This window comes from Corapipo altera, unplaced genomic scaffold (assembly GCF_003945725.1).
Source record: "Corapipo altera isolate COAL_440 unplaced genomic scaffold, ASM394572v1 2b, whole genome shotgun sequence".
In the NCBI taxonomy this organism is placed as follows: domain Eukaryota; kingdom Metazoa; phylum Chordata; class Aves; order Passeriformes; family Pipridae; genus Corapipo; species Corapipo altera.
Window position 1 is genome coordinate 7,397,270 of NW_020884874.1, and position 144,179 is coordinate 7,541,448.

The 144,179-nt window shown below is 38.1% G+C and overlaps 1 protein-coding gene across 5 annotated transcripts; it reads right to left on the bottom strand.

Annotated features, from left to right (window-relative positions):
* Positions 1-11,710: 11,710 nt before the first annotated feature.
* Positions 11,711-85,192, bottom strand: ATG5 (autophagy related 5). 5 transcript variants are annotated; one of them, XM_027633711.1, is made up of 9 exons: positions 85,114-85,192; positions 84,233-84,393; positions 79,474-79,601; positions 73,049-73,127; positions 67,099-67,261; positions 52,038-52,132; positions 37,173-37,290; positions 20,918-20,951; positions 11,711-12,776 (listed from the first exon to the last, which is right to left on the bottom strand). In XM_027633711.1, the coding sequence occupies exons 2-9, from the start codon at positions 84,338-84,340 to the stop codon at positions 12,737-12,739; spliced, it is 765 nt and encodes a 254-aa protein (XP_027489512.1). In that variant the 5' UTR covers positions 84,341-84,393; positions 85,114-85,192; the 3' UTR covers positions 11,711-12,736. The 5 variants fall into 5 exon arrangements, 3 of the variants coding, with proteins under 3 accessions (XP_027489512.1, XP_027489496.1, XP_027489503.1); XR_003525975.1 differs by lacking the exon at positions 20,918-20,951 and adding an exon at positions 25,388-25,532 and having other exon boundaries at positions 12,666-12,776; XR_003525973.1 differs by lacking the exon at positions 20,918-20,951 and adding an exon at positions 25,388-25,535 and having other exon boundaries at positions 12,666-12,776.
* Between the last annotated feature and the right edge of the window lie 58,987 nt (positions 85,193-144,179).

Sequence of the window (144,179 nt, forward strand, 5' to 3'; positions counted from 1 at the left end):
GCCACTGTTTGTAATAAAAAGCAATTTCAGGATAAATGTATAAGACTTCAGTAGTTACAAATATAAATTGAAGTAGAGCAGTTACCATAGCTCAGCCCATAAAATGCCCAGATATTTATATGATCATTGTTATTGAAATTATTGACCCCTATCAATGAGAGTAGAGGTGTCACTCCATCAATGCACCAGCACTGTCCTTCATTCCTATACATCTGACTTTTAAGCTGCTGCATCCATGTGTCTGCACATTCCAACTCTCCCTTTCCAACAGGAGCACTGTGGTGGGTAGGGAGGAGGAGGAAAAGGGAAACTAGCTGAAGGCATAATTTCAGTAGCCATTTAAGTCTGAGCGATTTGATAAAACAAGGACAAGTTCAATTTCTTCATGAGACTTGTGCAAAACATTCCAGGAGAAGCAAAGCATTATTATCTGCAGGCACAACCTTTGAACAGCATAACTATTTTCTTCTTAATCATAAATATAGGACTACATAGACCAGACCCATCTGCCTTCTACAGATTGGTGAATAGCTAGGTATGTTGTGCCTTGATCAAAAGGACAGGACAACTAAGCATATTCCCAGTCATTATAAACTATTGAGAAGTAATCATGCTAAAGAGGGAAATAGATGACATTTCTTCAAATGACATGGATGAATTCTGGTACCTGGCTCTCTATACCCAGGTTTAGACCCTGGACACACACAATTGTCAGTCATCCAAGCTACACAGTATGACCAGACAGCCCTTAACAGTCAAGACTCAGTCCCATGCATACAAGATGAGCTCAGATTGAGTTACCTGGCAAAGAGCAAGTTGCTGGTTTAGCGGAACTAGCAGAATTTTAAAAGATAAGAACACACACCTTTTTTAAGAGAAGAGTCTTAGGAAAAAAGGCATAAAGCAAAGCTCTCATGTTTGCTGGAAAAGAGATTTTAACTGAGTCTGCAGTTACTAAAGTTGTCACAGGATTCCCCATGAATTTCTCAATAACTGAGAAGTGGACTGGCTGGAAGCAGACAGGCTAAGGAGCCACTCTCCCATTGTTAAAATAATTGGGATGTCTCAAGATTCTCAGTTAAGATAACAAACTCTTGTGGTCTGATCTTGTTGAAATATTTTAGATATTCTCTGTTTCTGACCAAATCCAAGGAATTTTTTCTTTTTTTGGACAAAAGAGGAAAAAGCAATAGATCTGTATGAATCATGGCTAGGCTTCGTGAACGAAGATTAAGGAAGGCTCTATCCACATTTATTACATTTATTACAGGCATGCTGATCTGCATGATGAAACCCCCAATAATCATCCCCCTAGTCAGATCAAACAGGAGCTCTGTCTCAGACTGCAATATTCATCACCTCCTTCTTATTTACTGGGAGCTGTATTTGTCAGATGCAGTATTTTTTCAGAAGGGAAAGTAAGATCTAGAATCTAAAATACTAAGAATGCCACCTCCCCCTAACTATATGTACTAAACCTCAGCCTTATCAAAGCAGACAAGAAAAACTGAGGGTGCTGCACTGTGTTGGTTCAAATTAAACAAGCCAAGTAAAAGATTTTTTAAATTTTATTTATGAGATGTGAAAAAGTTGCCTTCGACTCTCCAAACCATAGTGCTAAATACCACAGACACTGTGAAAGGGGCGCCTCTGTTATTCAAAAAATATTTGTATGCTTTTGGTGGATTAATTGCATTTAACATTTTGGTTAAACACACAAACAAGCACAGCTTTTTGTTGTTGCTTCAAATGAAGCCACAAAGAGAACAAAAGGCATCCAACTGAACCAATTTAGATTTATAAACATATTAATTTTAAGAGCACTATGTGTACACTTAAAATGAATTTAAAGCAGTCAACCTTTGCAGAACGATGCCCATTTTCACTATATCCAAATTATCCATAAATCCAGATGCAAGTTGTCACAGTCACTTCTTTGGAGAGCTTACAAAGTTAAAAGTCAATGTTTCCTATTAATTAATAATTGTTTTCAGCTGTTTTGGCAAGTGATTAAAACAAACTGTCTGCCTTTAATGTTACAATATAAAAGTTTTCTTCCTCAGAGGCTTGAGTGCCAAGCAGGATTTGCCTCATTTGCAGGAAGGTGTCATACATGATTGCTTGGAACATTTGTAAGCAAACAAGATGACTGGCTATTGTACCTGCTAGTGCAGTGATTTCCATTCCCCATTGCCCTGGTTCTGGCCAAGACGGAGTTAATTTTTGCAGTAGCCAGGAGGAAGCATGGTCAGGACCCAAACGTTATTCTACACCATCTCATGTCATTTTCCGGGGACGGAGGAAGGGCTCCTTTCCGGGTCAGTGTAGTGTGGCAAAGGGAGTGGTCAGGTATTGTCAGGAGGTGGGGTGGGAGTGGGGTGGGTTTTTGCGCGTGAATGTGAATCATCCACCTCTTTCTTGCACCCTCTGTTATTAGTATTGTTGCTGTTACTTTTCATTTTCTTATCTCATTGTTGTTTCCAGCAAATTGTTCTTTCCTCAAGCCGTGATCTTTACCCTTTGTGCCTCCAATTCTCCTCTCCAGCCCACTGCAAGGAGAGGGGGAGTGGGAGGGGGAAGTGAGTGAGTGGAGTGTGGTTTGGAGTGGTTTCAGTGGGAAGATTAAATTGGAGAATACCACTCCTAAACCATGACATGCATCCGTTAAAATTACCCACAAAGCAGTTTCAGAGGAACAACAGCTGAGATAATTAAAACAATGCTTCTCATATTAATAGAGTGCCATGCCATGAAAAAGTCATTCCATAATGAAACCATACAGGCTGTGCATCATTTACCAAACTGTACCATCTCATGAATTCAGTATCACACACTCTTTAAACTTTGCACTGCAAAGCATTATAACATCTGTCCCTTCTGAGTTCCAAACCATCACCCAGATATTATTGACAGGCTTGCTTGACATATTGGCAGATGCTTCAACATAACCCCAGCTGTGACCAGTGCCTGCTCCATAGCAGGATTAAACATGGCTTTGAGAAGGATCTTCTGCCATAAGCAACCTTTTCGACATCATATTTCCAAACTTCTACCAATTCATTCCCCCAGTAAAATTGAAATGACAGTTCTCCTGGAAGATGAATTTCCCCATCCATGGAGAGGAAGGACAACAAATTCATGGCACAAGCTGATAAACTCTGCTTGGAAAGTAGAAGGCACTGACATCAACATAAGCAGCAGTAGCATCCCATTTATCTTCCCTATCTGAACATCAGACAACTTCTTTAGAAATCTTTCTCTTATGTTGCATCAAGCTTGTGAAGTGATGAAAACTGCCACATTTGAGGTTTTCTCTATTTCTGGTACATCATGGGAGTTGCTGCTAGCTCCTCCTAGCTCTTGGTTTCTCCCTCTAGTTTCAAAAACTTTTAAGATGTTCTTCATTTGTTGAGGTAGGATTTTTTAAGACTAAATAGCACACTTGATCTTTGCAAGGCAGTAACTCCAGAAAAAGCTGCAGACTGTGCTGAGCAGGCAACAATGTGGCTTGTGCATAGTGAGTGTATTAGTGTCAGAATTCAGAAGAACCAGAATCAGGTTCAGGTCAGCCCTTATCTTGAGGAGGGAGGTTTTTCCACCAGGACAACACCCTTACTACATGATCTGAATGGTAGAGGGATACTTCAGTGCTCCAGGCAAACACTGATCCACCAAAACATTCAGCAGAAAGACAGTAATATCAGGAGTCTTCTCTTGTTCCTGTGATCATATTTGCCACTGCAAAATAAACTCAAATATTGCTCAAGAAATTTCCAGTCACACCATTCACACTTAATCTTATCGCACCTCACTCCACAGTGAAATTTAATAAAAATCTCAGTGACTGATTGGCTTCAAATAATTAGCACCAAGACCCATCAATGAAATTATCCCTGTCCTAAGGTTACTTCAAATCTCTGAAACCTTCTTTGATATAAATAACAAAATCACTCAGAAGAAATCCTGAAGGTAAAGATGAACACTCATATTCATTACTATCAGGTCAAGATGCACACGTGTGGTTACAGCGCATCTGGCAAATCCACCATAATTATTCATCCACATGTTCTCCCTCCCTGGCCAATGCCAGAGAAAGCACTCCACTGCTCTCAGAGACACTTACCCTGGAACAACAGGAGGTAAAAGTTCCCTATCTTGGGGCAGCTCTGAAAAGCTTACGCCCTTGTTTATTATGTGGCGATGGTGGCACATGCCCATATATTAACATGTTAAGGATCTTCTCCACTACTGATGGTATCCACCTTCATTTCAGCATAGTGCCTCACAACACATTAGGATCAAAGTAGAACACATAAATATATTGCAGTTCATTTCAAGCATATATTATACTAAAGATGAAGCATTTTTATCCCATCCAGATCATAACTTGCAGCAAAGATCTACTTGTTGATGCTGGACACTCAAAGCCTTTAATTACTTCAGCATTTTCTAATGCTGAACAATAAACTCCCTTTAAAAAATAAACGTTTTTTTTTCTTGAACACTCAAGCCTCCCGATAGCATCAAATGGCATTTTGGAATAGGAGCCGCATGTGGTTTTGAGCACTGTTAATTGCCTGCAGTGACATAAACAAGGGCTGACCTGGGTGCAGGCAGGGGGAGGGGAGCTGCGCAATAGGCATCTTCCATTTGTCTTTGCATGATCTCTGTTAGGTTTGTTTTTTGAAACTACACAGAAAGCTGATTACATAAAGACAGCAAAATGAGCGTGAACGAAGGTTGTGGATACTTCCATTTACTTGAGTGCCAATATTTAAAGGGAATTTAATTTCCACCTTCTGTTGTCTTGTTGGAAGTTTGTGTGGTTACCCAAGAACAAGTCTCTGTTAGAGGTGCGGCTCAGAAACTTGAAAGACCTAAATTTCAGAGTCCTCTAAAATGATTGCTGGAGAATTAATTGTTATGCTCAGTAGCTATAGTTCACCTGCTTTGTTGTTCAAAGCATGGAACAAAAAAAAAACCTGAAGGGCTGCATTATGGAAAATTGTGGCATCTAGTTAGAGGAAGGAGGGAGGGAAGAGTGCAAGCAGGTAGGCTGCAGAGAACTGAAATACCTTCCCTCGTACCCACAAGAGGCACTGAACCCAGTGGGATTTATGGAGGCCAGAGGGAACACAATTCCTGCTGCATCTCCCCAAGGAAGCCAATTGCAGCAGAACCCTTGAATGCATTCAAATTTTAGTAAGAGTAAAATAAAGACCAAGAAGTTCCTGTTATTGACATATTAACTAATAACATACAATATATTTCAAGGCAATTGGAAGCTGACCCATGAGGACTGTGCCCTCTTACCACTGAAATAACTGAGTGCACACCCAGAAGCAGGACATCATTAATTTCACTGAAAACTCACATTATGATTTCTTAGTGAAGGACACTTGAGCAATAAATTAAGCTTTTTTTTATTTTTGTAATTGCCATTATGGCTATTCTTCCAGTTATTGCCTCAACAGTCATCAAGCATAAATTTATATACAATAAACTGGATGGGGAGCAGACCCCCTAAATTGGCAGAGAAATTGCCTGTGTGGCTCAGCAAAACCATGCCTCAGCAGAAAGGCAGAAGTCCTTGTGTGTCTTCATATTGAAAGGTGTTGAGATGTACAGGAGAAATGCTAATGATTAAAAATTACACGTCCTCTTTATTCTGCCTATATAGCCTTGTTATGGATATTGACATCTTGTTGTACAACTGAACCCCATATAATGCAATTTTGTTCTGACTGGAAAATGAAACAGAAAAGGCTTGTGACCAAAACTGGTTTTTGGTATTTATTACACATGTTGAAAATGTATTCTGCTGTTCTGTATGAAACATTCGGAACTGCATAAAGCAAAACTTCAGAGCCATGAAACTGATTTTTGTACACAAAGGCCCTTGAGCAACTCCAACATCCATCCATCCATCCAGCCAGCCAGCCAGCCATCCAGCCAGCCAGCCAGCCAGCCAGCCAGCCCCTGAATAAAAAACTAATGGCAATGATTCAGTTTCCCAGAACACAGTGTATTAGAACAGTAACCCACAGTGCTGCGCAAGCTGGGCTGCCATTTTGTGCACTGGGACCTCCCAGTTCCGACTCCTCACAGCTGAAGGAGGCCCAGGACCTGCTGCAGAGGAGAAAGCTCTGAAACAATTCTTGTAAATAAAGGCCTCCTTCAGCAATGTGCTGAAACATCAAAGTTAAATACACCCTCGCAGTGCACTGCTTGCTCCAAGGAGGAGCAGCTATAGCAGGTGGTGACACCAGAGGTGCCAGACACTTTGCTCTGCAGGTTAAGGCCATTGCACTGTATTCATGGAGAGGATGGAGGGGAAAGCACGTGGTGGGAGCTGTAAGATGATGAGTGAATGAGAAACCTGGTTGAGATCAAGAATATGACTCTGTCATTTCACTCCCCACAAAGTATTTTCTCTCAAGCCCCACCTTCACTGTTTTTTAATTCCTGTCATTTCCCTCTCTCCTCTTCTGCACCCTTCTCTCACCCTTTTCCTACAGGGCCACCCAGTTCGTGGTAACTACCAGCAGAAATGAACTCATAGCTCCAGTGGTGAAGGAGGAGCTGTGCAAGCAGTGCCAGGGAGGGCTCCAGACACGGGGGTTTTAGTCCCACACAGGGCACAGTGACCGACAGCAATCCTGCAAGGGAGCTGTGGAGCAAGGGGCAGGCACAGCCTCAGCTCTAGTCAGTTGAGGTCAAGAATCAGCTTAAGAGAAGCTGCAAATTAAAGAAGAACCTGCTAGTAGGGGCCAGGATTCCTATGATAAAATGGTTGCCAGGGAAATAGTGAAGAAGACATATGACTTCTGGGGTCATGCCAGCACTTCAGGGTCACCCCCACAGCTTGATCTCCTGCTCCTGTTTTCCTTGTACAGACTTGGATAAACTTTAAAATGAAGGAAGACCAGTCTATTTTGCTAATTTTGAAGTGTGGAAAAAATACAGTGAGGGCGTGCATACATATGACTGATGGAAATCAAACCTCTGAAGTGCAGATTATTTTAATTATAGCCATAAAAGCATGTAAGGTACAAGTTTCAGCTAGATAGTTTCCATTCCGATCTTTAATTTTGTAGTAGTAAAAATACTTGAGTGCCTCTGTCTAGCTGAAAGAATTACAAAGTGCCTGGTTTTTATGTCAGTTGGGACACTAAGCAACAATATAGACAAGTGGGAATTATATACGTATCTGTGCAAAATAAGACATAACCAGCCTTCTCTCGTGACTCTCTCCACATGCCTTTCACTGTAAGGCAGTCACTGAAGGGACAGGTTTAATGACAACTCTATTGATTTCCAGCCCCCGCCCTGCCCCACTAAAGCCCAATTTTCTTTGAAAGACAACCTAACTTCTAAGAGGTTTGTGCATGTGAACGTGCAAAACACACTTGACAAAAGTCTAGTAAATGATCCTCCAAATTCTGGCAGATGCAAACAAACTCCATCACATACTGGCTTCACCCTTTTCACCATGTTATACTCACAATTACTGCAAGTGCTGAGAATGTAATGTGTATCAGTAACTAGACCACAGATTTGTTTCCACAACATATTCATTTTATCTGTTGACCTAGATTAGTGAAATGATGCAAGTATTAAGACTTTAAACATCTTCAGTGGAAAGTGCTATTTTAAAATGAGACACATTTTGGCAGTTTCAAGCGCAGTCAAGATCCTCCATTCCTAACACGGTGTTTGACTGCCTCTCTTTCTACCTTAAATAGTTTTTATACATATAAACACTATGAAATCCACACCTTTAAACTCCATATAATGCTAGTTATTTTATACGTATAAAAACCTAACATATACCAAACTCTTCTTCATGTAGCTGTTTGCATAGCTGTTTTGTATTCCTTTGTGTTCTTCAATCTATTGTTTAGAAAAACTGGTGTTTCATTTCACAGTTAGAAGAACTTAATTACTTGAATTGTAGAGCATGAAAGGCAAGGGAAGAAAAGAAAATATCTCTCTCACTCTAAATCATCTTCCACCAGCTAATTTGATAGTGTAACTTGGAAGTACAGAAATCTGAAATCTAGTTTCTGAGCATTTGAAACTTAACATCTCTCTCAAGAGATATTACTCAGGTTAAGTGTGACATTTTGAAATGTCACCAAGCCCTGTTTCAAAATCAGAAGTTTTAACACAGAACAGATACCTAGCTGCTTTAATTCAGAACCCATTCTAGATGTGGTGACATTCTAAGAACCTCTGTGCATAGAGGTTCGGGAATCTCCTTCCTGTCCAAATAAACAGCGACTGCTAAAATCAACGGCTGAAATCACTTTCCAAAAGCCTTATTATTCTGATACAGCCACAAATGTTGAGTGGAAAATATTTCTTCTGCTGAAATACACTTTCACTATGTCAGGAAAATTTTCTCAGTAAAGACATTTGGTTTTGCTGGAAGGCTGAAGTTGGAAAAAGTGGTAGTACTTGCCACAGATGTACTCAATCTTCACATTTCATCAGCTGCAGCACCAGAACCATGCCACCTACAGGAGCCCTCCTGATTACTACCATGGTTCTCTTCCTGACACACTTTGATAATCATCAATGTTAATATTAGACTAATAAAGTATGTAATCAGTTTTAATATCTACATATGGTAGCATATGAATAAATTCTGTAAGTTACCGCTTAATTTGCAAGCAAACTAACATCTAGGTTCTTCAGAGAGTTTAAAATCATTACACATAAAAACGTTAATTTTGGAAAGTATCCATAAAAGGGATTAACCTATCCTTTTCTTGTCCGGTCCCTCAATTTGATAAATTATCACTGGCAAGCTATGAAACTTGCCTAAAGCATTCTCTCAAGTCAGTCGTCATTTTTTCAGCCCTAGTAATCTTCTAAGAGTGTGCTAATACACTCATACAGCCAGGATGCAGACTTTTCTAAATATCAAAACTTTAAAAACTCCAGCTACTGTCAGTACCACAAACACAGGGCTGTCACTCAGACTTCATTAATCATATAAGGTAATTTAAAAAAAAAGTTGTAATTATTATGCAGGATATAAATAATACTGGAAGTGATGATCAAGTCTTCATCAGCTGATAAGTATCTGGCTGTCAGAGCAAAACATAAAGGAATACAGAACTGAAACGACTTTCCCAGTCACTGATTCCAACGACTGCAATTTTAGGCAAACAACTCTTACACTTTTTATAACTTAACCTTTGTCTTGACCTGCTCCACATCTCCCAAAACTCTTAGTGGAGAACTAACCAGGTTTGAAATAGCTCAACAGTTTAATGGTAGTTCATACTGTATGTTCCTGTGCTTGATTTGTCCTGAGATTTAAAATTTCTTCACATTCCTGCAAGAGTTCCTGTTCACAGCAATACACATATCCAGCATTTCTACCACTAAAGCAGCACAGTACCTACACCAGCCTGAGACTCTCCTTTCCCTGGAGGTTCAGACCCCTCCCCCTCAAAATTCCACGTGAGAACTACTGTCCCTGCAGACAAACAAACCCTCTCCCCCACTCTTCTGAATTTTCTGTACCTAATGGGAACCCAGGATTACAAGTGTTTTAGCAGAATAACGCACCATTCCACAAGCTCTATTCATTTCCCAGCAGAAATCTTTCTAAGTTCCTCTTTAAATTCATTTCAACATTTTTCCTATTCTCCATTTTTCAGGGTTACTAGGCCATCAGATGTCATGTTCACATTCTTCCTAGTAGTGCTAATGTTATCTGACTTTTTACCAGTACAAATTTGTTTTATTGAGGATGCTCCTTCACTACATTCCACTCTTCTCCCCCAGCCCCACCCAAGAATTAATGGAAATTAATCTAAAACTAAAGTAACCACTTGAAGAAAAGGCATCACCATGTATGCTGACTGACAACCAGTGGTATCAAAAAAATAATTAGAAAATTCACTCTTTCTTCACTGAACATTCAAAAATCAAAAGTAGCCACTGCCAAACATGAACTACAATGAAGACAGCAACAAGCTCTGTATTTTGGTGCATTTTACACTATGATTTAACTTGCTCACCAGTTACACTTAAATTCTAAATATTGAGGAGTGTGCATGGATGTATTTGGCACTTTTCCTTATTAGTGAAATTAATTTAGTGAGCACTATTTTAGATTCTGACCAGTTCAGACCAGATCTTTTTCCAGAAGTTACAGAATTTCAAAGTGAAGTACTTAATTACACCACAACACACCTTCTATTGTTATTGGCACACTAAGTAAAAGAAACTACAAAAAAGTGATTTAACTCAGGTAAAGCAAAGATGCCACTTCATTTTTGTGATGACGTGCTTTTGTTTAGATACCTCACCCAACCAGCTCTTTAAGAAGTTTCTACTTATTAAGTATTATTAAATATTCTTGTCACTCCATGAGAAAGATCTTTATTTAGTTGAAAATAAAGACAGACTCAAACTTTGTTTTATTTTTTAATAAAGTTTAAATAGTTAAAGTAAGAGGAAAGAATATGTTTTAAAGCCAATATGTTTTTTGTTCCATGCTAGGCCTTAAAGTCGGATTTACTGGCAAATACGGGCCACGAGAAGAGCTGTATACTTAAAATGCTGGTGTAGAACATATTAAAATAGCCAGTGACTCCCTCCAGTTTACCTTAAAACAAAGGAAACACAATCTCTACAGTTTTTTAAATGTATTGCCTCTTATCCTGATTAATGGAAAAATTATGCCTACAAAAGACACTTTTGTTAAATATGAAGACTCTACAAAATAGTTGCTTTATCGATTGGTAGGACTTTGAAACTGCCCAAAATATTTAGATATGTCTGCCTAAGGAAGTTTATAAATGTCAATCCAACAACGTAACAAAAATTCCAAACAGAACTGGAAATTAGAATAACTCAACCAAATCATCCCTCTGTAAGAATATTATATTTCAATTCTGCATAAACAGAGATCAGCATGGTTTGTTTTATTTTAAAAATTCTTCATGTCCTGCAGAATAGAGCATAGGTTTGTTTCATTAGTACCTCTTCCCTTGCATTCCCTTCATGCTATTTCCTCGTTAACATTTAAAACACTATCTAACCTGTCTACTGACTTTTTCTGCCCTTAGGGCTCTTCTTAGCTTCAACTCTATCCTCACCCATGGAGATCCTTCCCCTCTTGCTTCATAAAGAGGTTGTTATTAATTTGATTGATTTTTCATTTTCTTCCTTTTTCAGATACAGGTAAGTATCCTACCATAAAGGGAGCATGGAAAGGAATGGGAACAGCACTGGGAGTTACCAGGACATTTACAAGCCAGGACTGTGAGTAGGAACTTCAACAGCCACTATTTTTGAAAGAAGAATGTCATGCTTTCTTTATATTTGATAATATTTGACATATTTGATAATATGTCTACTATAAACATTGTTTTTTGTGCCACAAACAGCCACAAACTGCAGACAAAGCAATAGAGCACAGTTTGATGAATTCACTGTAACAAAAAAATTGGTAGACTTCTAGTAGCATCTGCAATGGTAACAAACATTTAGAAACCAAAATGATCCAATAACCTAGAAATACATCTGCTAAACTAAGGAAAAATCTGTGCAATGAGATTAGAAGCTTCCACATTTCGGACTGATTGCTCAGGGACCACAGATGTGAGGAAGTATTAGCTTGGAAAAGCCTCAGCTTTCCAAAATTCAAAATCATTAAAAAGCAATCTGTTCATCATTCTATGATTTAACTGTTTCCTAGTCTATGGAAATAAACAGCAGGATACAATCCTGGTTGCAACATCCATTTAGTTTTCTTTTTTTTAAAAAAAAAAAAACCATTTTAAAGTAAATTAAGAAAATATTCTTGGAGAAAAAAAAATAGATGAACTCAAAGAAATGCCATGACGGATCCTGAGACAAATTATCCTACATCATTGCTAGTTTATGAAAACCGGTTTGAATAATAAACACACTAGAGTATTCAGTGACAGCATACAAATCAAAAGTATTTGTAAATTATTAAGTTGCGCATGTTTTTAACTGACAAAACATGCTCATGGGCTTACTTTAAAATCTCTCACTGCTTGTTATCAAAGTTAAAAGATCATTTGCATACCAATATATATACTGTAAACATGAACTTCTCATTAAGGAAAGATGGATTTACAGTAATTTGATCTTTTACAAAAAGCTACTGGTAACCGAATCTCTCAGTGTCTAACTTTCTAGAAAATCGAACCAGTGTTTCCACCCTCAAAGCTGAAACACTACCACTTTACGAAACAGCCCTGTTTATTTGTTAATCAGAAATACAATCAAGTGACATATTTCCATTTGCTTTTCGGCTGACAGTTTTCAGCTTCATTATATTTTACAAGAAAACAGCAGACTTGCAGAAGTCCTGTAAATTCTTTCATATCGCAACTGATTTAATTATAGCAGTGAACAAACGCAGCAGTGATGCAAAATAAGATCAGCCCAATTGCCCTTATCTGATGACAGGATCTCTCTTCCTGTTTGGCTTACAGCAGTGAGGACTTCTTGTTTTGTTTCGGCTTTTTGTTGGTTTCTTTTTTTCTGGTCAGGTTGCCTCTGTCAAGACTGACAGAAGCAAGAAGTTGACATGCCCTTATAATTCCAGCTTGAGAACGATCCTTATATGAATATAGTCGAGTTTCAATCAGTAGGTCGGGGAATGATACTAATGTGGAGAAAATTATCTGGATAGCTCATATGTTCGCTTAGCCATTGAATGGGTGTTTCCAGCATTGGCTCAATTCCATGAATCATCACTTGAGTCTTCTGCTCTCCATCTAATTCAAAAAAAAAAGAGAAACTACTAGTATACCACTCAAAGTTCAGAGAAAGATTAAAACATTTACTCAAATTTCATTTATGGTAAATTTAATTGTTGTTAACAGAATTTAACATTTAACAGAACAAAAAGTAGGAACTATCAATGTGGAGAAAGCTGAGATTTCTATCATCTAAACCAGAAACTTTGAGTTAAAATTAATTCCAAGAAAAAACTGGGTTAAAATGAAACAATGTAAATGCCATTCTTCCTTACTAGTTGTAAGGTTGATCTTTTTCTTTCCCTACAGCGATCACAGCTTGGTGCCAATCCAGTTAAGGCATATCCACCTCACCTGGCTGTAAGGCATAAGAATATAATACCTGTAATATTCCTGAAGTAATGCTGTTTTGCTAAGAATAATTTATGTAGATCAGTAGCAAAATTTCAAAGTTACTCCAAGGGCTGAACTGGCACCAGCTCTTTCTCACTTAGTTTCATCTCTTGGAAAGGCTAAATTAGCAAATGATTCCCAGTATGACAAGAATATTTTCTAAGAATATTTCAATTCTTTTTATTTATACTTGTCCCAGAGGATGCAAGTACTTTGATCCTTTGATTTAAATTATGGGAACCAGCTAAAGCAACTGACATAACTGTCATGACATGAACTAAAACAACAAAAAATGAAAATTTATTTCAGAATCTTGAGATGAGAAGAGCATACGAAATATGCTCCAAATAATGTTTGAGGGGGAGAAGGGTAGGCAGTGACCTTTTACTGATTTTATACTATACTATGGCATTCTCACATGGACCTACCACAGTGATATCTACATTCAGTGGTCAAAAATATCACTGCCTTTTGTGACTGGCATTTTATGCCCCCCTTCACTGTCTGTATTACAGAACAAATCACCATCCCCCCCAGAGCTGCATGGAAGAGAGCAGAACCTAGAAGTGAAGGTACCATTACTGCTCTTTCATTCAACCACCCTAGTTGCAGCATAATTTCTATTTTATAGCTAGACAAAATCCTATTTGTTTGGTAATCCAAATGATTTGACAGCGTCTGAAGAAGTTTTTAGTATAATCGGGTACCTATGCCAGTGCAATAAATTACACTGGGAAGAATCATCCTTAAATATGCAGTTGACTTCATGCTAGTAATAATTCTTCCTGTGAGAGCAGACAGTTATGTTTGCTTAAATTGAAGCATTATACTTCTGTTACTTGTTACTTACATACAGTATGTTCTGTACAAATTCTTGATTCCCCGAATGGCATAATATATGCATTATCGCACTAAATTAAGCATAAACAATTGCTGGTTTCTGGTTTTATTGCAGACAAATCTGAAGAATGAAGCACGTAATTTAAAAACAAACTTCTGGTATTTCCAGCCAAAACAGGTATTTATTGGGCTGAAACACTACCAGTCAGATTGTCAAGAGTATAACTCCAAAAGAAAAGATCTTGGAAACTCAGTTTTCCCATTCAGAAGTTAGGGAACACCTAAATATTCCTAATATCTAAGTAACCTCCAAATATATGTACTTAACACTTCCAAATGAAAACCTAACTCTGGTATTCCTGAAATTGGTCAGAGTTAGTGACCTTCTTTTACATTTTATAGTATTATTTAATTTTCAGAAAAAACTAATTTACATAAAAATAGATGACAAAACGTTGATTTGGCATTAGCACTGTGCTAGCACCCTATGAATACCTGACTCTTCTTAGCAAGAACTTGTAAAAAATAGATTAAATGCTTTAGAACCTCAGTATCACCTTCTTGTCATTGGAGGAAAGGCTTATATGTGATAAATATTTTCTTTGGCTCTTCTTTTACCGCATGACACAGTGTTTTTTTATGTGTGTGCATGTACTCGATGCCTCTTGCTTAGAAATGAAATACAGTTAATCTGGGTGTCCCATTCCCTGTTCCTTACCCAGTTTTATCCCTTTCTCATACAAGTCTTTTATTCTGTTCCTCAGCAAACTGAGAAAGTCTCAGAGGTCAATGAAGAATTTACAGTTTAATTAAAGTCTAAATCTCTGCATTAGCATTGTTTGTGCTGTAGTATTATCTCTGACAAAGCATCACTTCTCCTTAATTCCTTTTCCCCTTGAGGCTTGACTAAAAAGATCTTATCTACCAATTCTGTATTTACTATAGCGTTCTTTCAAAAAATCCATTGTTTTTACTTTAACATTCTTCCCTCCTTTTGTTACTAGGGGCCATAAACTCTCACTTAAGTCACATTTACCCAAACTTTCCTCAACTTTCATGCTTTCAGTCACACACCCGATTTTAAATCACATACAGAGTCTCTCTCCTACAGATATCTTCTAGACTTTTTGTAGCAAAAAGTTGTCAACAGCAAATACACTAATAACGTTACTGAGAAGTATGCTTGTTTTCTCAACAGCTGTTTAATTCTTATCCATTTCCACTGTCACCTGGGTTCTGGATGATTTGCTAGCTATCATGAAAGCTTCATCCACCTGTTTTACAGATATAATAGAATTACAAAATACACACCAACTGCTGTCCTCTTCTTCCCCACCCCATATTCTATTCTTTTTGATAACAAAAAGTCTTTTTAAACTGACAAAATGCATCTACAAAGCGTACAAGTTGCTAAACACAACATGTATTTAAATGAGTGGTGCAAGATTTAAATGACCTGATTACAAAGATTAATGCCACTCTGTGTCATTGGACCAGGCCCATGAAAATTAGGGCAAATAGCTCTGCTCATCATAGTACACAGGGTCCAGACCTGATGATATCATTGCTGTCAATACCCATTTTACAATATTCAGTAATGTAGTTTAAAACCCCCATGACTTCCTCAAAACTAATACGTTCAAGTTTTCCAGTAACATCATTGACTTTTTATTTCCTCCTAGAATCATGTCAGAATTGAGTTACGTGTTACGTATCACATGACCTAAGATGGTTTCTTTTACTTTGTTGCAAATTAATATCAGAAATAAGATGAAGTGGAAATACAAGAAAAATAAAAGCATAGCAATATATGTTTTGTAGGAAGTTTTTATTTCATATGTACATAATGACTATTTATTTAAAATCAGAATCACTCCATTACTGAAGTGATGAACAAATAACAAACACTGTTTTGGCATTTGCAAAAAAATAAAACAAGGCTGAAAATCAATTAAGTCATAAGATCAGAGTTGTTGTCCCAGAATTAAATTATTTTTTTCTTTCCTTGTGGAACTCCATCAATAAAAGGAGCTAGTATAGCCCCCAAAAGTCACTAGTGGCAAGTGAGAAGCACAGATGGCAAAGCTTTTTGGTAAAATCTAAAAATATTCCATCTCCAGAATGCAGGTAATTATGCTTACACATTATGTACTAAGACGTTTTTGAGACATTTCAGACCACTTAATTTAGACACTAAGTCAAGGCTGCAACACTTTAAGTAGGTACCTGACCCAGGCTAATGAATCATACCATGCAAAGTCAGAAGAGTTTTCCATCTCTGTACAGAAAATGGAGAGAAACAGGCACCTCTAAAGCAAAGGGCTTAAGAAGAGATCTGCTTCTCAGTCATCTAAAAGGTGTCTCAGGGTTCCTGATCAGGAAACCACCTTGATCCAGCCGAAGAAAGTATTGGCAAAGGCGAAGAAAGGTGTCTCTTTTGCAGATAGGCATCTGCTGGAAGGAAGCATGAGAGAGTGGCCTGTTGCATCTCAACAGAGTCCTTGAGGCAGTGGCTCAAAGCCCTTCTCAACTTGAGGCAGCTTGAGTCCACTCTCCCTTCTTTAAGGGGAATGCTTTAACTACTACAATATTTGCTGTTGTGAATCCTCAGCTTCCTTAAAAAACCCTCAATGTTCAGGGATCAGTGAGATATAGCAAAAGAACAAAAAAGAAAATCTGTAGTCTTCAGAGAAGGTGGGAAGATGTGCAATGTCATGGTATCACACAGTAAGTTTTTCCATTTCCTTTAGCTATATAAGTTATGGTTTGCAAAGTACACCACTCAATATTAGGAAAACGAACTTATTCAGCATCAATTCAGATTATTGCATTTTAAATATATTTTTTACACCTTATTATTAATTACCTTATTATTTAAAAAGAAAGAATTGAAGATAGAGGGAAAAGAAAAGGTTAGTTTAGTTCTGAGACACAGTCAAGTGCCTAAGAGCAGCATAGTGAGAAGGCACTACTTCTGCCAAAGGTACTTATTTCAGCAGATTAGCACCTCAATGCTCACCAGTGCTGCAGCGACATTCTCCCTTTCACCTACACAAGATCAGCTCCTCCAGACAGACTACATCTGTGATGTACCACTTAAAATTCTTTAGTGGGATGAAATACCTCCCTTCCGATTTGTGGCCTCAAGCAATCACCTGACAGGACAACCTAGCAGGCTTAAATCCCTTGACTGATAGACAATACAAGATATTCAGGACTTAGCAAAAGTGTCCCTGGAGTACTCAGTTGGAATCCTCTGTATGCAAGTGCTCTGCATAGCAAGTCCCAGAATCCACTGGTAGTCAAGGGCAGCACCACTTTACAGCCCTAAATAGGGAAATAGAACTCTGTGCCTCAAACTACAAGGAAACTTCTTGCATGATACAAGGCCATGGAACTATATTGGACAAGGATACTTAAATGTGTAAGGAGTAAATACAACCAAGTGTCATGCAGTAGTAGCATTTTAATAATGTAACATAACTAGAGTCCAGACTTCTCAGTTGTGAAGTGAGCCATAGATACTTGCTTGCTTATCTTCAGAATACATCCTATTTTCTGGATTAGATGATCCTAAAGGTATTACTGGCAATAGCTATATGATACTGTAGGAAAACTCCTCTTGGGTCAGCATTATAAGAAGCAGAGTTCTTTTGTGCCTGTGGTGTGGCTGCTTTCCTTCCCACTTCTCCTGCTCCTCAGATTACCAGGCAGAACAGGCCCTTAGGCATAAGTATCTTGAAACGCCAGAGCACTCCTTGACAGCATATGCTCAGCACCTGGTGCCTGGGACATCTCTGAATCTGAAGATACACACCAACATCTTCACTGGGAAGATTTTAATCTAGCTCTTTAGGATCTCCTAGGAAATTACTTACAGACACATACCTTTCAGTAATGTCCTTCATGTGAGTAACATAATGCGCAACCACTAAGTTTGTTACTGACAGATATGGCTGACCCAATTTTAAAAGCCTAAAGCCAAAGCTGGGCAGAGATAAGTCTCCAGCAAGCAAAAGTGAAAATCTTCTTCTTGGAAGCAAGGCTTCTTGTCTAGCACAGAGGATCACATATGTGACACATACATACATATGTGCAATTCTTTACAAAAGACTATGCTATATTAGCAAGTAAATTCAAAGACTGTGTTCTAACCTGTAACCACAGGTGGTAAGAAAGCACTGAACAGCAGCTTGAGTTATCTTTCCCCTCTGTGGGCACCTCAGGTTGGATATTCTAGGACATACAGAGAGAAGACAGTCCCAAACAAGCCTCATAGTCTAAAGAAGTACTCCTCCAGTGACTTCTGCACTGGTAGTAGAAGAGAAACAAACAAGCACGTGATAAACATACTTCATTTTTTTGCAATTTTAAGTACATAGCATCTCTAAAAACCCTCAAACCTCAGTATTGTCATCAATGGTTCCATTTGATACAGGGATCTTTCACCTGCTAGCCCTAAAACTGATGAATACCATCCGCCTCTTTAATAATAACCTGTCCAAAACTGAAAGCAGCTTTAATGTCCAATATTAAAATTGACAATGTGTGGGTACCATTTACAACAAAACAAGCTTCATGATTATTTTGACTGTGAATGTGTTACAAAAAAAATCTCATGTGCTTATAAAATACAAAAAAATCCCTAGGCTAAGGGGTATTTGTGAACATTTCCACATCACTTTTGTAATATTTACTATAGCCAGATACCACATATTTTTTAATTTACAGTAAAATATTTCTTTCCTTAGTAAGCAAGCTTGGCTAGAGAATTAATTAAACCATCTATAAATCAAGTACTAAAGCTTTGCTTTTCTTCAGTATCTTTAAAAAATATTACAAGTTAAAACCTATTATTTCAGTCTTTTTAGTCTTTCATAAACTCTAATCTAACTGGAATATCTCCAATCTGTTTCTGGCATATGTAGGTGTAAAAGTGACCAAAGTACAGAAATATGGCGAGATGTTCTGACTCCACAGTAATGACAACCTCAATATAAAGGTCTCAAATAGCAAAACAAACTTGTAATCTGAACAAATCTTACCCACTTAGCTGAGTACTAAGAGGAGTTCAATATCTACGTATGGGAACTGCATAAAAAACCTGATTTTGGTTAAATTTCATAGCAAAATGATCACCTGCTCTTTGAATGAACTCAGCACAAGTACTTCAGACAGAGAACACTTACACTCTCTTTACTGATACATTTCACATTTAAGAAGTGATAGCTTCAAGGTCTAAGTTTACTACACATTCTACTGAGCAGCGTTTTTTTTAGTTAAAATTCTTTAAATTGGAATAAAATCTTAGTAGGAGTTTTCAGAAGCTTCACAGTAGCCCCCAGGCTTTCCTTACTTTTTTGTGAATTCCATCCTATGAAAAAACGACCCCGCTTGTCACGGTAGTAGGCTTTATTGCTAGAAGTGACTCATTTTCCTTAGCAATTTTAACATACTTTTAACCTCACTTTGACCACACATAAACTACCAAAATCCTTATTTCCTTCCTCTCCTCTAATTTTGAGTAACTATCAGTTTAAAGAGACACAGAGATGATACCTTGGATCAAATGAGCAGATACACTGTTCAGTATCCTCTGACCAAGAGCAAGAACACACAAAAAATTCTGCAAAGCCAACTCTAAAATAGCCTAGCCACAACAAAAGGTTCCTCTGACCTCAAAAATTTTAGAATATGTGACATGAAAGCACAGGACTGACTTTTCCTTCCTGCCTATATATCTCAACAGCCCTGGTAAAAGCCACTGAGGCTGATTTCAGGTGAAGAACTCAAACACAGAAATATATGGTCAACACATTGTTCAGAACAAGTCAGAACAAGTCTCTTTCTTAAAATTATTCTGTATTTGGAATAAACATTGCTCCAAACACAAGACAAAGTTTGGAGAGTAAGAATTTCAGTTTCTGGATATAATCTAACTGCCCAACATGAATACAAATAAATAATCACATAGATCTGATTAACTATCAGCAACAAGACAATATCACTTATTTTAATCATTGGTAGTAATGTGAGTTCAATTGCTCAAGCTGAAGGTCACCGTTTTCCTAAATGGATGTTTTCAGCTCAGGATATTCTTGATATTAGCTCAGATATCCCAGAGAGCTGTCAACTATGGCAAGTTCCTGCCCTCAAAGACAACTAATGACAAATAAAATCTACAACTTTATATTTTGTTTAAAAATTTCTTTTAAAAGCAATATTAATTTTTAATACATTTACTGAACAACTCACAGAAAACAGAGCAAAAGTGCTTAACCTATCTTTTCTAAATAATTTCTTTTTTTTTTTTTAAATTCTTCTCCCAAATAAACAGTTAGACATATCAGCCCCTCCATCCTGGAGTGTTTTGTCACTCATATTACATATCGCAATATAACCCTTACGGCGTCTTCATGTCATTTTACCAGAGCCCCTCATAAGAACTACTGCTTCTTGTCCAAAACACTGCGATAGAACTAGACCTGTATCAACCTCAGTGAACTCTGTCCTTGCATAGTACTGGACTACAAAAGCCCAACTCCAGGCAAGATATGAATATGGACTGCCATTAAGTCCATATTCACTGATTTAGCTTTAATTACCGCTCTGTTTCTTTGCATGGTTTTGACACAGGCCAGTTGGCTGATCTCTACATGATCTTCCTGTGGCATAAACATCTCAACCTGTAACTTATAGGAGAGGAAAAAAGCTTCTTTGTCACAGTTCTTAGTATGATTATATCCTGTGGATTATATTCCAGCAAATGCCTAGCCTTCTCTATCCCCAAAATGGAAGTAGATGAATATGCAATATTATCATTGACATCAAATATAATTAAATACTGAGATGGAATCAAATATTTAATTCATAATATTCTTCTCCATCCAATTTTTCCTCTCTTGTCATTTCCTGTAATCTTCTACCTCAAGTCTATCCTCAGGTTAGATAGCCACATTTCTGAAACATAACAAAAAAAAGTGGATTAAAATAGTCACCACAAGCAAGTTTATTACCAAGTTTATTACGCTTTGGAGCAGCTCACGAGAACTTGGTTTACACTTCTAATCTCATAGGAGCCAGAAAGCATGTAAATGAACTAGAAAACTTTTTTCTATTGAAAAAGTCAATTGAAAAAGTTTCTAGAGAAAGAGAATTTGGCCTCAAACACTGCTAAGCAGACTAAGCTCAAGCAGACTATTTTTAACAGTTCCCCAAAACAGTTACTGACAGTAATGCTGTCTAAGACAACCAACGGAATTTTTCCTTCTGTAAAAGAGTTCATGCAGCTCAATAGAAAAGCAGATAGAGGATGGAAATGAAAGCTTTACTTAACTAAACATTGCTGTTGTTGCTTTTTTATTATTATTTTGATTCTTGTATATTTCATAGAAGTTTTATAATGGGTTTGATGATAGAACACTAAAATACTTTTCTTAAACATCTGACATTTTAGTATTTAAAAGGTTTTAGAAGACCTTACAAGATTGAGCCCAAGATGCTTCCCATCAAACATCTAGCTTCAGGCAGAATAAAAAAACCCCAAAGATTAAACTCCCAGGAAATATTCATATAACCCTTCTTCCTTAGCATCAGTGCCTTAGCCTCAGCCTTGAACTGGTAATAAACCTATGCTAATTTAGAAAAGACTGGGGTTAGCAACTGAGGTTTATAAAACAATTTTCTGCAATGTGTTAAGTTTGGCCATGCACATGTGGACGAAGTGACAAAGTTCAATGCAAATCGTCCTGCTGCCCCATGTAACAAGCAAGCTCACAATACATTTATACCTAGGAGGAACAGGCAGGGTGTGCATTAAAAGATAAACGGTTGAATGTGTGACAAACTGAGGCCAACTCATCCATGATATGTTTTCCATTGCTGAGGGAGAGATAAATCACTTTTAGGAGTTTTGTAGCTTTTCTGAACAGCAGGCATCTTGACTTAAAATAAGTTAACCCTTTCATGCACTATGCCCTTAATTAGATTTCAGGTTGCCCTTCCCTCTAAACTGTGTAGAGCTGACCTTCAGAAATTAGGGCTATCTCTGTATACAGCTAGGGAGCTAAATGTGATCAATGTTGTTCTAGAAAAAAAACCACAAACCCAACAAAAACAAACCCCTTTTGATAAATATTTTTGTCTATGAAGTTTGGCCTAAAGCAAATCAATTTACTGTAAAAGACCTTGCTGCTAATAGCTTATGAGAACTTTTATAATGTCATTGTTTTCAAAATACTATTATGCCAATCAATTAAATAAATTCTCTATGCAATCATACTATACATTCCCTAAGTATATGTACATTCATACACTTTTGAGGGTTTTAATGGCATTCTTGAACTTTCAACCTCTAGTTTATTTCATTTTCAAGTTACTATAATTCACATCATGCCTGCAAATATTCTGTGATTCTAATAGATGTCCATCTCTTATAAAGAACTTTTCAGCTAACCAAATGATGACCTACTCCTAGCAAGGCAAAGAAGGATTACTGTTTCTGAAAAATCAGTGTCAATACAGAAGAGAGTAGCATATTCACTTTTTTCAAGCCATAATGCTAATTGTTAGTTTATCTGCTCAGTTTAATAAATCAAATTCAAAAGTTGACATTTGGACATAATTACAGTTTAAAAACATTTGGCTGAAGAGTGATAAGCAACATATACAGATCGAAAGCTTAATTGCTCTTATTTCATGTTTTGTGCCTTCTCCCATTTAACTAGAGAAAAATAAACTGGGTTTTTCCTTTTAAAAAATGCTACTTCCAGGAATATTATTATGTTATTTAACAAAGTAAACAACTTCACAAGCAAACAATTGCTGTGAAAATGGAGATGAGCTATTTAATTATGTCCAAACTATGGACAGTTTTGTTCCATGTCTGACAAATTCTTCGACCTCTGCTAAGCTGATCAGTAAAAACTCCAACTAATTGAATCCATCGATGTGAAAAACCACAGGCTCAAGTCTGTACTGCATACATCAAGCTGAAGGATTTCTGCTTCAGCCATGGCGGTAATAGTGAGTGGGGTCAGGTCAAAGAGGGTTAAAGCAAGTCAGGATATAGCCAAAGGAATACATCAAACACTGATTTTAAAAGGGCAATTAATCTTAGACAGAAATGCTTCCTGGGGAATGAGATCTCAATCTTAAGAGCACACTACATGATGTAGCAGTAAAAATGTACATATACAAGCTTAGAGAGCTTTCATCCTGTGATCACAAACAGAAGGGGAGTGCTGTTTATCAGAGAAATACAAACCCTTGCTAAAATACTTACATTAGCTTCTTCCGGGCCCTTACTCATTGAAAAATAAATTCTGTAATGAGCAGGCAGTAGAGTTTGCACACATGAAATATCTTTTTTTCTATACATGTACTTTAAGTTCTTTTGAACAGCTACCAGACTAAAGTATTTAGAGATCTCTATCACAGTAAAATTAAAAAATTTAGTATTGAAAAATTCAGGAAAGAGTGGCTAAAGGAATAAAGGAATACCTGCAGGGCTCTTTACACTGAACGCAAAGTTTAAAACAAACCAACAAACTAACCAACCCTCCCCAAAACAGCTACCTGGCCAGAGTTAAAACTGGAAGTGAATTTTCATCAGAAGTTCATCTTAGTTTTTCCATTCCAAAATATCAAGAGAGTTAGTTGCAAAACTCATAATCATATAATCTCTATTTTTAATGAGAATTTGACTCATTACTTAAGTATTTTTATCTTGGAGTTCAGAACATATTTTTCCATCTTATAGTAAAAAACCAGATCTATAAAAGAACACAGACATATAGCATTTGCAAACAAAGTTTGCTAAGTTAGTATCATTAATTAGTTAGCAATATTACTAGAAATTATTAGCTATGTGGACAAAACACTGTGTGTACATAGCTCTGAAATGAGTTACACCTAATTTGGCTGCATTAGTTCATTAAAGAGAACTTGCTTTGCAACCCCCCTTTCATCTCAGGATACTGATGCCCAACATCACAAGTGGAAGAACGGCATCTGTTTGTGTATCTGGTCCATACATCTGGCTTCTTGGCCTAAATTGTTAGTAACAGCTTGCACAAAGATACTAGACCTAGGGAAGTTTCCCAAAGTGCAGACACCCACTGCATTTTGTTGTTGTAAATGTGGTGATGGTACCATCAGGAAAAAGGACAAGGAGCACAAGAGCCCTCAAATCTTCACTAACTGTAGCATCTCTGACTGTGCCCATGTCAAGCCACTGCGTAAAACTTTGGCTTTGACATAAGTTTAACCTCGGTTTTCTTACAAATATTCTCCAAATTGCTACAGGTGCAAAATAAGATATAAAGTTATTCACTGTTTATCCACTGAATGTGAAGCTACCAAAATCTCTGATTAAAATGAGGTATTCAAACAGGGCACAACTACTATTAGCAAGTGCTGCTGAATCCTTAGAGAAGAGAGTAGGACATAGTACATAGTATTATTAGTGGATTACTCTGCTATACATTATTGGTAAGACTACTACTTTTCTCCTAATTGTTTTCTATAGGTCCTTTAGTTTTGCAGGTTGTTATTTCCAGCCCTGTAAGAGGTTTATCTCCTGGAAAAATCAGGTTATACCTATATGCATCAAGGCAGAATAGAACCAGACTGCAAGAGAGGTGCAAGGAAGATGGGAATGATTTTACTCAGTCAACCACCAAAGACACACAAAACATACCTAATTTAAAGGTATAGATGCAACTCATAAAATGGATCAGAACTCACTCTCTGAACATCAGGGCAAGTGCCAGAAAATAACTCATGCCTATTCAGCCAAACTATCTCCCTCTCCATTACTGCATATTGAGAATAGTCCCCAGACTGTTAATCCATGAACACTGCTCAAGTTTTCTGGGAGAGTATTAATTGCCCATGACCAAAATTATGCCAGAGAACTGCTGATAGTCATATATCCCAAATCACATATGTTCTAGCCCTCTTCTGTTTACTAGTGTAAATAAAAACACTAAGACCACAACATCCAAATTTGGTTCTGTGCTGCAGTGTCCTGGTTGAGAACTTCATATTGTGGGTCATCAGAAGGTTATTAATGTCTCCTGAAAGTTTTGGTAGACCCAAATCTCCAGTTACTCTTCCACCAATAACAACACTAAAGGCATTGTCACATTTTCTACGAAACTAACCATAAAAAATATCCTGTAAGTCTATTTTGTGTACTTTAGTTGTTGCTGACATGCTTGTTGCTGTCAACAAGGATATATGAGAAACTAGAAGAAAGGTTTGTTTTGCATTTCTTTTCTGTGAAGTTTTTGATGGGTCAGTCACACTGAATGACCTCTGTGGCCCCTTTGTAGTAAGACAGACTGATTTAGATCATGATTCAAAAAAATCCAACTCTTAACTCTGCTACTGACCTCAGTGTGACCAGGTACAAGCCACATCACCCCTCTGTGGCTTCTCCTTCCTTTTTGTCTCTCTTCACTTATCCTTTGCCTAAGTGATAAATTCTGTGGGAACACATTGCAACATGTGTACAGTGCATAAAGAACCTGAGGTCTCCTGCTAAAACAAAAAATACTCATTTTAAAACTGAAAATTCAACACAAGCAAAATATTTTGTCAATATGCTTTGATTCCAGCAGTTCTGGAACTCACATATATGGTAGATTACTAGAAATTGAGCAGGGTTTCTGTCAGTAATGTCCCACAATCTTTTCTTAACTGCCTAGATTTTCAGACCTATAGCATTCCATCAGGAAATTGGTGGTAGGATGCTGATGTTCCCAGGAAGAGAAGGTTACTCTAGGATGAAAAACCCATCTCTCTTCTCCAGAGAATTTCAGAAGAGCTGGCTTGGAATTTTCAAACAGAGTAAGTTAAATTTCAAAAACGCTATTTTGCTCTGTGGAGGATTTTACTTTCTCTATTTCATACTACTACAGCTAATGATAGACTTAAAAAACTTTGTTGTGCCTGAATAAATTCATTGGCCTTTTGAAAAATTTCAAGAGAATAGCCTGGTGTCTGATACTAATAAAACTTATTGGGTGGCCGGCAGAACAAATGTAGCTGAAGCTGAACACATTTCCAAAGGCTTGTTCAAGAAAACGGGATTATTTCCCTATTTGCTGTACCTCTTCCTACAGTCTATCCTTTTGAATGTGCATGCTTGTGCACTCCCAGAAACCACTTCTAAGTTACAAAGAAAAGCACATTACTCTTGTGATGTTAGGAAAGTTGTTGGATACGAGAGGAAAGACTAGACTAGAATAGACTATTGCAAACTATTGGAAGGGACCTATAATAATAATCTCATCCAACTGCCTAAGCAATCCAAGGCTGACCAAAAGTTAAAGAATGTTATTAAGGGCATTGTACAAACGCCTCAAACACTGAAAGGCTTGGGAATTGACCAACCCTCTAGGAAACCTATCCAGTGTTTGATCATCTTCTCAGTAAAGAAATACTTCCTAAGGTCCAGTTTAAACCTCCTTGGGGCAGCTTTGAGCCACTCCTAGATATCCTATCACTGGATACCAGGGGGGAAGAGTTCGGTACATCCTGTTGTACTTCCCTCCTCACAAAGCTGTAGAGAGCAATAAGGTCACTCCCCAGTCTCCTTTTCTCCAAATAAGACAGACCCACAGTCCTCAGCTGCTCTTCACAGCACACACCTTCCAGCCCTGTCACCAGCTTTGTTGCTCTCCTCTGGATGCACTTGAGTACCTTAACATCCTTAAATTGCAGGACCCAGAACTACACAGAGCACTCTAGGTGAGGCTGCACCAATACTGAATACAGTGAGATAATCACCTCTTCTGACTGTCTGGCTGTGCTGAGTTTGATGCACCCCAGGATGTGGCTGCCAGGACACGTTGCCAGGCCTGCTGCCAGCCAGCACCCCCAGGCACCTTTCTGCAGGGCTGCTCTCAAGCTGCTCCTCTCCCAGTTTATACCTGTGCTCTGCATTACTCTGTGATAGGTGCAGAGTCTGGCATTTGGACTTACTAAATTTCACCCCATTTGCCACTAGGAAAGGGGCAAAGGTCTCATAAGCTAACAAATAGATAATCCTTGTAGAGTCCACTGAGGCAATGTTGGAGAAATCCTTAAAAGCTATGTTTGCTGTTTCCTGAGAAATTCTAAGCAGAAAGATCAAAAACAGCCCCAGATCCCCATTATGTTTTCTCTTTTCTTTTGAGAGCAAGAGAGCCAGAACATTCTGCACACACAGAAGCCCTCTCTGACTTTGCGAAGAACTTGTTTAGAAATCAAGATGGCTAACAAGAAGCCATATAAACAGCACAGCTGTTAATTGTCATTAACTCTCAGATGATTTGCACCTTTCCATGTGGTCATGACAAATGAATTCTATAGTAATTAATTCTGTAGTAATGACTATTAATTCTATAATCTCAAGCCAACCTCTGGACTTGCACCCCTTTTGATGAAAAAGGACTACTAAATCAAAAGGTATGCAATTCTAACACAGAAAAAACCCCCTTTCTACTCCTACTTAAAAAAAAAAGGCAACTGAGGCAAGCAGGTGTTTGTGGGTATAAAAAAAAAAAAAAGAAATCAAAGTCAGCAGTCATTCAGATGAAAGTCAGATGCAGAAGGATAACCCAAACAGATGGCCTAGTTAGGAAAGGACAACAGGCACAAATAATGACTCATACCAGAAAGGAGACATACATGATGACCTCCTCCAAGGCGGAAAGCACCACTGAGTCAAGGACACACGAAGGGTGGAATAGCTTAAGTAGTGGTCTGAAGTTCAGTTGTGGCCTGCAAGATGACTCTCACAGTAGAGGAGACAGTAGACTAGAATTCATATCACTGGTGAGCTTTTAAACATCTTTTAGTACACCTACACTCTACAAGACCTTTAACCCTTCACAATACTCTCATACTCATGTAGGATGAAAGTGTGGCTAATAAACTGTCTTGAACTGACCAAGACTTGTTCTATTTCTAAATTTAGGTGGCCTAGGAAAGTATTTCAATACTGTACCTCCACAGCACTGAAAAGCAGAGAGCACAAGCAGTCAGACTTACTAGCTAGACATGGGGAGCAAAGGCTTCCTAAGTTTGCTCACCATGGGAGCAGCAAGGATTGGGATGGTGCTGTGCTGCTCCAGTTCCCACAGTAAGCCCTACATCAAGTTAATTCTAACCTCACACAGAGTAAGCCCTATCATATTTCATGTCTATCCCAAGACATTCACACTGCATACATTTACCTCTTTCTGTTGCCCTGTTTGTCATTTGCATCAAAATTAGGTGCCTACATGGCAAATCTAATCTAAATTCAATTTTCTGTTTGACTAATTTACTGGAAGTCAATGCTTAGAAAACTGAGGAAGAACAAACACAATTAATATGTAGTCTCTCTTACAATATACATTAAAAAAAGCTGAGAGCTAATTGAAAACAGTTGATCCTAATTTTACAAAATCATTCAGTACAGCAAGTCTTAAGAGAAAAATCCTGGAAGTCTTTTTGATCCTTGTTTTATTTCTGAAAGAACTAATGACACTGCTGTAGAAAGAGGTCAGTTCACACAGCTTTTCTGAATGAACAACAATGCTGTGAAAACTGGGATTGATTGATAGCCTACTGTTTGCGTCATTATGTCCAAATGTTTACCATTTGAGTCTTCAAGGAAGCATGAGACAAAAATCAAAACAAGTTTTGCGAAGACTTCAACAACACTAGCAAATTAAAATTGTGTCCAGAATTGTTTAGACATGATAGCAGTGGAAGAAAACTGCTTCCTTCTGCACTATACAGTTTTTATCTTTGCATTATGCCCAATGTCTTTCTTACATTTCTGGTGTGGAAGAGGAAAGAGGTCTTTCCCTCCCCCAGAACAATTCTGTTTTCTATAATTTTAACCCTTTGTATCTCAAAAGCATCCTGTTGAACTCAACACTGTTTCCTCTTATAGTTGTTACTCTGTAGTTAAACAAGATCATACTGTATTTCTCCCCTTCTCCTAGTAAGATGAGTCACTATTTCTAAATGAATGGTTTACAATATCAGGATGTTCTTTTACAGGAACTTCATAAATGTCTACTAAACATTTTTTTTTCAATTGTTGGGAATTATTCACTCTTTTTTTTCAAATTTGAGAAATCCTGAACTTTGGAACTGGTGTTACTTCTGGAAACAAAGGCCCCTTAATTGGTAACAGGAACACTCATCAAATGCAGAAAACCATGAGGAAATGCAGCACGACTTCCCTGAAGCAACAGATAGATAACAATTTTATTATCTGCCATAAATGACGGTCTTGCCATAAGCAGGTGGCCTAATCTACCGAATTTCAGTAAGACAGTAGGGGAAAATAGGTGTTATCTCCTTCAGGCACAGATAATTTTATTATTTGGCAGTTTTGGGAAGAATACCCATAATTAACATGTTCTGCAATATCAGGTATGTAGCCTTATGCTATACTTACAGGCAACAACATAGTCTTAATATCTTTTCTTCCTTACCTGCATAGAAACTATAGCTATGCAGTCTAAGAAACCATGGGCAAGATCAAGCTTCATCTTAGCCTATTCCTGCATAATCAACTAAATCTTCCCACAAATAGCAATAGCTCTGAAGTTATTTAAACGACTGCCTAATTTTCTGGAACTGGAACTACTGCAGACAATTCCACTTTACCACACAAGAACTGTCCAATTAAAGAACCAACTTTTGTCTGTGCAAGTGGCATCCACAAGCATAGGAAAAAAGATCAGACAATGAGTTGACAAGCTGTAGCATGAATAATCAGAATAATCTGATTCTAACCCTGGAGTCCTCATGAATGGGTGTTTCATATTAAAATAAAAAAAGACATCTGTCATGAGCTTAGATTCAAAACTACATGATGCACAGTCTATGAGAAGTAAAACTATAGGACTTTGGACTGTTGGCTGGAAAGGATCTTTGTACAATTTCAAGAGTGTAAAATGGTGAATGAAAAGGACAGTTTTATTCTGGACTTCCCTGAGTAACCAGGACATTGGGCATCTTGGAGGACAAGTGAATACCAAGAGAAATTGAGAAATGGAAAATCCCTAGGTGTTGACATATTTTAGGTTTTCATATCCAGTGGTACAAAACAATGTTGGAAAACTCAAGGAAACTGAAGTAGAAGTACAGATAATAGAACACCACAGGACAAAAAGGTGGAAAACAAGAAGAAAAAACTAAAGTAGAAATGACAACAACTCATTACTTCCCCAAAGAAGTAGATCTATTCCTGTTAGGAAATCAGCTAAGATCTGAAAAACTACAAAGATCTTAGTTATATAAATTAGGGTGAGCTCAGTCAAAGAAGGAGAATAGCCAATTTTAAAGGATGTAAAAGCAAATACTAAAAGAGTGACAAAGGACAGTAAGAGTTATCTATTCCTAGAATACATGTTGAACGAACATGGGCAGGAAAAGAGACACTGACATGAAAGAAAACAAGATGGGTCAACACAAGTCGAAAAGAGAACTAAAAAATAAGTGCCCCTCTTCCCTAATACTGTGATCAGGATCAGAAATAATGAAACATTGCCCAGAACCTAAATGACCACCTTGCCATGGATTTAAGTATGAACAACTAGGGAAAAGTAAGCATAAAAAACAAGCACACAGCACTCTCCCACCCCCTCAACAGAATATCATCACATCTGAGAAGTAAACACAGTTTACTGTGTTCAAAGTACAGAACTTGCAAAGTTTTACCTTAAAAGACTGAAAACTGAAATGAAATTGCACATCTTCCAGTAAGAGTTTCCTGCAACTCTAGGTCAGGAATAATAGTCCATGAATAGCAAGCTAAGTATATCTATACAACCACAAAACTCCCAAATTTCATTTCAATTGTACACAGCCTTAAGACGAACTGAAGTAATTATGGAAATACAGTAAATAAAAAATGTACTAATGTACAACATAGATTTACCTATAGTAATATTTTGGGCTGAGGGGTCTTTAATTTATGAACTGCTGTGTAACTGATAAAATACAATTTATTAATGCAGTAACTAAAACAAAAAAATAACATGCCTTAAAGATTGATTACAGCAGGCTACAATATAGAGGCAGTGATTACTAGATTAGTATGTGTTTGAAAATTATTTTAGTATTTACGGAACACGACAAGAAGGACTTCACTGCTTCCCAAACTTCATGTCAACACAGGAGGATAAGAACAAAGAAAAAAACTGAAGCAATGTATCAATATTAAATGCAAGGTGATATCCTTTCTGTGATGACCTGGTCTTACTATTTGTGTTGGCACATAATTGCAAGTGTCGCCTGTGAAGCAGCGACCACAGGTACCACAGGTACCAAAGAAAACCTATTCAGCTAGTGAGAAAACATCTGATTTAACACATTTGCTGTCTAAATACTCATTTAGACAGAAAATTATAGAGTGTTATATTAGATCAGCTGTAACCTAGTCTTCCAGGGGGAAGTACTGTACAGTACTGCAGTAGTAGTACTGTAAGGTGAAAAAAACAGCATCTTCTCTGAAGGTTCTCTGAACATTGTATTATTCTTAAAGATGTTTCCAGTACCTAAAGCAGGCCTACAGGAGAGCTGAAGAGAGACTTTATACAAGGGCATGTCAAGTGATAGGACAAAGGGGAGTCACTTTAAACTGAAAAAGGGCAGGTTTAGATCCAATATTAGGAGTAAATTCTTTACTCAGTAGGTAGTGAGACAGTGGCACAGGTTGTCCAGAGAAGCTGTGGATGCCCCATTCCTGGAAGTGTTCAAAGCCAGGTTGGATGGGGCCTTGAACAACCTGGTCTAATGGAAGGTGTCGCTGCCCAACACAGGGAGGTTGAACTAGATGATCTCTAAGGTCCCTTCCAACCCAAGCCATTTCTCTGATTCTGTGTTTGCTACTAACAAAGGTAGACACGTTCTCCTTGCTGCTTTAGGAAAAACAGGGTATCCTTTACAGTTAATTAATGGAACTGCCAAAAGTTGTAAGAACTATACTGGCCTCTCAGTGCTTGTTCTATTCCAAGTACTGCTTTTCTTCACACTTTCTGAGCATTACTACTAACATATAAAATGCTTGATACACATTTTGACAACTGGGTTCCAAATTGCTATACTCTCTGCTCCAACTCCACTGCAGTGATTAAGGACAAGAGAAGATAAAGCTAACACTCTTTCCAGTCTACTCTAAGTAGAAGCCACTCTTACCTATGGTATAACAATGCCCATGACAAAAAGCCTTAAACTTCTATCCATCAATTTTGCTCTGATTAACAGCTTAAGAAGATGAAACTATTTAGCAACCCAGAATGGTGAACACTGTACAGCATGAGTTAACCAGAAAAAAATATATATAACCAAATAAAGGATCAGTTTTGGGAGAGACAGGGCAGTAGGGGAAGCTCAAGTTTTTATTTTTTACAGTACTTCAACAAACAATAAAAGCCTTGAATAAATAGTTTCATAAGCTAATTTAAATAAAACACAGTATTCTAAACAGTTACCCACAGTCTGTAACAGTCCAAAATAATATTGACACAGTATTTTACAAAGACCATTTTCACGATCAATCTTTTAGTGTCACTATTCCACCTGTTCTCCTTCTGAAAATGTTCTTCACACCGTGTTTTCAACAGTTGGTAATCAATGCATATATTCAATCCACATATATATAAATACATTTTTTTCATTGAAATATTTTTCTCAGCACAGCTAAAAGGGAGACTTAATTATATCCATGTTTCCTAAAGCAAAGGCATATAGACACTGTGGGTGGTTCTTGAAACCCTTTCCTCCCTCTTCTTGTGGTGGTCCTTAAGAATCTAGCAGCAGGAACAGCTTACATATATGGCTACAAATGCTGAGCCTGAAAACCATATATCCTCTGTGTTCCCACGGCACAAAGCTCAGTTACGGATGTCACCATAGACAAGCGACCACCACAATTACCATGAAGCTTCCAGTTGAATGAAGAGTCATCGGAAAAGAGAAAACCGTAGAGGAAAAAGGAAAAAAAATAATTCAACAGATGGAGAAAAACAGAAAGAAAGAAGCTCATACTGACTGCATTGCACTGACAAAAAGATGCAGCTGATGTCATCATTATTTAATTCACTAAAGAGGAAGGTTACAAAGAGTTTGAAAAAAAATCTAAATTACTTTGAAGAGTAGAAAGACAGAAAACAACTTGCTTTTCCAGTACCTATTATACCTTTAAGCATATCTTTGATAAGAGACTACTTTTATTCCCCTTTGTTCAGAAAAATTGAGTAGATCTAAACTTTGATAACACTGAATGAAGTCTGAAAATCCAGATGTGAAAAAGTTTTCCATAATTTTCTAATATACCTTTCATAATGTATTCTGTTTTGTTACAGTATTTTAATGCCTTGGTCAGAATAAAGTGAAGATTAAGATAAAACGTTGAAGTTTACAAGAACAAAAATTAGAAGATAGCAAAAAAGGTCCCAAGAGGACTATTTTTAATGTCTGAACACAAACTATTTTTCTTTCTGAAACCATTCTAACAAGTTTTCTGTAGAAAGAGACTGTATTATCATAGATCACACATTGAAGTCAAAGAGATATTATAGTGAGAAGTATTAATTTTTTTAGAGGCTGGGACAGAACACTCATGTTCATCACTGGATTTTTCTGATGCTGCTCTATAAAATGGGTGATTTTGCAACACTCAGCTTCCCTAATATCACATATGAATGAATTCCCTGGGGCAAAAAGAACTGAATTCAATTCGCAAAGGTGCAGTATTCAGTTGCCAAAATTACAATACTTCCTGAAGCACATTTATTCTCCATTCATCCTTTCAAGAATCAGGACTGTGATTTTTTACTACAGAAACCTGACACTAAAACATGCCCAGCCTGGACAGAAAGACAAAAGTCTCACAGAAGACAAAGGGAGATGAGAGGTAGAGAGTGATTATAAGCTGAATAATGATCAGTGTGCATGTGTAAAGAAATTAAGATTGTCCAGGAAGTCTATAGCTCTAACACCTTCTAAATTTCAAGTATTCAACTTCAAATGGAGACAACTACTTTAGAAAGAAAACATTTATGCATAGTATCTTAGGTTTGAAAAAGTGCTTGCAAATTAAACCCTCCTACAGCCATATCTCCTCTGTATTTTGAACTGATGGAACATCTATTGACAGATGAAGGTTGTTAAACTCTGTGATTCAGCATCAGAGAGAAAATGAGTTGATTGAATGGAGACTTAAGCAGCACAGACATGCTGTGGTTCAGTAGTCCCAGTCTAGTTTACTTGCTGGAAAAGGGAGAAGAACACCCTCATTATGACTGCTAATGTTTCTACAGGCAAAACTCAAAAGTGGCACTATGTAGTCTGGTGGGTTAGTTGGTTTTTTAATAGCTCAAAGCTATATTAGAGCATGAACACTTAATATGGTACATAGTACATCTGAATAATGAATGAGTGGATTAAGCCAAGCAAGAGAATAATCAAATTCACTTACTGGCTAAACTGAATAATCAGTGAACAGAGCATGATGAATTCAAGCAGTCAAGTCTAAACCAGCACTGCCCTTCACATCTCTTTGCACTGTCTTTGTGTGCATGGTCCTCAGCAGTAAGAATCACTGCTGTCGTGGACATCTATCTTTTCAGGTCACTTTCCACTAAGTCTGAACCTTTCCACATCATCCCTATCATTTTGTTCTAGTTCTGCTTCTCTTTTTGCTTTCCATGTTTGTTTGGTTTTTTCCATGTTGCCATGCCTAATTTTCTACTTTGTATTCCTGTCTGGGGTACAGGAATACGGAAACCCTGAACAGGTTTTCCTCAGTCCTTTACCTTACCATCTCCAGCTCCACCTGACCACCCATTCACCTGCAGTTTGTCGTTCTGCCAGCGCAAACGGTCTTTCTTTTTAACTTCTGATTCAACTTGTTCCTCCAAATCCCTTCTCCAAATCACTTGTCCAGCAGGATTTCTACTCCCTGTTCTTTCACAGATGCCTTGCACGATCTATATATGTTCCACAAGCATTGTTTCTGTTTCTCCCTCATCCTTTTATCATCTCCTATCCCACTTACTCTGTCCAGGTGTTTGCATTTATTACATCAGGTTTTGGCTTTTGCCCCGATCTCTTTCATCCTGTCACATTGTTTATAGTCGCTCTCCCCACCACATTTAATGACTCCCAGATCTGTCATTTTCTTTCAAATTACTTGTTCAGTCAGTTTGCTCCACCGGTCTGCTGCTTCTACATATCAGTCTACCCCCATAACTCCTCAAGGGTCCATATTATTTTCTGTATTTAGCTCAGCTAGATTTCCTTCCGTTACATACCAGAAGAGGAGAACACTCAGAGTACAAGAGGAACAACCGAACAATGCTACAATACAAAGCTGTATTACAGGAAAAAATCTGTGGAATTCTAGATAGCTCACACCCATGTGAGGGATCAAATTTATTAAATTCTTAAGTTTGTAAGTTTCTCAGTAGAAACTGGGCAGATGCATACAGGAACAGACAAACATATTCCCATACAAGGAAACCCGCCAAATTTCTAATAACTCCTTCTAAGTTTTTCTAGTCTTTAACAAAGATGAAACAAGCAATTAGCACAGCATATTTCTGTTCTGCTATTAAAGGTTGGTCTTCTGAAGAGAAGGTCTGCTGATGGGAAGCACAATCACTGCTACTCAGATAGAATTGCATTACATTCAGACTTTTAATAAAGGCAGTACCTAGCACATTTGACACCTGCAGCTTTGGCAAATCCTTTTCGTAAAAATTATCATCCACTATATACCGGAATAATTTTTGTATAAATGCTTTTTGAGTTTCTTTCATTTAATTTGTTCTTTTTACTGCTTTCTAAGTTAAAATGCATCCATCCTTCTCATTCGTTTTTTTTTAAACTCACTCTGTACCTTTTCATTACTGTCTGTAGGACACTGACAGTTAAGTACTTGAAGATGGTTAAACTTGATTGTGCTAATATTCAAGTATCTATTTGTATCTTCCTTTACCTTTTGGACAGTTAGCTAAAAGCACTACCTAAAACAATGCTCCAAAATTTATAGTAGCTTTATGAAAAATGGACACACGGTTAGCAACATTTCATATTTTTCTTAACTTGTTATTTTTAGAAATTATTCCCATGTGTTAACAAGTATTAAACAGGGTAAAAACGCAGTTTGAGATTTCAGTCACTTTCTAAGATTGGGAAACTTAGAGAAATCCATGACAACTGTTTGATTTTGAGTTACATGACTTCTGTGTGCAATAAAATCTTGCAGATTTTTACTCTGGTTTCAAATTCAGTGCTTCACTCAAAAGACACTGATACTACACCAGTAAATTCTGTGCCAAGATCTTCTCTAGAATATCATACATTTCTTGAAAGAAATTGTGATTTATTGACTGAAGGAAAGAAGAAGTTACTAATTTACAGGTACTTGTAAGACAATAGCTAGAACCAGATGAAAAACTTTTCACATTAAAAACCTTTGATATTAATTTGCAGAGTACATTACTTTTACATTTATCCCACCTAAAAATTGTATCAGAGTTCCAGTAGTTGTAATTCTTGAGGCTAAAATAACATTCAGAAATGCTTGTTTTCTTAATAAGTGCTGATCAACAAATCCTATTGTATGAAATGATATAATGCTACATGAACTAATTGTTATCTTATCACACAATACTACTTAGTAATCATACATACAGTATTATACACTTGTAACAATTTCTTTCTGGTACATTTTAAAAGGCTGGACTTCAACAGGGAAAAAGGCATTCTGAAAACATCTTCAATTTCTAATCAGTTTTGGAGTTTTACATATGAAAAGTTTTTGCGATATAAAATTAAAGGTAGCAAAACTTCTGCTGATGCTTAAGAAATGTTTTTTAAAGTGCAGAAAATAACATGTGAGTGTTTTTATTAAAAACAGTATGATGGCAAAGAAGTAGATGAATTTTAAAATGAAACTTCCAGAGATTAATTTTTCAGGAGTGGCTAAGGACTCAGTCAAAACAGTGCAGGTGATGCAGGGCACAATAAAGAGCCAGGAAGGAGTGAAATCTGAAACTCTAGTACTGAGGATTAGTTCCACCTTCAAAATACCCCTATCAAAAAATAAAACCACACCAAAAGAAACAATAAATCAACAGACAAAAATATCTTATTGGACAAAAGTTATTTCTGCAATACCTTCAGGGGCGACAGCACTGGGACACACATCTTTTAGCAGGTCTCCCAAAGTATGCAACTGCCCTCCTGAAGCAATTGGTCGAAACAGCTTCTGTATAAAAGGTCTCTCTGTTGTTGCCTGTTTTAATAACGAAATTAACAAAAACAACAATTTAAGGACCATGCAAATATGTGGTATTACCATTTGAGAAAGGTAGAAGATAGGACAGAATGAAAGACTGCAGGAAAATAAACATCTGGAATTTCCCCATTCCGCCCCCCACCTTGCATTTCATTCATATCATGAAATGCAGGGGAGTTTTTGTTTATTAACAATTGCAAGTAAGCTGTCACCTCAGAAAAAAGTGTGAAGATGATTTATAGACAATGTCATGGATATAAAAGTGTTAATTATTATTATTTTTTTTACATTAGAAAACCACCAAACCTTCTGTTATGGAAATATGATCTGTTTGAACAAAACATTTTAATAAATTATTTAATTAAAATAAGCAGTGAGCATAAACTTAAGAATTCAACGTACATCTGTGTTTTGCCAAGTCAAAGCAATACTGTAACAAACATCCAATATTTTCTGCAACAGTCTATCTTCCTCCTTTTAGAAGAACATTAGGCACTTTCAATGGCAAACAAGTACCCTTAAGACGTCAAGACAGGTGAACTTTTTTCCAGAATATTTTATGTCAAAAATTTCAAACTATTTCAGCTGCAAGAAACAGTACAATTAAAGAAACAAAAGAAAAAAAGTATTGTGCTTTGACAGACAACCTGCCTACTTAAAGAACTAGTCATATGCATAGAACATATATGCCCCACTTCTGCTGCAGATATGCAAAGGAATTCAGAATGATTTCACCTACGGATCCTTCAGTTTAAAGCCATTCCCCCTTGTCCAGTCACCACATGTCCTCATAAAAAGTCATTCTCCAGCTCTCTTATAGGTCTCTTTAGGTACTAGAAGGCTGCTGTGAGGTCTCTCCAGGCTAAACAACTTGAATGCCTTATTCCTCATATGCTTTAGCATAGTTTCCAGAAGGATCTGCTCCATGATCTTGCTGGGCACTGTAGTTCCCTGGGTCGTCCTTGTTTTCCTTTTTAAAATTGGGATGATGCTTCTCTGTGTCCTCAGGGTAGCAAAATCTGGATACAAACAGTGCTAATGAAATGTCTGAAGATATAAAAAAATGATGGTATGCACACAGCCAAGGAGGATCCACCTCAGATAGATCCACACTTGAGAAGTGAAGGCTAGCATATTATACTGAAGAAATGTACTTCCAAAACACTAAAAAAACCCCCCAAAATCAAAAATCAATCAAACAAACAAAAACCCCAAAACCAACCAACCAAAAAAAGGCAACTCCCTTAAAACATTGTTATAGCCAAAACAATTTGGTATCAAGTTTAATTTTTAAAAATAGTGAGGTATTCACAGAAGTCTAGTCATAGCTCCCAAGTGCCTATCATCTGAAGTAGCAGAAGTGGAAATAAACACCAGAAGTATGCAGGCAAAGGTTGTTATCGTCATCAGACTTTTAAGATAAAAATTTCCCAAGTGTGTACTGCACTTTCTCATTTCTTATTAATAAATTATGATCAGTTTTTTCCCTAGTTATAATAGGGAGTGAAAAAATATGAGGGAAAAGCCAAAAAAAGCCAAAGATGTATTTTCTCAGGTCACCCACATAGTTGCTGACTGTTGCAAAACAATATCCCTAGCTGCTATCATGAAACATTACAGAAAATGAATTCAATTTTGTATTTTAAGTGTTAAGCAACACAGATGTGGCAATGTAAATAAAAACCACTGGTCTTCATCAATGTTAAAATGATAAAAGTAACTAAATGTTGTTTATACAAAGACTGTGGTTCACAAATCTAATCCTACAGGCACAGTATTACCCCAGCATTCTTACACTTCTTCCCTCACATGCAGCAGATGTCTTCTGCATTAAAAGAGTCAAAAGAAAAGTCCCATCCTACAATCCACAATGTTTATAGGATAACTTTCCAAAGTAGCTTAGTCATACAGGAGCATAAAAAATTTCCAAAAATCTTACCATCACCCATTTTCAAGTGTAGGAATATAAGCCTAACTGGACTACAGTTTTCTTCTCTAGTATTCCTATCCCTGGAAGTGTTCCCGGCCAGCCTGGATAGGGTCTTGAGCAACCTGGTTACACGGAAGATGTTCCTGACCACAGCAGGGGGATTTAACTAGATGACCTTTGAAAGGTCCCTTCCAACTCAAACTGTCTATGATTCTATTTACTACAACACATGAAGGAATAGCCACCATGAATAACTGCCTACATAATGTTGTGTTTTGTACAATATTTCCTTAATCAATCATGCAAAAAAGTACTACCTATAATCTAACCCACAAAGACATCACTGCATAACTGCTGATAATGCTTTTAAATAATCTACATCAGACCTAAAGCATGTATTCATACAGTATCCACAGTTTTTCCTACTAAAATTATCATAGCTTCAACAGAACGTAGCACTTTTTAAACGATTTTATTTTACAATCTAGCCTCCATGTAACTGTGAGTTGTTCAAAAGATTGTGGATGCATTTGCAGGACACAACAGGTGAAAGTCAATCAGTAACTGCTGACATCTACAAAGGAAATGGCTTCAAATATATGAGCATATGAAGACAATCACCTGATCAAAAAATTGCAGTGCATTTTACACTGATCATATCCACAATTTAGTATCAAATCATTAAATTTATATGAAAGCAAATAATCATCTCTAAATTAACAGATTTTCTAGAAAATTTGACTTAACTGCAATTTCTCATTTTTCTACATTATTACATAGCACCACAAATCACATGCTTTGCTGAACAAATGAAAATTTCACTCTTTTTTAAGCAAGTTTAAACCATCACAGTGACAGGAAAGTGACAGTGAAAACAAATTACACCACAGTGAGAAAAAAACAGGCTAAAATTACCTATTCAGGTATAGCAGCATTGACAAGAGATATAGGTGAGGGCAAGTTTTAAGACACCCTTTAAGGCAGTGTAAAGCCTCCCAGGATTAGAGACAAGCTACACAGTTACATACTGTGCTAACAATTTTAACTTTTTTTCCCCCTATCATCCTGACAAGAGAAGGGGGAAGAAAAAAAAAAAGTTGTCAGTCTGTCTGGTCCTTTTCAGAATCAACAGAACATCAAACACTGCATGAAATCCACAATTTAATTAGTCAGATATTTTATACAGGATGCATCTTAAAATGAAAAACATAACTCATGAACAGCTAGGTTTATCTGGAAAAATCACAGTTACCAGTATTTTCATCTAGAGGAAGGGATTTGCATTTTCTGCCTAAACACTCAGCTGCTATTCAGTATTCAAACGAATAAAAGTCAACATACATATTGAACATACAAAGTAAAAAAATAATTTCTTACAATTCCCACATGTGCATAAGCTGGCAGCCTAAAACTATAAAACTTGAGACTTCCCTACATACTCCATCATATTTTCAGTAACTTGTCAAGTTCATAGTCTGTGCCATTTTGTAATGAACCACTTTACACTAAAAAAAGCCCTCTTAATTTCATAGAACCATTTTGTTTAAACCAATTTAAACTCAACCAAGAAGCTTTAGAAGTAATAAAGAGTTTGCATAATGATGCAAGTTATTTCATAAAAAAAAAAAGAAAGAAAAAAAGGACAATTAACTACTCCTTGAAAATAAAATTTTATTAAATATTTGCTCATATTTTCATATTTTTAGAAGATGCCTTCTACTTTGTAGAAATGTTTTCAATTAAAAATCTCAATGCACAATGTAAAAGTGACTAGCTGAAAAGATGATGAATTGCTGTAGTCACAGAACCATCAGAATACCATGCCTGTCAAAAACAAGATACTGCAAATCCCCATCTGAAATACTGCTTTTCCACTGGTGCTGAAATGCTGTTTTTCTGCTGGCGTTTCTGGGTGGGTACCTTTGACTCCTTTTTGCTTAATATTGGACCAGAATCACCAAGTACTTAACTGTAAAGAAGGCACAAGCAATGTTTCTGGGTGGGAGCTGTTCTTGGTTTTTGTTGTTGTTGTTTTGGTTGGTTGGTTTTGGGTTTTTTTAAATAAACTCTGTCTCTTCCATAAGGGTGATTTTCAGCTGAATGAGCTAAAGTACATGTAAGTGGTCAATAAAACTATGCAATCCCAGGTCGGGGGTAGAAACTGGAATATTTATTGAATACACACTTCACAATATAAAGTCTTGGAGGCAGGACATGTTAATGAAGAGGACAGGTTATGCTAATCAGGGTATGGATTATGCTAACTAGATGATTACACGATTCTCTGCTACAGTTACACAAGTGGTTAATATTTTCCCATAGCGAGGACCACATGGGGGGAAGAGAACAAAAGGGTTTCTACATCATCTGACATCATCATCACAAAGTCTTTCCACATCTTGCTGAAAGAGATAGGACAACCAAATGTAGCTAAATATTAATGGGTCTTGTGATGAAGCTCCTCAGAGTAAGGAGTTTCTCCCAGCTCCTGCTGTCTGTGGCCTGCTACAGAATCCTATCAGATCCTTTTCTGCTGATAGCCGAGTTTTGGATTTCAACAAGTACACACATAAAAATGATCTCGTTTTATCTATTTGAAATGTCACCTTTCAAATTTTATCAGTATTTTTTGAGCTTCTATTACAAGAGGCATAAAACATAACAATGTGGTATTCCTTTATCCTGTAATCATTGCTCTTCTTCTCTTCTTCAAATCTTCCAAGCAATAGAGGGTTTCTCCCAGACACTCCACGGCTTTTTTCTATACCTTTGATAAATTTTCTATTTCACTTTACTCTTCAAAATGTTAGGACTGGAACAACATTCCAAAAAAAAGACTGTTTCTAGTATTTCTTTAATTAGCCTCTGCAAACACCAAGTAGATGCTCTAGTTATGATTTTGTGTGCTTTGAATAAGCACTGCTTTTGCCATCATCTAAAATTTTGAACTGTTTATCTGTAACATCACTCTTCAGAGAAAAAAGTACGTTTCATAATAAAATAAAATAAATTAATTTTTTTTAATAAAAGAACTAAGTAATGTTTTATATGTCCAACATGTAACTAAAAATCATAAGACAAAAAAAGAGTATAAACACCCCCAACACATCTATCTAGAATTACCACAAAATCAAATCATTGACAGCATGTGCTCTGGGTTGCAGAACAAATTGTAAAATCAACATATATAATAAATCAAATTACTTGGTTTTCCCATATTACATTTTAAATTCCTCTAATAAATTATCTAGTTCAGTGGTTGCAAAAATTACAATAGATACTTGATTGTAACCTATGGAAAAAAATGAATTCTTTCACTTTGAGTTCGTACTAAAATTAATATTAGAATTTCTGCATTTATGTTATAAGAAGGAAGCTTTGATTTCCTCATGAAATTAAAAGTGTTTATGGTGATGGACAGGAACTTTGTACTCCCTAGTATTTTTAAGAGGCTTGACACAACAACAGCAAAAGAAGATTAAACAAACAGGCTACACTTTATACATTTAATTACACTAACAGTAGTCACCTAAATTAGTAGTGCAGAAGTATATGGAAGCTTAAGATAATTCTACAAATACATGCACATATGCATATGAATGGTCATGACAAATGTGTACTTAGATACATCTTTAAAACTTCTTAGATGAGGAGGCAATCATCGTATCAATCACAGATATCAAGGAGTCACACTATCAAGTGAAAATTATGTTATTCTTGAAAGCACTCCTAACAGTATTACACAAACTGGAAATTCTTTGGGTTTTGAACATTAATGATTACTGTTCTAAAAGCAAGGACAATTACATGATGTGTTCTCTCAGTGAAAACTTTAACAGTCCATAACAACGGCCACCATAACATGTGGCAAATATCATGACAAGAACTGATGCAAGTAATAATGCCAAAATTATCTAGTATCTTAGGCAAGACTGCAGTCAAATGAAAGACACAACTAGAATTATAAACACATCTGGAATAAGGTTAAAATTTTACATTGTAGGGCTTATTACAGTTAAGTCTAGACAATAATACTGAACCATTTTTGATCATGTCTTCCTTGAAGCCTTTCTTAGAACAGAGCACACTGTATGAAGCAACTGCAGTTCTATCCTAACTTTCTACACAACTAACAATAGTTTAGTGTTATTATAAACCTACAGAGAAACACAGCAACTATTTCAGTTAATTCTCCCCTACATTGTTGAGGGCCATTACTTGCTCATCTTTAAAAATATTAAAGAACCATTCAAAATATCACTCTTTTCCATATTATGTAAACTGGCAGAGAATGCTTTCTTACAATCCTTTAGAAAAAGCTTTATGTAATTGAAATGAATAATCAGAACCATGTAAAAGCTTTGAAAGTTGAAGTCCTACATGTTCTACTAACCTGAAAAAATATGCCTAGTTAAAAAGCAATCATTAACACATTCGTGATTTAAAATTTAATGAGATGACTACATTGCAACACTTCAGAACAGAAGACACTGCTTCAGTTTCTGTAACTGTTTCTAAAGACACATCATGCTGTCCACACCAATTTTGTGCTAAATATCTGTCCTGATGCTCAGACATTGATGAAATCCCCCTGAACCTTTTCTTCTCTAAGCTGAACAGTTTCAAGTCTCTTACCCTTTTTGTTCTCTCTTATTAGATGCACCAGCCCCTTAATCACCCTAGAGGCCCTTTGCTGGACTCTCTTCCTGTAGCTCCATGTCTCTCTTGCGCTGGGGAGCCCAAAACTGGACTTCTGGTGTGACCTCACCAGCGCTGAGTAGACTGGAAGGATCAGTTCCCTCAACATGCCAGCAACTCTCATCCTACAGCAGCCCAGGATATCGCTTTGCTTACCTTATCATAGGTCTCACTGTAAATGTCTTGTTATACCTGGTGGGTCATTTTTAGCAAGAGTATGTATTGCCAGAAGTTCTGTTACCAATTCCATACAAAAAGTTGCAGAAATAACACTCAAAATACCTAACAGGCATGGCTGAACCACATTCTGGCTGTCACTTGGTGACATTAAATCAATTAAATTTTCTTGTGTAGGTAAAGTAGCACTATATTCTCGGAAAAACTGAATTTGCATTATTTAATCTCAGGTGAATTGTACAGATCTTAGATGCAGAAGAAAGTCAACACTCTAGACACACAGAGTAGACTGAAGGAAACTGTCATACAGCAAGAAATAACAGACACTAAAGAGAAGAAACAGCTTCTAGAGGCAGTTTTGTTGAGCACTGAAAAGACAAAGCAACAATGAAAGCATGGCCTTAAAGTATTACATTTCCTTCCCAAAAAAAGGATTCATATTTGCAACTGGCAAAATATCAAGGTATCTGAAGTGTCAGGGACAACAAATCAATAGTGCTCTTCACAGCTGCAATGTCTTATGTGCACATGCAAACTTAAACCTCACATAAAAGTAAGAAATGGAGTACTGACTACTTATGAAGCAAACAACTTTAGAAATGGATTTACATCCACATAAGCAAACACTATATTGCTTGCTTAGGAGCAGTGAGGGGTACCATACTTCATACATCACTTTCAATCTACTTCAGACTACTAAATTCAATAATTATCCTTAGTTTTTGACAGTAATGATTAACTAGAAGGAACTCCTATATTCAAGGACAGTTAAATTTCCAATAGTTCTTTGTTAATTTGTATTGTATTCCTAGAACATGGTGTCAGATCCCAATTCCTTATAGGTTTGTTCCATTCCACACTTACCTATATAGAATTCGCTTTCAGTCTTCTAAAAAGTGCAAATAAGTCTTGGCACTTTCCAAAATCCTGAACGCTTCCTGTATTTTCTAACCCTCAATTTTGTGCAAAAGTTAACCTGCTTTATTTATCTATTTGACTTAAAAATAAGCAAAGGATAAACAAGATGGAATACTGTTATTGACAAATCAAAACAGATACTTCTGTGACTTTCATCTATGCAGAGTTTTGCATCATCATCATAGGCCAGGCTTTGTTCTACCTTTATTCCTAAGCAATAGGCACTGCTTATGCTGTACAGCCACAGAAATAACCCTAAGAGATGACATTCCTCATCTCTCTGAAGAAAAAAATTCCATATCTGTTTTTCCCCTTTTTCTGCAAGCAAAGCAGTTCACCAACTTGGGTGTTAGGTGTTTTGGGGGTTTTTTTTGATTTTGCTATTATAACAGAAAGCCAGTCTCAGAGAAATAAGTTCCAGGTTGTAATTGTAAGGTAGGCCAAGTCCTTTTACTACAAAATAAGAACCTGACTAAATTATGAAGCATGTGGTGAAAGTGGCAAATCAGTTTGTGTTGACTATACCAAGTAAAATGGAGAAGTCAAATGATCAGCTTTAACGATCAGAAGAAAGGTAGCAATATAATGAAGAGCACTTCATTTAAATTACAAGATCTTATAGTAATTATACACAGACCTAACTCAACTGAATTACTGCTTCATTCATTGTTTTCATCACAGCCTCACAATGTTTTCATACTCTTAAGAATTAACATTCAAAGCTGAGGTAAAAAAAAAAAGTGCAATTTTTTTTCCCTAACAAATTTAGGATGATATATAAATCTACAAGAGTACTATCTTAATAAAACAGGTTAGGGAAATACAGCCACAAGAATTCAAATCTCACAGTTTAAATTCAAACTTGTAGCATGAACATTTACATAAACTTATTTATATCAAACTTCATTATCATAAGACAATTCAAAGAAAAGACAACTAAGAAGAGTTTTATACAAAACCAATTTGCTAAAAAAGTAACTACCAATTTGCAATTAGGGAGTACATATGACATTTGGTAAGATTAAGGCATTTGCAAATTAGGAACAGACAATTTTTTTTTCAGCAGAAGTGTTCATTATTTCATTGCAAGTCAAAATGTACTTTGACTTAAAAATAAAAATCTATAAAAGTGTTTACACAAATTAATTTAGTAACTACTAGGATTCTACTTGGTTTTTTACACACCTAGGTTCTTCTGAGATTTAAGAGTATCCTATGTATGGTAAGATAAAAAAGGATTTAAGAAAAATACTACTCAGCTTTTCCCAATGTGCAGAATACAGTATACCCCTAAACTGCTTTAAAGTAGTTACAATGTAATTCAGAACCTCAACAGACTATTTTTCACACAAGCAAAACTACTTTATTCATTGTATACAAGCTCCACCTACATTAGACTCCGAAGGCTCACTGCAGCTCCTATTGACAAGCCCGAGCTAGCTTAAAACTATCCAGCTTGGTAACAGCTCAAGCATGGCTCAGAGAAGTGACCCAAATGGAGGTTTTACAGTCCCATCTCTTCTGCATCTCCTTCCCCGAGCACTGTGCAACTTGTACTACAGCTTTGAACTAGGCAGATTGACAGTTTTACAGACAACTTGGGCATATTTATGGAAACTTTAGTCACATTGCTGACACCAAATACAGTCTATAACCTCAGAATTTTTCTTTTAAACTCTGACGGCTCCAGCTCCCATCCTATACCAAGATAGTTAAAGGCACAAGGCTGATCTTCCACACAGGTTCCTTAAGTCTCTTAAGAGATCAGCATGGGCATTCCTTAACGTAGAATATGTAAAAAAAGTAATCTTTAACAGAGCTGGTTTGAGCTAGCCATTTCACTGTGCACTTAGATGGATAAGAAAAGCTTATGCAATTCTGGAACCTCAACTGTGGTCACAGTGACCTTCAACTGAAGGTGACAACTAGTCAAACTGCTATTACTTTCAACACAGAACAAAACAATCTAGTTCAGAAAACAAGAATTTACAGATCACGCAATATCTGATAGTTGGGTTTCTGGATTTTTTCCCCCCCAGTTATGAGGCACTAGGAAAATACATTTACCTAACAAAGCTTTTAAACATTCTCATTCATAGAGCTTTGAAGTAATTTAAAACTGGTGAAAGTGTGTTACTGTTTCTTTAGTGCTGAACCATCAGTTATTAGAATAAATCGTTCTGTGTACTCAATTGATGATGAACCAGAGTCCATTTGTTTCTCTTCAGCACAGAAATTCATCTGAGCCCAGCTGTTACACAAAATCAATCACCATTTCACGCAATTCTCCTATTTCCTCAAACTTCCTCCTTGTAAAAGGAAATTTTTAATAAATAAATTGATCTATTTTCAGCAGGTCCTTTATAAAAAAATAATTTTGAATAAATAAGAAGAAAGTCAAATAAGGTATTGCACACAGGTCTGTTCAACAGCATTTTACGCTAGACAACAAAAAGCTGAAACTTGCTGTGTTGTGTTGCCCTCTTCAGGTTGACAGGTCAACTAGATTTTCTAGTTCTTTTGCTTGAATAGTCATTACATTTCAACTTCTTTCATAAAAGTTTTCAGATTTGAAGTTTCAAGTAGCAGCTAACTTCACCTGTATTCCACCAGCGCTTGAAGTATTTTTGGTCTAATATCCTATAAACTATACTTTTTGCCTCTATGTCTCCCTAACTTCAACACTAATCTTGAGAATTATCAAAATATTAGCTAGAGTTTGAAAAGATGACTAAAAATACAACTTCAGCAGTGGTAAGCAAGAGGCTTAAAGAGCTCAGTTGACTCCGCTTACCAAAGAAAACTGAAGCTACTGAAATCATTCCGTAAGTGAACTTGGGAGGTCAGAAAGTCAGGTGACTTTAAACTCGTGTAAGTCAAAACAGAATCTAGAAATTCAAGCAAGAAAAAATTCAGACTTGAAATGCAATGGAGACTTTTAACAAAAGAAAAATTTAACAACCTACTAACATAAAAGGGAAGATTCATTATTACTAGAAAACTTTATAGGTGGACCCAATATCTTTCCAATCAATCTGTTTTGATCAGTTTTTGAATAGTTGTCATAATATGGGCCAAACTGTGCTGCTGATTTGCATACTTCTAATGGGTTTTGCAATTGATTACCCGAGCTCTGCCAATTAATGTGGGAATATGAATGAAACAACCTTCAATTGCTTGGAAATGGCCATGCTTGAGATTCTGATTCATTTATTGAGACAGATATTAATAATGTCTTAAAATATTTCATTTCTCACTCCCACTTTGCTCTTTTTAGAGGTAATTCTTAGGTATTTTTAGGTAATAGTAAACAATTAAGTCTGTTTAGACATCTCCATATTGCAGCTTTGACAGAAAGAGCAAAGTTTTGCATTCAACTGATAAAAAAGTATGGAGAATTTCACTCATGTTACTCAGGAAGACAAACATCATAAAAATTTGTGACTGTACGACTTAATTATAACATCTTAAGGGACTCAGGATAGGAAAAACTGTTGAAAATTAAGGCCTACTATGTAATTAGGCAATAAAATTAAGAAACTACTCAAAATCCTCCAAAAATAGAAGCAAAGGAAATGCTCATTCCAGTACCATGGCATTTCCCAGTACCCAAATAAAGGAACAAGCAAAAAAACCAATCCCAGATCATCCCCCTTTGGGTTGGCAAACATACAACAGCCAACCTGCCCCAGGCCACTTGCAACTCTAGGAATCTGAAACCAGAACTTGTCATGAAGAGTTTTCACGCGTTTTCTTGCACATACTTTTGTCATTTTATTCCCAAGAATGAAATGCTATATACAACTTTAAATCTGATATACTTGTAGGGTAGACTCCAGAGGAAAGGTGGAAGATTGACAGGGAGAGGGTGAGCATGACATAGGCAGAGAGCAAGACACCAAAACTGAGGGATGAGTGCAAACTAAGTGTACAACAACTGAGACTCAGGGTGCTCTCATCTGCCACGTAGGACAGCAGGCAGAGGTTCATCAGAGCAGTCACTATCAGCAGGTAGAGACTCCTTTCCAGTGCCTGACTAATATGCCCTATCACAGTGCCCGGAGAAAAAGATTGATGAAAACTTCCTGCCATCTATCAGTCATATAGTTTGTTCAATTAGACTGCACAACATCAGCTGGTCTTAAAAACATGGCAGAAAATTCCACAAGTCAAAATAGCTCTAGTACTGGACATGAAAAACAACACTTAAATTCAGAATATACTCAAAACATTACTATTATTTTCTCTCTTGCTATTAAAGAACAAGTGCAAAAAGCAGTCTATTCAACACTACTATCAGACAAAAAGGTAAAAAAGATTTTGTGCACCTGTCAAGTGAAAACAAAGCAGCTTACACCTCTGAAGGGATGAAGTGGGGAACTTTTTTTTTTTACACATCAAAGTAAATGTCACAAAAATATAATCACTATTTTTAAACTGTCTCTGGTAGAAGAAGTTTCCACTTAAGTCAAAGTTTCTTCTGGTGCAAGTTCCATATTACACAGTTAACAGAATTTGACAGCTGGCAATACAATCTCCAAGGATATCTAAGTTAACTTAAAATTGAAAACTATTTGATCCTTAGTGATACTCAGCCTTTTTCTTCACCATCTACAGTAGATACCAGGATTCTGGTCCAATCTAAGCTGCTATACTTAGAACAGGTGCTGGACAAGGGTTTTTAAAATTACCTGTGGTTAGTTTAGTTTTGACTTACCCAAGTACGATGCTTGTATTTTTGCCATCTCTTTCTCCCACACACTCCATCAGATTTGGTCACCACAGGAGGTATGATTCATATTACTCTTTAGAAATGTATTTTAATAGACAAGCTTTACAATTGAAAGAGCTTTTAAGTTTTTAAAATAATCAATCCTTCACTGCAAAACACATCAGATCACTTTACTGAATGCATTTTTTTCTGCAGCAATTTTGCTGAGTCACATTTAACTGCTACTAAGACTAATTTTCTTAGTTGATGTCTTTCTTTGGAGGAAAACAAGTTCATCCATCTCATGCTGACAAAAAACAATCTAGACAGCTCCCTTCACAGAATTTTCTTCTAATAATTTGGAGTAATGGAAGGTATGGAAACTAAGAGGAGGAAGTCTCCCCACTGAAGGCAATGCCTTAGTCATTTCCTGCCATCCACCTGTATATTCTTAAGTATCTACAAGAATACCATGTGACAACACACAGGGAATAAACATCCACTGCAATACAAACCCAGGTTAAATCAGGTATTTATGTAGGGATATAAAAGCAACTGATTAGAATGCAAAGCTGACTTCTACCAGCACTACTGGAAATAAAATGCATTCGCGGTAGGGGTTAAATACATCTTAAGAACATTTTAGAATCAGTTACTTCTACATATGAAAGTCTGTCACTAAGTACTGTAAAATTCCATTAAAACTACAGGAATTAACTCCTTGTTTGGAATTAAATTATAATCTCACCCTTCCTAAGACTTTTTGAAAATTCCTTTAAATACATAAAGCTGTAATCAGTACACAAACCAACAAACCAAACAAAAAAAGCTAGAAACACCTGCATCCACTTTTTTAAAAAGAGGAACATGACTAAAAATATTTACAAATACTAAGAGCAGCATTACTGAAAATAATATAAACCAACCTTCCCAAAAGCTGTCTCAGCATCATTTTTATTTGTCTTTGGTGTTCTATTCTTAGATATTTTGGGTTTGAACTACAGCAACTAAGAGTTTCCAGTTGAAAAGATAATGAGAATCAAGACAAGTATTACTGGCTAAAGGGACAGATTTTACCAAATTAGATTTTTTTTTCTTTTTTTTTTAAAGCTTTACTAACATGAAATCATTTGATATCAATGAAAGCCTCCCTCATGCCTTAAAGGTCTGCAACCCATTGACAGCAAAACCTCCATTTTGCAAACCCATTTATGTGATTTCTATGAAAAGATGTACAAAAACCCCACACCTATCAGAGAACAAGCAAACAACTTAGTCATCAGCCAAACAAAATGCTGTACTACTTTTCTTGATACATGCTTTTTGATACTTATACAAACCTTGCCATCTGCTATGATCTCTGACAAAATAACTGACTTCCGTTCTCAATCTAAAGTTTCATTATGACAGTAAATGTCTTAACATGTAACATTAAAAGTTACTTCTATCCCACTGCAAGACTGTATAGGTATCTATGGTCATTATAACCTGTTATAAAGTAGTATCAGACTATTCAGTACCCTGAATAAAGGACATTCTTTTGATAGCTACAGGTGTAAAACCTGAGGAGAAATAGATTAAAACATTCCAACAGAGCACAACTGTTTAGAGAGTTTACATGAGTTTTGTATAAGCTTTTAACCACACATAATTCTGAACTTCATTGTGACCTTAATGTTATAAAAACTAAGGGGATGGAAAAAAATTGTAAGGATTCCAAGGAACATCTCCAAATAAACTGCTGAGAAAAATTGGGTGCTGCTGTATTAAAACGGAAAAAAACCAACATTCAAAGCTATGGATTGGATTGTAAGGTATACAATTAGAAGACAAAGGTAAGAACTAGATGCAAGACCTATGCCATTACTTTCACCTTAAAATGCCAACAAGAAAAGAGGCCTATATAGTGGTTGAGGGAAAAGTGTTGCTCCTGAAGTGTTTGACTGTGACCTTTCAGATGTCATTTTGCATCTAAAGCAGTCTTCATAGTTAGCAGTTGTTTTTAATAACAGAATTAGATTTTTGGGGTATTTTATTTTTTTTTAAAAACAGACAAACATCATCTATACCAGCCTTAGCACATTCTCAAATATTACACATGACAACATGATGAATGGTTATTACCTACTACAATAAACATAGTCTATTTTGTTTGTTAATTCATGCAACATAAGTGTCCAGCAAATATGAGCATACAAAGTTTTACCATAATGTTAGAAAAGAGAACACGTAATTCTACAAACAAATTATGATATATGACACCTCAGTGGAAGTATTTTGAAAAAGTGTCTTTATTTCATTGTCTCCTACCTGATAAATTCTAAAGGGGATGTATCGAAATCCATTATCTTCTGGAGGATACTCCATGAGTTTTCGATTTATTGCCCAAAACTGCTCAAATTTATCTGTGAAAGTAAAATTAGACTTTGTTAATATTAGTAACATATATTCTTTTTCAGCTAAAAAAGGTAAATGACACATGATTGGAACAACATGAAAACTTTTCTTACAGAAGTTTGACCTATCTTTGAATTTATTTTCCCCGCATTTCTCTTCCGTATTTTGCCTGAAGCCAAAGGTAGGTCATCTGCATTCTCCTATGAAAACAGTGATGTGGCAACTTATCAAACTGAAAGAGAAAGCAACCTGAATTCATATCTTATCTCCCACTGTTAAGGAAATATTGGGCCATAAATTATGGATTTCATTACCTCAATTAACAGTGCCTGTTTCTCCACTTCCTGCTGCTACTGGTCTACACTGTCTCACAATTTGCTAAAAATATCTAATTGTTCTTGACTACAGATAAACAAAAGGTGTAAAGTATAGAGAAACCAAAGCAAGAGAAAATATTTTGAGGCATTTATATTTGGATATGTAAATCTTAAAATAATCTGCAACAATGTATGATATAATCAGAAAATATACTGCCAGATTCATGACACAACCCAAAAGTAAAAGTTTACACTTGAAACACAGTTTTGTCATTATCCAAGTAACTAGTTTTAGTAAAATAGCCTGAGGCAGCACACCATTTCATCCTGTTCAGATATTACAAGAACCGAACAGTTTATTATGTTTCAAATGTATTGAGAACAGGTCTAAGAGTAATAAAGGCTTTTATACATGCAAATCAATTATTCAAATCAAGCAAACAACTAATATCAGAAATGATAGGAAGGAACACAAAGAGCTAAGATGAATAGAGCTGTTGCTAGTCTTACTGGAGAAGGCAGCTTTATACATGGGGAAAAGCAAAAGATCAATTTCCTTATAGGCCCTAACTCTCCAAGACACCAAAGTGGATGTTTCTTCAGAAGGAACAGAGAGTCTCCAATTTTCCCTCTTTGGCACAAGTCTCAAGAAGCTGGGCCATATACCCATGAGAGAATTCAGCCCCCCTGTAGCAAGGTAAAATTCAGAAATCTATTCACTGGACAAAGGTTCTGCCTGCTTCCGAAACTGCTGATAAAAATTGAAGCAACTGGACAAAACAAAAGGAGTTTGAGATTTGCTTCACTCCAGCATACTGCACAGATGCCTGTCAGTGCACTAAAAGGCATAGTTTAATATATATTGCGGGGTTTATAACACATTGCTTTTCCTGACTGAATGTAATACAAGGCAAGAATTTCCAAGAAACTGTAAACAAACTCCTGCCAAGTATTCTGTAGGAGCATTTCCCAATACTTATCTCAGAAAGTACTTCCACACCCTTGTTTCCTCATTAGCAGCAAGTGCCTCTTGACAGGCACTTACCTGAGCTGCAGTCAGCACCACCATGCAGACACCTGCCCTAGATGACAAGCTGCCTGGACACAGGGTGTTACCCCATAGCTCACTGGGCTGGGAAGTTTAGGAAGTGGCAGTGACAGTGACAACCCTGGAGCAGAATGTACTCAAGCAATCCTGCATTTGGGAACCCCAGCCTACACAGTCAGAGGTTTAGCCTTACAGTGTCTGGCACAAAGAATGACTGCCTCCCTCCTCAGGAACTCTGTCAGTGGGAAAGTGAAGATTTAGCATAATTCCTTCATCCTTGGAGACAGCACTGAGAAGAGCTTACAGCTTTCACTATAAATGTATGGATAGGCATCCTACAGTAGGTATCAATCAATTTATACTTCAATTACTACTTCTGACTATAACTCAGTTGATAAAACTGTTACTGTGATACACAAAACAAAACAATTGAGACCTACTTAAGCTACTGAGCTTCGGCAGACCTAAATAAGGAATCTACATATTTGGATATATCCTACTTTAAAAAAATAAACCAAACATTAACTACATTTACTTGTTTAACATTCATATTACAGTAACCAGGAAAGTTGGGTGAACAGCTTACTGTCCTCAAAATTCAACAGAAATAAGCGACACATCTTATGGATCAGAAGAACTAGATATTCTGAATAAATAACAGACTTATGTTAGAAGATAAAGTGTATTGACCCTTGTGGCATATACAGCAAACAAGTGAGCCTCTGAAAGACAAAAAACGTTAAACAATGGTAATGTGCAGCTAACTCACTTCTGTTCCTCATTCCAGCCTCCTTACCTCCCAGAAAGCATGCAGGTAATTTTATTTAAGGCAGGTAAATTTACAAAGTTGTATTTCTCAGATTATTCTCCGAACACTCAGACAATGTTTAAGACAATGTCTTGTTTAAATTTCTAATAGTTTCTGTAGTTTCCAAATATAACAGCAATAAATCTGCAAGAGTTGAATGATGAACTTACTGTATTTTGTAATCAAGTATGTTTTGTCAACCCACCTGATATCCCAGGAATCAAAAACTTTCTAGTAAATTAGCTAGACATAGTGGAGTCAGATATCTTAAGACAGATCTCCACCGTGTGTAAAGACCTCTAAGTTAATTCATCCTCATAACCTTATATTGCTGTCCTCCAAACATCTCTCCAGGGATACAACATTTTTACAACAGTAAACTAAGTTGGATGTAAGAAAACCAAGACAAAGCTTCAAAGCTTCAAAGCAAGCAGCAGAAAAGGCTATCCAGTCCACATATTGATATATATGACCTGGCAAGAGCTTTAATCAGCAGAATTCTGAATGCCAGAATCCTAAAACTCAAAAAATACAAAATCTAAAAATAACTGCTTTTCACAGAATCCTTAAGACTCAAAGCTTAAAATAAACACAAAAACGGCCTAACACAAACACATAAAATCCCCCCAGCCCCCTTGAAAATATAAGTGAAAGGACTCATCATTCTCCAATTTTCGTGTCACAGTACCCCCTGTTTATGCAAAACAGACTTCAGGAAGCTATTAATGCTATGATGAGCTACAAGAACTAATCAGTTCATTGGCTAGAAACGACAAAGACAGAACGCGCTGGCCGGAACTTTGACAATCAAAACAAAACCGAGTTTTCATCAAGCCAGTAAACAAGGAAGAGTTCTCAAACTATCAGCAAAAGCATTTTACACATTTGTCTCCCTCCCTCCTGCTCGCTACTGAAAAGCTTATGCAGTCTGCATGATATTTAAACTACCATAACAGTCAAAACCGATTACTTTTTGTTTTCCACAATCCATCTGTTTTTAAGAAAGTGTTTGATTGAAGCATTAGTGAATTTCTATATTAGCAAAAAACATTACTTGCAAAAGACAGATGTTCATATCTGAATAACAATATTTTGTGGCTAGGCTTCACAAACGAAGATTTGGGAAGGGCTCTACCCACGTTTGTTGCAAGTGCGTTGGTGGCTAAAAAGGCCAATACAAGATAGGTACGTCTGGTTGCAAAAGGCACAGCAGAAAGACTGCTTAGGTGGTATATTCTGCAAGGCACGATTCTTTCTGCGTTGTCTTTTCTCCTCGAGAGTGATCCTGCGTGCGTTCTCAAAAGCATCTGCAGCATTACAGATGGTGTGTCTCCAGACCTCCCGACTGGAGGCCAGAGTACACCAGTTATGGTGATCAATATGGCCAAGGTTGAGATGTTGTTTCAGGGAGTCCTTGTATCTTCTCTTCAGGGCTCCTCTCATGTGGCAGCCAGTGGCAAGTTCACCATAAAGCAAGATCTTAGGGAGGCAGTTGTCCTTCATCCTTGAGACATGTCCTGCCCAGCGCAGCTGTGTTCTCAGTAACATGGTCTCAATACTTGTGACTGCTGCTTGTTCTAGAACAGATGTATTGGTCACATAATCTGACCAGTGGATGTTCAGGATTGAACGGAGACAGTGCTAATGGAAGCGTTCTAGAAGTTGCAGGTGGTGGTGGTAGGTGACCCATGATTCGGAACCATATAAGAGAGTAGACAGAACAACGGCTCTGTAAACACTGATCTTTTTACTTTTCTTCAAGTGTTTATTTTGCCAAATTCTTTTATGAAGCTTTCCGAAGGCACTATATGCCTTTGCTAACCTGTTGTCTATCTCTCCATCAATCTTACCATCCGAGGAGATGAGGCTACCTAGGTAATTAAATTGCTGGACTGATTTGAGCTCTGATTGACCAATGGTGATATGGGGATGATGGAAGACTTCCTGAGGTGCTGGCTGATAAAGAACTTCTGTCTTCCTTAAGGTGACTTCCAGCCCAAAGAGCTCAGCAGCATCTGCAAAGGAGGATGTTAAACGCTGCAGAGCTGCTTCTGTGTGGGCGACAAGGGCGGCATCATCAGCATAAAGCAGCTCCCGGACAAAATGGTTTAAAGTCTTAGTGTGGGCCTTCAGTCGCCTTAGGTTGAAAAGGCTTCCATCAGTACGGTATCAAATGTAGATACCATCTTCTTCATTGAGGTCTGCCGTGGCCCTTTGGAGCATCATGCTGAAAAAGACTGTGAATAGGGTTGGTGCGAGAACGTAGCCTTGTTTCACACCATTATAATTATTAGAAAGGGTTCAGAAAGTGCATTGCCATATCTGACTTGGCCATGCTGATCCTCATGGAGTGAGATGATCATTTTAAGGAACTTGGGGGGGACATCCTAAACATTCCAAAATCTGCCATAGACCTTTTCTGCTCACAGTATTGAAAGCCTTGGTGAGATCAACAAAGGTTACATAGAGATCTTTATTCTGTCCCCTACACTTCTCTTTCAGTTGTCTGAGAACAAATACCATGTCTGTGGTGCTCCTGTTGGCTCTGAAACCACATTGGCTTTCAGGTAGAATTCGTTCTGCTATAGTGGGTATTAGTCTGTTCAAGAGTATTCTAGCCAGGATTTTGCCAGCAATGGAGAGTAGAGTAATACCACGGTAATTTGAACAGTCTGATTTAATTCCTTTCTTCTTATACAAAGTGATGATGACTGCATCACGAAGGTCTGATGGTAGTTCACCTAGTTCCCAACAGCGCACCACAAACTTGTGAAATTTAGCATGGAGTGCAAGGCCCCCATGTTTCCAGATTTCAGTGGAATTCCATCAACCCCAGCTGCCTTGCCAATTTTCACCTGCTGTATGGCCTTAAGGGTTTCTCCTAAAGTGGGGGCGGTATCCAATTCATACTTCACCGGTTGTTGTGTGATGGACCGAATAGCTGAGTCTTGGACTACAACATTTAAAGTAACAACAATAAGATTCAAACAAAAGTGAGATAAGTGGCAGAAAAAAAGTTTTATATGACTCCACTAATATTTCTTAAACAAGAGATGATGGCTGCTATATAACTTCGTCTAAAATGCAATATAAAAATTTTCTCTCTGTATTTTATGCCAAAGATCAGAAAGTTAATAATCAAATAACTGAGGAGAGATGCAGTTGAAAAATGCATCAACCAAGTAACTTATATTTATAAATATTCATTATTAGAAATGCAGGTACTGAATGCCCAAATGCCAGACAGACATTAGCTTTCATTAGTACAGAGATGCACAGAATCTGAGAGCTTTGAAAACAATATTTATATATTTAGAACAAGTATGAGTTGGCAAAACTACAATGTCTAATCCATGAAAATAGTGTCAGTACAAAAATTCATTAAGCAACAAACTGAACCTCAAATATAAATTTACAAATACAGTATGCCACATTATGCATGTAGGGTTCAGAGACCTATCAGTGACATTATTCATGTCTTTAAAGTGCCCAGTAAAACAGTTAAAAAAATTACTGTTACAGGAAAACATTTTGAGAATTGTTGTTTCCTCCATTAGGCAAGAGTGGAGATCTTTTAGCAACCACTGAAATTAATCCAAATTTATACCAGTTACATTAAAAAGTTCTTGGTAGTTCCATCATAGTTTAGTGTTAATAGACAGTAACTGCTGAACCTTTTACTATTGAGCAGTGTTAACAAAGGATTAGTATAGGCTGAAAGCTGGGTCTCTTTTGCCCCTGAGTCTCCACCTGAAACATTCTTCAGAAAACCAGAAAAATTAATTTCACTCATGCTAGCCTCTTACAGTCATTTTCTGAAACTTGAGTGCTGTTGTGCTTCAAACGACTTGAAATTTCACATGGATCTTGATATTAGACACATCTCTTTCACCCGCCTGACTCCACAACAGGATGGATCACTGAGAGGGTAAAGGGCACTGCTCAAGTGCTTGCCATCAACATATGGATTGCACTGCAGCATAGCTTTAAATCTGCATACACAATTATGTGTACGGACAGCATGGAAAATTACATCTACAAACAATTTGCAATGAGACACTCCGGTAACAGCATATAGACAGTTAAAATCGAGATCCTACTGCAATACATTGGGCAAAAGAAATTCACACACACACACTTTAAACTTATCAACAAAAATACCTTAACAGTAAGGAATTATTTTGTTTCTATATTTGTCAGAGATGCAACTGCTGTCAGAGTAGTGACTCTAGAATTGGATATACTTCAAGAAGGCTGTTGAGAGGGTTTAAATAACAGAAAGAATTAATGTTAAAACAAGGTAAAGATTGCTTAAATTTAGAAAGGAAATTGTAATTCATGGCTTTTATATTCCAGTATCTTTTTAGAAAGCAAAAAAGTGAACAAAATGGTGTAGCTCTCAGGATAGCACATATGCACAATTTTGTCTGGACTATTCACGGTTTCTTCTTAAAACAATTTAGTGATATAAATCAAAAAAAAAAAAAAAGCTGCTTGGAATTAAATTGTATCTCTAGCTCTATGCAAGCAATACCAATTTGCAGCTTGCATAAAAATGTGTCCAATCCTTAAGTTTAAAAATCACAACACTTGTCTGTTTTCAGTGGTTCACCACTGTCTAACAACCACTGAAGTACTTGGGAAGAACCAACCATAGCATTAACTAAAAGACCAAAGACTCTCTAACTGATGTATAAGAACCACAGAAAAACTTTAGTTTGGAAGTGCCTTTGGAGGTCAAGCTTTGGAACAGTAGCTCCTCCCACTGCCCCAAAACACCTGCTTCCACAAAGTTAAATGAGTTTACTCAAGGCCTTGCCCAGTCAAGTTTTGACTGTTCTCGTGGGCTTCCACTCAAGCACTTTCATTCCCCTGCCTGGCTCACCCCTGGCCCCCTTCCGCAGTGTCTCATCAGACTTCCTCCTGTTGCACCTTGTAACTGTTCTTGGTGACTGCCTCCAATGCCAACAGAGACATGTCTGAGATGTGTCTGCCTTCATCTGCTCTACAAGCCTTTCTTTCAAGTAGTGGAAAGCAGCTATTAGATCTACCTTCAGCCTCTTCATCTTCAGTCTGAACAGGGCAGTTCCCCCCAGTCTCTAATAAAGCATATTCTCCAGCTCATAATAATCCTACCAGCACTCTGCTGAATTCTTTCCTGTTTGCCTGCATTTCTTTTGTCCTGGGGTCCCAAAGAGGACATGACACTCCCAGGGCAGCTTTAGAAGTCCTGAGTCAAGGGCGGCGCACAAGCACTAGAGCAACTCTTTAGTTAATCTTCATTTATGCAACACCACACAACAGACTTTCCATTCAGCTTGTTGTTCACCGCTACCCACATCCACAAAGCCGCTTCCCAGTCAGTCCCTAGCCTGCCTCGACTAAGGGGATTTTTCCTGTCTCTGGTGTAGGACTTGACTGTCAGCTCCAGGAGGCTCCTGCTGGCCTACTGCTCCAGCTCATCACAGTCCCTCCAAATGGCAGGTCTGCTCTCCAGTCTACCAAGTGTTCCCACGAACATTTTCTTTCAGTCACTGACAAACTCACTAATGGTTTAACCCATCACACACATTATCCAATAAAGTGTAGAGTACAGAGAGCTACAGCTGCAAGTCAGGGATACAAAGCGTATTTCCTTAACATTAAAACAAGTATATTTTCTACTGACCCATGCTCTAACAAGCATTGCTTTTAACTGCTACAGCCAAAAACTAATCTTCTCAAAATTCAGTATAAATTCTACTTCCACATTGTTTCCAAGAAGACTCAGACTCTGCATGCATATGTAATTGTTCTCACTGGTGAGTATTTGTAACAAATTTTATAAAAAGTAAATTTTGTGTGGTATGCCTCAAGCATGAAGGAGCTTTGTTCATGAAAGATAAATATTTTAAACACTTTAAAGTAATTACTGTGCTATTCAGAAACACTACTTACAGCTGATTGCTATAATTTCTTAGCTATTTAAAGACCTGTCTCTAAATTACTAAGTCCACCTAAACTCACTGTTCTTCTTCTTGTACAATAAAAACACGGATAATTAGAACTATCAAGGACTTCATGAAGACTCACATACGTATTTGACTCTTGCTGACTACTACAGTTCAGTGACAGCCTTTATAGAACACAGTCTGAAATACTGATATAGCATCACTAAGATTTTTTTTTTTATTTTCCATTTTACACATTGGCACAGTTAAAACATTCTTGATATTAAACACTTAGGTTACTTGGGTATTTTGAAAAATCACAGTATGTAACACAAATCCACCACTGAAGAGGAAACACAAGTTTACTAAACTTTTTAGTCTATCTTCACACACGAGTAACTATCAGATATGCAGAGACAGGACCTTAGAACCGTTTTGACTTCATGTGGCAGAAGCTACAGAAATATGTGAAAATATTCTTCACATTGCATATAGTAAAGTAACAAAATTCAACACGAATGTACATATCTGAGGTAGTCATAATCTTGCCTTGCAATTACGTAACAGTCATTATCGGAAATATCTGCATCACACCATGTGCCCATTAATCTCACATACACTCCAAATTCATGTTCAGCTGGCAGGAAAGCAGCAGCAATTGCAAAATTTGAACGTAAAAAACAAATAGGCTTTCTTTGATGCATCCATGCTAAATCAGACATGGATTCCCTGCAAAAGTAAATGTCATGATAACTACCTCAGGTACTAGTAATAGTCAAGTACAGTGGTATCGGCTTCAAGGTTGGCTACCTAAGTCTGCCACTCCCTTTTTAGTACTATTATCACGTAAATAAATCAAGTCAATTCAACTCTGCTTGCCTATACGCGCTATAACTTCCAACAGCAGTGTCTACAACCAGAGAACAATCAGGACAAATTTCTTTATGGTCTAGTTAGCTGTAAACTATAGTTTAAAAAATATTTATTTATAAGCTGCACTATAAATTGAGCTACAGATGCAATCTGAGAAAAAAGGGGGCATCCCCCTCCTAATACTATATGACTAGGTTTGAGATCAGTATATTTAATACATTTATGCTGTAATTTATCCAGTAGTTTTTATAGCAAAGTAGTGTTCTGAAGATAAAGAAATAAGAGCACATTGCTTAAGTTTTGCAGGTTAAGAGGACATTCTGAAAATTGTATGAGAAAGTAGCATTTCACTCTTCAGATTATTTATCAGATCCAGAAATGCCTTTTCTCTCTTTTTTCTTCGAACATACACAAGGGACTTATACCTTAACAACATTCTTTTCACTTACTACAGGTACTTACAAACCAGAAGTTTTACTTTAAATACATTGCTTCCTTAACACCACCTCCCTTCATTTCTAGGTCACCAGTTTACCTGAAAAAGGTTTAGGGGGGGAAAAAAATCATCAAGATGAACTACTTCCTTTATTCAAATATGAAAATGCATACATCCTACAAAATCCAAGCTTTCTGTGTACTCAAAAAGCAGGTAATCTCAGTAAGTATTGTCACTTTAAAAAGAAAGCTCTGATGACAAACAAGTGTAATCCATTTTTGAAACACATAACCCACAGGTTGTGTAGGAATAAAGTAGCAGGGCTTGTTACAGACTTCCCTGAGTAAGTCAAAAGGAAAAGGACTTCTGACAATTTTACTCATCCTCCAGCTCTCTGCTTCAAGTCTAGACAGCCTTAATATTTTGATATCTTTGTCTCCTAATTATGCTCTCTTTATATACAAGAAAACAGAGCAGCATAACACGATATGACTTGCTAACCTACTTTACTTACCCTGTACTATGCTTTTTCTAAAATAAAGCTCTTCTTGAAAGTAACCTTTATATTAATATATCTGTCAAATTCAGGAGTGTACTAGCAGAAAGTAACTTAGAAGCATTTCAAATTGCAAAACAAAAGCCCCTCAACAACTAAAGAATGTCAATTTTAAAAGTAAAGTCTGTTTTTTACAGATATTTAACTTTGAATTTTAGTTAGACCTTACATATCTTTCAAGAAATGACTTATTTTGAGGCTCAGAGGAGGAAGGAAAACAGGTGGCAATAAAAAGAAACCTCCAAGTTTGCTCCCTCCAAGTGTAATGGTTTTCATTAGACACATGGACATCTAATGTAAGATGGTGAAAACACTAGAAAGCATCTGGCTCTGTCTACCTATGTCTAGGCAACCTGCTCATGTTAGAGACTTCAGTATAAAGGAGGATTGTGAATACTGTGTTATCTTTTGCTTTCCTCCCTTCTCTGCCTTCATGCAGTTCACATCCTCCTTTGACATCCACTGCTTCTCAATAGCCTCGAAGAGAGCAGCCCTGCTCTGCCCTCGCTTGAGAGCAGAGAAGAGAAAGCTGGGGGGAATGCAGGCTGACATCAATTCCCCACCTTTGCACTGCAACAAAGGGCAGCTATGCAAGTAGGAACCAAGCCAGCACGGCAGGGTAATACGACAAAAATCAGTTTCGGGGGGATGGTAGTTCAGACTCTTGATACTGCACCCATACCAGTGTAGCACTGGCTTAGTCATTTGTGCAGAAAGGATAACAAGCCAGTAAACACTGATGAACTAACAGTCAAGTCTAGGTCACAATCCATTACCAGAAAAACCACCACAACCAACCAAACCCTAAACAAAACCCACTGCCATGGAAAAGAAAAAAACAAAAACATCCATGTGAAGGCCTGCTCTGTCACAGTTGCTCATTCTGCAGGTCCAGCCTGCCCAAATCCAGCCCCTCTTCAGCACCAAATCAGCACCAGGCTGACTCTGTGCAGAGCTATCTGAATGTGTCTACATCACACCCCCTCAGTTCCATAACATCGGTAAACCCATGCTGCGTGTATGCCATAATATTTTAACTCCAGGAAAAGCAGGCACCGAGGCTAATTATAAGGTGATTTGATGCATTTTGAGAAATTTTTAACTACCAGCCTTCAAGAAGGCAATGATCTTTTTTAAAAACCTCTTTCAATCAATACAACCATTTTCAAAGCTCAAAAGAATTGTTTAATCTTTCTTCACAGTTAACAAACCTCCACAGATGGAACACAGAAAGAAATTCTCATTTTGGTAGCAGTACAGGAAGAAGAAAAAAAGATGACTTTGTGATTTAAAAACTAATGGCTTGTTCATTCATTCTCCTGATAAACTTCTGAGGATTTTCTAAGCATATAGTGCTTAAATTAATTTTCAAATGATCAATTGAGATTGTTCAGCTACCAAAGCATGCTTATCATGAGGTAAAGAACACTGAGTTCAAACTTGAGTGAGCCATGTGTACATAGCACAAGAGATGCTGATATTGTAAGACACTTCCTTTTTCTCAGTTCAAACATTTCTAAACAGGAACGTGATAATCCAGAAGAAAGACGATTTCTGCCTCTCAAAAACCCAAGAATAGTTTAGATAAAATTTAGAACTAAAATCAAGACACAGGACTGATTCTGCCGGTAAGACAAGAAAGAGATCTCATGCATTAAAAGATAAAATACTCTACATTCTGAATGCTTGCAGGATTTTTCTTCTTTAGCAAGAACAATTCAATATGGCCACTTAACTTTTGGTAAGCCCTACAGCATGAATGAGCATTACATTCTTTTTCCATAGTATTTTCAGTAATGACTCCATTATATTTTATAATATATAAAAGAAGACTTAAAGTTGTTATGAATTTTTACTATTTCCCCCACTCATGTATCAGAAATACCAAGTCTAGTCTTCACTGGTTATAAAGGATGCCTGTGAAAATTTCAGACTATGGTTGCTTATGTCGCTCCACAACTGATAAAAAGCAGATGTGTTCAATCTAAATTCCCTCATTTATCAGAACCATTATATACTGAAGTTACAGATACTAATTCTTTGAACCATGCAAAATAATACAGTTCTCCCCCTAAAAACAGTGGAGATTTCAGTTGTTTGATCCTGAGTCATCAGTAGACCCACAGAGTCTTACTGTTTCAAAGCTGAAAGCCTTTATTTTTCCACTCAAAAGGCAAGAAGAAAAGAAAACACTCACTTGAAAATCCTCTTTATCCATGATAAAAATGGCCATAACTCTATTAAAGAAAAAACAGCAGAAACATTTTCCATGAATTCTGACCAAAGAATTTTAACAATTCTTACACAGGAACAAAGGTCAGTACAGATATGTAGTCTGCTTTTATCACTTCCCTACCACAGTCACACATCCATGACACTGGTCAAAATGTACATGTCCCAAAGAATTGTTGCAGCGAAGAAATATCAGGTTTACGGACAAAAATAAGCTAACTGAAGTCTGAAGAACAAGAAAAAACACAGCACAAGATAGAAGAGTATGTTTACTTTTCTAATTTGGTAGCAGATAACACAAAACCAGAAATGGTAGCAGGAGGGATGTAAAGGTTGTTATGAATAACTACCAGCTGCTACCAGCACAAGATTTTCCCACAAATTCACTACTACAGCTCTTCCCTTAAAAGCCATCTAGAGGCAAACTGCTAAGTTTCACATGCTACCTATTCAAGTACTTGCTTCGCAGCAGAAACATTTATACCAAATTATACATTAATTGATAGTTACATTTCTCCAAATAAGCAGAATTGGATTTTTTCCCCAAAAATGTAAGTTTAACACATGCTGTAAGTATTGCTATCACTTGTTAAACAAATAACAGCTCCTATATTTAAGAACTGAAGAAAATTGTCTGAAGTTTCACAGAAAAAACAACCTGCAGATGTATCTTTACTTACAAAGCAGGTATCACAAATGTTACTTTCTTTTCTTTTTTGTGGTCATTCATTCTGTTTCACAAAGGAGTTTAAAATTATAACATCTCAAACAAAAGCCTATAAGAACATATTGAAAGATACAACATACTTAAAAAGAGTTTTCTTGGTTTCACAAGCTTTTCTTGTTTCTCTTTTATGAAGAGTTGAGAAATTAAAATTAGCATTTGAAAGTATTCAAAACATTGCTTAAACTTCTCATTTACGTGTCAGATTCCACAGGTGCAATTTCTTACTAAGTACAGTGAAACCTTCTTGAAATTAACCTTGCTAGGCAACCTCTGTTCCTAACGTGATAGAGCAAAACAGAAAAATTCTGGTTTCCCTACAACTGAAGATATTCTTAGACAAATAATCAACTAAAAGATATAGCCTAAGATGAGCGTGGAAAAAAAACATGCTGTGTATCTGTCATTTTACCTTACATATTGAGAGTATCAAGGTTCTATAACTTCTGGTTAAGAAAAGAATCTTAACTCGTACTGTTTCATCATGTCAGTCATTATTATACTCATATTGTAACTCATTATATACTCACATTGTAACTCATGTTAGAGGTCTTTTAGCCTTAATTTTAAAAAGTATTAATAAAAAGAGCACATAAAATGCACTGCCTGGAACACCTGAGTACTGGGACAAAGTGACAGAATTTCTTTTTGCAATAAAGCTAATAATTTTTTAAATAGAAAACAAAATTATGCTCACACAGCATTTTGCACCTTGAACTAAACTGCTTGCAAGACAAATACTATTATAACAAAATACTTCTTTTCTACAGCATTATTAAAATTGCATTTTAAATTGACTTGTTAAAACGTAAGCTTTAGGGAAATATCTATTTTTATACTGATTCTGTCTTTCATTGGACCAGAACTCTTACTTACTGCTAATTCACAAAAGTGAACATATTATCAGTCAGTTTGCTGACTAGTATTTATACAATACAGGATCTCTCAAGAAGTACTTGGAATTGAACTAGATAAAGTGTAATTTCTTACTTGCTAAGTTTTGCAGGTATGTATGGTCTCCCTCAAGATCCTACCACTCAAACGGTAAATTAAGATAATCCCTCAATTTCTAACTTCCACTCAATTAAATAAAAAAATAGAAACCAGAGTTTCTAATAAGCATTCATCTCCAAAATTATCACAGAAGTGATAATTTCAACTTCCATATGAAAGGCAATGCCACTAAACAACAATGAAAAAAACCCCAAACCACTCACTAAATACACACATTAAACCCAAACTACCTCAGAATCTCCTTGTCTAAAGCAAATGCATGATTCAAATCTTCTTGCATTCAAAGGTTCTCCTGTTTCATTTAATCTTTCTTATACACATATGGGAATGTTAATTCTAAGCATTTAGTATTTTCTATCAGAACACAGAATAAACACCTTCACGTTTACAGTAAAATGCTGCCATTAAATAAATTTATTAGTGATAACAAATGACAGTTTCAGAGGATGAGAAAAATGCAATGAAAGTGGCATTAGCACCCATTCTACAGAGCAGTTTCTGAAATACTTACAAAAGCTTTTCAATTTAAAGGACTAAGAATCATGACAAGGGAAGACACTACAAACAAAAGAAGTTTTATTTTGCACTGCAATACAGATTCATGCCATCTGTGCAAAATAAGAACACTTTTATAAAATCCTCTAGGAGACAATCTCTTTTTTTTATGGTCCAAGATTGCTAATACTGAGCACTTAACACATCAAGTGTCTCCCAAAAAGTATGTTAAACAACATTTATCTATTTTGATTTTTTCCTAATTCCGGTTTGTTAAAACAGTCACAACCCAATCTAGTTCCTCGAATAACTCAAGCCACATTTGAATTATCACCAAAATGATGACTTTAGTTAAAAAAACACAAAAAACCCCCCCAAAAAAACAAAACCCCACCATAACTATCAATGCTTTCCATGACATTAGACAAAAATGATGCAGAACAATGACATTTTATATCCCCCAGCACAACTCCAATTTGAAAAAAATATTTATTAGCTTGTTAGACTTAAATATAATTAATACTTGATGTGTTGTATTTACCATTCTGTAATCCCATCCACAGTTGCTTATGATCCTTTTTTTGCATCTCATTGATGACTTGACTTTTGTGCTTTAAAGCATCTGCTTCTTTTATACAAGCCATAAAATGAGCTTCAATCACATCCTTAGAATGGCAGTGTAGAAGATCCTTTTCTGGAAAATTCTACAAAGAGAAATGATAGATCAAGAGAAATAACTGCATCACATACCTTGGATGATGAAGAACAAATGATAATTTAAAACAGGCATATATTTATGCAAAAGAAGCATACTGGAATCTTCTGCTTTATGGAAGAATGTAACAACCATCCACTCCGCCGAAAAGAAACAGTTTGCAGTGAAAATGTTTCAGGAAAAATAAAAGCTGAACAATTTTCTGTAAAACCAGAATTTTAACATGTTTTCAAGCAGATGTTCAATTCTCAGGCAACAAACAGGAGAAAATGGGGGGAAGTAAATGACAAGCATCTAATTCATACTGACTCTCAGTGGTAGTTTATCACCCCTTTCTATGTAGGCCCTTGAAAAATGTTTCCTCCAAGTAGTATCATCCACATATATGAAGTACAGCATATCTGCCACTTACAAACATTTGTCCTTAGAGATACTGGAAATCCTTGTCAGCTCCAACTTCACCTAATCCATGTGACTATTGCTAACTCTTGTGACTTGATTCTGTATCCCTTTTATTTAGTTAGGGCTGGTACACTGCATTCAGCATCACAAATGCACAGCTACCATTCCTCAGGTAACTCTTATCCCCTCAGTAAACGACAACTACCTCTCCTAATTAATTTATCAAGGAATTATAGTAGTAAATCTTGTTCAGGTACTAAAAATATTTCTTTGGAAATTAACTGATCAGAAGTCCTGCACTGTAAAGGCATACAGTTGTGGTTGTTCTTCCTCTAACTTTTCTTTTATCATCACTTACTATCACTTGCCTTTTTATAATAACACAAATACTCATTACCACAAATCCATTACCTTTAGTTATTACAAGTTTTAAAACCCAGACTATTTTATTCCCTTCTTATTCATCTTATTTTCACAGTTGTTTATGACCATACTGAACTGAGCAAACCTCAGAGCCAAACCAGAGTGGTGGCATCATTAGTACTCCCTTCCGTAACAAGGGTTTGCCACATTTTTATACTTTAATTCTCATCCTATTCCACCAGAGGCCCCTTCCTCTTAATCCACTACAAATTAGCACTTAAAAAAGCTTTTGTGAGGGACTGTCAAAACCATTTTGGAAATATAAGTACATATAATGGGATATTTTTCAAAAGCCTTTACAACATATTTAACACGTCGCAGTAGGAGCAATGTAACACTGCAAAAAACCCCATACCTTCACTCCTCCACATAAACCCAGGAAAAAAATAGTGAAAAATGCTTCAAAATAGAGGAACCCGAAATATGAAAAACCCATTACCAGTAGGCAATGTGAAAGGGAGCTGGGGATTGCCTTTCCTGAAGGAAATTCTGAGGACAACAGTGGTAGTTCCCTCCTCATTAGGTTATTGAAAAGAGTTGTAAATTAAATAATTGAATTTTACATAGGGATTTCTCCTTATGAACCCAAACTCGGGAAACTGTTGATCAAAAGGATATTCTCCAAAAGCAGGGCCATAAAGCAAAGAGAAGACTGTTAGTCTCTTTTCCACTAAAGTTTATGTGGTTTGGTGTTGAAGTAGCAAAGGGAGCGCTGTTGTTACTTAGGATCAATGTATGTTAAGCTGACTAGAAACCTAAGGACAGAGGTAAATCTGGTTTCTCATATGAGAATGGCCAAGTATAAAGACATTAAACAGGACAGAACAATAAGGAAAGTTCTTCTAGGGCAGACCTCACTCCCATTTTATCCTATAAAGCTGAATGTCCCAGCATAATTGGGCCCAAGATTACTAGAAAAACATTACTGGGATTGTTATTTTCCAATTGACATCTGCATAGGCCCATAAAATACTTTCAGAAGTTCACTTTACTTGCTCAAATAAAAAATGTAATGTCTGGTAACCAATCTACAAGAAACTAACAGACAGAAATAGCATACTTAAAAGATCAAAAAAGTTCTTTACATGCAAGAATTCAAAATGAGACACTGGCATCTTTCAAAAAAATAGAAGAAACCTAATATACCTAATGCCAAGAAATATAGGAACCTAGAAAATTACTTTTATAGTTAAAAGCTGACAGTTAAGCTAAGTTTATGAAAACAACAGTTTTGTTACAAGGACTGTTTTGCTACACAGATGTCTAAATATTGAACTGCAGGATCTTATTTTGGACATTTCTCTCTTTCTACAAGTAGACATCTTCCTGGTGACTTTCTTCCAATGAATTTCAAATTGCAGGAAATCTCAGTCTCTGGGGGTGGGTTCCAGAAATCATACACAGTGTAGTCTGCAGAATAACAAGGATATATTTAAACCTGGTCAGAGCTAGCTAAGCTGGTGTAAAGAATCTAGCCACAGGCGTAGAACTAGTTGTGGCATGATTAATTTTCCCAGTTTCTAAGGAGTAACACTGTAAAGGGCTCAAAAACACTCCTAGAAAGAATCTCAGTGCTGTCTACTCTTTTCTTTAGTAGGAAAGCAGTGACACATTTCTGTGCAGTACTGTAAGCAGAAGCTGAAAAACCTAAATATGAAAGTGATAACTTAGAAAAAAAACCCTGTTGTGTCTAAAAGAAGCATATGAAACAGTTTCATCTACGTGAGACTATCAACAGAAAATACAGTATCCCCACTGATTTATAATTCAGGGCATAGAACAGTAAGTTTTATACTTATATACAGATCACGTGTGCTTGTATTTTTATTTTTTTCTAAATTCTCCTTGCCTTTTTTCTACTTGAGGAAACAGTGATCAATTGTTCCCTGAAGAAAGGGTCAATCGTAAACAAGTTGATAGCCACCCCTGGCTCTACAACTAGGAGACATGCAAAAAGTTTTAAGAGATGACATAAGCAGCTTTAATTCAAGTACTCTTATTGGTTATGCCTTACTCCCTCCATGTTCTGTATCTTTGAAAGAAAAGTTACCAAGGGTTGACTACAATTTTCTTTAAAATCTCAGTGAGTACTGGTTTTTATTCTCACATACAAGCAGACGCAGCATGAACTGGTCGTAAAGAAATACGTATCATTTGTACAGACAGGACCACTAAATGACCTCTCATATAAAACGGTTGAACAACCTCACAGGCAATTTCAACAGTCTGGTTTCACAACTCCATTCCACCCATATTTATCTATCAGTTCTAGTTAACAAAACATCTGTTTATACTGTGACAGTCTAGTTGCATTAGACTACATTTACAGAAAATAGGGCATGAAAAACCACAAGGAATGTATCCAGTGGCAGGGGGAGCATCCATGTATCTGTGTTTAGTTACTATCTGTGGTCTTTTCTTTCAAAATTTATACATTTATACTCCTAGCTTCCGCAATATCTCCTAGCAGTTCCACAATTTATCCATATGCTACATGGAAAAGTACTTCCTCTTCACTCCACCCGACCCAATTTTCACCTAAAAAAAACCAAGATGATGGCTGTTACATAAGGACAGATGCAGTCTCTCCTCCTCTACATCAGGTCATGGGTGGAGAGACAGGCACCAGCAGATAAGGGCTTCAGCAGCAGGAGAAAATCAGCCTTTCCCCTGGCACACCCAGTTTCCTCTTCTCCAGTAGTACAGCTATTTCCAGAACAGCTCACCACTTCTTATCTACTGCCCAAAATCTGGAGAGTTGGTTGCCACACTGAGAACATGAATAGTGCTCAGCATGCTGCAGAGCAACATGAGATGATTTTAACAGGAAGGGATAGAGTTTCCCTCCTCCTCTAAAGCCACACCTGGGTAAAAAAAGCAACTTCCCAGTCTATAGCCTCTCATGATTGTCAGACTGTATGCTGTTCAAGCTCATCCTTATGCAACTACTTAATGCAACTGTTTTTCAACTTTACAAGATATAAATGCATGTTATTTTATTGCATACTTGAAGAACAAAATAATAAACTGATTCTTCAATGCAAAGACTAAGTGTGCTTATTATCTGGTCTGCATACATAACACAGGAGGACAACTACAAGCATCTGTCAACTTCCAAACTTCTGCTGAACAGAAATAAACCTTTTTCATGTTTTGAATTTTAAACAAAGAAACCTGAGAGGGAGAGTTTGACTTTTTTTTAAAGCTGAAAAACACTCTTTACAGATGTTTGAGTTATCTGTTGTTGACTGCATGCTTTGGTAGAAGAAAGGAGACAACCATGACAACAAAAGTTAAACCTCAGAAAAATTTAACACTGTTCAATTAAGCCAAATGAAAATTATGACTCTTTGAAGAACAACTACACAGAAATTAAAAGAATAATCTAGGCAGAAATCTCACAGCTAAACTATTCAGCTGTAAGAAATTGTAACCCATGTAAACCTTGTCAATATTTTGACATATTTTGATATATTTCAGTTATGTTTTGACTTTAGGGATTAAGAGGGGGTTATTTAAATAAACTTTCAGATTACATCAAAATGGGAAGAGCAATTATGCAGGTGCTAACTCCAAGGTATTATATTACTAAAATACATCAGCTTTTAAAATAACACTGACTTAGCACTAAATTATTTCTGTTGATCTTTAATGTACACCTTTGAGAAAAACTTAAAGTAGCTGATCTTTTGGTAAGCAGCAATATAAGGACATTAAAATCAACTTACACTACTGGATGAAATTGAGAAGCTGTGGTGCTGCAACTTAATTCTCTAGATACCTCTACTTTGCAATGGCAACATCCACACAATGCTACTGTTAACAGGCCAGAGCTCTCAGAACGTAACAATTAAATCATGATTTATGAAACTAGATGCCCTACATTTTCTTCAGAACACTCTGGAAGTATCTTCATCCCAGGTCTCTGACATTTATCAGACAGAAGTGCAGCAATTACAATGGTTTCAAAACCACCCCTAACTTCAGATTTATTTAGTCAGTTTAAAAATTCAAAATACTTATAATAAGAATGTATGATTTTAGTGTACACTTCCAAAAAGAATAAGACTACAGCTAAAAAAACTTTTCTAACACACCTTGAAGAGAATAATTGTTTGAATGAAAACGTTCAACACAACTACTTCCCAGTACATTTTTAATTCCACTCAAATCTCTCACACACTGAAGTCAAGCCTATTAACCTAGCACTTTCCTTCAGATCAGTTTTCCTATTGTATTGTTTCTTTTACAAGGGAGAAATTAACATTGCAAAATTAAATATCCATGATTTTTAGTTGTGCTTTTGAATTCAAAACATACCTAGGATTATTGTCTCAATGCATTTCAGGGTATGCAAGAATCCTGCACCAAAGCTCACCCTGCTCAAGTACCTTTCTGAACAAAGATCAATAGTGCAATTAAATCATACCTAATGGTTTTACAATGTACAGTCAAAATACTGTCTCTCTTGTGACTAAGCTGCCGCAAGAAGAAAGTAATTTCACTCAGTTCTCTAAAAGGGACCAACATGAAGTACAGCACCATTCCCTGACTTTAAGGTTTTCTACAGTACCTCATATCCATGCTCATATATGCCTAAAAGGATGAGCACTTCTCAATCTTCCCAATCTTCAGTCAACTCCAGATGATAGAATAAAACACATTATGGAAAGTTCTCTTTAACCTACTTAATTGCACTGACAGTGTCTCATAACTTATCACGAAAAATAATTTTGGATTTTCAAAAAACAGGATAATTTTCTAAGGAAAGTCGTGAAAGCACACACAGTCTCATGGAAAACAACTGCAGATTTACAGAAAGTTTTATGCACTTCCTGAAGAATGAACATTCACTTATTTTATAAAATAATTATAAACCTTTTCCTAGCTTCCAAACTTCATGCAATCTTATGCTCACTTATTTTTAACTAAGGGTGTATTTCAGTTTTACCTTGAAATGTACTGTGATGCTCCAAGGAAGGGCTGTATTTGATGCATGGAGATCAAACAGCAAACCAATTGGGTAATGCCTAAAAATGACGAGATATTAATTTAATATAGACGCTGTGAATTTAATTCTACATATAACATTAACATACTTGCATTTACACACAAAAAAAATTAGCTGTTTGAATCCCACACTTAGCATTATTCATTGCTTATTCAGAAAAATTCTACAGGCAAGTATAAATGACTGACAGTTTCTGGCAGAATCGAGCCTGGAATTTACATGTTCAATATCTAAACTCATGGTCTCCAAGCTGCAGCCACAAAACACTGCTACTTTTGCAACAGCATTAGGTGGCCTACAGCTGCTCTGTGGAACCCTTCAAAACAGAACTTCTAGTTAAAAATGTAACAGTGGCAGGAATAGTTGGTCTGACAGAAAAGCCTATATGCTTTCAGATAGTTCAATGCCCTGGGTTTACACAACACAGTCCCTTAACATCCTCTCCCCCTCTCACGTCTGATGTCATTGTGGAGAATAAACAGCAAAATGAAAAAATGACACATCTGTAAAGGGCTGAAAGAGGATAGATCAATATGAACTCTATATTTTTACCATCAAATTAAAAAGAATGAAAGGGGAAGAAAAAAATAAATTGGAATTTTGTATTTCAGTGGTATCCTAGATTAAAGGAGCTACATAAAGAAGCTTGCTTCCTCCAAATATTCACTTCTGTTTTATAGCTTTCTCTCCTTTAAATTCATTGGAAGATACAGCCCCCAGAGGTATAAGAAATAAATCTCACACGCACAAAATTTCTACAGGTACTGGTTAAAAAGCTCTTCCTTCAGTTTTCTCACATGCAGACAAGGGCAAGATTTTTGATATTTTTTTTTTCTTTTAGCATATCAAGCTCCATTCTGTTATCTTTCAAAAATCATAACTAAAAGAGCCTTACCAGCTTTTCATCTCACAAAGAGATAAACGCACACTGAAGTGTAAACTCAGTAGCTTCACTGAATTGAATGGGACTGAGCACAGGTCACAGAACCAAGCACATATGTAAGTTTTAAACTCTGGAGAGTAATAACCGAGAGCACTACTCTAAAAGCACCTGTGCCAAGCCAGTTTCCTGACCTGTTAAATTCTTACACAGCAGTGCTTTAGCACCCTCTGCAGGTGAGTTACCCCAAAGCTAAGACAAATTCACCACAACAGCAAAATAAAAACCAAAAGACTACTACAATTCCTGAACTTACACGAGAACAAACAACAGAGCACGTATCCAGATTTATCCTGATTCACTGCTAACGTTCAAGTTCTTACCACAAGACTTTTTATTACTAACTGTCAATCATGTCCCTTAATAGGGATTCAGCAAGAGTTCCATGAAAGAGTGTTTTTCAGACAAGTTAACTAACAAAAGTCAGATTTCTTTTGATAATAAGATGAACACAAACTTTCACAAACATGAACAATTACTTCCAGTTACTTTCCATCTATACAATAGAATAGATAACCACAAAACCAAAACCAAACCCCACACCCACACAAAAATGCCTGCATCAGGTCTTGGTCTACCTCTGTATCTTCTACGCAGTATAGATTACATAATGAAGTTCATGTAATCAAGATGTTTTCAGTAAAATCCCTGTGCTTTGCACAGCTGATAGATGCCTGATCAAATGGTACTTTGACCTTCTGTCTTCCACTGATTCAAGAATAGGAAGGGTCAGTCATCCACCCAGCTGGTAGAAGAGAGACACCTATGCATCCAGGGCTAGAATACAATCCACAGAAAGGGGACAAAAACTCCACTGAGTGCCATGTCCAAGTGCTCAAATAGGATGAAAACAAGCTAGAGGGTGTCAACCTCTAGCATCTGCTGAAGAAACCACTCCAGCACATCCATCAGAATGGCATGTGGCTCAGGCACGGCTCCTGAGAAAGGATGCAGCTCTCCAGGTCTCAAGCTGCCACAAGAGCTTGGGATCTTTCCTGAGGGCTGAGGCAAGCAGAGGAAATGTCCCTGCCTAGAGGAGGTGCTTGTTAGTGAAGGAGCTATGTCACCAAATTACAGAGCTGCAGGAGGTCAGTGGGCTGCAGACCATCAGGAAAAATAAAGAGATGGATGGCATCTTCACTGAGACCTTGCAGAGATGAGAGAACCTGGTGAGGAGGAGAGTTGGCAGTCATTGGAGTGGTCAACGGAGACTCAAAAGATGGGGAAGACCAGAGTCTTGTGACCTCTAGTATGGAGGAATACATTCGGTGCAGGTAGCTTGGTGTACAGCTGCAGTGCCAGCTGCAGGTTGAGCTCTGGGTGAAGGGAGCCCAAAGCAAAAGGCTGGGAACTGGCACCAACCCCTTGCATGACAAAGGGCATGGGGACCTGTGGCTGCGGCCAGGGGACCTGACACTTGGAGATGCAGCAGGAGTCAACAACCCAGCAGGAAAACCCCAGACTATCACACACATATACCAAGAGGGTATAAAAGCCCAGGGTTTCCTTTGTTTGAGGTACCTCTTCAGAGGCACCCAGCTCAAACTGTTATTCTGTTGTTGGCACCACAGTGAAACTATTTTCAGGATCCAGATGTCTGGGCCTGCTTTGGGAAGCCAAGGGTCAAGCCAGTAAGGAAACCTTGTCTGACTGTGCGCACGTGGGGTGCGTCACACAGGACACCCATCAGGTCCCTGGAGATGCCAGTTGCAAAGGGACCTCGGTCCCAGCTCAGGTGGTGTGAGTATGTGACTGCCACACCATCCTGGATGGTCAGACAGAAAAGTTTCCTTAACCTCTGGCAAGAGCCCAGGCTCCTTCTCCACCTGCTATCAGTGCCTCAATGGCAGACAAGCAGCTGGAAGTTCTGAGGAAGCTGTCTGAACAGCACACCCACAGCAACAGGAAGCAGTGATAGTACTAGGAGACTATCCTACACAGGAGGGAGCTCTCAACCAACCTCACTTGAGTGCCAGCCTCACTTGTTAACCTGCAGAGGTCTGCCGCTTGTTAAGAAGATGCAGACTAGCAAAGTTTGTCCTCTGTTTGGATTATTAGTCCTTGCTGTTCACCCACACGGGCACAAATCTTAAGTGCTGCAAGGGAACTCCTGAGTGTATCAAAAGTGACTATACAGCTCTAGAGGCTAGGTGGCATCTCCACAATTCTGCCATAAAAGGACACTGGCTCAGAAGTGTGAGTAACTGGACTTGGCTTTTACATACACAGGACATTCTTTGGGGATAAAGGAATGCTGGGGAGAGATGGAATCCACCTAACTGGGACACAAGTATCTTTGCCTTCAGGTTGGCCAGCCTGGTAAAGAGAGTTTTAGACCATAAACAACAGGAGTGTGAATAAAAACCCACAGATAAACAGAAATTAATGGACATGTGTTGAAAGTAAGTGACAAAAAGTGACAGCTACAAGGGAGATGTCAAAGCAATAAAAGCAGGTAGAAGAGAGCCTACCACAATTGTGTCTACATAAGTGCACACAGCTTGGGAAACAAGCAGGAGAAACAAGAGTTCCACATGCAGCAACATAACTGTGATAGTGCTGGTCTGCCTGAGATAGAGTGAGACAGCTTGCACAACTGGAATACTGTTGTGAAAGGACTGACGTAAACTGCTCACTAAAGACATGCAGGGTAGATGAGGACAGAGGGCTGTCATCCATGTGAGGGAGCAGCTTAGATGGATGAAACTTAATGGGACAGACAACAGGTTAGTTGAGTTCTTGTGGTTCAGGATCAGAGGAAGTACTAGTCAGGGCAACAGATCATGCAATCCAGGTAAGAAAATAGACAGAAGTCTTCTTGAAAAAACTCAAGAAGTTCTGCATCACAGACTTTGTTTCATGTTAATCTCTGACATCTAAACAGTGAGACACAAGTAGTCAAGATGGATGGACCAGACATGACCCACAGCTGAATCTGTTACTTATTAACAAAAGAGTTTTGGATATGATAATCAGTGGCAGCTTTAGCTGTAGTGACCGTGAAATGGCAGAGTTAAAAATCCTGGAGAAATGACAATAAGCAGAATACAGGCTTTGGACTTATTTTTGTCATTTCCTCCTGGTGCCCCTGCACAGTTCAGGCTCAGCAACATCAGATGCATCACTGGACAAAGCTTTCAGTCCTTCACCTGCAGCCAGAACTGAATCTACGCTGGAACCTTCCTCCCATTGCCAGAACTCATAAGCTTCCTGCTCTTACATGTCTTCAGAGACTGCTTTTAATCCAATAACCACAGATTTTGCCTGTATTTCCTTCAGTGTAATTGTAGGTTTAGGCTCCTGTAGCTGCAGGGTCTCTGAGATTTGATCTACTTCCTTTTGTAGTCACTAATGCTGCACAGTCTGGTAACCTCTCCCTGCAGCCCTTTACCCTGGTGACAGAGCCTCCCCCCCAGTACACACACCTTCTGCAGGCAAAGAGACCATCTTCCCTGCCCCAACAATCTCAGTGGGAAGCCCCAGGCCCCTGTAACTCCAGACCTGGAGAGCTTCCTCCTCCTTCAGGAACTTGGCCCATGTGCTGCAGCCCATGAAGTTGAAACTATGTTTCAGACTTCCACCAAAAATCTCACTGGAAAAGAGAAGAGCTGCAGCTGAACAGAGATACACTTCATCCCAACCAGGTATGAAACTGCACTGACTGTAAGCAACATGACCTCACAATAAAAAGCAAATAATTAAAATAAGCAAGATTATTAACAAGTTCTATTTGATTCTGAATGCAGAAGTCATAGCTAAAAATATTAAACATTAATGCTCACTATTCTTTCTCTACAAACGACTAGCTCAATCTAATTCTCAGTTTTGGTATTTGGGTCTTCCCTGGAAGAACCTTCAGTTATATATGGAATTACCATTCTCCTAAAATAATGGTTTGCAGATAGCATTTCCCTTAGAAATGCAATTCCACTGAAATCAACACTGCTCCTGGCAGAATACACTGATCTTTTCTCAAAGATCAGAGCCTTAGTTAGCAGATTATCATTACACTATTCCTTTCCATCTCCATGTTCAATGAGTTTACTAACTCATCACTTAATTTTAGAATTATAATTTATATTTTACTCTTTATTCTACAATTTTTTTTAAAATTCTAGTTTAATCATCATGGTATTTGAAAACTTATAGAAAATACAGTTGTATTTTTGATTGATATAAAAAGCCTCTCTTTCATTTCTTGTTACAATTTCAGTGAAAGCTTACAGTTTCCTCCCATTTTCTATCTGAGATTATGAACAAACCAGGAAAAGCTTGGTACCTTGCTGTTTATTTAGACAGTATCCACAACTCAAAGTCACTGTGGCACACGAGAAATTCTTGTTAAATCTTAGATAATTTAAATAGATGTCTAAAACTGGTTTTGCCAGACAGTTATGAAAAAGGTAAAAAAGGCAGTTTTTATACTTTTTTCTATTTACATATTTTCAGGGCACTAAGGTTGGTCTCAAAGAAACAAAAGACTAGAAGAGATCTACTATATCACCAAGTCTACAGGGACTCCACGATGTAATGCTTGTCATAAGACACTCTAGATTCAAGAAGATAAAAAACATCACTGGTAGTTTTCTTTCCTGTTATGATACAGGAAATAAAAAGAGATAAAAATCTCTTCAGCATTCAAAATACTAAATACCTTCTGGAGAGCTGATGCTATCTACATAGAGATAGCAAACACTGCACCTCTTAAAGTATTTTCTTTAAAACTCTTTCCCAGTAGAGGAAGAAACAATATCTGATGAACAGTGTTTACCAAATTAATTAAATGAAACAATATCAGTCTGATTCCCTAACCTCTGACAAAAAAAACCCAACAACATAACCTCAAAATCCCAAAAGAAGATAGTTTTAATAGACTATATGACAGAACAAAAATAAAGTTGAACTAACTGAATTCAAAAAAAGCTTGCAGATGAGTATTAGACTGTTTTACAGTGCAAACACATATCACACCAGTGAAAACTGTTACATGTTTTATTATCTTTAAGCATGTAACCTATTTCCACTCAGATGCCAGAAATAAACTACTTCCTATCTGTGTCATTAGGCATATTTTAAGAAGGTGGAATAAGTTAAAGCAAGACTTATTTGGTGATTCTCCAGCAAGAAACGGCAAAGCCAAAACCACAGGCATTTCATGTTACACTAACAAAAGAACAAAAATGGTAAGCACAGAACAACCTCTGCCTTGAACATATTGTTTTTTATTCTGCCAGTATTTTTACTATATGTATAAAATTAAATCTTCTTTTGTTTTTCCCAAACAACATGCTTTTCTTACCCTCCTTCTCTTTTGCCATCTTTGAAACCCAAGGGAGTGATTAGTTCAGAAGTACTGATGCTGTGCTGAACCTGGGAACTCATTACATGACAAACTGCATAAAGGTACAAAGTTAAATAAACTCACCATTTCAGTGGTGTACCTTCATATTCAAACCATATTTCACTAACTTCCTCTTGTCTCATAACTTTCTGAAAGTGTTTCTTCACTTTGTCTGTTACCAATGTCAAGTAGCTTATCCTTGGCAAAAGCAACTGAAAAAAAATTATAGAAGCTTTGAGTATATATAAAATATACTAAATTAATAAAAATCTGTAACAAATAGGCATTTTCATAACAAACATTCAGTCAGCATTCTCTTTTTCCCTTTTTCAAGGTAAAATGTCTTTTAGACACTTAAACATCTTTAGTTTACTTATTAATGGTCAATGAAAGGCTATAAAATTATGTACTCAGAAGATGAAGAATATCAGTATCCAACATACTAACAAAAAAAAATTGTAAAAAAATTAATAGCAAAAAATAGTATAAAATTTAAGTTCTTGATTCTTTCAATGGGGTGGAAGGGAGAACAGTGCAATTCAATTTCCACTTTTCTGTATTTAAGCAGGCTAAATAATGAAGTCTTAAACCTTTTCCATATGAACACGTAAGAAGAGATTCTAACTTCTTACTGTATAGAATGAGCAACTGTGTATCTGCTATTACTTCAAAATGGAAATTCAAATACAAGGAAGAAAAAAAAGATTGAAAACTAGCTGCTTAAGGGTTTGATTTTCAAGTATTTTATACTTCCAATAGCTGGCAATTTCCATTTTCTTTGCACTGGGTTTGCCAATTTGACATATTACTCAAGGTTACTATGATTCTTCCACTATTTAACCTTCGCCCTGCAACTAAAATCAGAAAGAAAACCGTAAATATTTTATCAGTTGAAACAAGACACCTTCTTACAGCATTCTCATATATTATCTTTTTTTCCCAAGTGTACCATTATACACTATTCAAATCAGAATGCTGTGCTATTTTTATTTGCAACCTCCTCCCCTCTCTGTTTTTTAAAGATCTCGTGCCTAATAAGAGTGGTTAAGCAGACTGCATCAATCAGTGCTCTAACTGACGACTGTGTGGTACATTTACTTTAGATAAATCAGTCTGTAAGCATTAACAAACAATGCATTTCAGTGTCCCAATGAGAAAAGATTAACCTCCCTGTAAAATCACCATTAGCTTAGAACAGACATTTTAAATTAATAGTATTCATCCTGTAAAGTTTTGCTTCATAATTATTAATAAAAATAGATAGACCTAAGGAGCACATAAATTATATTTTGCATATTTAGAGAAACATTTGTTTTCCAGTGTTCCTCATAACCAGTGTTGCTTCCTAAAGTATTTTCTTTATAGTATATGAATAATGCTAGACCTAAGTGAACGTCTGTGGTACACACATCCCAAACCATATAAGGATATATTTGCCTGATGGAAAATTTGATCTTTGCTGCAACATTCTTCCAGAATTTCTCCAACAGTTAGACCACACTTTAATATAAAAATTAGATAATATTTTGGCCATGATATTATAATTTATAAATATCAGATTCATAAAGAAGTATGGAGACTAAATCAAGTTCTTATAAGAAGATAACTGATTGGGTTTTTTAGATAATGCTACATTAGGTTACATCTGTGATACACCTAAATTTTAGTATTATATAAAACTACATAAGATGAAGCCTCACCACCATCACAATCATCATGTCAGTTAACATTCAATCTTCTACGTAGTAGAAGGTTTTCTTTATCCAGTTTTGCTTTTAATATCATCATCGTATTGTTTCTCCCTTGTTTCATAGGAGTCTAATTCAGCAAGGTAATCAAAACACAGACTTCATTTTTTAAAGGTAAATAAACTCAATAAATTCAAGTCATGTACACACTCAAGTGAGAATTGTTTGGTACTTCAATGACTTGAACAACAATATAATCTTATCCTTTATTAACCTATTCCACATATCCACTGATTGTTCTTGAGAGAATAAAGTCCAGGCTATCCCAATCATATTTTTGGTAATAATTTTGTGTTATTTCTGTGTGATATTTACAATTAAATTAATGCTGGTGTATTCTGATGAGACTTATTTGGACTGTTACAAAAGCCAATTTTCAGCATGCTGCATGTGGCACAGCCATGCTGGAATAGATAAATATATTAAAGCATTATTTATTGCAACAGTGTTTGACATAACCATTTAAACTGTATAACTTCCTCTGTAAAATATTTTACTTCAGTTTGTAGTGTGAAAGAACGATGCATTTTCTATTTCAACACAATTAGAGATCACAGACAATAACCACTCAGCATTTAGCTGAATTTAACAGAATGTGACCAGCACTCCCCAAAGGCCTCTCTGAAGTACAAAACCCAACAGTTGATCAGATTAATGGGGACTGAGCACTTGTAGAACCCACTGAACTCTTTTTTTGATCTCCCCACCTCTTTTACCTTCTTACAGTCTTCCCCTTACATGGGAAAAATAAAAGTAAATCTCCAAATACATTAGTAGGCAGAATAAATCCTACTAGGCTAGAACATGCCATCCCTAAAATTACACACCTGCCTTTTGCATATTGTATATTGGTACAGTATTTAGTCACAATAACCAGAAATGTTTTCTTATGAACTGGGAGGTTAAGTGAAATACAAAGAATGCCTAAATAAATGTTTGCAATATATCATTGTGTACAAAGAGCACCTCTCCAGATATCTCCACAGGTTTTATTGTAAAGCAAAACAGTATTTTACGTGCAAAACCCCGTAAAACAGAAAAATCACAGATTTAACAGGAACTGGACTGGTCTGATCACCAAAGTGTCCAGTAAGATGAAATAAAGCATTCTAACATGGAATGGCTTCATGTTGCTCACTCTTACAGACACCTTAACAAAACAACACTTTTGACATCGAGGAAGCTAAAAGAGTGGCCCTGTTAAAGACTAAATCCTTCAGCAGAACATCATTTTAAGACTGTCTTCTGCTGTAATTTTGTTCCTTATACACTGGACAATTCTCAGCCAATGAGTGCTCTGCTTCCTGTATACATTTTCTTTCTAACTGTTGTTTGCACAAAGAGGCAAACAGTATATAATTTTAAAATAAAATTCATAACAACTTTAGGACAAGGGAAAATTCAGATAGATCAGTAATAAAAAGTAGTTCAACCTAACTATTCCTAAATACGCTTCCACTCAAAACAAGCATCTGTAGGAAACACTCCAAAGAAAATCAAAATATCCATTTCCAGTGTAACTCTGCAGAAACCTACCTGATTTGACTATAGCAACAGGACAGTGTTTTACCAGAGCTGGCTAGTCTTTATGTGATTACTCTTACCAAAAGATAGACAAGTTAATTTTAAATTACTTCTCCAACCCCCATGCGGTGTCATAAGGTGATGCATATATGCATCACTCCTTGGTCCTTTCAAGAAGCAAAGCTATACTATTAGCTCCAACATGACCTGAAAAATGAAGAAACTAAAATTTTAGAAATGTCATGTGTGAATAATCATATTTTGCAGAAATAAAGAATTAAGCATTGAGAATTTTTGTGCACAGTTTAAGCGGAGTAAATAAAAGAAACCCTACCAGCTTAAAACTATCTCCTTGGCCTAGAAAGATGGTCACACCATGAAGATAACATGGTTCCAGAGTTTCCATGCTAATGTTAAACAGATTGAGATTGCACATCTCTATATTTAAACTCATACCTTTCAAGTAGCTCCTACACAATGCAGGCACATATATTTTAACTCAGATATATATAATTTAAAGTGTGAGACTTCTAGGTAGCTCAGAAGTAAAGTAGCTAGTTATGATGTAAAAGTGTTTATCTTTCACCAGTGGTAAAACTAAAATATAGAAAGATGAGGACTATTATCAGGGAACAAAAAGCAATTATGGCTTATTACATTTCAAAACCCCACTAAATACAGATTTCTGACTCAATAAATCAGAAACTGATGACAGAAAGATGCTATTGAACACAGGAAAAAAGGTCTACTCAGTGTATAATGGGATATTACAAGACTTAAGAAATTCAGAATCACATAAAAACTAGTAATTCAGGATATTCCTTCCATGCACTTGTTACATTTCAAATTTAAGTTTCACTGAATCAGCTAACATTCTCTATGAATCAAATGTCTATTAGGTGCTGAAAGAATGAAAACTGATGAGTACAGTATAAATAAATACCACGTGACTACAGTAGGCACTTCCAGCTTACAACTCAAATATATCCATCATCCTCATTTTTATCATCAGCTAGCAATCCAGTTCAGGCACTGTTCTGTTAAATCATTCTACTTGCTTTTCTTACTGTTGAGGTAGATCTCTCATGGCTGCTGGCATTTAAAGCAAAGAAAATAAGCAGAAGTCATCCATGAGCAGAAATACTGGAGCCAGTGGTCATTATGAGTTTGTGTTACACAGGTGACCGATCTCAGTGTTTAGGATTTCATAAAACTCCGATTGAGTATTTTCATATTAAGATAACATAAAAGTTCTCTCTCTTCTGGTCACTATCCAAGAACACAAACTCATGCAGAGCCTCCTTCTTTTACCTTATCACTTGACTTTTTCATAAATTTTTTAAAAGATCTTAATGATCTGTGGTAAGTTTCCCTCATTAGTGAAACAAGATTGAAGTTTTCAATCTGCTGTGAAGAGAAACAAACCACACAGCATGGTTATATGTTTACTTTCAGAAGGTACCAGGAATAGGAAGAAAAACATTGTGTTTTTTAATAGCACACAATGAGAATGAAGGAAACAAACATAACCATGGCATTGGACTACTTGTGACTACCTTTGTCATACTCACATAGTAAGGTTCAGCTTCCCTCTCAGTTATCTCATCCTGATACAAAGTGAAACAGGTCGGTATTCGCCCAAACCACACATCTCTAAGTACATCTTTGTCATCTGTCATTCTTCCAATGGACAGTGAAGCACATGTAGACCAGTTTGTTTCTTCAGCTAAAACTGTAACCCATTTCCCCCCCCCCCCCCAAAAAAAAAAAAACAAGTCAGCACGACCGTGAATAAAAAACAATCTTGTTAAAGGCTCGTCCATAACTACGCTCCTGCAGACGTGATCAACGCTGTCACAGGGGCATTAAACGCATCACTTGGTACAAAGAACGGGATGAATTAAGTTCCCAACTACAAACACATGGCGGATAAGGAGTAAATTAGCATTTCCTAAGGCTGCATCACACCCCAGCTGCAGAGCCAAAGGGACCTTTCCCGTCACCGCCCCGTAGTGACCCCGCAGCTCCCGCACCCGCCGAGGCCCCGGTGCCCCGGGCAGGCGGCAGAGCCCGTCTCCGCAGACAGGGCGGGAACACCGACACGAGCCCGGCCTCCCGCCGCCGGGGCCGGGACTGGGACCGGCCCGGGGGTCACCGAGGCCGCAAGACGGGCCCTGGCATCGCCCAGCGCCGCCCGAGCCCCGGGGCCGCCGCGACAGCAACTCGGTGGACGGTCCGGCCGGGCCCCGCAGGGTCTGTCGGTCTGTCTGTCCTCCTGCCTCCCTCCCTCCCTCCCTCCCTGCCGGCGGCCGCCCGAGGTGAATCAGCGGAGCTCCCGCCGTGCGTGAGCGCCGCGGCGACAGCGCCGGGCGTGTTGTCCCCGGGCAGCTGCAGGGCCCAGGGGCGGTCGCGGGCGAGGCCGGGGGGCGCCGTGCGTGGGCGCGGCCGTTACCTCTGTCGCGACCGGCGACACCCGCTGGCCCGCGCGCGGGGCAGGAACCGATCTGCTGCCACGCCCCCGCCGCGGCCACGCCCCCCACGCGCACGCGCCGCCCCGCCGCGCGGCTTCCGCCCGGCTCGCGGCCCCGCCCCCGCCAGCGCCAGAAGCCGGAAGCGGCGGGGTGGGGAGGGAGGGCCCGGCGGGAAGGTGTGTCCCGGAGTCCATCCTGGAATCGGTCCTGGAGTCGGTCCTGGAGTCGGTCTCCCGCCGCCCCCAGTGTGCTGGTGAGGCTGCAGCGGCAGCGCCGAAGACGGGAGGTCTCCGGGCTGCAGCTGTGCCGGTCCCGCTCCTGAGGCGGCGGCGACGGGGTCGCTCAGTCAATAAGCCGCGCGTCTGAGGATTTTGAGCACTTGATCTCTCTGGTCTCTCTTACCCAGTTGTTATGTTCTGTTTCTCCAGGGAAGTGGTCACAGCACCAAGCCTGACAGAGTTTATGAAGCGTTTGGACAAGGCCCTCAGGCGCAGGTTGTGATCCTTGAGGCTGTGCTGTGCAGGGCCAGGAGCTGGACTCCACGATCCTTGTGGGTCCCTTCCAACTCAGGATATTGTGTTATTCTTTGTGTAGTAGATCTTATCCACCCTGATAGATGGACCAAGTCCAGGGGAGGGCCACGAAGTTGATAAGAGGACTGGAGCACCTACCCTATGAAGACAGGCTGAGAAAGTTGGGGCTGTTCAGCCTGGAGAAGAGAAGGTTGTGTGGAGACCCCATAGCAACCTTCCAGTATCTGAAGGGGGCCTGCAGGGAAGCAGGAGAGGGACTCTTCGGCAGCAACATTAGTAATAGGACAAGGAGTAATGGGTACAAACTGGAAGAGGGGAAATTTAGGTTAGATCTTAGAAAGAAATGCTTTACTGCGAGAATAGTGAGACATTGGAACAGGTTGCCCAGGGAGCTTGTGGATGCCCTAACCCTGGAGGTGTTCAAGGCCAGGTTGGATAAAACCTTGAGCAACCTGGTCCAGTGAGGTGTCCCTGCCTGTGGCAGGGAGGTTGATCTTTAAGGTCTTTTCCAACCCTTAATGTTCTGTGATTCTGTGATTTTATAGCACAGTCACAGGAGGATAAGGAGTACCTGCTGCCACCAGTGACATCTGTTACATACCAAAGCATCATTCTGGAATGGTTTTTATTGCCACAGTCGGGCCAAGTTCACAGTGAATTCCACCTCTGCATTTTAAAGGATATCTCCCACAATTCTGTCACTCAGCAAATCCCCATCTCCATGTCCTACAGCTGTAGGAATGAACAGGAAGGACAGAACTTTTCAGGTGGGAAGGAACATTGTAAATCCAAGGAAGATATGGATCCTAGTGTGCCACACACTAGCAGTAGTCGAAGCTGGGCTGTTCCGTGGCAAAACGCACAACTGCAGCAATAGTTATTACAGCGGGCGTTTGGCCCGTTTGGAGGAGAGCCGATACACTGTGGGTTTACCTGGTAGGGTGGCACACGCTGCAGTTTCAGTAGTGCCGTGTTCTGGCCATGCCGCCTTGTGGCCACCAGATGTCACGCAGTGGCCACTGCTGCTGAAGGAGTGTTAAGGAATTCGGAAACTGACTGCAGTTATTACTGACTTTTCGTGGGGTTCACATAAAGACTCGCATTTTATTGAATTTGTGCGTTGCTGACCCAACAGTATGACTTGTGTAACTCTAGTATTTTTTTTCAGCCATCTGAAAGATTAGAAAAGTCTGAAGAGCTTGTTGGTTTTTTTTTCCCTCAGTTTAAATAAGTTTGTCATGATGACCTATTTTTTATAAAACATAATATTCCGAACATGAGCCCCAATATAAAATAATCCTTTTTTTTTAATGCTCTGTAAGTAAAAAGTTAAAGTGTGGCAGTTTTGTGCCTGGGGACATACACAGTGAAGCCTTCCTCACCTTTTCTCTGAGGGTTTTGTGACATGAATTAAAGAAGCAGGTTAACTGCTGTAAACAGGGAGTAAATGTAATATTAGGTATGGTCTACCCAAAGCACAGGGAAAAAAGACACACAGCACATGTGACACTGCAAGGGCTTTAGGCTCTGAATGGGCCAGTTCCCTTACACTCCTAAATATAAGCAACCGACACTCACCTTGGGCACACGTATTGGGCATGATAGTGGAAGGGGAGAGGCTCCTCCAGAAGTATTGCCTGTGCACTCACCACAGTTTTAACTAGTGTGGATGGTGTGGAAACGACTGGAATGGCAGGAGACCTGCACAGAGCTAATCCCACAATTATAGAGGCATCCAGCCCACAAGCACTGCACACTGCTAGAGGCTTCTCATGTGTTTCTGCAAGGAATCCCCTGATGCTGTCACAGCTCTGCTGAAACCTGTCACATGAGGATGCATTGACCAGTAGGAGCTGCTGTGGGATGCCAGCACCACTGGAAGAAAATGAAAAACCCAAACCAAAACCCAACATTTTTACAAAGATTTTTCCCAGTTACAGGATTTACAAACTTTCAGAAAGCTTTGCACATATGGATTTTCCTACAGGAAACCAAGGACAACCACAGGTTTAGTCTTTGCCTTTCCTCCTATGAGCTCCTCAGAGTTCTATAGAAAAGGATTGTTTCGGTGGGGTTTGTAGGCTGAAGGGTTTGACTGATCGTTGTAGCAGCATCCCAAGGATAATGCCAGCTCATTTTTTCTCACAGGCAGGAAGGAGTCTGCCACCCCTGCTATTATCAGTAGTACTGTTAGTGTGACTGTACTGAGAATGTGTGTGACCCCTTCTTGACACTGCCTGTGTTCACCTCCTAAGGTCTGTAGCTCTTGAAGCATGGCACTGGCTAGCTAGACTGTGCAATCAGCATTCTCTTGATTACTAATGACAACTATCAAACAGATGAAACACATATTTTTGCATTATTCTCTCATGTATAGTATAAGGAACATAAGTATCTGACTCAGGCATATGGATTCCACTTCATAGGCTGAAAATTAAACACCATTGAGTGTTCAAGTCTTTTGCTGGATCTAGATACAGGACACCAAGTAGAGAATAAAACAGAGTTAAGTTATAAAGTGAAATAACTTGCTATGTAGAGTATCTTCCTATTTAAACATCCTAGCAAACTCCTGATGTAGTTACCAGACTCAGATGCAGCAAGATACATTGGAAAAATCCGTTTGAGATTATAAAGACAATAGTTCAATAGGCAAATGAGGCTCTGCTACTGAGACAAAGTTGGTTGTAGGTAAACACACAAAATATAATGTGACTACCGAACAAATAAAGTAAACCTAGTGAATGCCAACTTAGCTATTATTATGACTACAAATAATGAATCCAAATCCAAACATTAAAAGTAATTGCTAGGAAGTAATGTCAAAACAGATACAATAAAAAAAGAGTTACCTCCTTTGGCATATTGTTTTCCACATAGTTATCTAATTCTTTAAGTTGCACCATCACTTGGCAGGATGGACCAGTCTAAATTGGAAGGGGAGCTCAACAAACATATTTCCAATTCCAAAGATCCTCAAGCAGTATTCCCCCATTTTAAACGTCATCATCAGACAACACAGTTAGTCATTGCCTAATGGCACCTGAATCCAAACACCTGTTATTGAGTACATATGCAATCTAAAGACGCTTGTAACGAACAAGATTATAATTAAAGATGCACTAATTCTAACAGAAATCAGAGAAATGGAACAGATGGTTTACATATTTGTGGGCAGTTATGTTTTGGTGTAATGATAGTGCAGATGAAGATTTGTAGACAGAATCAGTGTATAATTTAGGTTGGAAGGGACCCCTGGACTCCTTTCCTGAACCCTAGGCCAACACCCGCTCTCAAAGCAGGAGTAGCTACAAAGTTAGAACACGCTGGTAAAGGCAAATCATGCCAACATTTGGTTGCTGAAAAGTTACCTGAGATATGACACAGTGTTTTCCTCTATATTTTGCTAGAACTGGGATAACATATTCATTGCTTTGATTGCATGGAATGAATTCAATACTGCTTTCATAGAAAGCCACCTACACGTGTCACCTACACATACCACAAAATAAGGATACCTTTTAAGTATATAATGTATATACTTACTTATGTAAGTTATACATACACATAAGAAAGAACCCTGGCTCCTCTTTGTGTAAAACCTTGACTCCACTACATCATTGGCGAAACACACAGCTATGTGAAACTTAACTCGTTCCAGCGTTGTTTTACTAGAAACTGATCAGCAATCACTACTGATGTTTTCCCTTCACTTCCCTAAGTTTTCAATAGAGGCAAAATGTATTTTGTTTTGTTTCCTAGCTATTGTTTTTTGAGTGTGTAAACAAAACCAGATTGTGAGAATCATTAATGTACACCTTTTAACATGCAGCAGTGAGTAAGAGTCAAATGAAACTCATAAGGCTGCTATTTATATCTAGCTAAATAGTTCAGTGTTGCGTACTCCCAGTGAAGAATTAATTTGATTAATTACATGAGAAGCTGATTCATTCATCTGAGAACTTCCTGTAAATATTACAAGATTCAAGTACCATGTCTGATGGCACTTAATGTTTTCCAGATGCACTTCTAATTTATAAGTTTGTGGAAGTAAAAAAATCACTCTTATCTGGATATAATTTTCCTTTTGTGCTCTCTTCATCTATTAATATTTGTCTTCTGTAACAGCAAATATATTTGGAAATATCCTAGGCTGTTTTTAAACTCTTTCTTGTCTAAATAAGTGAGGTGTGCTGACAGCTGTCTTAGTTTTCCCTCACAGTTTGGGTTGGAAGGAGACCTTGAAGATCATCTAGTTCCAATCTTCATTTCCTATTTTAGTTCTAGCTTAAAATTTCTAAGTCATATTTCAGACTATCAAAAAAATCTTTTATTGCTATAACAAGTGACTGGACATAGAAATCCTAGTTGTAGACCTGCTGCTTATTACTTACCTTGAACAAAATTTCTTGATTTTGCTACTTTGTTGTAGACTCATTAAGACATCTTGGTCTGAGTGAGGAGGAGGGGAAATAGCATTTTTTAAAATTTCACATGTACATATGGAGATTTCTTAAGAACATAAACCAGACCATAAGCTTTCTTTTTTAATATATTGACAATGCCAACAACCGATTGTTCACTTAGGTACAGTTTTACTCCTCTGCATATTAATACTAAGTAATACTTATTCCGTCAGGTATTATCCAAGAAGAGTGTGTGGAGTTCAAAAGATAGTAGGATGATGATTCCTGATGCTTCTGTTTTTTTCTGTTGGGAATACTGACAGAAAAGTTAATGACTTTGTCAGTACTATCTCAGTATTGGCTCCACCTATGTTTGATACACAAATTTAGCCATTTATGACCAAGGATCACCATTAACTTAATGGTGAATCATACACAGCCAGAAAGTAAAACAAAAGCAGAAGGAAGATAATACAACAATCTTGTGGTCTTTGGCTATTGGTACAGCCCTGAGGTTGTTTATCTTTAGGCAAGAATATAGTTCACCATTAATCTGACTTATTAATACCATTGAAATGTCAGCTCTGAGACATAAGCAGTCCAGTCCTCAGTACAAGAAGACACTAAGCACCCGTGTGTCACCTGGCACTTGGGAACTCCCAGAACTGAAACCAGAATTAACTGCTGTTTGTCCACAAGTAATCTTTTATACCTTGGTAAGAAAATTTCTGACTGTACAACTCTATATTGAAATAATTTCAAATAAGGATTTAATTCCTCTTCTGTGTTACATTGCATAAGTCCAAGCATCTGAGTTAGACACAGTCATCCACAGCTACTCGTTACAACGTGGTCTATTGGCTAAAATTATGAAACCTGACATTATGGCAATAAAGTACCAAATATCACAGGAGTTGATGGATAAACACGGTGCCAAGTGTGAGGCAGGGACAGCAGGCTAGATTCCCTGCCCATCCAAGTCACCATGGCTTTGAAAAGTAATTTTATATTCTCAGTAAACCTCTGTGTCTGTTACATCTGACGTAGGGTACAGTTTCTTTCTTAGATTTCTGAAAGAAATAGTAATGATTTGTAATAAAACACAGGATTTCTCTATTCCAAACAAAACTGGGTTTTTTGGTGTGACTAGGTCATGTTCAGTACTTTTACCCAGGAAAATAATATTTCTCAGTGATTCCAAATTCACTTTGATTATTTTGTAGTACTAAAGTGTTGATAACTCCAGCTCTGAATATATATATATATTCTGATATATCTTGTTTTTCTCCATCAGTGAAGTGTACTGTGGAGATTGAAATTTACAAAGAGTTTTTAGTGACTTTAAAATCAATATTGGATGAGAGTTTTTCTGGTTTCTTTTCTCTTGGTTGTATTTGTACAACATTTGTTACATGAGCTAGTTGTTAAATCACTCTGACTTCTTAGGGAAAAAAGTAAGCATATAATGCACATAAAATAGGAAGATGGGTGTTAGAGTTGATGGTGAAAAAAAAGTAAAAATCCTGAAGTCTATCTTAGTATAGTTACCAGTAGCCTCACCAGTGCTGAGTGGGGAGGAAAAAATTACATATTCACACTCCTTTCTCCATTGCTGTTTCTGCAGCATTTTTTCCCCTTCTTAAATCTGTTATCCCAGAAGCACTACCACCATTCATGATGGGCTTGGCTTTGGCCAGCAGCAGGTCCACCTCAGAGCCAGCTGCCATTGGCTCTGTCAGACACAGAGGCAGCTTCTAACAGCTTCCCATAGAAGAACCCTGTAGCACTCCCGCTACCAAAACCTTGACACACAAACCCAATACCATGTTGAACTATTAACCACTACTCTCTAATCTCAGCAGTCCAGCCAGTTTTTCACTCATCTTGCACTCTACTCATCCAGTCCACATCTCCTCAGTTTAGCTACCAGTACACTATGAAAGACTGTGTTGAAAGTCTTGCTTCAGATAAGCTACATCTGTAACTCTCCTTTCATCCACAAAGCTAGCCATTTCATCATAGAGGACTATCAGGTTGGCCAAGGATGATTTAACCCTGATAAATCTGCTGCTTGATTCCAGTCCTTCATGTGTCTGAAACGTGGAGGACTTGTTCCTTCATCTTCCCAGGAGATGACCATGTTGTCGATCTCCTTTATCGGCTTTCTAAAATACTGATGTAATACCAAAAACTGGGAAGTTCTCCCAGTTGCTACAGCCTTTCAAAGATGACAAAGAGGAGCCTCACAAAGACATCACCTGTCTCAACTCCTGTGGATGCATCTTGTCTGGTCCTATGTCCGGAAACACTTAAATTCTTCCTAACTTTATCTTCCTGTATGGTGGGTAGTCAGGGCCCATATTTTATTACTAGGCTCAGAGACCTGACTTTTGCAGTAAGCAACCAGTGCAAAGAAGGCATTAAGTACTTCAGTCTTTTCTACAAATATGTCACTACGTCCTTTCTATCTTGCCTGCATTATTTAGCCACAAGCTTACATTTTTCTCCACCTTTGTTTCAAGGCTGCTTATCTGTAGAAGCCCTTCTTGTTGCCTTCTATGTTTCTTGGTGGTTTCGATCCCAGCTGCGTGACTTTCCTAATTCAACTCTTGTGTTCTTAGATTTCCTGGTAGTCTGACCCTGTTTCCACTTTTCTGCATATTTCCTTTCTATATCTGAGCTCAGCTAGAACCTCCCTCTTCAGCTAATCTTGCTTCCTACCATATCTCCCCATCTTCTTGTGCGATTACAATGGACTGTTCTAGTGCCTCAAGGAGGTTTTATTTGAAGATCAATTTTTTTTTTTTTTTTCCTTCTTGGCTCCCCAGGGATTCCTGCCTACCCATTCCCTAGCCAATCTGAAGTCCACTCTCATGAAGTCCAGGTCTTTGCTTCCTTTAGCATCTTAAATTCAACCTGTTTCTCCACTTCTTTTTAGGCTTTGATCTTTATACTCTCATGAACCTGCTCAGAAGCCTTTCTCAATAGATTAGCAAGACTATTGGGAAAGATGCTTGGCCTTTCTTCTGATGCCATTACTTCCCACCGGTCCTTGCTCCCAGAAAATGATCCACGGGCATAGATGCCAAAGACTCTGTCCATGACACCAGGCTTTGATCTGCATAACACATCCTCTCCTATTGAGCCCATTTCCTTAATTGGTAGGGTCAAAAAGGATCATCACCTTGGCCCTTTCCCACAGCTTAGAGCACAGCAGTTATCTTTGATCTGCTCAAGCTCTCTTTTGCCAGCAATACTTGTGGCCAGATGGGCAAGAAGTACATAGTAACAGGGAAAAGGCAGTAATAGACAGTAATAATCCAAAGGCCCCATTGGTCCTTCCATGGTGTCCCACACCAGGGCCCAGGACAACCAATTCGCTTCCTGACAGCAGGTCTGACCTGCAGGTGGGTGCTGTGGTCCCTAGAGTGTCCCAGTCTTGGCCACTGTAACCCGCTACTTCATCTTTGGTTCCAGCTACTTAGGGATTTTCATTGGATACCCCTGGAACTCCCCATGAACTTCTCTAATTTTAGCTGTCCCACAACACTTTCTATCCCATATAAATTTTACTGTCTTGCTACATATTATAGCCAATCAAGAAGTATTTTAAATAAGAACTATCTTATTAGAGAAGTTTGAGGAAGTCCATTCCTTGTTTCATTTCATATTGATTATTCTTACTCTTTCTGTTCGTCTTTTTTTCTCTTCACCTGTAATTATATAGTTTCCTTGATAACTTATTGGGAACAGATTGTTTGCAAAGACTTAATAAATTTCAGCTTACTCATTCTCCTTCACCTACTGTTTTGTGGAACAGCTGGTAGATAACTCCCTAATTATTGTTTATTGATGCTAGAAATTCACTGACCCGCATTCTCACAGTCATTCTCCCTGCTTGTTTTAAATATTACATCCTTATTCTCTGTGATCACAACTGATTATCATGGGAAAAGCAAATGCTGACAAACAGCTCTGCCACTTCATGCTTCTACTCCCTGGGACTCTCGATAACTCATTTACTTCATCAGGCTGTTTCAACACCTCCTCTTTGGATAACTTTTCATGGGACAGTGCAAGGTTTAGATTCCCCTGAGAAGAGGACAGGGCTGATGGCTGCACAGAGGTGCAGGCTGATGGTTTTCACAGGATCTATATTGTAGACCCTGTGTAACATACAGGAGGGAGTGACTGGTAAACATAGCTATGAACAGGCAGTTTCAATTTCCTAGTAATGCTCCTGTATTATCTTCAGATTCATAGGAACAGTTATGCTTTTAATTACATCTGGTCAGCTTAATATTTACTTGCAGATTCTTTAGCACCTAACTAGGTTACAGAAGACTGGATAGCTCTTGGATTTGACATAGGACACTCATATCCTATAGCAATTTAATCAGCTGTGCTTCTGTTTTAGTCTCTAGCGTGTTGGTTTTAGATTGTAAATTGCTGATGATAGAGAGAGAGCTGCCTTCCTGCATGCTTGTCCATTTCCCAGCTCATCTGCTAGTCAGTATAAATAATAACAAATAACTGGTAAATAGGTATTTAATTTTCAGGGCTATTGATTAAGTAATATATCTAGAATCCCTATAAAATAATTAATTTTAAATTTCCTGGTAGTTTCTGCCTTCTTTCTTAAGAGCTAAAAAAGAAAGATCTTATCCTAACTTAAGCCATGCTGATAGATCTCCATGAGCATAGAATGAAAATATATAATGAAAATATAACAGAATGGCATTGCTGATTTAGTCAAACAAATTAAAAATTATTCTTTAAGGTGACAGGTTTCCAAATTAATTTCAACCTAGAGAATAATCAAAAATTTAGGTCAGGATGCAAGAGAAGAACACAAGCTATAGCTTTGCTTTTGGGCAACCACAAACGTGCAGTAGTACTATGCACACTAACCAGTGTTATTGCAAAACTGGAAAGCAAGAGAAACAAAGCCATAAAATATTAGCCTAGAAATATATATTTCAGCAAAGCTATATCTACTCAGGAAAACATAAGCACATCTTGATATTAAGCAGTAAATTAACAATTTGTCAGTATTATATTTCTAATACCTTGTTATTTTGTTAACTTAATTGAATTGATTTTAATTGAATTGGTTTATGGTCTTACCAGTATACTTCTAATTGTGACTAGAGGAAAATGGAGTGCTAGAATTCACATTATTTTTTTTCTTTTAATCAAGCTCCAGAAGAGGCTAGAGCCCCTGATGCACAGAGTAGCACAATGCTCCCAATCAATGGCTTCCTACTCTCATGAGAAGCAGCATATCCCACCTCCCACTCAGTTTCTATCAGTCTACAAAACCACCAAGGCGGGAGAGCTGCCACAACATGGAAGGTTCTTTCTATGTAGCATCCACAGCATTTGTTTCAGAGTAGTTATATAGTCTGTTTTCTCATAGCTGCTACAGCTTCGTAGAGAAAAAAACCTACTTGTTGAAAAAACTTAGACACAAAACAAATACCATAGAACCAATGCTGACATAGTACATATATAGCATTTTACAGATATTAGTGTTCAGCATGAGACTAGGCACAGAATCTTTATGTAAACTATTTATGCAAACTGGTAAGTCCAAGGATTGAAAGCTTTGAAAAAACTATAATTTGAAAAATGTACAGAGGAAACATTCATCTTTTACAGGGGGGCAGAAGAACACAATACTTGGATACTCAGAGCAAGAATGAAGTGAGTTGTAGGTGTTGTTTTGGCTTTGTGCTGAGCGAAAGGTAGTTATCATTAAGAGAAAAGTAACACTGGATTGTCATTAACAGAATGAGAAAAGCACTTGGCAGGTAACAGAGAAGGAAACCCTAGAAAGAAATGTTTTCTGTGAGATGGATTTTTTTTCCTGTGAACTGTTTGAAGAAGGAATGAAAATTACTGCCACAGATGTAATAGCGAGAATAAAAGCGGTGTTCTACATTGGGAACTCCTGAACATTTCATAACTGAAATCTGTTTGGCTATCTGCCTGGTCTTACGGGCTGCACCTAGTTGGCAATAAAATGAAACAGGGCACTCTCACTGTTAGCATCACAATGGGAGTATTATGTGGAGCTAGAAACTGATGCGGAACTAGTTCACTTGTACATTAAAAAACCCTACAATGGCTGTGGATAGCACTATAAAATTCCATGTTAAAGACCACATGCTACACCTTAGCCACATTGTGGGACAATTCTAATGGGTAAGTACTGAAGTTATACAACTCCATGAACTATATACATGACTTGTTTTGTTTTCTTCCCTTGAGCTATAGGATTCTAATGCAAAATCTTCTTTAAAAGCCCAAAGATGGGTTACAGGACTCTTCTTTGAGTAGCTGACAGGAGGTATGTGGATAGCAGGGAGGTCCATATGACACTTTTCATCAAATATATATGCGACTCAAAGGCTCAGATAAATCATTGGCATTCTACAGAAAAATAAGAATAGGAAGTCATACTAGTATTGAATTGATTAATTGATGATGATGAATTGAATATGCTAATTTCCACTTAAAAATTCTACCCACACCTATGTGCTATGGAATATTCAGTCTAGGGAATAAAAATCTTGGAGCATCAATGGGTTTGGCAGAACTGGATTATAAATTAAGCCAAAGCTGTCAGAAGAATGAAGTTGAAATCTTGACCCTGATTTTGACTTGATCTGATCAATAACTAGTACCTAAGAGATGGGCATTGCATGCTTTCAAGAGAGCTACCAGCTCACAGATAAAACTGAATACCAAGGATCCCAAATGGGACCATGTTGGGAACCAGACAACTTGAAATGAGACCAAAAGAATCCAATGTGCAAATCTGAATTACTGCCTGAAGTAATCATGCAGTGTGTACAAGAAGAAATTCACAGCATGAGGTTATGTAAATTCATCCCCACTCCAAAATGTCCCTCAGAGCCTGAGGTGCCTCCCTTTACTTCAGCTCCAGTGCCTGTGTGCTCACCCGTGTGTCTCCCCAGGCAATCCAGCCATACGGCCACCAGACAGATCAGGGTAAGTCATGGCAACCGGTGTGCCAATAATGTTGACTAAGAGAAGATTGCCCTTTGAGCTTTGCCCCACCTACCATGTACCTAAGGCAATCCCAGAAATTCTTGACTTCCAAATTTACTTCTTGGTTGAAGCCGAAATCAGTGTCTCTTCCTTCCAGATTCCTTAGTCCTATTCTCATTCAATCTCTGCTTGCTGTTTTTCCAAAGTCCTTCCCTGTGACACAGACTTGCTTACCTTTATGGGTTTTGCCCTGCTATTTGTTTTAAGGGTCTCTTCACTTCCCTGGTTTCCCACATATTTCTGTTGATGCAATTCTGGTTGGCATACTCCTGAACTAATGGAGTTCCTAGCTGTGGCTTTTCCTGGTCATAATATCTAGTTACATTTTCCAGGCTGTCTTTAACCCCCAGGAGCGATCACCTGCATCACGTCATGTCCGATAATTTACTGAGGACATTAATTTATGGGGTTTTTTTCAAGGCGTGGAATTGGAGTCCCTCCTCTTTTCAGGTGTAGCCAGGGAGCCTCTGGTCTTGTTAAGCCAGAAAGAAAACATTAATGGTGATACGACTGTGAGACAGAACATACCTTGTAGGTAGGATATTCAGGATATTCCTGAATTAAGGCTACCATTTCCATCACTATTTCTACCCCATACCTGAACTCTTGTTAAAAATGGAAGCCAGTACAGCATTTTGTACAGAGCCTGCTATTACTGCATGAGTTAAACAAGATCCAAATATGCAACCACAGGGAGTCCCAGCATAGATTTAGGCCAAGCAATACCTGGTTTTTAGCTCTTTGTCAGACTTAGGCAAGAAGCAGGCACCCAACACTCAGTCCTGTGAAGACTGAGGCAACTCTGAGTATGTGGGGAGGTGAATCCCTAAGTACCTGGGGCACTTTCAAGACAAACAGGGAGGCAACCCTGGAATTTAGGTGCCCACAGGCTTAGGTGACGAATGTGGAATGTCAGGACCATAATTTGGAACTTATGTGTTTTATGTGGGGCACAGGCAGGATTTTGGCCCCTGTGCACTTTATTGCTTTTTTATCGCCAATTCCAAAGCGTGGGAATCCAAAGCAATCTTCGTGTATTCTGACAGTGAATTATCTGAATCTCAAATGTTTGCATGCATGCATATACTGTTTCTGGAGGAAATTTCAAACCTCTATTACACTGGAAAAGAAGACAAAATATTTGGTGACAAAGTTGATGATAATCCATTCCCATTTTTCTGTAATTTGCTTATGGGCTTTAGATTGGGAGTTTTGCTTGTTTGGTTGGGTTTTTTTCCACAGATATTGTGCCATATACTGGAACAGTTTTATATCAGAACAGCGATTGTTTCTGTTTTGAAACAATAAAAAGGGAGAATCAATTACGTGAATAAATAGTGATATCTCAGCCTGTGTGTTAGTTAATTTCTGTAACAACTTTAAAGATTTTGAGTTTGTATTTGTTGGATTCTCATTGTAACTCCAAAATTAGCATGTTTCAGGGTTTGGGTTTTTTTTAAATCTCACATACAATGTGTAGTCAAGCTAGATGGATATTGAGTAGGATAAAGTCTAATCGAGATACTCAATCATCTTCTTTTTCACCATGTTGGAATGATACCAAACAGGAGAGGGATAATTTGTTGCATAATACCCTTCTGTGGTATGAAGTACTACAAATGGTTGCAAAATTGTGTTGGTTCAGATAAAAGCTAGACTGACTTGTTCTGTTGCATGTGCCTGGCTTAAACTGACATAAACTGACTGCTGACACAAACATGATCATCATTTGAAGTTTCCTAAATAAGTGGTTAATTCTAGTTAATGTCTATCTTATGGCCTTAACTAATGGCCTTAAAAATGCCTTTCCTGAAAGAAGAGGTCCAAACCTTCTAAATAAGCCAGGTACAACCAAAGTACTGGGCCTCCACAAATCTCTTTTCACTGAGATCACACATTGTTCTGACACTGCCATAATTAGCAACCAGACCTTAATTTTGGCCAAAGTTTAAACAAATATTAACAACTAAACCCCTTCACTTATTTTTGTGTATCAGGATATTGTAGCATATGTTAGCACTGAAGCACAAATATTGGGTACCTCAAGGCTGATGTGGAATGCATATTCCTTACATGTGTCTCTCCAGAAAGATATGTAACTCTGCATGTTTTCTACGTATTCTGTGGTGCTAATGCTGATCCAAACCCTGCCAAGACAATTTAAGAGGGTTTGAAAAGATGCATGCCTTGCAGTTCTCCTTTTTTTTTTCTTTTCTCTTCTGTCATTTGAAGCGTGTTTTCAGGCCAAACGTATCTTTTTCTATTGTGGAATGAAGTAGCATGGGGCTACTGAATGTACCTTCATCTGCCTGGTCTGCCAGGAACTGAGAGTACCTAGGGAGTGGAGTGGAAGAGAGGAGAGACACATCAACTGCAGTGGTGCAGGCTCCTTTCTCCCCAGTGCTGTTTTGGTGAAGTGGTTCACCAACACCGATTAATTCACCTTTGTGCCAGCACAACATAAGACTGATTATAACTGACACCTAAATGGAAATGTAATATACATACACAGTAATATATCTATCTGCCTTTTTCAATGGTGAATGTCAGAAAAATGCCACGGTTTTGTGAATTGTGGTTCTCTGATCAAGAAAAAAAAAAAGGAATAATTTTAGGCTAGAATAAGGGAAGAGATGTAGCTATTTGAATCTTAACAGTGTCTACCTAGTGTCCAAAAGTCCTGTCCAGATACAGGAAACAGGACTTCCTGCTTTGTTCCTAGCCATCCATCAAGAACAGCATGCTACCTGCCATCAGTTCTGCTGTTTCTGTCCTTGGAGATACTTGAAATCCAAACTGACATGGTCCTTAATAACCTGCTCTGGCTGACTGTGGTTGAGCAGGGGGCTGCACTAGACAACCTTCAGAGGTCCTTTCCCACCTCAAGGGTTCTGTGATTCTACAATTTTTATACTTATATAAATTGCTTTAGTGAAACAGACTTTTTTTCTCAATCTCTTATGCAGTTCCTGAGGGTATAACTGTGTTTTCAGTTCTGCCCAATTTTGGCATGACATGCATTTAATTTTGGGAAAAATCACTTTCTTTGTAGGTTATTCTGCTCAGTTAATCACTAACCAAGTAAATTACTTACAGCTCAGAAAAGAACCGTTTTTGCCCCCCAAACAGGTGTACATATTGCTTTGGGTAAAACAGCATTATAGGTAGGATTTGGTTGCTCAGCCAACCCTTCTGTATTTTGTGTTCCCCTGCCTTACTCACATCCTTGTCCTCCTGCCATAAAAAGAAGCATTAATTTACTTTCATCAATTTATGTAGTGTTTGTAAAGTATTGGCTGATTATGACCATTGCATACCAGTGAATTTGAAGTTTTTCCACAATGCAGACTTCCAATATTTTTATTATCTCAGCTTAGCATTTTTAGCAGAAAATTACAACATCCACGTCCCATCAGTAGCAAGCAAAGTCAGAACCAAAACCACAATCACCCTAAAAGCTCCTAATATGAGACAAACACATGCTTGTTAGGTGCAATTTAAGACAGACAGTATCTGTCAGCGCACAATAGTAAGTCTCTTAAGGAAAGCTAGACTCAGGGTCATTTAAGAGAGGATTCCTAAAAGCACTGAGGAACATATGGGACCGCCGCGTCCTGGCAAGTGTCGGTCACGATACGACCTGACACGATCCTTCCGCGGCAAGGTGGCTCAGCCTGACGCATCCCGCGGGAACGGCTCTGCCACTCTGCGGAATCTTTTCCTCGTCCTCCTCAGCGGGATAAAGAGCCAGCAGGGCGGTCGGAGCTAATTTATTCCCAGGGAGAGGGATAAGGAGCTAATTAATTAATGTGGCGGGCACCGAGACAAAAAACGGCGCTTCAAGGTTTGGGGTGTGCTCTCTCCTGAGGAGCCCCCTCGGCTGTACAGCTGACGTTCTTTATTCATGTTTTTCCCTTTAAACCGAGAGGGGCTGGGGAGCGGCGGCGGGGCCGGGGGGGATGCGGCGCCCCCGGCGCTGCCCCCGCGCGGTGCGGGCGGGCGCGCAGCCTTTGCCCGCGCCTTGCACAACTGTCCGGGGCACACCCTAAGGGTTAGCAGAAAACAACAACAAGATAATGGCCCCTAATGCGCACCCTGGGCACGGATCACAGGGGAGCCGCTCCCTTCCTGTGCACTGGCGGGGAACCCGCCTGCCCCGGCGCGGATCGCTCCGCGGGGAGGGACCGACGCGGCCGGCGGTGGGCAGGGAGCGAGGGAGGGAGGGAATCTCCTTATTAAACGCATACACCGGGGCGGGCGGCTGCCACCGCCGCCCCGTCCATGACCACGGAGAGCCCGACAGCGCCGCGCTCCCCCCGCTGCCGCTCCTGTCCCGGCTGCGGGCGGGCGGACCCGGCGGCCGCGCACAGCCCCGCGCAGCCCGGCATGGCGCGGCGCGGCCGCTTCCAGCGCCTCTTCGGCCGCAGCGAGTCGGAGGACTCGGAGCCCGAGGGGGCAGCCGCCGCTCCCCGCCGCCGCCCCTCCGCCGCCGCCGCCGCGCCCAAGCGGCGCCCCGCGTTCCCCCACTGGCGCCCGAAGAAGAAGGAGCAGCATCCCCGGAGGGGCGGCGATGCCGCGCCTGCCCGGACTCCGCCGCCCGCCTCGCCCGTCGAGTCCTCGGCACCGCGGTAAGCGCGACACCCGGGCGCCCTTCCCGCACGGGGCGGGATGGCGGGCGGCGGGGGCGCACGGCTGGAGGGCAGGGGTTTGTCTCCCGAGGAGGAAAGCGCGTGGCCCGCAGCCGCCGTCCCGTCCCGCGTTTGCCCCATCCTGCTGGCAGAGCGGCGCCCGAGCCGTGTTGACAAACAGCAGCGCCCGTGTGAATAAGTAACAGTCACCCTTGTGCCCGGAGCACAGGGAAGCAGAGGGAGGCTTCCTGGCCCAAACCAGCCTTCTAAGGGCGGCTAGTGTGTGTAAATGGCTTTTTTCTTCTGTGTCAGTGGGCTTGCTCTGTGCTCGCTTTTCCTGGACCTAGTGAAGGAGGGAGATGAGAGGGAAGGGCTTGACACCACTCTCCTGCAGTACTTCCCATAGCTGTTGCTCCCCAGTGTGGTTCCAAGTCTCCCGTGAGTAATGGCCATCTAGTGCATGTTGACTTTTAAGTTCTTGAAAACACAGGCATTACTCCGGGGCTTTAGAACCTGTGGCCGCAGCATGGGGAACCTCAGTGAGACTGGGGTTGCCAAGCAGTAGAGCCTTCTGACGTGAAGGTAATTCACAGTAGCGTATGGTGAACTTAGGGCTGTGTCAGGAATCGGTTTGGTTAATACCGCTCAGATTTGAACAGCACGACCCGCGTGATGAGATGTCAGTGCTACCTGGATATCTGGATTAAGAACTGGAAGATGTTGGTCTCTCAGGTGATTGGTTCAGATTGAGAAATCTCAGTTCCAGAAGATGGTTCTCTAAAAAAATGTTACTACTTGCCCAAAAATAGACATCACGTAGAAGTATGAATTTGACTGAAGTATTGTCTAATGATGTTTATATTTGGTATCGATGTATTACTGAAGACTTAATAAACACTAGCATCTTTTACAAAAGGGAAAAAAGTACTTATGCTACGTGTTTTTAGGAGAAAGAAAATAAAGTCTGCTTTTTCAGAAATTATGTATTTCATAATTTACATAATACATTGCCCTGGCCATGCTCAGGGCAATGCTGCAGGTGACCTCAACCAGTAACAGCTCTGTCTTCTGCCTTGCAAAAGCCAGATAAAAACAGAAGGGGATCGCAGTGTAGCTCAGGGTGGAAGTGAGGTCAGCTCTGTGTTCACATCCCAGTTGCTCAGGACTGTGTTCACTTGAGTTCCAAAATCTTGCAAGAACAGAGGGTGCACAGCAACTCTGGGCAAGATGTGTTACTGTCTCGTGGGTGTCTCCCTGTAGAAAGCTGGAACATTTTCCAATTTATAGGCTCTGCTGTACCTGCCATGCATTACTGAAGAGCCCCATGGCTCTTGGTGACCCTCTCACGGATGCTGGCAGACAGATGAAGGGTTCTCTCTGAGGTCACCTCTTCCCTGGGCTGAACCAGTCCCATTCCTCCAGCTGTTCCTCAGGGCAAGAACACGAGCCCTGGCATCTTAGGGCCCTGTGGTCAACTCATCCCAGTTTATCAATGTCTGCATTGTATTGAAGGGGCCCAAAACTGAACAGAGTATCTAGATGTGGGCAAATGAATGGTGGCGTGACATGTCTTTACTCTTGGTATGAATTCCTTTTTCTTCCAGATACCTTGCTGTGTCTACACTGCCAAACCAAACCAGAAATGCTGTATGGGATTTGAAGTTCAGTTCTTACCCCTTAAAAAAAAGGAGGATGTTTTTACTGTATACATTTGTTATCAAGTTCTGTGCCTAGATTACGAGAAAAGTCTAATAACTACAAGGCTTTTGAAAGGATAGGGTTGTAACTCCTGTTACAAAATGCTGGGGTTTTTTTATTTTGGACAGAGAACGAATCCTTCTACTATTTATAACATGTTGGGTTTTTGCTTCAGCACATGGTAATACATGCGTATGTCACCATCATTAACTGCAGTCAGTTGTCTTCAGAGAGCACAAACTTATCTTTTTTGTGTAGCCTTCTACCACTCTTGTTTTTTAAAAAAACTGAATAAATTAAGCCTTTAGTGTACAGCCCAAACCGGTCAATGCATTTTTAAATTATGTTGAAGATTATGGAAACATTACTCAGAAGACATTGTTTGAAGTCTTTTATTTGTATTACGTGAATGGTGGGCCGTAATATGCGGTCCCAAAAATCCTGTATAGGCCAAATAAAGTATATGTTTAACAGTGATGATTTTGAAAATATAAGATGCTTAATAAATGGCCATGGCTTTTGCTATGAGAGAGACATGGTTTAGCACATAACGAGCATAATGGCTGTCGGTTTGAAGATACCAATTTATGTGACACTCCAATTTAAAAATTACCTCATGAGCTGTTTTGCTATTTTTGTGTTATTTTTTTCAGGTAGCCAATACTTTTCCATGCTGTTAGTGACTTATCTAGAAGAGTAGATGGCATGTAAAAATCTTGGCATAAAAAAATGTTACCATAAAACCCAAACAATCAGCCCAGCTCCTTTAGACTTGAGGCTAAAAGTGTGCAGTCTCCTGTTTCAATGAAGTTTGTGTAGTATTGCCTCTGTTCATAGGTGACAGGGGTTAAATCAGGGCAGGCAGGTCCTGGTTGCTTTTTCCAGTGAAAGCTTGTAGAATCTCGTTCCCATAGAAAATAGGTACAAACTGGAGCCTGTATACAGAATAAGATACAGTGAAAAAGAATGAAAAAGAATTATAGTTGTCACTATGCTGCAGATAACAACAACATAACCTCCTTTGCAGGTCATGACTTAGCAAGTTGTCACGGCTTGGACATTGAATGATCTCCACCCAAGGGCAACTTAAAAAATTATGATGACTTGGATTTGAAATTTAAGCAGGAAGTTGACAACAGGAGGACAAAGAAAACTGTATATCTTTGGGGTGTGTTTGTTTAGCAGTGTTTCCCTCAATGTATGCTACTCTATGAATCCAGAGCTTTTGGTCAAGACCAGACAAGTTACTTCAGTCCAGTTATGAGTTGGCTAACATTTAAATGGCAGGAGGTAGATTCATACCCAAATGTATCAATGTAATCAGCATGAAAAAGGAGGACATTTTTGCCGCTTATTACTTCCTCAGTTCTGAGAAATACTGCTAATTTGGTATTGAGTGTGTTAGGGATGCTACCATCAACAGCACCCCTTGTTTTTATTACTTTCCTCTCTCCTGATTAAATTAAGTCACCTTCATCATACTAAATATGTGAAGGCAAAGAAACCTATGTGACTGTTGTTCTACAATCATTTGGCAAGGAAACAAAAATTATTTAGTTTTTGGTAATAGCATAAAATTAAGGAAAAGCTACATCCAAGGAAAGTTAGATTGTGGAATAGTTATACCTTCTCTTGTGGAGGAACATACACATTCGGGAGATATGCTGAATGTGAAGAAATCTTATGTTGTGAGACGAGAAAGTGGTGGTGAGACCAAGACCTGATATCTCATCCCTACTTTCGTGTTCTTGAGTTACTGTTCTTTGACTTCCATGTTAGAAGAGCCCACACGTAACATTGCATTTTGTAAAAAGATAAAGAACAAATGTTTCACCTTATGAAAAAGAGGTTATAATAACAAAGAACATTAGTATCTTAATTGATTGACAAGAAGAAAATGTAGAAAACTGTCCTACAATTAACAAACTCTCAAATCAATGAATCAATGTAACTTCATGTGTTACACTTCATGTGTGTAACTTTACATTTGTGCATCAAAAATGAAAACATGAGAACATTCACCTGTATTCTTTGCAAGAAATATGGATTTCTGCAAGTGTTACTGGTTGCATTTACTTAATGATAGGGGGAAATGGAAAAGGGTAATTAAGTTTGACATATAATTCTTGGTAAACTGTAATGAAAGCATAACACCTTAGGAATAAAGATACATTATTTTATTATTTTTTTATATACAGGAAAGAAGTTCTCTTAAACTGTCATGATCAAATAATTGAAAGCAGAATGTTTTTTTCATTATTTTTTTGATACTGTAATGTAATGAGGAAATCAGTGCTTATTAAAAATATGTTTCTAGAAAAATACTAAGGTAAGAGGGATCACATGCTAAAACATTCAATTAATTTGATTGCATTCTTAAGAGGTTAAGAAATACTATCCTGTGAAAACATGATGACATCTGTGCCACGAAAGTAGTAGTCTGTCTCTCCTGCATGAGTTTAAACATCAACTGCTGTTTCTGAGTTGCTGATTTTGCAGATTTGATGGCTGTGAAAGAACAGTCTCCTTTTCAGTTTGTCCTTTTAAAAATCAAATGACAGTCTAAAAAATCTGAACCAGTAAGACTGCTGGTTGCCTTCCTGGTAAGCCTGCTTGGATGTCAGGGAAAGAAAGGGTAGATCCTGGTAGAGAAGAGTAGCATCTCATTTCTTGTTGCTGTGGTGCACCGAAATTGCTGACTTTCTTTATTCGTGTTTTTTCCTTGGAATTAGAAAAAAAAAATCATAAAAAATAAAGTGACTTAATGGACTCACAAAATTAACAGTCAAGGAATTTTTCCTTAATTTTTTGTGCTCTTCTGCTTTTGTTGGATGTTTAGTTTGGAGAATGGTATACCCTACTGTATTCAGGTGAATCTGATCCACAGTAGTGCTGAGTACCATTGAGGTGATAGGAGTTCTGTATTGAATAGTTAAATGTCTATTGAAAAAAGGAGTGTTGGGAAAAAACAGGTTCTAGCCTACTCAAAGTAGCTGCCAGTCTTGACACCTCTAGTTTTAGTGTGTCAGATCCACACTTGGAAATAGTGACAGATAAAAACAGAATGGTGTTTTGAGAATTTACTATTATAAAGCACCACTCTAGAAACCACCCAGGAAGGTGCACGAACAAAAGGTTCGTATTGAATGCAGGTACATACAGTTGGCACTTAGTAATGCATGGAGTGTTAAAAACAATATTAAATACTGAATGCATACCAATTCAATGAGTACCATTTATTTGAAAGAGAAAACAGCTGTTTTCACTGTCTACTCTTCCTCAACAATGCTGTCTCTTGTTTCTTCCTTTTCTCCTTGTAATGTTCCTTGTTCCTACAACTCTGTCCCAGCTTTCAATCCCTTTACATCCTCTCAAGATTTACATCAAGCAGTTAATCCTTCACACTCTAGTGGATTCCTGCTTGCATGGAACAAACAGAAGAGTGATGCCTTATTGTACCTATGATGGTCTCAGGGCATAGGCAGGACAATATTTGTAGATAAAAATTAATATCTGTTATTGAAATGGTCAGTATAATTAATTTTACTCACTTTGTATACAAGATGGGATCCATATCCTCTAATTTCAGATATCTACATCTGAAATAGATATTTCCTTTATAATCAAGGAGGGCAAATAGGCACATCTGGTGTGCAATGCATCTCACCCTAAAGTGAGTCTCTAAACCAGGCTAAATGAATCGTCTTAGAAGTGTCAGTTTTTCCTCATTGACTTTAAAAGCTGCCTGAAGGTGACACCTCCAACATCTGAATTTGCGCATCTGAATTCAATCCGTGTTACCTGATAATAGGGAGTCCACAGGCTGATACTTCCATGTTGGAGATGCTGCAGTACAAAGTCAAGCAGTCATGAGCTATTCTGGCTTTTCATGTGCAACTTCAAGGCACCTTCCTTGTTCCTGAGCAATCTGCTTTTAGAGACTCATTTTCCACAGAATTTCTGTTATTCCGTATATTCTGTTATTCATTTGATTGTGGTTAAGAGTTTTCAATTTTCTTTAGGGAAATGGGGCTGAACCCTTCTTCTTTGTTTCCTAGGGAAGACTAGGCAAGTCATGGGAAACTTGTGGTAAACAAATTTTTCCTGAGTGTTTACAGGGAGAGAACAGGGGAAGCAGGAGAAAGAGAAGAGGAAGCTACTAGACCCAGGGTCTGATTTGCAGAAGTTTGGCCAAAATGGTAATATTTAGGGAAGTTAAAGGCTTCTGGGAATCGAATCTTAGGAAGGATGGGGAACTGTTAACAGTAGACAGTTCTTTCTTTAGCAGTTTGCATTTTAACATAGAATAAAAACATGAAGACCTATTCTGTAATTAGAGGTTCTTGCTGAAGCAAAAAAGAATCCCTTCTTCAGCTTTCAAAACAGACAGAAAAGTCATCAATGGTTTGCCTGCATGTAATGTATCTGATAGTGTATCTTTGTATATACTATTATATTAGTCATTTGTTAAACCTAGCAAACTTTCTGCTGAACACTTTTATCTTCTCACATCTGTTTGTTCATGTGGCCACATACTGTGAGCTAACACAATCTGTCATCAAATATTTCATCATTTGGTACTCCATCAAGACAAGAAGGGAAAGATAGGCAAAGACTGATAAAGAGGCTAAGAGATAAGAGGTTAATGGTCTCCTCCTGCAGAAAAAAAACCAACAACAAACAAACAAAAAAAAACCCCAAAAACAAACCCCCCAAAAAAACCCAAACCCAAAAAAACCCATGTAGTATTTAAAGAAAAAAAGATATAATCTTCTATATTATTCCAGAACTGTACTTGAAAATTCTGACATTAAAATTAAAAAAATATTAGTTGGACAAAACTGTAAATCAACCAACCCCAAATTTAAAAGAATGTTCTGAACTATGAAAATTTCTAAAACAAACATGTTTGATGAATTCCCCAAATCCCGAGTTTCAGGTAGAACCCAACACCAGAAGCACAACTGCTATTTTTGTTATCCCAAAATAGGTTCTTTCACCCAGTGTGCAAAAGGCCAATCCACATGCAGAGTCAAGGTATTTGATTTTTTTGCAGTTCTGTGCAGAAAGGGGGTGCTGGCTGAAAAATCCACAAAGCCAGCATGACTACCAAAACTTTTAACTATTTATATATATCTTTTCCTGGTTAATGGTTCTCTTGCTTCTGATGCTCATTAGTCTGCATGCTCAATCTTTCTCTTCTTTTGAGTCAGTGGGTTTCTGGGATCAGTGGTCTGTGAGTCGGTGGTCATGATCTCCCCCTGCTGGAATTACCTTTTACCCATTCAGAGCTGATTTCAGGACAACTGATGAGTTGGATTTACTAGTTTCTTCCTTATCTTGGGGGTTCTGCCAAATGTCCTTGTGGCCCATAAATTCTGCGTTCTCTGTGTTCACTGTCAGTGGTACATCCTTCTTCCCAAGCTTTGGTAACTCCCCTCAGGTCTGAGATCATTGAAACATGTCAAGCCCTAAACCTTAACAAGGCAATTCTACCAATAAGTAATTTGTTTTTCTAACACCTGGACATCACTTAGAGATTCCTTGTTAGCTGATGTCTGTTTCATGGATTAAATCTGCTTGTTGATTAGGCTTTAAAGTGTGCAAAGATCAAACATCAAAGAACACCCTTTCTTAAGAAAATTTTTACATATTCCACATCTTGTAACATTTTGCAAAAGAAAATATAAAAATCTGTTTTTCCTCAGTAAGGATACCTTATGTTGATTACAGTGCTCCTTGTACTGTTTAAAGTCACTTCATAAGTACTCTAAGAACTGTAGGCAGACAAGAGGGGCTCCGGTGCATTCTTTAACCAACTTTTTGTAGTTGCTCTTTCGTCTTTGTAAGCTACTCCTGTACTGTCTCTTGAGTATCTTGAACTCTCACTGGTGCCACAGCTGTGGTACTGCTGTTTTCTGGACGTGAGTTGTTTGGAAGCAATGTAGATGGGCTCATACTGCTAGCATAGACACAAATAGCTTAACACTATCACATTCTGTAGAGAGCAGATTGAGTGATTGGGCTGATTGATTGGTTTTTTTTGCAGCACTGAGAATAAGCTCGCATATTCAGCCTGGAAGGACAAATGTGCTGACACAGCCCCTAGCTAACTTAGTGACATGGCTTGCAAACTAGAACTGCTTTTTACCTCTCTCATTTGAGCTTGGACACATTGAACACAGATGTCTGCCTCACCCCACCTTGTAGACATATCCTGTGTTAACTTTGTGGGATTCTTCTGATTTGAGTCTGGATTCATGGGAGGCAACCTTGTCTGTTTTCAACGTAGAGAAAGTTTTTTTCTCACACCTTTTGTCTGTGTTGTTAGTTTACTGAGTAATCTCTCCCAGGCTGTGGTGGCTTGAATTGCGTGTTTATCAAATGTCTAGAATAATGGAGTCTGTTTTTGACTATGCAAATAGTAAATAACAGCACAAAAGACCAAAAAAAAAGTTGGCATCTTTCAAAGGCTCTGAATGAGTACATATCATTTGCAATTTCAGAGCGGAACTCATCACACTTTTTAGTCCTTGTGTAATTTAAAGGGTGTGTATGAGGTGAAGAATTAAAAAAGAGGCTGAGAGGCCTACAAACATTCCACAGGGGTGTATTTTAAATAGAATGTAGGTGACAGTCCTGCAGGTGATAAGTGTATTCACGTGAAATTGGCTGCCTGGTTCCTGATGAACAGCTCAATGCCCATTCCTGTCATGTTTGTCAGAAATTCAACGTAGCCAGGGCTTCAGGGAGGCTCTTCTCTATTTGGGTTGGAACTTGCTGGTGCTTTCAGGAAAATGGTCACCTTTAAAGTTCTAAAAAATCTGAATTATGGAGGTTTCTGTCCTCTCTGTTGATAGAGTAGAAATCCAAAGGCAGCCAGAGTTGTAGTGTTACTCATGTGAGTCTTTCTCATTCTTAGTACTATCTTTGGCCACGGATCTGTGGCTTGGAGCGACTGGTAATTGAACTAACCAGTTCTTTAATAAGATCTAGATGATATCTTCCTTGCTTGGGACAAATAGAAAACTTCGCTATATACAGCCTTTGAGGTAAGGTAGAGCTAATAATTTTAACACAGGATTTTCAGTGCTCTATATGAGATAAATTTATGGGTAAGCTAAATTGTGTCTGAGAGATTTCATGTTTTCACTGAAATTCACTATGAAAGGACAAAAATGATTAGAAATACAACAGTACTGTCTACTAGCTCATTACAGTTAATAAAATGAACAAAAAATTTAAAACGAAAAAAAAAATTCTGAAGCCTAAGTGCAGCCTTTTCTGTTAAGAAACCAAACTTCTCATCTTGACTTTCAACAACTATTTGTTAGTGAAAACATATTATGTTTGGATCAAAGGATAGTTTAGAAAATGTTTTTAAGTTCAAAATAAATACGAGTCTTATGCCAAACAACTTTTACATGTGTGCCAGTGAGCTAAGAATATCTTATAAATACATAAAAAAATCAGAAAATCAGCATATACTTCATAATATAAATTTTTGGCAGAAATCTAGTCAGATGATAAACTAGTCTGTTCTGTTATGTGAAAAGTCCTATCTTCCCCTGTAAATGCTAAACACAGTGTAGTAGTGAGACTTGCATATGAAAACATGAGCACGGAGTGACGTCAATTATAAATGTTGTGAAACAGTGTAGTAATTTAGTCTTGAGTATTTTTATGAAATGTCTGCATTCTAAATGAACCTAGTTTTAGTGGGCTATATCTCTTTTCTCACCACTGTAGAGTACAGTGCTCAGAAGCTGTGCATGAGCCTGGCAGGAGCCAGTGGGCTGCTGGAGCTGGAAGAATGTCCCACTAGCTGCTAAACCAGTGGGGCAGCATTGGAAGCAGTAATAATAGTTCAGGGCTTACCTGGAGGTATTCAAGTGAGGATTAGATGTTACAGGGGTGCTTGCTGTGACGCTGAGGAACTGAACAGGAAGTATCCAACAAAAACTTCACAGCTTTAAATTCTCAAATTCTGAGTCTACAAATGCTTTAGCGAGTTCAAATATTGAGCACAATGGTATTTTTGATGGGACTATGGTGTTGCCTAATGTAATCAGATTTTTGTGATGAGTATTAATAGTCTGTCAAGTTTCTTCCAAAACTACAAAATAAAATAAGTCCATGAGAGGTGTTTTATTACTGACAGAAAAAGGTATCTGAATCACTTCTCACTGTTGGATGCATGTTTTCTTTATCTGTTTTGTCTACAAAGGTTTATTTAGCAGTTGTTTTCTTTGGAATTGTTTTAATTTTTTTTTTGGTGATTCTGCTAAATATGATCAGAGCAATTCCTTAATATCACCACAATTGTGACTAACTTGCCACACTTTACACTTTAGTTTTGCTTGATTTTGTTTGGTTTTAAAAGAAAAGAAGGCTCTATATACTTGTTTGGACATGTGTAATCTCTTCTATCTGAGTTCCTTGCTAAGCTTTGGCATATTTCCTTGGTGAAAATTCTTCTAAGCAGTGTTTCCCCCCTCCCTGCTGTTTTCTGCAGAAGTAGTGCTTCTTCTGCATCCTCCTTAAAGCGAATCTTTTATGCTCTGAAGATTCCACATTTTGACAATTTGTGTCTTTGGTGCTAGGGTTTATCAAAGTCCAGAAATTTCTCTGTTCTCACTGTTCCTTGTTATGGTCCATGGAGTTCCTTTTCCCCCAGTGATGGGCTGGATAGGCTTTTCCAGTAGCAGCTGGACTCTCCAGTCATTCCTGGGACAGCTGCCAAATCAATGTGCTATTATGTATTCATTTCTTCCCACAGTTCTGACTTCGTTTCACATAACGTAATAGTTGATAAGAGTTTAACATTAATTTCCTGGTCCTGACTCTCTGTAACTAAGATGGGCGGATTTCTCTCTCATCAATAATAGTGCATATTTTTAACAAATGTGCAATTCCTTCAGTTCTTTTCCTGGACATAATATTCCTTAGGCTATCCACCATCTGATCTGTTTCTCTCAAAAGTCTGTAACATATTTTAATTTACTTCCAGAGTAATGATTTACAGCCTGTATTGTAGCGTAGGTGTGTGTGTATATTGTAGTATAGGTGAGTAGTTTTATTTGATATAAATTTAAAAAATATAAATTAATTTTATATACAAGACATAACATTGTTTTCATTCTAACATGTCCATTTGGGTTTACTGACTGAGTTTTCTTACTAGCAGGATATTCATTAGATGATTATAAATAAATTTTGCTGCTGATGACAAATTAGCTGTTCATTTAATGAAGCAGGTGTGACCCAGCCAGGTGTTGGCAGCAGCAGGCCATGGTGTGTGTGAGATACACGTGCTTCCTTTTTTTTACTTTCAAAAGCAATCAGAGTGCTTCTCCAAGAGTAGCTGTTGTTATTTGGTGCTTTTTGGTGCTTTTTTTCCCTGTGTCTCTGTAATATTCCATTTAGTGGTTGAGTCATTTCTACTTGTGAAAGAAGTTCTGAACCCTCTTCCGAGTAGCCTCTTACTCAGTTTGTGTGAAGAGCACATGCAGTTGCCTTTCCTTCTCCAATCACATTAAAAGTGTCAGGGAAAACAGATGTGAAATAAAGGATATTGAGAGTTAAAGTCATGAAAATAAATACTCTCTAAATGAAAACTGAAATGTGGACAGACTTACTTGATTTAGGATTTTTTATGTCTTCTATAGGTTACCCTTGCTTGCCTCTCCTTTCTTTGTAATTTTAGCCTATGAACACTGAAAGTTTGAAGAATTTTTTGATTATGCTGTTTTCCAAACTTCAGGGTCAGGTTTTTCTGCACATGTATTCTAACTAATCTGTTTTACTTTTGAGCAGTGGTCCTCATTCATGTTCAGGTGTTCTTGTGTGTGTGGTTACTGTGCTCAAACATAAGGACTTTCTAATATAGCAATATGCACAGGTACCCATAGATTTGTTGCTGCCACTTGTGCTTTCTGTCGGAGGAGCAAAGGGCTAAAGTTCTTCATGTTTTTCAATAATTCCTTAGCCTGAGCACAAGTTTCTTATTCTTGGGGAGCTTTTAACTTCATTTTCGAATACTTTTTATAAGCTGGGGTTCATTGGTTTAGGTCCTTTGTTTACAGAGCTGAAGAAGGACATATGAACAAACAAGGCAGTGATCAGGGGCATCTGGAGGAGTAGTGAGCACCTCCCAAAACTGGGAGCATGAATATTTTCCACTGGTGCTCATGCAGCTTCTTATGTTGATGAGCTGCTTCCAAAGTGCCTGGGTGAGGAACAGTTGCTGTGTTCCTGCCGGTGCCTTCTGCATGTCTCCTAGGGTCAAATCCCAATCAAATGACAATAAGGAAACAATTTGGGTGCTGATCCTCCCTATGGTATCTTGTTATCTGATCCTTGTTACCAGTGTGGTGTTCAGTACCATTGCTGGCACAAACCAGGACGCCAGATTATATTTGAGAGAGCACCCAGGGCATGTCGGGGCATCTGAGCAGCAGATAGTGCTGACTGACGCTGCAGGACTTGAAATGGTGTTGCTGATGGCATTCAGCACTAAGGTTACCACTGTGGATGAAGGGTGTTGCCTTTCTCTATGACTCCTCACCATTTGCAGGATGCAATGTGTGTAAATATTCTCAGTCTTTGACAATATGAGTGGGTCCTGGAAAGAAAAGTTGGTTTCTGAGACAGTCTAGGATACAAGGCATTTGTGGCGGACAGGGTGGCCCAATTAGAGACTGTTCAGCCCTGCATCTACCCAGGAGCAGTCCCCACGGCAAGAAAGTATTTGGAAGGCAGTAATTGAGTTCACAGGGGTTGGAGGTCTTGTTTCCAGCTCATACTTTCAAGATGAAGTGGTTGTAGATGAGCACTCTACAGAAGATTTCAGAGAGTCAAGGTCTAAGATGTGGTGGACTGGCATCATATAACCACATCAAAAAGCCTGTCAGTATTGTTGGTAGTTCAGCAAAAAGCCTTGCAAACAGTGTCTGTGTCTATAAAAAAGTGTCCTCTGGGTGATGGATTTGCTAAACTGACCAAGGCTGCTGGGGAAGTAGCACCTCCAGCATGGTCAGAAACTGTATTTATCTTATTTAAGAGGTCCAAAGGCACTTTCACAGATTCACATTCATAAAATACTACACACTTTCTGGGGGCATCCAAATTTGATGGTATATTCAGCAAAACACTCCTTGAAGTCTCCCTTCCACTTCCGAGTTAACTGATTATTCCTTTGTTACTATTCATGTGTGTGCCTGTGGTCAACCACAAATGGAAGAAGAACATTAAGCTATGTATGAAAAACATCAAATGCAGAGGTACTGCTAAGTAGTGCTACGAGAAGCTTATCAAGTATGTATACTTCTGTTGGAGTATACATATGACAGTACTGATCTAACTCTGGTAGCCTCCTTTTTTCTTCTGTTTAGAACAGTCACACAGGATTGAATTAAAACAATCTTTTTACTTTAACTGAAAGAAATAGTGCAACATGATGGCATAGTATAGTAAAAACGGATCAATGTACATTTTTGTATCATAACCAAAAAATGGTAGGAATTCATAAATAGGCCTCTGAAGATATGTAGTCTCCCCAGGACAGTATATTGTGAAGGAATCCTAATCCCAGCCCCATGAGAAGGATTTCACTCTGTGATGGGTTGACTCTGGCCAGCAATTAAGCACCCACCAACCCCTTGCTCACTCCTCCCCATCAGTGGTATGGGGGAGAGAATCATAAGAGCAAAAGCAAGAAGAAATTCATGGGTCAAGATAAGGATAGATTAATAAGAAAAGGAGAAGAAAAAAAATCCCAAGTGATGCACAGTCACTCACTCACCAACTCCTACCAGCAGACCTGTGTCCAGCGAGTGTCTGAGCAGCAGCTACTTTGGAAAGACACCCCCCATCACAAAAACAGAGTTTGTATTGCTGGGCATGTTACATGCTGTGGATATCCATTCCTTTGATCAGTTTGGGTCAGCTGTTCCCTCACAACCTACTTGCTGGAGAGGCAGTATGAGAAATTGATAAAGCCTTGGTGCTGTACAAGCACTGCTAGGCAACGGCTGAAACTTTGGTCTGTTTTCAGTTTTGGTCGCAGATCTAAAATACAGCACCACATGAGATGCTACAAAGAAAATGAACTCCATTGCAGCTGGACCCAGTGCACGCTCTTAGGTGCTTATCCACAGTTAATGATTTGTTTTCCACTGAAGTATTTATTATATTAGCTTGTGATCTGAAAGATTGGTGGAAGAACCTTGATTTTTAAACATGTAATGAGTTTTCTGTACATGAATACTTTGGAAGACTGAGCAAAAAAAAGGCAGTTGTGACTTGGAAGATCAGAAAAGTCACTATGAAATAACCCGGGTTGCTGAAAAAAAGGTGAAAACTTAATAATATCTTCTTAGAGTGATAAAAAATATTGTTTTATATATGTTTAAAATACATATAGAAGTTATTAGAGGAGATTTAAGGCTGATTTTTGTATTTTGAAAGGAAGAAAAAAATTACATTGTATTTTGAAAGCTCTTGAGATGAACTGCCTGGGATGCACATGAGCAGCTTAGTTTTAGAACAGTCCTTGATAATTTTTACAAATTCGAACGTTTGTAGTTAGTAAGCTTAGAGAAAGAAAAAATAAGTCCTAGACTTTGAAGCTTAATAAGATTGCCTAGGGAAGACAATAGTGTGCTTTATTGCATAGTTAGATAAAAAATTGCCCTGCTTTATTTACAAAATAAATTAGATATGGTCTTTTTAATACTTTAATGAAATACAAGTTTGCATATCTAACATTATTTCATTCTCTTTAACTTTTTATTGTGTAATTTTTCTCTCTTCCTTGTAGACTCTGTAGACTTTTTTTTTTTTAATACTTGTTGTTGAACTTGCATGGATTAACAAATACAAACAGGTAAGCATGAATTTGAACACAAATTCATGTCCAAGCAAAGAACTAAACATATCTCACTGTGATGTGTCCCTTCTGTCCTGCATCAGTAGTCAGCTAATAGCGAAGTGATATCATTGATACATCTGTTATCGTGGAGGTTACTCGAAACACCCTCCAATTTGTGTGACTGTCACTGTTTTTCCTTCATCTTGATTTGAAAGACCATAGAGGTACATGTGTTGTGTATATCCTGGATGACTCCCAGGAGCTTGTTCACATCCTATCAGATGGCTTTCATGTTCACACCAGCTGTTACTTGGTGTTGATGCCTCCTGCCACAAGTCTTCCCTGTCAGATGTTGGGTCTTGGTGGTGATACATCTGATGAAGGAGCTGCTGGTCTGAAACTGTTAGGATAATTGCAGATATGTCAGCATAATTGTGTCTCCTCCCTTCCCACTTACTGGACATACCCACTTCTTGGGACAGGACCTACCACAGTGAGACTCAAAGATTCTCAGCATAACTGCAGTACAAATAGTATTAGATTTTACCTCTTACACCTTTTTTTTTTTCTGGCTTTAATATAGTTTATGTGTTGATTACACTATATTGCTTAATATTTGGGTCTGAGTTTTTATGTGGTGACTATACATAACATACGCAACAGAAAATAACAAATTGCAAAAGCTTGAATCAGTGCAGACAATTTTTTAATGTTTATGCAAATTCATTTTTCCTAAAAGTCATTTCTATTTCCTCCAAGAGGAAGAAATACATTGTTAAAAAAATGGCTTGAGGAAGCCCTCACAGTCCTTCATCTGTCATACTTTCAAAAGTGTTTTACTTCTTCCACTGATTTCTTTATGTCTCATATGCTGAAACAGTCTCGTTATTTTCATCTGCTCAATAATCTGTCCCTTTATAAATGTGTTTATTTTGGTTAGTTTTGCACCCTTCCTTTTATGCTGCTCCACTGTCCTTTAATCTAGCCTGAATTACAATTTAATAATGAAGATGAGGGTTGAGGAGGAGGGGCAGTTCTAGTTCAAAAAGTTAGCTGTAAAACAAAACCCTTCAGTCATCTTGCATCTTTTGGTATTGCGGTCCACAGTTCAGTCTGCCTAGGCTTTACAGGGCACTTCTTTGTTTTCTTGCACCTTTGTACAGAGTGAGGTGCAGAAATACCACTGCGTATGGCTTACAAAACCAAAGGGGAACTGAAGCTTTTCTTTAATGAAAACTCTGTGCCTTTTTACTGGGAATGAGAAAAGCCTTTTAGCAGAAATAGTTTTCTAAGTGCTTGCCAAAGTTTCTATAGCAAAACTGCTTTTTGAGCCAACTCTTTGAATATTTGCCTAGTAGAGCATTAAAAAAGAATGACTAAGGACATGAAATCCAGCAAAAAAATCAGTTTGTTTTGCCCCTTCTTGTATTTATTGAAAATTTCCATCTTTTCTTTTGCATCACTGACCCTAACTGCTTTTATTAATTTGTATTATGCTAATTAACATAGGGAGATGTTTGGCTATACCAGCTATACTTTGGCTGGAACTTTTATGTTAGGAGACTGACAATTCATTTTAGCCTATTTTGTGACTTCTGATCAATATTGGCAGGGGTAACACATATTATACAGACTTACATGGTAAGAAAATAAACTTCTAATGAACAAGCTGGTTCACACACATAGTGAGATGAGTGTGTAAAATGCAAGTTGTTAATTCTAGATTTTTGTGCTGAAATTTTTAAGGTTTGATTTTTGTTCATTGCCTCCATTTTCGCTAGTATTCTGACACATCTTTAAGGGAGAGGAGTACTGGAGATGCTTGTGTAAGGTATTTTGTACAGCTGGACTTACCTCAGAGTTCATTCCCTGGGAATGATATAGGGTCTTGCTTACAGGTCAAGCCTTGTTGTTCTGAAGTTCCTAAAAATGTTATTGCATGTGTGTTAATTAGTGAGACCTGAGTTATTAAATTTATCTTGAACTTTCATTATGGAAGCCAAGACTTCAGTGTCCTCTTGTTTCTGTACCTCCTGGGTTTTTTTCCTGTTAATTAATAGAAGCATTAATAGAAAATGGTATGTTTCATTTTAAGGTCATTGCTTTATGATGCTTCAGCGAAATCATGCCGTTTTATTTTTGTATCTATAATTTAGCAATTTAAAACATTTAAACTAATAGAATGATCTATCTCAAAAATAAACTTCAAATATTTAGAGATTATTTGTCATTGTTAATTACCTCTTCCCGATCCTTAACTTCTTTGAAATGAGTATTATGGCATATGAAGATATAAAAAAATACAGTTCTGCATTATGGATAATTAATATCCCTTGACAGAGATTTCATAGTCTGTGTCTTTGCAGGAAGAAGGTCTGCTGCAGGTTAACTGTGTCTTCAAATGTGCATTTACTGCACACAGCAGCCTGGAGGGGGCTTTTAGAATGCTTGAGGGTCTGGGTTTGGAGACTGGGTCCAAAGATTTTAAAATTGTCACTTGTTTCATGTGTATGTAATACAATGAAAACATGACTGCTTGCTTTCTTTTCCCTTGCATAACTGATTCTAGTAAGAGAGTGTTGATTACTTCAGTTGTTTACTAATGCTCTCTTTTGGAGATTGTAAAGGAATCTGTGGCTCCTTTGGCTGGGAGAAGGTTTTTTAAGAAAGAAGGGGTTTATATTATACATTGAAAAATCATCAAGACAAAATAGTCTGCTGTCTAAAACTGAGTACCAGAAATGTTTTACCCCCAGATCCTGAGGATTTATCTGTGGGAGATTCTAATTTCTTGTCCCTTATGAACGAGTTGCCCCATCTGGGTCACAAATGATGAGATAAATGCCTTGTTAAACTGGTTCTAGCCCTTAGAGGATTGAAAGTAGGCAAATGCAGAAATGAAAATAGAAGGTTTAGGAGGTAACTACAGAGTTGCTGGCAGATGACTTTGTAGTCAGCTATTGTAAATAGGACATCCTAGATGACTTAAGTCAGTCTTTGAACAGGCTCCAGAACGACTTGCGTTTAATGTATAAAGTCCAAGACTCATAATACATTTGTGCCACATGATGCTTTAGGATAAAGTTTAATGTGTGAACTATTTTAAAATTAAAATGCGATTGAAATGGTGGTAGAATTATTTTGTGTGATTCGAGGTGTTTACTTAATTACTCTTTGTACTCAACTGTCAATTAGACGTCTTGTGTAAGGCCCGGAGCCAGACTGAGCTACATAACCTGCTGAGACACTGGGATGATACAAACACCTTTGGCTCTGAAGGAACACCAGAAAACTTTGTATGTGGTGCTTCTGTTTCTTCGTTGGTTTTTAAATGGTCACATGAACATTTTCAGGCTTGAAGCCTTCAGTGGCTTACGCACTGAAAGCATGTAAAGCATCAGAATCACTGAGATAGTGTGCACGCACACTTGAACAATATAGTTTGTCACTTAGTGCTGTACCGAAATAATTAATTTCTTGATGACAAAGAGCTGAAGCATGACATTTACTGCAATGAAAATTACTTCCTTCAGCAAACACCATGGAGGTTACTCCTGCTGGTTACAGACTAGGTCAAGTAGACATCAGAATATGCAATGCTATAGCTGTAGGCTAGTAAGAGCAAGTTCAGTTCCTTAAGTTTTTTGTCTTAAATCAGCTTCAAACACAACCATAGTAATCTTATAATTCTATACATGGCATATTTAATCAATGATAAGGAGGTTGATATCAAAATTTGCTTGTCACATGTAGACTTAATCCAATCGGAAGAGTAGGTGTGGCTGAACGTTAACGCTTATGGTGGATAAATCAAACTTGTTTTCACTCAGAAGAGCATGTGCATTGAGATTAGCCACCTCTGCTCTGGCTGTTTGTTAAATCTAAGAGACAAGATAAACTGATCAGTGCAAGAGAGAGAAGTAGTTTGTTGTAACCAGATTCCTCAAAGGTAAAACCTTAGGTTTTTTTCTTAAGATTTTTCTTTGCACATAATGATCCCATTATTGGGGCACGTTGTTTTAACTAGTCACAAAGAGTCTCTGCCTGCTTTGCTGTGTTCAGGACTGCTTGTCAGGCTCCATCCCAGACATTTAATATAATTAACATGAAGGTGTTTCCTGCTCAGGAGGTATTTAAGCATCCTAGGATGATCAAGCATTGAGGCTGGAAAATGAGCTGTTCATAACCAATAGTTGAAGGCCTTGTAGATTAGTAATCCAGAAGAGACCTCTTAATGAGCAGAGTGGAAGCAGCATTAAGTAAGTGTACTGAATTGTAACAAAATGCTCATCATTTTAAACAACAAAGCCTTACACAAAATTAACTGGGCTGTCAGTGTCCTGGTTAAAAAATATTCTCTCTAGTTTGTCTGCACCTCCTTTCCCAGGAGCCTCCCATTTTCATTTTTAATCTCCCCCTCTCTTCTGTTTTTTACATCCTTTCTTTTATCTTCTCTCACTGCCTGCAAGATCACTTTTGGTAGCTGTGGGAAAGAGAAGGAGGCGAAAGAGGGGAGTAATAAATGGGTTTGACAAGAGGCAAAAATACTGTCAGGAGACAACTTCTCATTCCTCAAAAGGTGAAGCAAAACAAACTTTGAGAGCGAAGCCTGAGATCTTCTGGCTCTGTAAAGATGCAGAGATGCAGGTAGGCTGCCTTCAGTGAACTTGTATCCAGAAGGAATCCTGAATTCTGCTGCTACTTACTTGGTAAGCTAGTCGTTCTGAGGAAGCCAGTGTGACTTCAAAGAAGCACTTCATAGTGTAAATCCACGTTATGATGTCTGTTTGAGCTGGCAGAAAGCCTAACCTCTGTGGAGGTATGTAGAAAACCCATCCACATCCATGTATTTATTTTGATATATAACTTTTGACAATTTCAGTAGCTATATTAATTGCTTTTAAAGGAATGTGAGAACGAAGGGTACTGATGATAATCTGTAGGACAATGGCATGTACTGCTAAATAGTTTCTCACGTTGGTGCTGTACTAGTGTTTGTGACAAAATCGCTTTTTATGGTGCATCTGTGACTGAAATTGATACATGTTTTTGAGTTGTGATTTCACCTTCTCTGTTGTTGTCCTGTTGAAAGGTATAATAATTTTCAAGACTTCCCTGATTTAGTTCAGGGAGGTTCTGCTGGACTTGTGACTTGAAAAGCCATACAAAATACAAGAGTAGATTTTTAAAAGTTGTATCTAAAACTATGTCTGTGTTAAAGCATTTGTAAATTGTTTTCATAAATATAACTGTAAATACACCTATAAGATGAAGATTGTTTGCTCTAAGACATGACAGTCATAGACCTGGCCCATTAAACACTCTCAGAAGTTGTCATTGTGTATTGTCATCTTTTAAGACATCATTCAAACTTCACTCAGATGCTCCAAATTGAAATATGCAGGGAATTTGAATGAAAGGAGTTAGCGGTTTGTTAAACCAAAATAGTAAAATGTTTATTAAAATCTCTGCCGATGCAGTTTTTCAGACAATGAAAAAATACATTTTTTGCAAAAAAGTTATAATTATTTGAAACCTGAAATTATAAAGTCCATTATTAAGTCTGGAAACAACAAAACATCTCGTATTATGTAAGCTGACTTATCTAAGTATAACTATGTTATAGATGTTACTGAATATATTATTTTAATTCAGTTTTCCATCTCTATAGTGCCACCTTTAAAAAAATATATTTGCTTTTTCCTGCATCATGTTTGTAACTGTAGGTTACCTAGGTATTTAGACTGTTGATATTCAGAAGTGACATAATAAACTTACATTAATGCAATTTGTAATCACAAATCTCCCTTGTATATAAGCCACTGTGTTATTTTCTGAGCAAAAGGTGGGTCAGTGTCTTGTTGCCAAAAGTCTGAATTTCAACTGGGCTCAGCGTAATTGACACAAATGTAGAACAGCTGGTACCACACTAGTTGGTTGTCTTTGTTCTAGACAGTGGGCTAATTTAGCTCATGAAATCGACTCATTTTAGGCGAGTTCCTTTGCTATAATTGCAGGGTGTGGTTTATGAAGATTTTGATGAATAGATAAATGGATGAGTTTATGCAGCACCAGCCAAACCTCACAAGTCTTGGTTTCATCTCATTCATTTGGCCCTTTCCTCACTCTCTCTCGGGCTGCGCTGCTGGTGGTTCATCCTCCTGCATGCCACTGGGCTTATGGGGCCTGCACGGGGGGCTCCTCACTGGCCCAAAGGGTGCAGGAGAGGCTGGATCAGGGGAGCACATTAGGCTTCTGAAAGGCTGTGTAATCTTCTAGGATCTCATGCTGAAAGGGACCTTCCTGTAAACTGCTGTCCCCAGCCGCAGTCTGGTGCTGTAGTCATTTATTTCCATATAGCAAGTTGTGTCCCTGCCACGGGACCTAGAGGTCAGGTGTGTGTAGCAGTGCATCCCTCCCTGCTACCTCTGTTCCCATCCTGCACGGGCTTTCCTGCATTTGGCCAGTGGGAACTTGAGAGGCTTGTTTTGGTGTATGCAAACCTGTTTTATCCCTTCTTCTGGGCGGAAACGGTTTTCCTAAGAATTAAAGGCTTTCCTAGGTGTCACTGGAATTGTGCTATATTTAGAAACGTCGAGATGAATTGGGCTTATTTGAAGTGGAATTTTAGTCTAGGGCAGATTACTGGATGCTCACAGCAAACTTTAAAGAACGAAGAGCACAAACTTTGCTAATTTTTTTCCAACTATCACTTTGAACCAAAATGTTAAAACTCACATAAAAGAGTGGGCGGGAAGGGGGGGGGGGAGTGGTGCAAGTGTGACTGTATATTCAGAAGTATTTCATGTCCCTGAATTTGTAAATATCCTTCTGTATCTCTCCATGTAGTGTAGAAAGGTGGAAAATTATGCTGTAACATGATGTTTCTGTTCCTCAAGTCACGGTGAGTCAATATGAACAAAGGAAGACAAGCATGATGTGTTTAAAGAAATGACTGGTGCTGGCTTTGTGTCTCCTCAGTCAAACAGCTTCATCTGGTTCTTTGAGCTTCTTACTATATAAAATGAGATACTGCCTTTGTTAGGTAAGTCAGTATGATGATTATTGTTTATACAATGCTTTAAAGCTAGGCCAGAGTATACATATCAAGATGAGCTTTTCACTCACATGAGACAGTCCAGTGCAACACAGTTAAAACTGACCTTAGGGTGCAAGGATATTACTAGCGTGTACTTATTCATTGCCCACCAAAAGTGGAATTTACCCCTGCTTGGGCTTGCTGGATGCTGCTACAATATTAGACATGATTTATTTTATATTACTACAAAGCAACAAAGTTTTTTATGTATCTTCTCTGGCACATCTGTCAAATCAATGTCAGATGCTCTGAAAAGTTGCCAATACTTACATATATTCGAAGAATCACGTTTCCCCTGATAGGTTTCTTCTATATTACTTCATTTTTCTCCAAAATTAGAAGTTGAAAAATTACAGTGGAAAATTTCAAGAATATTTTTCAAAGCCATTTTTTAGTAACCAACTTTAGCTGTCTCCCAGACATGGCTGCATACACGAAGCTGATGTAATGTCAACACTTGGCTGTGGGAGGAATGGAGTGTTTATTGCAGGCAGCTTGGGTTTGTTGGGACACACTGGCATCTATGTAGAAGTGCCACCCAGTGGTTAGATGGTAATAAAGATTTTTTCTGATGAATTAAAAAAAAAGGCAAAAAGAAAAAAAAAACATGCTTAAAGGAGTACATCTTACATAAATATTTATCTAAGTTTTAGGGTGCTTTTTAAAGTTCATGATCAGCACACAGGGTTCAGGAAGATACAAAATGAAATCTATTACAGTTAATGCCTTAGTTGAGATTATCAGGAGGCAGAAGAGTGGAAGAGTGAAAAGCATCTGGTACAAGCCAGCTGTAGATCATGCTCTATGCTACTATTCATGAAGATTTTATCTACCTATATAGTGGCAGGGTTTCTGGTGCAGCTAAACCCATTATACACTGAGTTTCCAGATTGCCTAGAAGATAACCTTATAATTTAACTCCAGCTATTCTCAGTCAGAATTGTCTGTATTGGGTTTTTTTCCCCAGTAGTGGAGGTGCTAAAGAAGTTAACTTTAAACATAATGAATAACTGCAATAATTGCTATGACAGAGGGGCATTTTGATTTTATAGAATGGAAAAGGGTCACTTGGAATAAGAAACCAGAAGCTGCTTGGATGCACTGTATTGAAGATCTGGCTGCAGAGCAACACTGTGTCTGTGTTAGGACTCAGAAAAATGTGTTTTGAAGGCCTAATGACTATAGTATTTCCAATTGCATGCTGTTTGAAATGCAAGAAAGCCAGAAGCTTGAAGCCATTTCATCTCATGAGCAGTTGCTCAGAGCTTCAACAAACTGCCAAATGAAAACAAATACATTTAATAACCTGAAATTAATATATGGTACTGGGAAGGCAGCAGAAAGAAAAAACAAATACATGTAGGAATGGAAATGGACAACAAGTATGACAAGTTTGTGGTATTTGAGTGGCTCAGGCAAAGCTCTGTGCAGTTTTTGTGTGTGCAAATATATCGTGGAACAAAGCGACAAGGTAGCACACCTGCTCTTTGTGATTTTTGTGTGGCTGGAGCAGTACATTGTGTCCAACTCTGGACATATCTTTGCTGGAGAGGTGTTGTGAGAAGGAAACAGAGAGGAGAACATGGGAATTCATTTACAGAAGGGAAGATAATGCTAAATCATGGCTGAGTGAGAGATGCAGCTGAAGTCTGCAAGTATTTAAATGCTGCGAATTTGCCAAACAAAGAAAGGAATTATTTAGGCTGACTTAGTAAGGCAGATTGGAGTAACTATAACAAAGGGTACTTTTAGGTGAAGTATTTATTAATCCTGTTATTAAGATGTATGACAAAACACTTCGAAGTAAGCCAGTAGGAATACTTCTGTGCTGACAAGATGTGACCTAAGGTAGTTTAAACATACTTTTCTATCTCTAGGATCTGTAAAGGTGGAGGCAGAAAGGTAAAACTTGATTCACCTGTGAATCTGAAGCCTGGCCATTAGATGGCAGGGTGCTGGCACAAGAGGGTTCTTGCCTCCCCATCCCTTCTTAATGCCATGCCCAGGGAAGAGCTGAGAGCCATTCATCAGTCCCAAGGCCTGGGAGAAGTTTGAGATGCTCAGTTTCCCTATGAAAATGACACACATGCATCCTGTCGCTCCTACAACAGAAGGTCATATAGCAGCTGTCCCCTAATCACATGTCCCTTCAAGGACATGTATGTCTGCTCTGGATTTTAGCTCCTTGAAACTCTTTGTGAGTAGGTAGGTATGTGCAAGAGGAGCTCCAGCATAACAGCCAATTGCTATAGGAGCTGAAGTCAGCTCTTCTATAACCAGAGATACAGTGATGGGACTGCTGAGGCAGTGGGAAGAGATGATGTAAATGTGGTACATAGCTTGCTGCAGACTGTTCAGGAAGTCCACATACTGGTTTTGTGGAAGAGATGACAGAAAGAATAACAAGCACTAGCTTTGTGTAGAAAACTTCAGCCCAGAGCAGGCTGTTTGAAATGCTCAAAATATATTAGGACTGTAATGACAGCAACTCAAATAATGCACGATTAAAACCCCTTGTTTAAAATAGTCTACAGTGCTAAAGGATCTGCCTCAGGGAGTAATCCTTATATATGTATCCACACCTCTTACATCTCTGAAGTGAACTGTTTGTGTTTGTGCTGCCTAACATTTGACCTGGGTCCGATGCCCCCATGGCTCTAAGATCATAATTATATTTTTGTGGCTTCAGTTCAAAGTGTCTAAAGTAATGTGAAGGCTGCTTTGCTGCCTGCAAGACCGGTGTTTTTATGCCAAAGGTATGCTGCATGCTGTGGGGTGTGGGGCATGCAGAGGATATGTGAGGGCAAGAGGCTAGTTGGGATGGTGCAGGGCAGGAGAAGCCACAACTGGTCTAGTTCCATCCTTGCTGTGACGTCCTTAAGGCAGTCCATCCACAGAGCTGCACCTTGACTTTTCCTTGGAGGGAAGTAGTTGGTCTCCTCCAGAGGAGAGTCCAAGCATGTGTGGTACGGAGGACAAGGGGACCAGGACCAAGGAGTGAACCAGGGAGGTAAATTATTTGACAGTGTAGGTGCACTGATCCTAGTCACGAGCACTGAGGTGGTGACTGAACCGGGGAGAAGACTCTTACTTCTCTTTATCTTGTTCTCCATTCTGTAGAAAATCTTTAGTCAGGTATTTTGCTGATCATATTGATATTTGCTGTTCCCAGGTAAAAATTCAAGTGCTGATAATGGTGTAGGAGGGGGAAGACTGGGAAGAGGATCTGAATAAACAAACAAAATGTCTTTCCATTTTAATCAAGCTGCTCTTGTTCATACATGCTCTCTCTCCTAAAAAATTATCTCATCCTATGCTGATTGAAAAATGGGAATTAATAGACAAGAACTCTCTACTGGGTATGGGCTGAAGACTGTTGTGAAAAGTAGCAGGCTGGAAATGGATCTCAGGGCTTAATATGATTGATTATGATGGAAGTCATGGCTGTAAAATTATAAGGATGCCAGTTTAGTAAGCATTATTAGTTTAAAATCTATGGCAATCTCCTCTTTTCTTCTTTTTCTTTTTCTTTGTGAGTTGTTTTCTTATTGGTCCTATCTTACTGTTTTCATGTATTTATGTCTGCAGGTTCATTCCCTTCAAAATGATTTGTAATTGTCATATTTTAAGTCAGTATATTATGATGGGGCTGAACTGTGTGGTCTGCAACATAAAAAGAGCACTCCCCAGTTCAATTCCTATCTGATGGTTTCCTTTCCCAGTCAGTGATTCTACTGTAAATCAGTATCTCTGTACAGGTGAAGAGATAACGTGTATACCTACAGAACTTCACCTTCCTCCTCTTAGTGTCTCATCCTCTCTCCAAAAGCTTAGTAATTTCCAAGGCCTCCTACCTGCTCTGCCTTTGCTTCACTGTAAAATTAGTTATTATTTTAACTAAAAGCTGTATGAAAACATTTGTGCAGGTTTTGGCTGGGATAGAGTTAATTTTCTTCATGGTAGCTGGTATGGGGGTATGGTTTGGATTTGTGCTGGAAACAGTGTTGTTAACGTAAGGATACTTTAGCTACTGCTGAGCAGTGCTTGCACAGTCAAGGCCTTTTCTGCCTCTCACACCACCCTGCCGGAGAGGATGCTGGAGGTGCACAGGGAGCTGGGAGGGGACGCAGCTGGGACAGCTGACCCCAATTGACCACAGGGATTTTCCATACCCTATGGCATCATGCTTAGCATATAAAGCTGGGAAAGAAGGAGAAAGGGAGGATGTTCGGAGTGATGATGTTTGTCTTCCCAGGTCACCGTTACAGGTGATGGAGACCTGCTTCACTGGGGATGGCTGAACACTTGCCTGCCCATGGAAAGTTCTGCTTTGCTTGCATACACAGCTTTTACTTTACCTGTTAAACTGTGTCTATCTCAACCCATGAGTTTTCTCACTTTTCCAATTCTCTCCCCCATCCCACCAGGGGGAAAGTGAACGAGCAGCTACATGGGGCTGAGTTGTCAGCTGGGGTTAAACAATCACAACATGCCTGACGTGCGTTGCTGTAGACCAGGTAAACATACTCTGACCATTTTTGACATAATCAGTTGAACTATTTAGTAGTCAAGCATGTAGTCTATGATAAATACTCACCCCTCAATATTTCCTGATTTAAAAATTCTTACCTCCACAGACAAAGCTCCTCTCCAATTACTTCTGACAATTGATGGGCCTTGCAAAATATCTGAGAGGGTTTCATAATGTGCTTAGCATGTTGCAAGCACCCGTCTCCCCCCGGCCCTCAGGGCTCTGAGCGAGTGGGTATGGTTACACAAACAACTCTGGGTGAGAAAAGCAAGGGTGTGGGTTGGCAGTGCCTCAGCTTTTCTATGGCAACTGTCCCCCCACCTGCCCTTGCCCCACGGTGAGTTCCTTCACCATGAGTTGGGGTGAGCTGCTCCACATTTGGGCTGGAAGGAGAATTTGGCTGGGCAGCTAGGGCAGAGGATGTACAGCCCTGTGCCTTCACACCTTGTCCTGCCCTCAGGAGCTTGTGTGCATGCCCATGCTTTCAGGTAGGAAGCATACTGCAGCATTTCCCTGGAAAACTGCCTGATGCCATAAAGTAAAACTTCTAGGAGGCTCTAGTGAGCTCAGCTCATCAGCAGATTGTTGGGAGGATTGACGTTAAACTGTGAAGAAATTCAAAGACTGCCTTTTCTCACCTGTTTGGAAATTTGGAGTTGGCTCTTTTCCAGCACAACGTCTTCAGGTTGAAACGTTTTATGCTGCTTCCGTGAGCTCCAGTTTTTCCAACTGCGAAGTTGTGTCCTTTAAAAAAAGTGTCTGAAAGAATCAATGCTGCTTCATTATATGTGAGAGCAGCAGCTTCCTGGCTACTGCACCATGCCCTGACCTCTGATGGTGTCTCCCGGAGTGGGCACCACAGTGTGAGGATGCCCCAGAGAAGGATCTGCCTTCATTGCTGGAAAGGAGCCAGCAGCTGCCTCCCAGGTGCATGTTGCTAGCTTGCCTGGGGACCAGCACAGCCCCCTTCTGCAGCAGGACACAGGGTATCCTGGTGAAACATCATGACTTCCTATCTAGGAAGTGTTTACTTCTGGAGCTTCCTCTTTTTGATGTTTGGGATTCGTGGCATTTTATTTTCTGACATATGTTTCATTATATAGCACTTGGGGTGCAGATGCTTGGCACCAGCCCAGCAGCCCCACTGTGAGTGGTGGCCTCTTGCAGAGTGTTAGTATCACCTTAACACTTGACAGCTCTTTCATCCACTTCCCATGGTGTGCCATTATTTTCTTCCTCCTTACCCTGACTTCTCATCCAGACTTCAACCAAGTACCTTCCCAGTCTCCTGCCCATACCATGTCACTTGCTTTCAGTCATAGAGTTGATAGTCCTCAGCCTACTGTTACTCCCTCCTACAGAGGCCTCTGGTATCAACCTCAGACAGGGTAGGGTGCCACAGGATCTTTCAGCACTAGCTGAGCAGCTTTTTAATGTGATTTTTGAATTTTCTTGTATTTGAATTTTCTTGCAACGTGTGGAACCACCCCAAAAGCAACCTCTGTCGGTGGAGGCAGAACATGAAAATCAAGATGGACAGCTCAAAGTCAGCTTTGTCTTGGGGAAGGTAGCCAGCTATTAAGAGTTTCTTCCTTAGAAATAGGTAAATAAACAAAATAATTGCACATGTTTATTGGGATATGTGTTAAAATGTCAAAACATTTTCACCACAATTATGCAATAAACTGAGCAACTTTATAAATATGCCTGAGGCTTTTCTGCTCACTTATTTACTCTTTGAAAACTCTATATGAAAGGCAGTTATAATACTGAATTTGCAACTAAAGCTGTACAAACAGAGCTGGATTTGGGACAATGGGATGAGTCTGGAAAAGAAGCCTGTGGGAAAGGGGAGTTTTGATTCAACCAAAATGGAAAATATGCATATTTTAAGGACAAAACAAACCAAGAACATTTTCAGACTTTTTTTTTTTTTTCAGCTGAAAGCAAAATACTTGATGAGGGTATTTTCTGCCTAAAGATCTGTCAGTGTTTCAAACTGGATGGGTTCCTCAAATGGCTACCGGTATGGTGGTTGCCTGTGAGACTTCACTTACCCTGTGAGGAGAGGATGGAGACTTGGGCGTCCTTCAGTTTGGGAGAGGAGGCAGCTTTAGAGGGTGATGGAGACAGATCTAGACTTTTCACAGTGGTGCATGGTGGGAGGACAAGAGACAACAGTCAAAAGTTGATAAAGAAGGGATTCAGACTGGATGTAAGAGAAAACATTTTCACGGTTGTCAAGAGAGGTTGTGGTGTCTCTGTCCTTTCATGGTTTCAAGAGTTGTTTGGGTAAAGCCCCAGGCAACCTGCTGTGATCCCATAGCTGACCCCACTTCAGTCAGGACAGTGGACCAGAGGCCTCCTGGGGTCCCTCCCAAACTGATTTGTTCTATGATCTTCTGAAAAATACAGTCTAATTTTGAAATAAAAATATCAAAATACACACATTTTTTAAAAATCTAAGTTCTAACTCATTGTTGAATCATCTAAAGGACTAAATATATAAACTGTCATATTTATCAACCTTTTAGTTAAACTGTATCTTCAGAGAACTCTGTATTCTTGCTACTTTGATTTTTCAGACAGTGAAATGAAAGAGATTATATAAATTGGTCAGTTTTTACTATTTTCTTTCTCTCTTAGGGGGAGACTAAGTGAACTTTTTCACATTCTTTGGATTCAGAATTTCAAAATTGACACTGCAGAATAAACATAAGCAAAATTAGGTCCCTTAAGCTTTAGAACTTACTTGCTAAAAATTAATATAATGTTTTAAAGATTGTATGCACTTTCATTGTGACAGCATCTTCCCACTAAGTGACCTGTTTTGAAAATTCAATTGATTCTTTACTGAGAAAGCTTCCAGAAGGAAGGTGAACAGAACATGATGTAATGTAGAACTGTAAACCCCAGATGTTGTAATCTGCTGACTCTGAAGAGGTGGAAGGGCACAAGATAAGACGACTAAATTTTTTGCCTTGTGGCTCTGATGTGGTTATCCTGATGAGTATTGTATTTGGTTTTTGGTTGTTTTATTATCAGGAAAAAGCTGACAGCTTAGTCTCAGATAGCTAAAGAAGGTGGGATGAATTAATGTCTAGTAAGAAGAACAAGTAGTTTGGCTAAAATGAAGCAGTAAACTTCAGAAGTACTAGAGGCCTGGAACCACTACAACGGGAGAAAACATCTTAGTGTTTTGTCAGAAGTACAGCAGATAGGAGTTAAGACTTTATTTTGCTAGGGTGCATTAACTGAACAGTGTTTACTCTCCTTTCAGGTATTATGATGTATCGAGCAGACGCTACACTGTTCAAGAAAACCAAATACCATCAGTAATCTGTCCACACTCTTACGTTCTTCCAGCAATATCAATGTCTACTGCCTCATTACCAGCAGCACTTAGAAAGGTAAGAAAAAACTAAATACGTATGCCTATATTAAAAAATATGTATACAAACACACATCATAAAGATGACTGTTCTGGAAACAGAATTTAACACTAGGTATAATTGTAATCTTCGTTTAAAAGACCTGTGTTTGAAGTACTGGAAAATTTTCAAATTAATATCATATACGGAAATAAGGAAGGTACATAATGACTGTAGCTGTCATGAAGAGACAACAAAGAAAATGGCTCAAGGGGATCTTCCACATGCTCCCACAAACCATATGGCTTTTTCCTTTTGTTCATAAAAAATATATAAGCCAAAATAAAAAAGGAACAGCACCTACACTTCTACAGTTTCTCCCTTAACCCGTACTGTTTTCTGTTAAGTTTTTTTTTTCTCAGAGAAGAAGAAATGGCTACACGTTTGTTTCGAGTGTTCATTTAGCTCATGTAGTGTTACTCATTTGCTTGGCAGCAGTATTACTGCATGGAAGCAAGCTAGGGAAAATGCTAATTACTTCTGTTCTAATGTGAGAACTTAATTTCAGATTGCAGACAAAGTTGTGCAATCCCATTCTTGTCTTTATTGTCATCTTTCCATGGAAAGAGAAATACTGTTTTTCCACATCAACAAAAGTACTCAGCAGGCCAGTAATTGAAAAAGTTGCTTTCTTCTTAGTTGTGGAACTAATATTCCTCTAATATATTTGACGAAGGCTTAAAATATTCTGTCTTTAAAACAAATAAATTTATTTTCTGGTCTTCTCAAGCCAGCAAATCCCATGTACTAATTTCTGTATGAAGCGTTTGTAAAAGACTCTTTGGTCTTTAGTTGAATACACAAATAATACAAACCCCAAACATCCTTTGTGGTCTCACTCAGCATCTTAGTTCTATCGATACTGTTGAAACATCCAACAAAAAGGTATCAGTTCTTCACAAAACAGCAAAATGACACACTACTGTGATGGGATGACATTTTCATTGTAGTAGAGCTAGCTGGGGAATTAGCTTTTCAACAGAAAAAAAATGCTGTTCACCATATTGTGGTCTTGGATGGACTTGCAAGGACTTCTAGAAAAGCAAGTAGATATTTGATATTTTTCAGTGAAAATTTAAGAATGGTAGAATTCAACTGTTACTTATTGAGCTCTGAGTTGGCATTTTGTTCTTCTTTTGGAATAATTTGTTCATACTTATAGCTAAATTAAACTGTTGGGGTGTCAGTTCTCTAACTTGGAACGAATCCATTTGTACTAAGAACATTTACAACCTTTTAAATGAAGCTTCTAAAAGTGTATGAGACCAGGCCACATAATTTTATACTTTGATGTATAACACAAAGGTCTGATTGTTGGATAAATCATAAAAATCAAGGAATTTGCCTGTGGTGTGTGTGTGTGAATTCAGCAGTTTCTTCTGTATTAGGATAATCTGCTACTGTTTGTAATAGCATAGTCACCTGCTGATGACAGATGGTTTATGGGGATTGGGATTTAATGAAGCCCTGCCTTCCCTCAGCATTTCTTGTGGGAGAGCGGTAGAAAATGGTGCATTACAAAACATAAGCTGTTTGCATCAGGCTCTTCTCTGTTGCAGTTCTCTCTACGGAAATCTGCTCATAAGCCTTTCAAAGGTAAATGTACTAAGTGAGAGTCTTGCAGACTAATGTACACAGCCTAATTTGTTTTATCCTCTGTTTTTGCCTAATTCATATTATTCCCTTTACCTTGGGTGATTAAGAGCTGACTCCAGCAATGACTAAGACAGGCTTTCGTACATTCTTGTATTAATTAAACAGTCTTCCTAAGAAACCTTGCTTATCAGTCTCTGGAGCTTGTAACATTTGGTTTTGTTTTCTGGGAAATAAAAACGTAATTTTATGTTGCTTCTTTCCCTTTTCTTTTTGTAGTAGTGATTATTAAATGATGGAGTTCACTGTCACCTAGATTGCTTTCCTCTCTCAGCCAGTTCATGCCTGCTAGTCAGCAGAAGATCTGAAATAGCCACTCCCTTAATGGTTTTCTTCACCTTCTGAAGAAAAAGCTGTCTCCAGCATATTCTAAGAACTTGTTGGACTGTCTCCTTTTTGTATTTATTTTCCAACAGAAAAAAAATACAGGAAGTAATTAAAGCCATAAGGTCCTTTTGGATGCTTCCTTTGCTTGATCAAAACCCAGACTTCTCTCCACCCAATTAACTAGTGTATAATAAGCTTCTATCATAATATACCCTGTTTTTCCCTTTTCATCTTCTTCCAGGATTGTTTCACAGATCTTCATTGTACCTATTCCTGTACTTCGCAGCAACTGTTCTTGACATACAGTGCAACTTTATTTCTCTTTCTTTTTGTTTGACTTCTGTAAATACTGGTGATAAAACAGCAGGAAATTAAATAATGATTAAATCAATTGCTTGATAGCGTTGCTCAGGGAGTAAATGTTGCGTTGCCCAAATTATAAGGCAAAATACTTCCACTCACCACATAATTTTTTAGGAAAAGAGTGACATCCTTCTATAACAATATTGTTTTCTCATCAGATGTCTCTGGTGTTGGTTCAGATGTACTTCTAGTTTTGTACAAATATTTCCACTTTTTCCCTTTGCAAGGTTGTCTGGAATTTATAATTTTGCTTATGGTGAGCTTCCAATTTAAACAACCAAAAATGTCAGCTATATAACAATGAAAGAGAGATGTACTTATCAAATATATAAATAGCATATGTTTATTAAATCACTGGAGGTAACTGAGTCTTTGAAAAATTAAAAATCATACAAATTTGAGTATACATTTAATTTTCGGGTTCAGTTCACTCGATGATCCTTGTGAGCCCCTTCAAACTCAGAATATTCTGTGATTCTGTGAGATTCTTGACTTTTCTAGTCCTGTACTATTTAATGTGCAAAATATTTGTTTTACGAAAATGAAGGTTAGCAGTTTCTCTTTTGGAATTTTGGCAAATAGATGTTTGATAACACAGTATTAAATATTAAAAAGCCCCCTGAAATAATTTCTGGATGAATAATTTCTAGATCCGCAAAATACACTATTTCTAGATTTCTAAAACTCATTTCTTTTCCCTTTCCCAAATAATGCATTGCATCCTTGGTTGCATTTGCACAATCAAGTTTTGCTCAGTGGAGCTAAATAGGACTATTTGGTGTCCTTGGATTTGTTTGCAAATGAGAGGAAAATAGCTTGATTAGATTCCTGTTTATATTTAGAACGTCTTTGTGGATTCACACTGAAGATTATTTGAGCTGTCATATAGCCTGTACTGCATGAAGTAGATATCTTTTAGACTGTTTAATTAATAAAACAATGTGGCCAATGTTCTCACTATGAATGAAGAAACACCTTCCTGAATGTTTGATTTATTCCATTCTCTTTGGATAAGTAATAATTCAATTTGAGGATCAAATCACAGGTAAATATATATTTTGCAGTCATACAGCTTCAATAGTGACAAAATACCAAGGGAGAAGGACTCCTACCTGTGATATGGCAAACTCAAATGACCTTAAATTATGTAGTTAAAGACAAATAGGCGTTAGAGGCATTTATTCCCCTAGAGAATAATTTCAGATTTAGGTTGGCTTCTGCTGATAGTAAAATGAGTGAATGAAAAGAAAGTTCTTAATGCTTCATTATTTGTACATTTCCTTTGCATTAGGAATAATGAACACAAATATCTAGACTTTAAAACTCTATGCAAGATACTTAGGCCTAAACATTTTTTTTACACATCTGTGTACTGTAATGCTGTCTCTCCTCTTATATTCAGGTGTTGATTAGTCACATTTTCAGATTTATTACCAGGTACCTGTCTGAAGGTTTCTCAGGATTCTCCATCTAGATAAGAGTTCTCACACCTACTTGCTCCCTGAACACAGCCACTGCCTTTCACACAAAGATTCAGTTCTGTGACATGAATATTTATCGAAGGAAACTGGGTGGAGTACTTATAACACCCAGGTGTGGCTGTGGAAGCCCATTTTGATTCTGTGTCAAATTACTGGATTAAATGAGTTTATTCTATCACTGCCTTTGCCATATTCCTGACACAGCAGATATGCAGATGCCTAATTCCTTCTGCTCTTCTAGGTCATGTTTGAAGATGATAGTTCATCAAGGTGTAGGATATTTTCATTTTAGGATTCCTCATCTGCTTCTTTAATTTCATTGCTACCTTGCTCAGAGAAATGTTAGCAAGACATCCAGCCCAGGTCCTCATACACTTTTCCTTACAGTGGTTTATTTTCTCAAGAAATAGCAAAACCTAAAGTCTATTTAGGATTCATGGGGTTACTAAATTACTTCCCAGGCTGATGTTTAAATGGTAGAAACAAAGCATTTTATATTGTCATTTGATAATCTTCAATACCAAGTAAGTGAGAAAGCAGGTGAGCCAATTTCCAAAGTAACAGACAACAAAGTTATCAGTTCGTGGACAGGTGAGAGGAGCCTGCCCTGAGGAGAGCAAGTCATTGCCTTAAGGTTCACCACAGTTTTTAGTAGATAAGGCCTTTCAGTGGTTAACCGATCTCCTCCCAAAACTTGACACCGAAAGAAGAGAAGGCATTCTTCTCCATCTTGGAATCAGAAAGCTAAAAAAAACTTTTTAGCCAAGGTCCTATGAAGTAAGTCATACAGGGGCTGAGAATATTTCCTGGTGTTGGTGTTGGCAAAGGAGAAAAACCCCCACAATCTCGGAGCACAAACCTGACTTGTGCAAAGACTGAAGGGGGAAAGGGAAGGGAAATCATATGACTGAAGCATTTTTTTCTTTTGACGTCAAGGGCAGGTATAGAAAGGCAGTCACCTGAGATGGGCCTGGGTGAGGCAGGGGGCTGGGCTTCTTCCTCGTTTGGTTTTGTTTTCTTTTACAGTCTAGATACGTCCTCCCTATACTGCTCGAAATTGTTGCAGCAGGACAAAGTTTTACTGTATTACCTGAAAAAAAACTGGGGAAAAAGCCAGCTCAGTGCTGTGCTGGATATCTGGATTCTTGCCATAGTTTTTCTCTGCGAAACTACACTTATGTTCAACTTTGGTATAAAATGAGGCACTGTGATCTGTTGTAATTTTTCTTTTTCTTTTCTTCAGTATAACTGTTGCGTTCTTTACCTGGTGAAATTACTGTTATTCCCTGTGTGGTAAATATAGCAAGGGTCACTCAGGTTGTGTTGTAGACCTCACTGAGAGCATGTGTTCAGTGCAGACAGTTCATTTGCTACTGTATGATGGTTCCAGCCACCATCCTTCTCCAAGTATACCTTGTTTCCCTGAAATAATGGTCAAACTTTCCACCTCCCTCCCAGGCTTAACAGGTTGAATAATTTTCCTTTTTTCTTTCTTTTTTTTTTTTTTTTTAATCATACTAGGAGTTCCCCCTTGTTAGTAGATGCATAAATTCAAAATCCCTTGGATAATCCCCACAAAAAGCTGGCATTCACTTACTCCCTTTTCAGTTAGTCATGTTTATGCTCTCTCTGCTAGGGCTAGTTTTTAGTCATGTTGCTCCCCATAGTCATTCCTACAGATAAGAGAGAGTAACCTCCCAGGTTTTAAATTTAAAGTGTAACTGTTAAATTTTTTATATAGCCAGGTCTGCCTATGAGAGTCACCTATATGTTATGTGCTTCTAGTGCACTAATTTATGGGAAATCTGGATAAATACATTTCTTTGATTTAAATCAATCAAAAAATACAGCAATAAAGATTTTTATAAGCTAAAATATATATAGCAATTTTATTTACATTTATATATATACATGTGTACAGATACATATGTTTGGATGTATATTTAAATGTATACGTGAACTGAAGGATTTTTGGGGAATCTTATTCATAAGCCATGGCTTTGGGATTGCTCTTTTGATGTAGTTGTGCGAATTGAAGAGAATGGTTTATAAACAGAATGGACAAAAATCAGATATGGTGAAGCATGGATCACATAAGAGCTTTTGATAACACTCAGAACAGCTACATTATTCATTGTCTATATGTCTTTTAACAGGATGTTATAGTGATGCCCAGCACAGTAATTCCTTACTGTGGTTTAAAATGTGTAGGAAAACATAATCATTGTTATAATTTATCCAAGTTGTTGTGGTTTTTTTCCTTCTATCCTTTCTGTGCAATTTGTTCCTATTGTTGGGCTGCAACCATGACATGATTTGGGCAAGAAGGTGATGTTCATAGGAGAAGAACACTGAAGTCTTTCCTTCAAAATTCACGGAGAGGAAGTAATCAAATTTTCAAACCATACCAGTTGAGTAGGGTGGAGAAATGTGGGAAGGGAAAAAGAATGCTTCATTTTGCCCTAGCCATGCCAGCATTTCTTAAGGTCTTGACGAAGGATTTATAAAATTAGCAAATATTTAATTTGTTCTGTTCTTTAAACTTTTAGAGTTTCTAAAGACGCTTAGCTCTGAGTCTTGCTGTGTTTTGCAATAATTTGAGATGATTAATACAGAAGTATTTTTTCAGAATCATTTAGTTGATAAATATGCAGTTCATAATTAAAAATATGACAACACCACAACCATTAAGAAACAAACAGAATCTAAATAGCACTAAATAGTAATCATTGTGGAAGCCAGAAAATACAGAACTGGGACAGAATTTAAATGCAGACAATTTAAGTCACAGTAATGTCTCCAGAAAGCACTTGTGTTCCAAGAAGCCCGTGTATCTTAAATTACTTGTCCACGGTATTTGGTGAGTAGTGTCATAAACCAGTAAACTGAAATGACATGGTAACTATTCAACCTCACAAAGTACAGGGGGAATAATATGAAGATAGCTTCTATCAAAGCATTTTCCAAGAATATTTAAGAGCATGATCTAGAGACATAAGGACAGTGTTAGCTACCGTAAGTAACGTTTACCATTTCACAGAAAAAGGTGCTCAGAATCATGGAAACAAAGCAAAATTGACTGCAGATGGTCTTTGTGTAATACCACCTGCTAGCAAGATCCCACATGTAGGTGAGCTCTTCCTAAAGAACAGTGCTAAATAAGAGTGGAAGACTGAACTACATTTTTGTTAATTCTTTCAGTTTTAATAACATATGGTACTGTCTTTTAACATAAATATTTCTCAGCATTAACACTAAAAACTATAGAAGTACAGAGCCCTCATACAAGCAATTTACTTTTAATAGTGCATGGGTACTGTTGTACCTGTAGGAATGCTGAACCAGGACACTTGGACAGCTAGCTGCAGTTGTAAGTCACCATTAGGGAAGCTTCTCAGGCTGATAGATATCATGTCTGCTTTAAAGAAAAATGGAAAGATAAATGTAAAATGAATTTGTGTTCATCAAGCCCATTTGCTTTTGGGCTGCAATAATTGTACGTCCATTGCTTTATCCATGTCTGTTTTTTGTTACGGCCTCAATAGGAGAAGGAGAGGGGACAAGAGGGATACCAGAGAGGAGAGACCAAAAAGATTGCACCAGAGCAAGGCAAAACCGCAAAGCAAGAACAATTAATTATTTATAGATTAAATTCACAGCAGATAGGAAAAGAAAACTAACCCAAATATGTAATTAGAAGTATTTAGAAGACTGAATAAGCAGTTTCTGTAATTTACAGTTACATGATAAAATGTTTGTTCTTTTCTAGGATTCTGCTGTAAGTCAGGTTTATTTTATGTCTTTCAAAGAACATCCCCAGAAGAGTAAGTGATTCATAGTAGAATTGTTTTTCTAACATGATTGATCTGTCTGAGACACATGACAGAATTAAGAATTCCTTAGTTAAGTGTATCCATAATGATATAAACCTTTGGTTAAGCGTCATTCTTCCCAGATTTCCCAGGACATGGCAAGCATTTATGAGACTGCAGCAGTTGGTCTGTATGCAAAACCAGGATTCTTTCATAGAAGAAAATGACAGGTGCCCTCAATTCAGCCATATTTGCTAATATTGAAGACAGAAGATCCAAGCAACTAGTTATACATGCAGTGTTGTACTTACTGTGTAGGCAGAGACCAAAATTCTGAGAAGTCCCAATGTCAAAAAACTCAGGCATCAGGTCCACTATAAAACTATCTGATTATTATGGTTTGGCTTTGTAACACAGCTCACCAAAGACCTGCTTGTCCTTTTATCTTCCAGAAAGTCTGGAAATTTATGGCTAATTACAGCACAAGAGACATTCTCAGCTATCCGTGACAAAACCTCTCTGAGTATTGCTCAACAAAATCACTCCTCTGCTTAATAAAATACCTGGCTGCTGACTAGACTGATGGCATCATGGCAGTTCCCTTGTCAGTCCACTTTTTTTCCATATTCCCAGCTCATTATTCCTCTTATCCCCATTTGAACCACAAATTCATTTCAGTATTAACTTATAAAGGTTTTCATTTTGCTGTTTCCAATATGGCTTAGGACACCAGCTCTATTATTTCCTAAAAATTGCATCTACTTTATGTCCAGTTAATTTGGCTGGTTCTGAGAGACCTTGAAAACATCCTTTCCTCTTGTATTTCTGCTGCTTTTCAGTGAGTTTAATAGAAGAGCATTTATGCTGTGGTTGATTGTAGGTGTACAGGACCACAGCTGACAACGAACATGGGCCTTAGAGAAGTGCAAAAGACAGGAGGGATGATGGCATGGAGTTACTTGTTGTAGAAGGAACATAGGTCCTGGAATATTGGTGCAAGAGGAATCTGTCTTGTAGTTTAACACTTTGGCACTCAAGATGGCAGTGGATGTACTGAGTTTAGAAGGTTCCCTTCACCTGTTTAGAACATACTTGAAGGCAGAATAGGAATACCAGTAAATTCTTACTCTGAAAGACATCTTTCAAGTACTCACAAAGTATATTGAGGATATTGTTGGGGTTTTATATATACAGTTAAAAAAACCCCCAAACCAAAAAACTGTAACTTGTATCAGATAGCTTATGTGTATTTACTGTTGGCTGGTAACCTTAAGACAGTTGTCACTTGGACAAGTCTCCTAAGCAGTTCAGTACATTCGCCTTGATGCAAGTAAGTATAAAAAGGTTATGTTCAACTTAACATTGGACTTGAATCCTGAATAGTCTTCATGTTGAGCTATGTCTGGAATCAAATTTCATCTTAATTATTGCATGCTCCATATAATGCTCTGAACAAATTTAGTGGAAGCAATGGATGAAAATTTGTTTCTGTTTGAGAATGTTAGGCTTTAAGTCTTGTGAACAGTGTTCCTGGACTGTGATAGTGCTGAGGTCTTCAGGGCTGGATTGCTGAATAAACTACAGTCTCCCAAGCAGTGTCAAAATAAAAGGTCTATCAAACTGGCACACTACTGCACTTTGCATGAGTGAGATAATGTGGATAGCCACATACTCAGTGTGGTATTGCCCAGAGAAGGCAATGAACCATTCACGCATTGCAAATTATTAAGGAGATCTGTCATCAGTGATCAAGCGTGGACAGTACCTAATGGCTCTGGTAATGATGACATGGGAGTGTGCACCAGGCAGTGTAATAGTATCAGTGACCATCCTTTATCTGCCCCACCTTTATGTATCATCATGCCAAACACCCGAGCTACATAGCATTGCACAGGTGTTGCTTACGCTAGTATGTAACTCTTCTGTAGGATGACACCAGGCACTTCACTGCCTTCTTCCCAAAGGGCATAATCCTCCCTTCTCTTTTCCTTGGTGGATACAGTCCTGTGAAGTTGCTCTTTGAATCACCAGGGGTTGTGTTTCTGTCCTCCACACTGGGCTAGTGTGGAGTGATCTTTGTGGAGAGCTGACACTGTTTTGCATCATGCTTTTCTTGTACCACTTCCACACTTGTGCAATGCGTTGGAATGGTTTTCAGGACCTTGGCAGCTAGCTCTGCTCTCTCCTTGGGTGTGACCCTATTACCATTTTGCCATGCTACGTGACCAGGTGGCTCAGCATATGCACAGTACATCTGAGCACCCTCAGATCTGAGAATGTTGCAACACAAAGCTTTTACTAATAGTTCATTCTTCCTGACCAGACTTTTGCCACTCTATAAGCTATATAATGCATATGACAATTAGGAATGTGTATACGTATACATATATGTGTAATTTATTGCTCTGTAGTTCCAGTTACAGTGAATAAGCTGGAATGCTCCTTCACTTATCCACTTAAAACAAGCACTTGATCAGCCATGGCTCAAGATCTGCAAAAGCAAAGCATGATCCACTTAAAAAAAATCGCCCAAACTACTGTTTGAGTAAGATTTAGGGATTGTGAAAGAAATCTACCATTCCTACAAACTAGCATTGTTCATATAATTTTCAAAATCACAGTGGGCAGTTTTTCACCAGGTAAGTTTTGAGTTTATTTTGGTGCAAGCAATATCTAAAGATTTAAATGGAATGCAATGTTTTGCACTACAAATATTGCTTTTTTTATAATGGAACTTTGACATCATAATTTCCTCTGAATCATACATTATGACATGCAAATAAAAATATATCCTCTTTTCCTCTCCTATCTTTACAATTCCCCTCCTTTTTTTTTTTTTAATTGTCTAGGAGGAAAATAGGGATTTAAAAGTGTAGCTTTTAAAAAGTCTGAAAAATCTGACAAACTACACCATAAATGTTTAGCAGCCAGAATTTAAATAAAAAGAACATCAAGATCTGTTTAGGGTTTTTGTATTTCATCTGGGGAAACTTGTGATTTTAGAAGGCTTATCAGTAGTAATTCTGGATATTCCCCTTCCCTCTTCTTCAGGGGAGTTTTGATTGTTTTGCTTCTGGAAACACTGAGGGTAGGTTTTTTGTTTGGCCTGTAAGACTTAGTTTTTATCAGATAAATTTCTGACTCTTGGACCTGAAAAAGAAACTCACTTTTTAAACATGAAAATGGATAGGCGGTTTGTAAGGGTTTTTTCCCAAGTGGGTGCCCGGCAAAACAGAAGCTCACCCTGCTTGTTGGAGGCTGCTCTCCAGAGTCCTGTGCACAGCTGGGAAACCAAAGAGACTTGTCAGGTTCATCATATGGCCGGCTGGGAAAGCCTGAGTTGCAGAAGAGACAAAAAGATGGAGTCATTTGCAGACAAAAAGGGTAGGTAGCTAAAACAAAATCATACAGAGTAGGAGAGATTTGTCTTCCCACCCTTTCCCACCAGGTGCCAAGAAGGCATGAGAGGAACGCGGTAGGTTAGGAACAAAAGAGAGAAGGTTCATGCCTACTTTCTACTTACAGAAAACACTTGTTGTCTACCAGGTTTTCATGGCTGATGACCATCTCCCTCCTACATGCCAAAGCACCAACAAATAATGGAGTAAGTTTATGCAAAGGGGACCCCAAAAGTTTCTAATGGAGTGTTTTTACCATAATTTATTTAGAAAGTATCTAAAATAGTTTGAGGCCAACACTAGAACTGTTGTAGTTAAAACTGTGTTTGGTTAATCATGATGTTTTTAAGGGTTAGCTTTAGACGTACCTTTGTCATGATTTTTTTCTAAGCCACAGACATCAAAGCCAATCATAAAGCATGTTGGATTGGCCTTCGCCCAAACTAATATCTTCAGAAATTCAAGTGCAAAATCAGTAATTCTGTGTATTTCTTGGCATTTCCTGGAAATCTTGTATTTCTGAACTGTACAGTTTCATCCAGTTTGATTCAATTCCCTCTTGCATTATTGCTAATCAACGAAATATATTTTTAGAGGTAAGACCTGAAGTCTTAGAACTTAGGAATTAGAATTTTGATCCAATTATCCACAAATAATAGTAGTGAGATTTAAATGCTGTTGTAGTTATATCTCTTTAGCACCTAACATTTAGTAGTTTGAGTGCTCAGTGGTGTAATGTGATGTGTCAGTAATAAAAGATATGTAATAGCAGAAAAATATATATCTTTTTCTTCGGAACAATAATGTATCTGGTTTTTGGACAAACGTATTAATTATTTTAATGTTTTATATAATTATTAGTTTTGTTTGGAGCCTAAAATAAACACACCTGAGAATGTAAATGCATTTCATTAAAACATTTCCTCTTAGAAGTTTCTCTTGGTTAATGGAGAATATTGCGATATGGATGTAATTGTGGGATTATTAGTAAAGAGTTTGAGGGACTATGCCACTTGATTTAGGTTTTACCTGCAGCACTGCAGGGAACCAGTGGGTCTGGAGTCATTCTCACCTTCTTTATCCTGGTTTTATAAACTTTATTCTAACCAATATTAAGGCAATTCTCTGTAATAATTTTTATAAGAAATAATTTTAGTGAATTCTGGAAGCCTTAGGTGAACACTTTTATTTAGAATAAAGGCTAAATTATGGCATTAATTCAAATGTAAAATGAGGTGTCCAGCCAATTTTTATGAGGTCAGGATAAGGTATTTTAATAATAATAGTTCCTTGTACTTTAAACTCTTCATCTGTACATGATGAAAAATCTGTATATCAAAGAAGTTATCAAGGAGTGTAAACACTTCATACATTTCATAAAAGGGCTCTTTGAAGCACATAGACTATCAAATCAAAATTTTCCAAAGCAGCTGCTATGTTGGGTACCTTCATATTGGGGGGTTGACTTGAGACATATTTAAGTTGAAAGGTTCAGTGTATTTAAAGGTACAAAATGGTACCCTGGCATAATGTGTAATAGGAGTTACATTGCATGATTTTTATCTATTTAATGAGAACTTCTATGGAGAAGAGATTCTATTAATTTCATTTTAAAATACACTTTGACTAAATATTGTCATTTTTCATCCTGCTAAATGGTTTTCAGAGTCGTAAGCATAAGGTAATTTTTTTTCTGTCACAAGACTATCACATCAGCTTTTCAAAGCAAGCATGTCAAA

What these genes read in the sequence shown, in the direction of transcription:
- ATG5 (XM_027633695.1), bottom strand. Translation starts at nt 84,340, where the DNA reads ATGACAGATGACAAAGATGTACTTAGAGATGTGTGGTTTGGGCGAATA. An exon ending in GGGAAGCTGAACCTTACTAT is followed by an intron (nt 79,602 to 84,232) that starts GTGAGTATGACA and finishes ATTTTTTTTCAG; the next exon opens with TTGCTTTTGCCAAGGATAAG. An exon ending in GCATCACAGTACATTTCAAG is followed by an intron (nt 67,262 to 73,048) that starts GTAAAACTGAAA and finishes TTCTCTTTGTAG; the next exon opens with AATTTTCCAGAAAAGGATCT.